Consider the following 144,179-nt stretch of genomic DNA (forward strand, 5'->3'; position numbering starts at 1 on the left):
GTTTTCTAACTTTTATTCTTCAGATTCTCTCCCAGTCTCGCTGGAGGAGGATTGAGTGGCTGCATGGTGCTTGGTTGCTAAGAGGGGTTAAACCAAGACCGAGAGAAGCGTACTTTTGTATCTGATTCTTTTAACAAATCAAAAAGCTAGAAGTATTTCCATTATAATCCTGAAATTTTCCATTAGTAATGAAGAAATTGGAGTTTATATTCTCCGATCTCAATTGTATTCTGGTTCATTAATTTACTGTAAATTACTTCCTTCCATGGCTTATACCTATAAGAAAGAAATTTGATATTTCTCTTTGAATTCTTGTAGAGTGAAACCCCCTACATGTAAGATAAATACCTTGTATTATTTATTACAGTTCATCTCAGACTTTGGAGACAAGCCTTTAGCAAAAATAAGGAAGAAATACCTCAGCTGGTGATCCAGCACTATGAATTTCTGACTGAAATCTTATCCTAAATCTTTTCAGACATGCTGAAACACCTTCACTACAAATTTGCCCTTGTGATGTGAAGTATCCTAATTTCATGTGCAGTACATGCTACATCTTCATCTACAAACAGCAACAATTTGCAGTTAATAAATAATGCAAGGAGAGCTATTCAAATCCCATAGAGCAAACACTAAAGATCGTACTCCATGTTGGCCTTAAAAATCCTGGTAGTTCAGCTACCCCTTACAATGAGATACTTTCAAGTGAGCAATATGACAAAAACATGACACTGAATATTGAAGACTATATAAAAGTGGGAACTAGGAAGGACAGTTGGGGTATTAAAGGATGCCATAAATAACCTTGCATGTGTACTGTGCCAGACAGAGATGAGGAACAGATTCTATGAAGCCTATCCAGTCAATGAATATAAACATGTAACCTCTTCCTTCCCACTTCTTTTTCCTCTTTCAGTGCCATTGCAGAGATTGTCATATAGAATAGATCCTTTTCTTTCTTAAAAAAGAAAAAAAAAAAGGATTTTAATCTCACACCTTGTAAGCTGAGGTGATTAGCAAATAGCTAACCATTAATGACAAGAATGGATGCCAAAAGTTATGAAACCTTGCCTGGCAGATAAATGGTACCTTTCTCAGCCATCTGTCTTACAAATGATCCTATATATACAGCTATTATTTCAGTCAGACACTGGCAGCTCTGCAATTGTTCATGGCCTCAGTGAAGAATAATACCTGTCATGCAGTTTCATTGCTCTGACTTTTAACAGAACTGTTTTCAGCTTGTCTCAAATGCTGCACAACTACATGGGGAAGCACCAGAAAAGAACAGGTAAGATAAAGACCAAGGGCACTCTCATTACTCACTATGTAGGTTTAAAACCCCTCAAAACTGTCCTGAAGAAATTTTGCTGGAACGTGCCGCTAAAATTGCAAATGGTTCTCTACCCATTTGTGAGAAAACACTGCTGGTTTTGGCTGGGATCATTTTCTTTGTAGTAGCAAGTAAGGGTCTGTATTTTGAATCTGTGCTGGAAACAGTGCTGATGATTGAGGGATATTTTAGTTATTGCTGGGCAGGCCTTACACACTGTCAAGGCCTTTTCTGCTTCTTGTACCACCCTCAAAGGGGTTGAGGTTAAACAAAAACTGGGAGGGGACACAAGCAAGACACCTGATCCCAGCTGACCAGAGGGATAATCCTACACTGTACAGAACTGTGCTCAGCATATAAAGCTGGGGGAAGAAGGAATTGGGGAAGACACACCCTGGGAGTGATGGCAGTGTCTTCCCAAGTAATGGGTGTGTGTCCCCTCTTCCCTGGGACTCTCTCAGAAGTTACCTTATCACCTCCTCTGACTTGCTTACCTGGTGATGCAGAAGTCTCCAATCTGTCCCTCATCTTGCACACCCTCTCCTCAGGTTTAGGCACTGTTGATTGGCAACATGAACAGTGCTTACACTTCCTTATTCCTAAAAAGCAATAGCAGGGTGCCTTTGACTAGTTTCTTACAAACGTCAAATGAATGCAGCAATCTATTGTTAAATCTAACAGCCTGCTCTTTTATGTTTCCTCACAGAAACAAATAAATGTTTCCAAATGCTATTTTTCATAAAACCAGCAAAAGCTTTGGAAAGGATTCTCATTAAAATCTTAATACTTCTGACAAGTAAAGGCATTTTCTGCAGAAGTCCTAGTTCCAGGAGCATGCCAAAGCAAAGAAAGCTTTCCTGTGTCTATTGTCTATTCTTTCTGAAATAGGAAAAACTCCAACTGGTTTGGCTGCAAACCAGCATGATGATTACTGTCAGTTGCACATGTTGAAGATTTTCTTTTCAGTATAGTATGAAACACTATCAATGTTTTCTCATTTATTTTTACATTTGCTTTCTGTTTTGTCCAGAAAATAACACTTCAACACAGATAAAAACTGTTTCCCCCTCTTTAGCAGCAGCAGAATTTCAACACAATAAAGGCTGCAAGTCCTCTGCATAAGTTATCACCCTTTTAGCTACCAGAAACCTCTGAAACTGCTTAAAATATCAATTAGTATTTTGTTAGATAACTATTCTCTACACTTCTAAAGCCACCTGACTTGCCTCGTTAACAAGGTTACTTTTATACCCTGGATACTTGGCCAGAACACTGAAGAACTAACATAATACTATGCCTCCACGTAACAGATCTTTATACTCAGTTTATTTTTCTTCAGTCACTGTAAAAGTAAATAGTGAAGTACTTTTTGAGCCTATAATCCCATGTCAACCCATCAAAGCTAGCCACCATCACTAAAAAATGTTGCCACAATTCAGACTGCATGAGGTGACAGCAGACAAAAAGACAGTAACAGCTCAAATAGAAAAAGTATTTATGAAACAGACATCAAATACCATGCAGTGCTTCCAGATGATGCATAAAACAGGCTGTAACGATGTGCTTATGAAGTGGAAGTTGGTGCTTTGGAGTTATTAGGGAAGTTACTGTTTATGTAAATTCATGTCATTACCCCAGTGGTAGCTGACCACTTCCATGGGGAACTAATTTTGAAATAAGTGAAAGCCATTTTTAATCTGAGACATTGCAATCCTGTGTGAGTACTGGATAGCACTCCTGCTCACTACCTGTGATGCCATGAAGATTTTTTGCCTCTTCTTTTATACCCATTACACCTTTTTTACAACTTCTGTATTCTTAGTGCTTTTTGTCTGCATTCTTGGACTTGTTCGTTCAGCTAGGAGATGAAACATTTTAGAAGCTTCGTAGCCAGAGATCAGTGTGCCCCAGACCCCAAGGTCCTCTCCAGAACACATTCTGTAAACCAAGATAGAACCATCCAGGGGAAGGTTCCTTGGGGAGGGGGGCCCATTCAAGCCTCTCATTGGGGAATCTTTGATAGATATGCTAATTAGCAAAACCTATAATGTTAGACCAGATCTTTTGGGGGTGTGCATTTTTGCGGGGTGCATTTCGATGCATATGACCTGGATGTGTGCACCTAAGGATCCTTAAAATAAATACCAAGGTAAAATCTTTTTCCCTTCTAACCATGTATGACTCTTGTTAAGACCAGGAAAAGGCATCACCTGAAGTAGTGTGTATCTGTATCTTCATAGATGCCACGACTTGCAGCTGCAGTTTGATTTTCTCATTCAAATATTATCCCTTCAGGAACATACTAACATATCTTTTACTTTAAAAACCTATCATATGGAATCAGCAAACATTCATGCTTGAGCTTCTTCCATGACTGAGAGATGACAAACAAAACCCTTATCATCTTTTCCTTAATTTATACACAGCAACAAATTGATGTTTTATGAAAATCATAGTATCAATCAAAAAAATGACATGGTGAAATTGATCTAAAAGAATGTTCAAAAATTAACTAAACATTCTGTCTTTCTACCTTATAGGACAAACGTACAACAACAATAGAAAAGAACTGACAAATAGTTATATTCAATCTACAACAAAATGCTGTCCAGATCAAAGTAGCTTCTGATCCAGCAGAGATCTATTTCTCTTAGGAGGTTCATCAAGGTTGGGCATTGGGGATGTATGGTATTCAACATCTATGGATAACATGCATTCTAGCAAACTTACCTAGTAACTACAGTAATCAAACAGGTGGCAGTATTTGCCAACAAGACATTTTTGAGATTACAATCATAGGGATCATATTTAAGCCTAAAAAGAGAAATGGCAGCAAAGTCAATTCGTATTGGGTACAGTTCTTGTGCAAGTAGACCTCCTTTGAAGCTAAGGGATTGCTTCTCTGTGTGTAGAAGAACTCTACCTTTATAGTGTTATTCTTACAGGGTCATTAAAATTGCTTGTGCTTTGATAAAAAATTATCGATAAAATTAGATATCCAAAAGAAAACATTAACAATTTGAGAATAAGCATTTCATAGCAACTGTAAGTGAATTATCAGAATTCTTTTTAACCTACACAGCCTTTAGGTAGGGTGCTAACTTTAAGATACGATAATTATTCTCTGGAATCTGCTTGGACAGGAAATGCTTTAACCTAGTTTCCACTACTTCTCTTTTAATTACTAGAAAAAATTCTTATCACTATAGCAGAAAATAATTTTTATTCAATTTTGCTAGAATTCTATATAATTTTGCTAGAGTGAAACATAAAAACCTAACTCAAAAATAATTGATGTTTTGAATAGAGAACTCAAATAATCCAAAGACAGTTTCCATCACAGTTAAAGTATTTAATGACAAAAATCAGGGTTTCCAGTAGTGAGTCAGAGAGCAGGTCCCACCTTTTTTTTTTTTTTTTCTCCCCAGAATGGCACAAAATAATTTCTACATCTTTGAGAACTTCCAAGGAATTGGTTACAATAGATATTAGCAAATATTACACTTCTGGCAAATCATAGCAAAACCTACCTACCTTTAAGATCAATTTTAAGAGCACACATTTTTGTTAATATTTCACATAATGCACAACTTTTGCTAGACACAAAAGTAGCCTTTTAAGACAGAGTTTGCAGTACAGCAGTCAAGTCTAACAATACATTATTTTTATTCTGTTCAGAACTTTAAAAAGATAAAGAAACTATTAATATTGTTACAATTTACAAATACATTCTTTCATATGAAACATTAACCTGAATCATAGTATATGTTATGTACATGACTATCTAATAATACTAGGTTTGTATACACACTACAAGCTAAGTTTCAGAAGGAAACTGCAATGCTCTAAGATTTACCTTTGGATAAACATTTATACACCTCGATTTTTTATCTAAAAACTACCAAATCTTGTAGTTTAATGAACAGCAAGAACAAAGTAAACAGACAGACCACTTTTCCTTCATTCAGAAGACTAGGTTAATTAAAGCTCCCATAGTAAATGGCTTTTGATGGCTGAATTAAGTCCAGAATTATGATAAAAAACAATACACTTAACTGGAAGATATAAACCAACCCAAAATGCTGAAAAACTCAGGTGAGACTAAAGCAGTGTTTTAGGTCAGTTCAACTCACAAGAGGTCTGGAACTTAGCAGTGCAATTGTGATCTTGCCCTACCCAGCTGATATTTATGTAAACACTTAAAAATCTATGCCTTTTAATCTGAATTTAGACAACTAATTCTCTTCAGGTTTATCTGACCTGGGTTTTAGACATTTCTTCCAATTATTTGCAAGCTTAGAGGCCTGGCTAGATGGCAGCAGTTCAGAATCTACTTCTTTCTCTCGAGAGAAAGACTTGTGAAGTTAGCAGCAGAAAATATGACAAGAAGATAGCTATGTGGTCAAAAATGTACTCCCTGACTGATTTATAATCCATCTTTAAAAAAAAAAAAAAAAAAAATATATATATATATATATATATATAGCCTAACATTTTGTATCTAGCAGAAGTTTAATTTCTAGTCAGGCACTGTTTTCCTGGTTAATTGCAGAAATACCCATAGTCACACTACAATAGCATTCAGACAGTTCCAGGGCAAGCATCACTTACACATAGCTCAACGGAGTGCTCAGAACTTGTGTTGTTAATGAACCTGTTCTGATTTATAACAGAAGTGGCCAAATTCCACTTCAGTAGGTGCTAGATTTGGTAACTGTTGGAGCTGGTGCTAAATAGATGTAAATGATCACATGGTACTACACAAATGACCCATTCTCTCAACTCCCAGTGTGAAATTAAATAAAAAGCTTCATACAAAACTATTTAAATTATAGGAAAAAAAACCCCAAAACAAAATAGATGTAAAGTTTGAATGCAATCAGCTAACTAGACACTGTCCTTAGTTCAAATGAGAATACTTTCCTAAAGGCAAGCATCTTTTTACAAAATGGCTATTTCCATGAGATTTTCCATTATTTCAGCTTGCGGTAAGTGAAATATTCTCAATTACTACAGTAGCTTTTATCACTCTTACAAGCACTGCTCTGAGAATTTTAGACTGTTGTGTCATTAATAATGCAAAAATCATATTCTACAATGAATACAGTACATTCACATAATGCCAGCTTTTCTCTGGTAAGATGAGGGCAAAAATGAAGAGCAGGCATTTTCAGAAGATGAAGGCTGTACCTTCTGCAAGGATTGCTTTTCAAGCTTCATGGTTTGAAAAAAGAAAAAAGCAACATCTTTTTCTCCTTTTTTTATTCCTTTTCATTCTCAAAGCATGTTAGACCATCTTAATAATGTTAAGAAAACAGCTGTGAAGGAAAAAGGTAACCTACTCATTTTGTAAGAGAAATAGTGTGTATATTGCATATAGTGAGTACACATGAAGTAGTCACCCTTCCAGTCATAACATATTGAAAGCTGAGACTCAAACTAGAAGTTGATTCTAGTGCACCAAGGCATGCTTTTTGAAAGCCTCTATATTAAAAGTTAGACATAACTTGCTAACACAAAAGTCATTAAAATCAGAAAAATTTCTGAAGTGTTCCAAAAATCTCTTACTGTAGAATTTATGAAAAACAGATGTCTTGAAAATAGTGCACTCTCATCTTCCCAGGCCTTTGCATTCTCATTTTCATGGGCCTTTAGCCACACAAAAAAAATCACAGGTAAAAATAAACATTATTTTAAAAGTTGTAGATTGTGTTTGAGGCACAGCTATGTGTGTATAGATGTAAAAATTACTTTTTTCCTCAATTTTGAAACCTCAAGCATACATTCTTTGTGTTTCAGTATACTATTCAAATAATCAGTCTCAAAGTGAAAATAGGAACATGTAAAATGCTGATATGAATGAAATTCAGATATGCACTTCTGAATGCTGGTGCACATGCAACACTTCCTACATTAGTTAGAAGAAACAATTTTTTCTGTTTCCAGAAATTTGGATTTTCTGTTTCCAGAAATTTGGACAAAGCAATTTGTCCTCCACTATAGCTACAACCTCAGATGTTTAATTCTAACATCCATTCACATTCTGCTGATGCTACATTAAATGACAAAAATTATACCCCTTCTTTGGATTTTATTTCCACACACGTGTCCACAATCAGTTCAATAATTTTTTTTTTTTGTACAACCATGGAGGAATATTACTATTTTAATCCTGATCAGCTTGTCATTTGGTCCTTTTTCAGTGTTTGCTTTCACTCCTGTAAGAACTGAAATACAGGTAGAAAGTACCGCAGGACTGTGTAGCAATATCAAAAAAGAGGAACAAAAGTAAGTCAGAAAGGTAGAAATGCAACACTTTTTCCTGCACAGAAACTGAAAGAATGCATCTCCACTGAACAGGAAGGAAAAAGCACACAGAAGACTGGATCTCCTGTAAAAGTTGCTGATTGTAGTCTTTTCAGCTTCTCTTGAGAAGATTGCAACTTTGGGCAGTATCTCAGCATTTGTGCTTCATGGCAAGCTGAAAAAGAGAGAAAAAAATTAATTAAAGAGATATCACCTGTAACAACAGCTGTATCAACCTAATGTGGCTAGTCCGGATAAGAAGAGTTTAAGATACATTCTCTGAAAGATGCCTGAAATCCATGAACTTCTTTGCATACAGATACACAGCCATTCCCTTTCCTGGGACATACAGACAAAGCCTCCCTTTGCCATGCCGAGGAGGCAGGATTTATCTGCTTTCACAGCTCTGTTTCCCAAGGTTCCATTATTTTGCTATCTTTGAGGAACACTATAGAGCAAGACACCAGAAACAAAAACATGCTTAAAAGAATAGTAATTTTGACCCAATGATTTTGATTGTTAACTACAATCAGAAATTCTAGATAAGTAATTTAAAACACCTATTCAGGAGCTCTGCCACTAAATGATGAAAAATAAAGGACTGATTGCATTTCCACCTCTGTGATTACCGATTATTTCCAATTCAAATAATTCAAAAATGGACTTAACTGGGAATGAGAGGGAGAAGAAAGAGCTTAAGTGAGTTAAAACCTGTATAAAATGTGTAGACAAACTGGCATTGCAAACCAAGCAGAGAGCTTAGGGTTAGGTTCCATATAATAAAAAATTGCTTTCTGAAGATAATAGCATGCTAACAAAGATGAGATGAGTGAACCCTCTGGGAAATTACCTTGAAAACAGAACTGATAGGGGCAGTTAAAATTCACTCATTTGCTACTGGTGAAATGATAACCAATAAATGACTCAAAAACTAAACTGACTTAAGCCTTTGATACTCAAGGACTTGGTTACAAATATGCTTCTCTAAAAAATTAATATTTGTATGGATATACTAAAAATGCATTTCAGCATGAAAGAACTTAAACCAACACCTTTCTTTCCTCAAACAGCAATTTTTTTTTTTTTTAAATCTATCTTTGGTAGGCAACTCTGAGAAGTTTTTACTATACAGAATTTATCACTTGAAGATCCTGTGCAGTCACCAACAAACGGAAGGGATTTTTTAGAGGCAAAGAAGGTGAAGAAGGTGTCACAAGCAGGATTTGATACATACCCTGAGCTAAGTTCAAGACTTTATACAGCTAAGTATAGATACATGCTTTCATTCAACAAACTCTGACAGCCAAATATGTGACCTTAACCTACTGAGTCTTACCCTGCTGAAATCTTACCTTATGTGCAGTTTCTGCAAACTGCTGAGCACTGTTTTTCAGCTCCTCTGTCTTTTCTTCTGCACGACCTAGCCTTTCACCACGCTCATTCAAGGCCTGACTTGCCTTCTGTACTGCACTTGTCACACTGTCTGCTGCTGAATGGAGTATGCTGTTTCCTGCAACACCAAAAGAAGCCATTAGAGCACTCAAGTATATATATGTTTTGTATTAAATATAATTAATTTAATTTATAATGCTCTAGAGGTGATGTGCTATCTGTACTGGCTTCACTTCACTACAGCCTCTCTTCAGGTGGCTGTAGAGAAAGATGAGATCCCCCTGAGCCTCCTCAAGACTAAACAAACCCAGCTCCCTCAGCTGTTCCTCATAAAATAAGTTCTCTAGACCTCTCATGAGCCTTGTTGCCCTTCACTGGACACTCTCCAGTACTTCAGCAGCCTTTTTAAAGTGAGGGGCCCAAAACTGAACACAGTACTCAAGGTGTGGCCTCACCAATGCTGAGTCCAGAGGGGTGATCACTTCCCTAGTCCTGCTGGCCGCACTATTTCTGATACAGGCCAAGATGCCACAGGCCTTCTTGGCCACCTGGGCCCACTGCTGGCTCACAACTAAGCCTGCTGTTGACCAGCACCCCCAAGCCCCTTTCTGCTGGACAGACGCTCTTGTTCCAGCTAGTAGCACTGCCTGGGATTGCTGTGACCCAAGTGCAGCACCTGGCACTTTGCCTTACTGAACCTCGTGCTGTTGTCCTGATGGAGTCTGTCCAGATCCCTCTGCAGAGCCTTCCCTCCCTCGAGACATCAACACCCCCACCCATCTCAGTATCATCTGCAAATCTACTGAGGGTGCCCCCAGTCCCTACATCCAGAGAATCAATAAAGATGTTTAACAGTATCAGCCCCAAAACTGAGCCCTGGGGAACACTGCTAGTGATGGGTCACCAACTGGATTTTAGTTCCATTCACAACTCTCTGGGCCTGGACATCCAGCCAGATTTTTATCCATCAAAGAGTCCATCCAAGCTGCAAGCAGGCAGCTGATCTAGGAGGATGCTGTGGGAGATGGTGTCAAGCACTTCACTGAAGTCTATATAAACAACATCCACAGCCTTCCACTCATATACTGAGCAAGTCACTTTGTCAGAAGGACATCAGGGGAGTCAAGCAGCACCTTCCTTTCATAAATCCATGTTGGTTGGGCTTGATCCCTGGGTTATCCTGGCTGTCCTTTTTTCCACAGCATTAAAACCAAATACATAATACTTTAAAATGAATTATTCTGGTAAAGGTATGAAACAAATTCAACACAGCTGAAGTGAGCACTACAGCAAATCTGCTGTTGAAGTCTGCTGTTCTTAGAGACATACAAAGACAAGTGAAAACAGACACAAAGACACTGCTTTTATCATTAATCTGAGAAGTGTACTTCAGAAATATCCTCAGGTTAAAAAATCAAACCCAAACAACTTGAAGGGCTATTTTGCTACTAGTTTGTTGTAGTTTAGCCCCTGCCAGCAACCAAGCATCACACAGCTGCTTGCTCATTCTCCCACCAGTAGGACTTGGGAGAGAATTGGAAAGGTCAAAATTAGAAAATTGATGGGGTAAGATACAGATAGTTTAGCAGGGAAAGCAAAAGCTATGCACTAAAGTAAAGTAAAACAAGGAATTAATTCACTGCTTCCCATGGGCAGGCAGGGGTTCAGCCATCCGCAGGAGAACAGGCACCCATCACACAGTAACAGCTCAGCATGAAGACGCATGTTATTATTCCAAACTTCCTCCCCTTCCTCCTTCTTCCTCCGACTTTATGTATTGAGCATGATGCCATTTGGCCTGGAATAACTCTGTGGTCAGTTGTCCAAGCTGTGTCTCCTCCTCCCAACCTCCCATGCACCCCCAGCTCCCTCGCCAGTGTGGTCATATGAAAAGTAGAAAAGGCTTGGTTCTGGTGCAAGCCCAGCTCAGCAATAAGAAAAACATCTCCATATTATCAACCCTGTGTTCAGCACAAATCTAAAACATTGCCCCGTACCAGCCACTGTGAAAAAAATTAACACAGCTGAAACTAGCACACAGTTTCATTAGAAAAAAGAACAAATGATCCTTTCAGACCCAGTTTTTAAATAATAATCCTTTCCTTAGAAACGCCAAACAAACAATGAATAGTGAAACTAAAGGTTACCCTGAGTAGCCTGTGGAGCACAATACAAGCTGCATATGCAGGAATTCCTGAGATAAAGAAAACTGCCCTACAATTTTATTAAACTAAAACACAACTAGTATTAAACTATGGAGGTGAGGAGAGACTTAAGAACCTACACACAGTGACTCACAGATGATGAGTCAAGATGAGAAATAACAATAAAAGAGCACCCTGACCTCCTGTACATCAATATTGTTACATTTTTCACATCAGGAGTTTAAAAAAAAAGGATGTACAGGATGTGGGACTGTTACAGGTTTGGGAATTTTTTCTATTGTTGCATTTAGAAAAGGAATACAACAGCTGGCATTACCGTTGAAGAGATTAATACCTAACAATACTGTGCGCTGGAATTTTGCAGAGACAGAAATTAATCTTTTCAAGTGGTCTCCCTTCAGACACTGAGGCGTTTGATTGTAAAGCCAAACAACTTTATATACTGCACACTTTCTTACTTTAAAATTTTTCAGTCAATTGCTATTTTGTTCATAATTTTTTTAAGGAGATTATTATTTTGGCTTCTGTTCGGGCAGCTTTTCCAATAAACACACGTACTGAGCAACACTACACTGGAAATAGTTTTCCTTTTTTGGTGGAGTGATCTAATGGCTTTAGCCTCTTGTATAGTGTTCGTTTTCTAGGATATGAGTTTTAAAAGCTCCCAAAACTGAATTAAATCTGTTGTTTACAAGATCACAAAGCCTCTGCTGAATTCAAGGGAAGCAGGCTACATGGACAACCTTATAAAACTAAGCACCTTCTGAATTCTTAAAATGTGCTGGGGAGCAGAATTTAACATTGCTGACCTTCTGTCACGTCAACCAACATGCCCTGAAGATGAACCACAGGATTTTTCTAAATAAAGGTATTTCTTGCAGATGACGTGTCAATACTATTGATTGAGCTTCTGCTTAAGTAGTGTTAATTATTATTGAGAAACATAATGCATTAACCTGCTACAATGGAGGCATGGAACACAGTGTATCTGTCAACAGATTCCTATTTCTTCATCAGGTAAGTGACTTTGAAAGTTCTGCGTTTGCTATTTAAGCAGCATATTCAAAATCATCAACTTCTGTTGCCACATAAACTAAAAATAAAGTTATGGCTCACAAGTAAGAAAAGAATGAAGACTGAGTAAGAATTGGTCAAGGTCAGGATGAAATCAGTCAAGAGCAATGGTTGGACAACATCAAATGGAAACTGCAGCAGCTGACCTGAGAGTGACTGGCTGTGCCAGCCCTGTCCTCAGGGTAATCCAGGAGCTATACGTTTTAGCACCATCTAAACCACCTAAGATTGGTAAGACTATGTTTATGCCTGAACAGTTTTCTCTATTAATTATGCACGTTACTCTCATCTGTTTCAATCAACTACTGTCAAAAAAAATCAACTTAGATGTTGCTCTTATAGACAGAATTTTACAAAAACCCCATCTCTTCTTCCACCTCCAGACTGTACTGCATCACTGAAATGATGCAGAATGAAGAAAGCGACCACAGGAAGCCCAAGAGGAAATTACAAGTTTTGCTAATCTGAAAGTTTCTCCTAGCCTGTCAAGGTTCGGGTGACTCCCACATATTAACTATACTGACCAATCAAAATCATACATTTTGTTGGAAAAAAGAATTTTGCCACAAAAAAAATAAGAGCTGTTCATTACTGCAACACAGCACTGAAGACATGAATGCAAATCTCTTCCACTGCTAAAATTGTCATGAAGCAGCTCACAATAAGGAACAATTTAGTCTGGAATGATCCCCAAGAAACATCACAATAATTATCAAAGATTAAGTGAACTCTAGGCATTTAACTCAGGAAGCTAAGGCATTTCAAAATCAATGTATTTAGACTGATGAAGTTTCAACCGATGGCAGCACTTCCCACATTGATAAGCTGCCTCTCCCTGCTGAGCACATTTGTTTTGTTAATATCATCATTACCAGAGAGTCACATTTCCTAGACTAACACTAACCCAAGGCTTTCCATCACATCTGTAACACAACAGCTGTATAAAGGTCCACAGGACAAACACATTCCTCCCCTCCATCTTCATCCCTGTCACCTCCCAGCCAACTGTTACACATCCTTTCATGTATACTGGTGCTGTGCTGACAACCTTGGTTAAGAGCTCTTTTGAATAAAAGAGGAAAGAGCTGCTAAAAAGACCCAAACAGAAAAAAAAAATTTCTAACCTCTCTTAAACAGCATGTGAAAAGCCTTATTAAACAGCTTGAGATAATAAGTAGAAGAATACAGAAGCAGTACTTCTGTGATTGTAATCCTATAAGATAATACACTCTTACAACTTAATGGATTCCTGAATCACATGAGTGGAATGGTCTCTAGATAATTTCAATATTTAAATTATCATCCAGAAAGGATGACTAAGTGATCTGAAAGACAGAACATTCATAAAAAGTAGAATCTTCACTGAATTTACAGTTCTGAAAACTTGGATCTGAACTTAAATCTGAACATCAACTTCTCAATTTATCTTTCAAGGATAACTTACTTCCCAACTTATATTTGAACCATAAAACCTAGAAGTCTCACAGCTCAGCCTGGACAGCAGGATTTCCATGGACTTTCATCTTCTTTGAAAGTAAACAAAACACTTCCATAGGTCTTTGTACCTGAATCTGGAAAATTTACGGCCTTCAAAAAAAGCCTTAGTTACCAAGTCTGGTAACTATTGTGATGTAAGTGGCACATCTGCACTTAATTTAGCCTTTACCAGTCATGCAACCTTAAGAGTCACTGTACTCACAAGGGACACAATCAATGGTTCCACCTTCGTAAAAATCTTATTCTGCCCTGAAAAGTAGTACAGGTTTCAAAGTAAGAAGTGATCTTGAATTAAGACTGGTTACAGTACTTTCCCCTGCTCTCATGTGGGGTAGGCAATTTCTTCTGACACATCTGGATCTTTTAATATCCATCAATACCAAAAGTGACCAGGAACAGATGTAAATATAAAAAGGGGCGCTAATATTGCAAATTATGTTCATGCAAAGAGACTTTTAGATTAAAAACTCATCTAATCCAATATTTTGTCCAAAGCATGTAAGACAGAAAAAGGAAAAAAAACCCAGTATACTATAATCGCTCTTTAAACCTCAATAAAACTATTCAGATTTGACCCCATACTTTTCACTCTTCCTGATCTGCAACACAAGAAATAAAGCCTATAATAGCAGTCATAGTAACATAAAATATTTTATATAGTAGTATGTTCTAATATAACCCTAGTTTGTCACTTCGTTGCTTCTGAACATTATTAACATCTGCATATGATTTATTTTCGTGCATCTGAAATCTTGTACTTTTAAAGCCAGAAGAGGGCAAATTTACCTCAACCCTTATATGAAGAAAAAGCATATTTTATTCCTGCTAGTAGTTACGTAATGCCTATAACCCAGGAGTTAAACAGGTGCCTGCAAGTTCTTTCTAACAATAACAAACAATACCACGTGCATCATAACATTATACTTTTACAAAGGTCCTACCAATTACAGAGGATGTAGGAGGCAAAATGATAATCCTGACTGTACAGCATCTTCATTAGTAAGCAACAAAACAAGGTAAGCCTTATTGACAACAGAGAAAAGTTCCTTCCTCTGCTCTCATTAGTCATGTCAGCTCCTTAGATTTGCAAGGTACATTTTAAGATGGGGAAGTAAGTTTAATGGGTAACATCTCAGTTCTTGTTTTAGCCTTGGGTTTAACCTATTTACCTCAAAAAAAGCTAAAAAAGAAAGCTACGTGCTATGCCTGGATTGACTGAATGAAGAATGTGTGTGTATTTCAGATTCCTGCAACAACTGCAGCCTGTGTAGCCATTCCAGATGTGGACTGCTAGCTATCCAGAGTCTTGCAAACAATACTGTCACAGCTGCACTCAGAAGAGGCTGCAAAGTCTGAGGACCTGAGTAAATGCTCTGATTTCAAGACTGTTATAACTAGATTAAGGCTACTACTCTACTTACTAGCTGAATTATGCTTGACATGTTTGCATGAGCTTTTTTAACCACAACTTTGTGAAAATGTTCTAAATGAGAAACTGATGGAATAAAATTTCTTTGCTTTTGCATCACTATCAAGCATGAACCTTGTAGAGCAATCACAGTATCCAGGTACTCAATAGCCAACTAACCTTGAGCTGAAGTTCACAGTGAATGAAGAAGACTCTGCTATGGTCCCAGAAGGGGGATAAGAGAGTCTGAAAGACCTTGACTTGTCTAAAGTGAAAGGATATGCCACTAAAAACCTCTCCAGGCTAGCAGTGATTCTCCAAACTGGCAGCCTTAAGTCAACACTTGAGAGAACTTTACACTCTATACCTTCCTGCCCAAATCTATAACCAGTTTTAAAACACCGTGTTAGCACTAGCCTTTAAAGGAGAAGGAAGGAGGGGAGAAGGAAGCAAAGAAAGAATTGTGTTTATATACATGTGTAAACTAAGAGTATGTACTGATAAGCAGAAACAGCACCCAGCCAAGATAGTAATTTTATATCTTTGCCAAACGTAAATAAAACCAAATAGGGAAAAATCCCATTTGATGTTAGTGGTCTGGCAGTGGAGAGAGAACAGAAGATGTTATACAGATCCATCAACCATGTATTATTTTAATTAAGAAAAATATGTAACACAATAAAGTCTACAGTGAGTGAAGGTGAACAGATCCAATCTGTTTTGCATTTTATGAGTGAGTTTAAATACTATGAAGAGAAAGACAGAAAATCAATAAATTACCTACTTAGAAAATTACTATTGTGCCACAGTGGGCATTCTGAAACAATCCTTTTGTTAGTAATTCTGTACAACAAAAAAATCCAACACTTTGGCCTAAGACATCATCAAGACTATGCACTGTATTCTATTTCTTAATATTTTATATTAAACAGCAATGCTAATCCATGAATATCAAGTCATTGCAACTAAATTCTGTGAGTTATTTTTCAAATGGCTTAAGTAGCCTGAAAGATATTTTTCTCTTTATCTGCTACCTAGACTGATGGTCTACAATTCTGTATTTTAAATTTACCTCTTCAGTGTTAAAAATTTAAAGATCTTAGAAACCTGGGTTAGGAGCAAGCTTTCATATACATTCATTTGGAGACCAAATGAAAGATGCTAGACACCCAAAAACTATTTTTTTGTTTGAAATCAAAGAAGAGTAGGGACTAACATTCTATTCAAATGTGGATGCTGAATATATATAATTAAGCTAGGATAGAATGACTGTTAAAATCAGGGGGTGGAAAACAGAATCAGACAGAATTAAAATGGGCTATTTTCTGCAGCAGCATTGCCAGCAGACTTTTTAAAAAAAAAGTATGTATACAGAATTGAAATGGAGGAAAGAGACAAAAATATGGAGTATTTTATTGTTCAGCAATAAAATACTTAATAGTATTCCTTTGTTGTAGATTTAGTTTTGCTGGACACAAAATTAACTACGTATTACCACACTGAAAAACTAAAATTACATCTTTATTTCTTTATTCCTTTAACCAGGCTCTTGAAACTGGAAGTTCTACTTCAGGTGACCTGGAAAGGATTATGTTTTATTACAATGTGGAACAAACGGATCACCTCCCAGCATCACAGCTGTGGAATAACTTTTTTCATCCTCATTCCCTACTATTCCCAGAAAGTCTGGAGATGAAAAATGTAGTTTAACTGATGCCATTTGCCTTGTCTTCACACAGATTTAGCATGGACTTTTTCAAACATTTAAACTTCCAGTTTATTTTTTGGAAGTTCTGAACCTGGAAAGCCACATTCAAAGGTAATTTGAATTGTAATAACATGTCAGGAGGAAAATAAGGCTGATTTTTTCCACCATACCAGCGTAGTTTGAGTTCCATGTTTTCAAATACCAGGTTTACAATAAAGCAACAAACCACCCAAAAATAAAAACAAATGAAAAACAGGAAAAAAACTGCAGCCTTTTTACTATACATACTACAAATTAAAACACAGCCATCAAATAAACATTGCATCTGAACAATCAGGGAAAAAAAAAAGTTAGTAAATAAGACTATCTAAACAAGGTCTTCTATTTTCTTATGTCAATATGGGAACCGTAAAAGATAAAGAAAATGCTAAAAATGCTTCAGAAGAGAAATGACCTATGCTATCAAAGTAGAAAGAGAGCCATTATATATACTGAACTGATCCTACCTGTGTCAACAGGAGAGGTTCAGAAGACTGAAAATATCCACACTAATGAATTCCTGCTAGTCATGATGGACTAAAATGTACTAAGTTTAGAATGATTTTTGGAATTGAGACAACGCTGGACAACAAATACAAGATAATTCACACTTCCTATTGACTTCATTCTGATATATAGTAATGTCATTGCCTTATGACTTTCATGCAGACTGATAATGAAAAATATGGTATACAGGATTTTCATCCAGAAGATCAAGAAGTGATTCCTTAAGGCAGATTAAGTCCTATCCTTTCTGACAGGCACTGGAATGAATAAAAATTCAAAAAGATAACAAAAGGATAACTCTGCAGCAAATATACAGCAATTCATTAAGCACCATATAGCTCTGCACATTTCAAATGAGCTGGCAGCTGTGTGATTTACAAACAAGACGAGGTCAAATATTCAGAGCACTGTCTTTAAGAACAAGCTGTTATTTAATGCTTCATTTGAGTTTTCTGGTCTCAAGTAACCTAAGAATTCAGGCAAAATTTATTTATTAAGAAGCTCAGAAATATTGAGAAATGGATCAGGGTTCATTCAACAAAGTATGTTCCATAGAGGTATTCTGAATAGTTATTACTATTGATGCACCACTTGCATTCACTTTCCAGACTGGGAAAAATGCTGCATTAAGTGACATAACAGTGAACTACAGAGAAAACATAAGAAATACTGGGTTGCAGGAATAGAGAAGGAAGATTTTAGTTTTTCAAGCAGCTGGGTATTCAGATGGTGAATTTCTCCCCTTTACAGATGTGTCTATCAACCAAGGCTGCTTTTTCTTCCTTCTTTAAAAGAAATAGAAAAGCAATTCTATTTTACATTTCTAATAGTTCTGAAGTCATTGTGAACAAGGACAATCACCTTTCCACATCAGAGGTCAGCTAGATCAAAGGAAGTTTTATATAGGATGAAGAAACTCTGTGTGGTCTTGCTTGGTTACATACAAGGGTGACTAGAAGATAGCTTTCACCAAACAAGCAATGAACAGCAGCACAAAACAGAGCTGGCATCTATCTCATTTTAAGCGAGAACTGATGAATTCCAAAATGCTGTAAAATATATATTCAAACCCAAGCCTATGTTTTACCCATACACGAACATGTCTGTATAAGTATAAATATACTGAGAATGTATAAATCAGACTTGTACCTTCAAAATCTATTATAAACACTAAACTAATGAAGCTAGGCAAGCTGAAGCAGTAAAAGATATCTCAGTAAAAGAAATCAGGGTAAAACTGGCAGTGAATAGCCACTATGATCATAAATTACATTCAGGATAAATTCCACCTCTGGGTAAGAAGTGCCTCAAGAAGTCCTTGAGGTGGGCTGACAGGACTGACAAACTGAGCATGTCATAACTCAGGTGTGCTATGACCAATTGATGGATACAGAAGAAAAACATCAACCTTCAGCTTACTTACCAGCAACTTTCCATAGGAAAGCACAGCAAGTACCAGCTACCAGCAGCAAGCATTTGAAACATGTTGCAAACTTTTTATCAATATCATCATTAGTTTATGAGTCCAGGCAGTTGCATTTCATCTTAACTGTAGAGCTGGAGGATGTGATCTCTAGTGTTCATTCCCTGTAAAGCAACTAGGAGCCAGGCTAGTTTTCCTTGTCGTAGGTAGGATTTTCATAGATAAGGGCTTTTTTATTTTCTTGATCTGGTCTTAGTGCTAATAAACGTTCAAATTTAAAAAAAAAAAAAAAGGGGTGTTACTTTTAGTTTTCCTAGCCAACCACATTCACACACTTTGGATTCTTCTAGGGTTCAACATCACCATAGAGTTTGATGTCTCCGCCTTCCTACAACAATACAGTATTAAAGTTTGAAGTTTAGTCAAAAGTACTGAAATTAGAAATTAACTTTCCCTTTTACAGATTTCATTTGTCTGTCAACCAAGACTGCTTTTTTTTCCTTCTTTAAAAGAAACAGAAAAGCAATTCTGTTTCACATCTCCAGTAGTTCTGAAGAATATACAGAACAAGGATTAAGAGCTGAATGGACAGGTCACAAATGTTCAGATAAACTTATATTCTCCCATTAATGTTCTTATATACTGGCATTGATGCCAGGACAGGATGTTACTGTATAATGTGTATTGGTTACAAATTAAGGAAATACCTAACTAGGATCAATTTCATATTAACACAACCTTTACCTGCTTTCCAAACTGAACAATGTATTTAAACTTGAAAACTTTAAATTCTAATACGCTTATAAACTTAATGCTAAGTATTAATATTTTCAATAATAATTCCTATTTATAATTAATGACAGCCAAACCAACCAGAAACTTTCAGAATCAGTAACTATAACAAAGCACAGAACTCCAATCTGGCTGGGTAAACATCAAAACCTAACAACTTGATACAGGGAAAAAAAAAAAACCAAACCCAAATCCCATATCTATGGCAAAGAGCAATACTCTGCATCTTGAAGATAACACCTCATTTAGACCTTCAATCTTCAGAAAGTCAGGAAAATATATTGGTTGATGCTTTCTACATTACCTTGCCTCAGAGTTATACAGAGCAAAAAAAGGAATCAACCTTTATAATGATAAATGTCCCTTCTCAATTTATGTATCCTTACAGATTTTGCAAGAACATAATGTACTTTTTTTTTTACAAGATTCCCCTTTTAGAAAGTTAATTTAGAGCTCTGATTATATGCCAAATTTCTATGGAAAAAGATCTCAACTATTCTTATCCATTCTAATCTCAACACATGGCTTTTATGCTTAAGATCACTAAAATACATTCAGTTAAATAAAACTGCAAAGCAGAATTAATCTTGACATGAATATGCAGGGCATAGAAGAAAGTACCTGAAATGGTCTTTGGCAGCAGAAAATTAGTTTCTAATATTTTAACCTCTAGAATGACCATAACGGAGTATTTGGTATACGTTGGCAAGAAATACCTAAATAAACTAAAAATTTGTTGTTTCTGTATGGGAAGATGGCTAAATCTGATTGGTCATTTCAAACCAGCAAAACACCACCAAAATAACATATATTGCAGATTAAAGAAATAAAATAGTAAGTTTTTGTGGATTTTTTTAAAGGGTTTTTTTTGGGTCAAATTCATTTTCATCAGAATTAATTTACAAGTGAACACCTGCAAGAATAGTATGTTCAAATACACACTTTTTTCAATGCCTATCAGATAAAAACTGAAACAAACAAACAAACAACTACCAGGTGTTTGACAGGAGGGAGGGCAACGATTGTCTTTTTTCCCATGCTAGCTCACAGAATCATAAAATGGCCTGGGTTGAAAGGGACGTTAAAGATGATCTGGTTTCAAACCCCCACCATGGGCAGGGATGCCACCCACTAGATCAGGATGCTCAGGGCACTTCCTAACACAAGTTTTATTTCATCTCCTTTAGTCAGTAATTAATCTTGCTCAGTATGGTAAACACCACTATGTGCTTAGCAGGTCTCCAGTGTGCTAAGCCAAGATGAGTAATATTGTATGGAAAAATTACTCATTACCATTCTCGCACTGGCATTTTATTCTTGGAGGAAAAAAGAATGACTCATTAATAACTCCTGCGAGGTGTCCTACAGAAAAGGTTACAAGGGTAAAGAAGTCATCATTTTGGGTTTCCAAGAATATTTTGATTAATTCAGCAGAACAACTGTTAAATACCAACACATATAGGTAGGACAAAGCTTAAAACCAAATGCATTTCTAACATGCATCTAAAGGTGGCAGCAAATGTTTGTTCTTTATTGTAAGCCCAGAATTAATCTTTGAAGAGCTTCATATGCTGTATCTCAAGGTTCTATCCAGAAATGAGAGTCAACTGCATCCTCAATGTCAGTTTAATGTTATGTCAAGAATCAACATGTTCTAATGAATACAACCTCTAAGGGACAAAATTTCTGCACACCAGCCATCTCCAACTTTGCTTTTCATATTACTGATGTAAGAGCAATACAACCTAACATGGCCACCAAATAACAACGTAACACAAAGATACTCCAAATCAAGACACAATCCCAATATCAGAACCTGTATGTTATAAAGGTACATAAGGGGAAAATATTTCCTACCTCAGTCAAAAAAAGCCCTCTAGCCCTTTCTTCTCCACCATAACACCCAGAATGCATGTAAACTATGGAGAGGGCTCACCTAAACTCTCAACAAAAGACAAACTTGAAATACTTAATATAAGACACTAGTAGGAGGAATCTTGTTACAGCGTGCCTAAACTTGAATTTGTTCTTTTGTTCTCAGAATTAGCACCCACACCTTCAGTCAGTTCTCATTATTGCTGCAAGTACTGATGCCATTAATCAAGTCAGAAAAAAACAGTCTAGCCTATTCAACTCTGCAGACTATACTTACATGACACTCAAATGAAAATAAGGTAAAAAATGATTCTGCAGAAGAAGAGTCAGTGGCAGGGCTCTGGTCTAAAGGGGTGTGTGTGTGTCTGTGTGTGTGTGTGTGTGTGTAAGAGAGAAAGGAGGTAAAAGGAGGAAGGCCACGAAGAGGGCCTGGAGTTCCACAGGAACACCCTTATTTACTTAAAGCTAAGCTCCTAAGCACTTCCTGCAGAAACAGGAGCAGCATGACTTTCACTCTCTTCACTCTTATCCTTTAGGAAGGAATAAGGTTCAATAAGGTAAGTAGGCTTGTAAACAAGCCCTTCAAGTTCCTTCATCTCCAGTTCCACTTGGGAAAAAGTGTTCTTTGGTGGCAATTTATTTTTGAAAATATGCATTAGCTATAAGAGATACATTACACATATGATGTAATTATCTATATCATGACTTTAAAAAGCATGGGTGTGTATGCATATACATATTCTAATAATTTATTTTTTAAAAAATTTTGTAGAGTATTAGAAGTTAAACTGGCTAACCATCCAAAAGAAAAAGTATTACTTTTCACATCCCCAGAAAGTTCACAAGAATATCACTCAAAATGTTATGCTACCTTGGTTGAGGGGATGAAGTGACAAGCCTCATCTGAAATCTGACCACACCAAGATTTAAGTATTATTTGAATATACTGCTTTGACTAGTGAGCAAAATACACCCACAAAACAGTTAACAACAGAAAAATCCAAGTTGTAAATTCTCAACTGGATACAATAAATTTCAAGCTATATTTTCAGGTGTATGTCCTTTGGTTTGCTTAGCTCCATTTGGACCTTAGTTCCTCTAGTCAGGATGAATTTGAGATTAACAACACATTTCACCATATGTTCCAGAAAATACCTCTTGGTAGTTCAGGTTTTGGACATAATGGGTTTTGATACACAGAGCTGGCTCAGTGAGGCTGACACACAGCAAGTCACTGAAATTCAAGCTATTACTTGGTTTACAGTTCTTACAGTTTCTGTCAAATTCAAACCTACCCACAGGGAGTGTATTACCCAGTGTGAGGAAAAAGTGTGAAGAACAGCAGAAGCACTGTATCCATGAGGAGGTTGATTAGTCCCTATATGGTGTCTATATGTGGCACCGTGTGTGTACACACACAGACCAGATTTGTGCCCAGTCAGAACGACATGCAAGAAATATGGAAATGGTCACCATCTGCTATCAGAGATTACTGAATACTCCCACTTTATCCAGGAAGTTGTCAAAGGGAGAATATGGGTATGCTTCATGGGACATGGTAGGGTCTAGTGTGTGTTGAAAAAGTAGAAGTTAAGCATATGTTTATGAACCTCAGCGCCAATTTTTTTTCCACTGTGATGACACTTGTTTAGGATAAAGTTAATAACTGGGTCAGTTGAATCAGGAACTCAATTTTGGACAGGTCAAGCACAGGAGAATCATTCAAGTTCAAAGGCGATATGTGTGGTGGTTTATTAATAACAACTTATTTGCAGGAAGGATGGAAATGAGAAACACTAGCAGGCTGATAACCAACATGAGACTTTGCATATGAAATAGAAAAATTGTAGAGTGTATCTTCACCCATTAGTGCAGCTCCCTCCCCACTACCACACCAAAAAGAAAACAAAGGAAATCCTATTAATGTGGAAAAGGAGGAATGAGAGAAGACACAAGAGATTTTGCACATTTTTTTCTTAGTTTGAGAAGACACTAAAAGAAAACTAGTAACTGACAAAGTAATCTGTGTATTAGTTTCAGTAGCTAAAATGAAAGCACCAAACTGGAGATGGCTTCTCCCTTCACGTTTATTTTTGGTGTTTTAGAGGAAAGGAACAAAATAACAGTGAGAAAAAAAAGAACATATAAAGGTCTCTGCACAAAATAGTACTTCTGATAATAACATACAGGAATATATTCTAGATGTATGAGAGATGAATTTCCACAAGAAAAAAAGAGTAAGGCTCCCTATACTTATAAGCTATTCCTACTGGGTAAAAAAGAAAACCCAACTAAATGGAATCTCAAGTCAGCTTGCACTTCTCTTTTATTGTTTGTGAGCTCATTGAGGAAAAACAAATTTTTATTCCCACTGAACACGAGAGATGTAAAAGTTTTAAGTGTTCTGGTTTAGAGCACACAAAGAAAGAGCCTATTTTGAGAAATTTCAAACTAAAGGAGTAACTAGGAATAACTAAACAATTTTACTTTCCTAAAGAACACTTCGTGAAATATGTGAAAATCCTCCCAAAATAAGTTTTGTTACTCAGGAAGTAGATGGTCAACACTGATTATTTCACATATTGACCACACTTTTTTTACCTAACCAGATATTTTTAAATCTAATCCTGGAAATTCACCTTAAGATACATGACTTATGAAAGCGTCATGGTTTAAGTCCAGCTGAAAATTAGGCACCATGCAGCCACTTGCTTCCACTTGTGAGGAAACAGGGATGCAGAAGAGGCTTTTAGCTGATGTTTCAGACCACCCAGAAACACTTTAGGATGACCAAAAGCAGAGGGGCAAATCAAAATCAAGGTTGCTTAAAAAGAGGGAGGAGAACAACTTCTCACAAGGTGGAAAGGGCATGTAACCTTTAGAACTGAAAACCAGCAACGAAAAGGTAACAGAAGAGAGTGAAGTGGTGCTTGATGGAGAAATGCTGAAGCATACTTTACAGCTAAGTTAGCATGTTCAGACCCATGATTTCAAGATGCCATTAGGCTGCAAGCTTATCTGAACACAGAATAAATCACATGCAAATCATTTCATATCCAACTGCAAAGTATTAAGCTTTGATTTGCTTACCTCCCATAATTTTAGATTGGCAGTTGATAAATTCTGGCTTCTTGTCTGTAAGGTATCGCTGACAAGTGTGATGTAGAACCTGAAAGAATGTGCATTTTTCTGAAGCTGTGTTTGCTACCCATTGGTCAAACGCATTTTCAAATAGTAAATCAAATTCTGGGGAATCCTAGAAGAAAAAAAAACCACACTTCTATTATTCCAGTTTTAGAAATTATTTGGAGAGATATTTTTTAAAATGCACTGTGCTGCAAAATACAGAAAGGTCATGCAACTCATAACCATCCTGGTATTGCTCCATATTTTTGGATGAAAAAGTCCAAACAGGCAGGAAGTTTTTTTCTTACTGTTATTTTTAATGAGGAATCGTCAGCTATGACAAAAACATCTGAAAACAAAATTTAGATCAAAACATTTAAGGTCAAATTCTCATAAGAAACCCTTGCTATCTACAGATATATAGTTACTTGTGTCTTCTATATTATGCAAGCATTTATGCCTCTCAACACAAAACCTATGGTCACACTATATTATAGAAGATGTGGCTCTGCTATCCATGCTCAACCAAATAAGTAAGCTAAGCAAATAACAAGTCCCAATTATTGTATTTAATGCATTTTCATAAAGTGTTGCAAAGGATTCAGGATAACATGAACAAATGACCACTCCCACAATGAACTGAAGTGCAGGTATACCAACATCAGCTGCCAAAATAAAAGGATTTTATGCAAGAAGTAGTGCTATATATTTAGCAATATTTGCTAAACATCGTTTTGCAATCTAATCTAGTAAATGTTCTTTTCCAACTGATGACACTAGGAATTCACAGGGAGATGAGTTTGAAAGAAACATTTCTAAGCTTAAGAGCTTGGTAGGACTTTCAATCTGTTATGTACATAGTTGCATGGCAGATGCTATAAAAGGGCCTAAAACTCATATCCCTTATCTGTTTGTCATTTCTCCTGTTTTTATAGTTCCTTCCAGAGAAAATATAATTCCACTCCTTGCATTTCATAGGGCAGTGGCCAAGGGCTTCTTTTTTGTACCATGACTTTAGGTAGTAACTGGCCTTGATGCTAGGTACTTAGGTACTAACCAAGACTTGAGTAGTAATACAATTTGGTGCACCATAGTTAAGATGCTTAGGTGGCTGATCAAAGCACAACTTTGAAAAAACCAAGGGAGTTAGTCACAAAAATATTTTGCTATAAAAAGAACACTAAATCACTTTGTGAGCACATAATATGAGCCACATTTTTAACTTCTAATTATGTTGTTTTACTACTGAAGAATTGTATTCATAAGCCTATTACATATTAGTACAACTTTGTCTTGAGATAGCTCAAGGTGGGCTGTATAGTCCAAATTAAAGGAATAATTCCACAACTATTTAATATAGGATTGATTTGTTTTATTTTGTTTTTGGTAGTTTTTAGTTTAAATCACTGTTCACTTGCCATTTGCAGCTAAAGGACACTACCACACTTTGTAGCATAAGGTAAGAAATGCCAAAATATCTGAGGAGAGGACTGTCCTAGAAAAAATGCAGGATTCTCAAGATTTCAAAAACTCGAACCTCAGTAACCTCTTCTATTCTTACTTCTGCCTATTGCTCTATCTCACACCACAGCTGCATGCCAAAGTAGACCACAAGAGGCCTACAGCTGAAGCAAACAAGGCTCTTACTTCGTTCTTCACAAAGAAAAGAGAAAGTAGTAAGAAAAGTATGGAAAGACAAGAAGAAAAAACCCCATATGACTGAGTTTTAGCCTCCTCCCCTGCTTCCCATTAAAATTTACTTCACATATTCCACTGAGTTATTTCTTTTTTGAGAATCTGCACTTAAACTTGTATCTTATATTTCCAGATGGCTTTTGAATAAAGAATGCCTGGTTCACCAATCAGTTAAGTAAGAGCTCAGTTTTCACTTTCTAGAACTGTTCAAACTCACCCGATTAGGGTCTATACCATTGACCTGGCGAAGCTGCTCGAGCATCCACTGCGTTCTCCTGACAAATGACGTAGAGCCTTCAAATTGCTTCACCTTCGTTATAGATGCTTGAGCTGGTTTCTTGTTTGTCACTGAACATATAAAAAAATGCAACTGAAATGGGCTTTGTGATTCAGAAACATGCTGTTTACTTCACTTATCAGTAGCTGTTTTGCTGGTGTATTTTCTACAATGTCCCACGAAGCAAATACATGTCACTAATTCTGACAGTAGAATGCATTCTCTTCCCAGTATAACATACTGAAAAGCATATTCCTTATTGTCAGAATGGTGGCATGATGCCAAACAAGCTGTCTACTATTTAAAATTGGATATATTTTAGCCATCATCAACTTAAGTTACCAACATCCTGTAAAAAAAAAACCCCAAAATAACAACAAAGGTCTTTCCATTTCATTCTTACAATCACAGAATCACAGAATGGCCTGTGTTGGAAGGGACCTTAAGGAACATGCAGTTCCAATCTCCCTGCCATGGTCAGGGACACTTGTCACTATACCAGGTTGCTCAGAGCTCCATCCAGTCTGTCCTAAACACCTCCAGTAACAGGGCATCCACCACCTCTCTGGGCAACTTGTTCCAGTGCCTCATCACCCTCCCAGTAAAGACTTTTTTTTTACTAATATCTAACCTAAACCCAGTCTCTTTCAGTGTGAAGCCATTTCCCCTTGTCCTGTCACTACATACTCTTGTAAAAAGTCCCTCTCCAGGTTTCTTGTAGGCTCTCAAGATATTGGAAGGCCGCAATTAGGTCATCCCAAAGTGTTCTCTTCTTCAGGCTGAACAAACCCAATTCTCTCAGACTTTCCTCATAGGAGAGGTGCACCATCAATTACCTTACTGCTCTCTTTCCCCCATGCTAATTTGCTTAAGTTCCTCATATTCAGCACTGAGTATTAGTAATTTCTTTCTCATCTTCTGAATTTAGGAAACAGAGAAGGAAAACAACCCCAACAACACAACCATGTAAGTACATGCACCTTATTTAAAAACCCTGTTACTTTAGACTGAATTTCACATTGCTGACTGAAAAAACAAAACATTTTTTCTGGTCTCTTCATAACATGGCACATGGAGGTCATGCTTGTATAACACTACCAACATTTGTGACATTTGATTCCCAGTCAAGAGACATAGGTATATGCACTTACTACACTGTCAATCCATCAAGTCAGACAACAGTCTGTGAAAAACATAGGTATAAGAATTAAGGAATTAAAGTTTGCTTAACACGTCCCTTTCCAAATATTAGGTACCACAAATAACAACCATTAATAAGAATGATATTACTTATTACAAACAAAATGTACATTAAAAAACACAAATAAAGAAGACTGCTCTTATTTTGGAAAAGAATAAAAAAGGAAATATAAATGCTCAAATTAGTGCATCATTAAGTCAGAGTCGGGTTTTCAAAGAGTACTTAATAAGGCTAACTTTTCAACAGCAGGAATATTGACTTGCTGCATTAGATGTTTTCCCTAAAAAAAATTTCTTCTAATCAGTATAACTCCATGAAAGTTCTATAAGCAGCTTTAGGCACTTTCTGTAGTCAAACATGCATTTTGTTTACACGTTACTTATCTGTTGCTGTATGTTAATTCACTCCCAAACACATTTCCACTTTCTGTGAAGAAATAATTTGTATAATCATTGTATTGCATAATCTAGTAAAGCTGGTGTGTCATCTATTTTTTTTCTACTTAAACTCTTTCCAAAAACAATGTCATCCATATGGTCCGCCAAATAAGAGTATTATTGGAAAAGTTGCTTTTCTCTGCTTTTAGATGCTGGCAGTTAAAGAAAGCTTCTAAAATAATCAAGACTTAAACAGCAAGACTGCTTATTTTTGTGCACCCCATTTGCCCAAACAACCAGGAAACGTAAGAGACTTCCCACTCTGAAAATGCATGCTGCATGCACTTCTATACCAAGGAACACAGTTAAACAGTAAGTAAATACTGATGTAATACCTTATCATTCCATGAAGTTAAAAAGTTAATATTGATTCTTAGGATGAAAATTTTAAAATGCACAGATCAGCATCTTGATGTTAAATGTACTTTGGAATAGATTAGCAAAGGCAGATTAACATGAAAAGCTCTTTTCAACATCTCAGATTTAAATGTTTTCAGTTCTGTGTGTTTGTGAAAGTCCAAACACCTTTATCAGAACTAAACTTGATGAACAGAAAATTCATTTCCAAGGAAATTTTAGTCGGTTAAAAAAAAAAACCAAACAAACCAACCAAACCAAACAAAAAAACCCCTAGCATTCCACAAGGCAGATAATTGATTTTAAGAAGTTACCTTGAAATAGAAAGCACAGCTGGACTCAGTATATTGATCAGACTATTGACAAGAATGTAGTAAACAGATTGCCAGAAATCTCCTCACTGACAGTGGAAGCACTGAGAGCCAAACTCATGCATGGTGCAGTACATGACTTAGAATCTTACATCAAATAGTACACAGCACGGAAGAACAATGCTGTATCAGAAAGGTAGCAGCAAAATTAGACCAGAATGACTACTGAAATGCAAAGACTGATATTACTAAGAAGGGAGATTAGTATTAAAGATTCATTGCTTGCTCAATGGCCCATGCATCCAAACATAACAATCCTAAAAAAGCAAGGGTGTAAGGAAACTTATCTATACCTGCAGCATATATACAGGTTCTGTTTCTACTGCAAGTCTACACAGCACTGTGTGGGAAACAAACTCAAAAGCTGTACAGACATATGTGCCTATCTTCTCTAAATTTACTCTTTGTATGCATTCATGTCTTTTTTTGTCAACTCCAGTGATCACTTTGAAATACTTTACAGCATTCTACTAGACCAACTTTCATATATCTTCTACAAGCAATACTAATTGAAGGCTATTTAACAGTGGCACAACTTTTATGGCCTGCAGATTATTCTCTTTCCACGCAAAATGGGCAATGATCTACTGCTAAATCAGCCATGTATTAAAAAGAAAAAACTCTGCATACTATGTGTAGGTCACATATATAATTAACACTAGCAGCACTACAAAACAAAGGGTTCAACTCTAGGAAGCACCAGACAATGATTGCGTGATCAAACACTTGTTTTCCCCCTCAGAATCTCATGGATAACCAGTTACGAAATGCATAGCCTTAAACTTTAATACAGCAAACTTCTCATTGTTCTGAAGGCTTCTACATGGCATGCATTCTAGTGCGCTTGAAAACAGGGGTCACTACATCTTTCAAGGTGAGAATACCAAATTTTACAGATGATAGTTAAACACTAAATGTCTAATCTCAGCATCTCCAGAAATTGGTTCATTTGACATATCCAAAATCTTCTTCTCCAAACTTCTCTACACAGCTCTTTTAATAATCAATGAACAGCAGCTTAATCTTCAGTTGAAGCCATTAGTGCTCTGCACTGCAGTGAAAGAGTCACATTACATTTCCAAACTTCATCACCTCCCAAAAATGCCTGTTAGTGATGAACTACAAAAGCACCTTGATTAGATGACTGTTTCTGTATCATCCACCACACTGTAACTCTGGGAGAGGCCAAGAGGACTACTCTTCTATGGAGGAACTTAAAAAGGATCTTGGGTATGTCAGTCACCTTAGGCAGAAATTCAGCCTTAAGCTAAATGATGCAATCCTCTTGGGAAAATGGCAGTTCCTCCTTTACATCTCACACTCATGATTATTGTGCAAACAGATCTAGTTGCATTTCACCTTTTGTGTCTTAGTATTTTAGGAAACAGCTTGCATTTCTATAGCATTCAAAAACCCAGCTACCCTTGAACCCACCAAACATGCTTTAAAACCATCACTTAGTCCATGACAGCTTGACAGTAATATGGCAGTCACTGTAACTCTGAGAAACCCTTTGGCAGTCAGGAAAACCATCTTCACTAGCTGCTCATTATGCTGCTTAAAAAACTAGAGCACTTCACCAGCCACTGAGTGGGAGTTACCTTGCCAACATGTAAAAAGTATTTTCTAAAAAATGAAAAAATGTGGAAGCAACCTAGACACATTCCCTCTCTGACAAATCATTTAGGTATTTTTGCTAAGATCTTACACAATCATTATCTACCTTAATAGATAGAAGGCAATATTTAAGTTATGCTTCAACTTTAAGTGTTTGGTTTGGTTTTTTTTTTGCTTTGCCTTTTTTTTAAATTGTAACACTATGCCTTCAAAACAAGAAGCTGTAGCAGAGTGGACAAAATACATTTATTTGGAACCCATCAATAAATGGTAGGTTCATATGGCATTTCTGTGTGTCACAGATGGAAATAAGATTTCTTCTTTTTAAGCAACATACAGTTATCAGTGAAGTAAGAAAATGTGTGAGAAATCAGCTACAGCAATTTATGATGGAAGACATTGTGAGGTTTGGTTTTGTCACTTTTTTGGACTTGTCCGTTTCTTTCTATGTGGTTTTTGTTTGTTTTTAACACTAGATTAACATACAACCAAAAGTTGATGAGTCAGAAACAGCACTAGTTCTTCTGGCATTGAAGACATTATTAACCATTTTGCATAATAAATAAAAATAGGTTGCAGTATTAAGTTTCACAGATGTATTTAACGCCGGAGAGGCATGCATTTAAGTGAAATACTCACTTCAAAATCAGATCAAAGAATACAAGGCAGAAATAGATCAGAACTAGCTTTAGAGAATATGTGATAGAGTCAGAAAAGTCATTGTTCTCATCATTTGGAACACATGGAAACAGAAGTGTTTGAATTCCAGACCTCATTTAGAATCCAGTCCCACATGCATGTCCAGCAGCTTAAGCAGCAATCAATACAGCTCCTCATACACAGAAAGCTGTATTTAAAGTTATAAACTGTCATGGAGTTACAGTTCATCTCATCTGCTGCCTAGAATGTATTTTCTTTATTTTTTTTTCTCCTCTAAAGTAACTTTACTTGAATGAAAACCATAAGCTGAAAACCAATCCCTTAAATACCTACCACACAATACTTGGCCTTGAGAAACAGTCTGAAAGCTCTAAACCAATCCACTATGAACTTTTATTTATTTTTCTTTAAGTTTGGATCTATAAATTTAATAACTCAAACTCTAGGTAAATAGGCATCTCATGACAAATGGCTTAAATACCTTACAAAATTTCTAGTCATTTTGTGATGTATTTCTAGTGTACTGAAGGGAGAAATGTAAAAGCACAAAGTTTTGAAGCAGGCAGTGGCTGCTGCAACTCTTCACAATGTAACAAGGATTTGCTTTATCTGGGCACTGAACACACTGATAAATTAAACAGCCTTAATTTATATTGCTGTTGTGGCACCAGCTCTTGAAAAACCAAATGAACAAAAAAAAATTGAGATGATCAAAAACTCACTCTCATGAAACTGTTTCATTTGTGAAAGTGAGGCTGAGACTTGTTCCTGAGTAGGCCTGCTAAGTCCTCTGAAGGCATTGGCTATCTGTGAAGTTCAATCCAAAAATATTTATCAATTAAATGTTATACCATGACCTAGCTGTATATCAAACGCTGTACAGTGGATACTCATCCACCAGTTCACAAGGAAACAATTATGCACAGCTCTTGAAACTGGCTCTTAATAACCAGGAGTGGAAAAATCCTTAGAATGCACTCAAGACAGCCTTGCAAAAAAACATCTCTGATGAAGAAAACGTTGAACTCAATACCATGCAGTGTGATGTGATTTCATGGTCACGGAATCTAGAATTTAATCTATTCCTATCTTTTAGAATCATTCCTATCTTTATGGTAGCAGAACTCCTAAAGTTCTCATAAAGCAGAACTTTTCTTTTCAGACTGAGGCTAAGTCTAAAAGTAGCCAGGAGTTCCCTAAATAGCTTTTGATTCAGATAGAATAAAGAGAGCAAAATTAAAAGCGATAAAATTATGTATTAGAATTTGTGTCAGAAATGTTTCTTCTTCCCAAGCCAGTTCTTAAGGAAAAAGAGTAGGTTATGAACAGATTGTGGCAGAGATACTCCTCTGTACATTCCAGTTCTTGAGAGCTACATATTGAAATGTTGTCTTTTCCCTCTAAAATTCTGTTTGTTCAATTACACCTAATTCTTGTTCTGCAAGTCCCTTCATTCCTAGCTGCCAAGGAAACAACTATTTCTTAAACTTACAAATAGCTCATTGACTAAATTTCTGACAGTCACATACACAATCCTGGTATGATATGGCTACCAGTTAGGCTGATCTTAGAGTACAACCATAGAATGGTTTGGGTTGGAAGGGACCTCAAAAATCATCTAGTTCCATGATGATTGGCATGGGCACGGACACCTAAGGATCTGCAGATTCTGATCATGGAAAAAAAAAGTGTTTTTTATCTTTGTCCAGTTGCTACTAAATTCTGCAATTGGACTTTTTGATTCAGAGGACAAAGCACAAGTAATTTGTGGAAATGCCCCAGAAGTTTGAGAAATAAATATTTCTTGGATTTTCTTTCAAATGTCAAAGTACAAAGGCCCAAAGAAAAGACAACATTAAGATAACTATGAGGACTGACCCCCATTTGCTATTCTCACCTATGTAACTCCAAAGCAAAAGGCAAGAAAAGATGATCTATCTCTATTCCTCCAACATGAGTAGCTCTTCTTTCTGTCAGTATAACAACCTTACAATTATTTTCCTCCATTTCAAAATCTTACCCTCCCTGTTTTCTTCCCAAAGCAAGGAAACGAGGACTAGGCAGGGGAAAGGACACTAAATCATATCCCCTTAATGCTTATGATAGTAGAAGTTTGTATTACTCTGTTCTGCAAGGCTCCAAGGTAGTTCAAACTACTACTGTTCAGGGGACATGGTCCCACAAGCTAAGTATGGTCCTGACAAGCAACTTCCAGAACTTTCCAACAACCAGAAAAATGAAGCTGAGAATTAAGATGCAGCAAACAGGTGCATTCTGACTTACTTAGGTATTGAGCAATAAGGACAAGATACATGGACTGTCATAGTATACCATGTGAAGTTTAGGAAAACTATTTGCAGTCGGCTTCACGTGACGGTTGTGAGCTTTGCTACCTGTCAATTCCAGCTTTGAGTTTGAGCACCAAAACTTGTAGTGTTTAATGTTTTCTCAGAACAGTTTCAACGAATACTGATTTATTGTGCAGTCTGAATTAATTCTAGAACTTTGAGCCTTCCCACTGCGATTGCCCAACTATTACCTTCTGCACATCTGCCACAGTTCTTAGAACCCAACTATCTATAATACAAAGAGATGCTCTGAGAAGACTGTGGTAAAAAGAACTCAGACTTATGTTCCCACTTCCAGGATTTATTTTTTTTAGGTACAGAGCAAAGAAAGGATATGTTTGCAGCAAAAGACAGCTAGCCTCACCGAAAATAAACAAAAGCAGCTAAAACTGGGGCAGGTTTAAATTCCCGCTTGCTGGTCAAGGCTTGCCAGGTGTCAAAATGTTCAGAAGTTGAGGCCTGACTTCTCAGAATGGCATCTCCTATTTTTGCCCATATTTCCTCTTTCCTTCATTTGACAGTGCTGCTTTCTCACCATCTGGGATCTAAGGAACTGAAAGCAGGGACAAGCAGCACAGTCCCACCTTCTCCACTTGCCAAATAGGACATGAGGATGTAAGTGGCCCTAAATACATAGCAGTATAACCAAACATTGATTCCTTCTGTTTCTTTATGCACAGCATAATGTTTTGACATAAAATTGGAAAAAAGAGAAGCTTTCAGATACAAGAGGCAAACTACTCCTAAGTTTAAACACATACCAGTTTTCCCACAGCCCTTCCCAATAGTTCAGAAAACAATATGCATCATCTGTCCGCTTAAATCAGCTCTATTGCATCACGGCCTGTAGCAAGTTGCCAGCCTCATGCTTCAAAATAAAAATGTATGAAATACATCTACCCTTAATTAACACATATTCATACATTCTTCAAAATGTAGCTTTATGTAAGTAACGAATTTTCTTTCTACATGCAAGTTACCTTTACCTGTTGAATAGTAAAAGAAAAATCAAGCATTAAAAAAGTCAGTTAACCTGGTAATTCAGGTTAAGATATGTGTTGTATCTTCCCACGAAAAGGGACTAGACAAAAGAGTTTACAGGTGCCTTTACATTTAAAAAACCAAAAAAAATTGCTTTGAGTTGCAACGAAAAAAACTTTTTTTTTGTTCATGTGTATGACATCATAAGTTGTGAGAATTGAAGACAGCCTGTATGAATTGTTGAGAATTGTTGAGAGCTTGTATGCTTTCTAAACATACCACTGACTGCATTAATAACAAACTGCTGCTTACAGGCAGAGTGCCTTGCCTTTTGTTTTTTCACCTAGTGATACTTACTTTTCATAGAACCAAGTAAATACTTGGCCTTAAAAGCAGATTTTATGACTATTCAAACACCTGAACCCCACCATCATCCATGCACATTACAGAAGACTCATCTTCCATTTCCATCAACATTTTAAAGCTAGAAATATAGAAAATTTTCAGTTTTAAATTAATAGCTTGCTTAAATTATTCTTCAAATACTACAGCAATATAGTTTAAGTTACTGATGTCAAGGCAACTGCTTTTCATAGTAGCAGTTATGAAGACAGATGTAGGTAACAGTGGCAAGAATGGCAGACTTCATTTTGTTGCCAGAGAAAAAGCTTCTGCTTAACTGCAAATATCTGGAATCTTATAAAACACATTTTCACTTCCAGAATGACGACTGAACTTCCAGGTTTTGTTTGAACTGCCTTTCACTACTTTATATTGCAAAGCAGCCAACTTTCAAACTTTTCCCACCTCCTTTTTCCTGCACACAGTCAGCTGCATTTGAGGACTCTAGATATTTCTAGTCAAAACCAGCAGATTTATTGTGTGTATGTTTTTAGTTAAAACCTAGTTGAGAGGACAGGATGGTGCTCAGGCAGATCTACCAAAGCAGGGTTACTGTAGGGAAAGATAATAGGTATTCCAGCCAGGTCCCAGGGAAGAAGGATGAATTTCCCACAATCCAGACACCAAAATCTTCATCAGGGACCTCTTAACTAATGTAGAGCTCCTGCTGATCCTGACCTAGAGCATTTTACATTAGCTGTTCACCCTGTCCTGGCATGATAGAGCCTCGTCTCTTAACTGGAGAGTATTTGGTGATTGAGAATTTCAGCTCACTCTATTTGTCTGGATCATCTATACCTTCAACCTTCTTTGCTCTATTTTCCTTAAAAGGAAGGCAGCATCCTACACAGACTTTGCTGAACGGGATACTTTAAAATCACCTTGTAAGCATTTATGCACACTGCAGAAAATCTCACTTCAATTTAGCTGAGAAATCAAGGCTCAAGATACAGACCACAGTGAATATCTGTGTGGGTTGTATTTTTATCACATTCTGGTCACTTCAGCACCTGCAACTGTGAGGAACCAATTAAAATCAATACTACAGAAGTACTTGTGAACTTAAGTGGAATTTGGCATAATTCCCGTACAAGTTAACAGATGTGCATCCGCAGCAGAGTACACTAGGAATTACCTCACCAGCCTGAAAACAATGTTTGAACTTCACAGCAAGTGTCCTGAGAGGCAGGAAGAGGCTCTGGAAAATTAAAGCCTGAATTCGTTACTCAGTAACTCATACAAAGAGCATGGTATATAACAAATAGTGCTCCATTTCTATGCTTGCTTAGATAACTTGACAGGCTTCAGGTTCTGAAACAAATTGGCCAATGACTTTTAAGATCCTACATTCTAGGAGAATTCTGTTGTAACAGGGTAGAGGGTTTACTGGAGCTTTTAAAGTTACTTAGAAAACTGTGTTTTCTTGATTCTGCACTGGCTCAATGACCTAAAACACAGCAGATGAGACTGCTACTAAAGAAAATACTTTCCATGCAGCAGATGCAAGAAAGGACTATTACAGCTATTCAAGACAAAATCCCCAGTTTTTGCTATACAGTGGCCTAAGTCAGAACAGCAGTGGACAAATTATTCCATACACTTACAACTCAAACTGTCAGAGAGAATTCTAGAGAACCCTGCATGTACATATGTGGTATGATAACATCTATATCTCAATATAAGCAACTAAAAAAAGTCTGGTAGACTTTTACCACCTAAGGCTATGAAGAAATTAAAACACACACATCCCCAAACCAATAACCTCCCCAGAAACGTATCAGTGGGGAGGTACAAGGGCTGACTACAGGACAGGTCAAGAAGGAAGGAAAATTTTAGCGAAAGCCAGTTATGTAAATCCCACCCAGTCAACAACAAAAACCAGTACCTCAACCTATGAAATACTCTACCCACAGTATACAACCCACAATACATTTACTCAGGATAAGCCACATGCCCATCTTTTCTTGCATCTTATTGCTGCAAGTGTAATAATTACCATGAAGGGACATTTTTACATGATGATGGTTTTTGCTGTCTGAATTATTTTTTATAAATAAACAACCACAATAAAATACAGCTACAACACATGCATTTCAGGTTGCACTTAGCCTAAGATATAAAAGTAGGAAAAAAAATAACCCTCTAAAGTATGTATATTCTCGTTTTTTGTTTTTTGTTGTTTTTTTTTTTTTTTAACTTGAATTAAGTACATTAAAATAAGACCAGCAGTACTATTGCTATTAGATCTGGGAGAAAGCTCATGTTATATGTCTCACACAAAAGCAGTGTTTTACAGATCAGCAGGTCTCATCTCTATCCCAGGTGTCCAGTAGTAGTCCAGACAGTAATTTTTTTTGTATTTCATACAAAGCAGTTAAGGAATGAAAAACCTCCTTGAACAGTAATTTTAAAAGCTATTCCACTAAAGAAAGGTCCGTCAAGCAACATTTTGTGGTGAAAGAGAATTGTGCACTGCTAAGTCTCACTTTGATATGCAATTAGGGGACAGCTGAAGGACTTTCCTAACAGCTTACATATCCCAGAACACAGACTGTATAACTAGCACAAGTTTAAGGTGAAGGTCACCTCTCTAAATTGGAACTTCATGCCCACACACACTTTTTCAAAACTTTACACAAAAGGCTGACTTTCCAAAGTCACATAGAAAAGTGATTTATGATGAGGTACTTTAAATAATAAAGTATTTTGACAATGTACATTCTCAGACTGTTCAACTGAACAAAAGATGAATATCTAAAATCATAGATACAAGACATCAGAATAAAATTAATTAAGTGGAAATATCCTGTAGGTTGTCAAAAAAGCCAAAAACTACTGTGGCAAATGCATTGCTGTCTGCAGCTTTCTTCCACGAAATCTCAGCAAGTCAATTACAACACATTTTTTTAATTGTCCGTATTAGTCCCAGAACTAATGGTAAGAAACAACATCAGAAAAACTGTTTGCAGTTCTTTCTCAACAATTTTACTGACTTCAAAGATTTTCAGCAGGTTCATTAAATTTACTAGATTTAAGACTAAACATTTCAAGTGCATGCCACCAGCTTTTTTTCAGTTTAAATGATTTTTCATTAGAAGGAGGCCTATTGATTTGTGAATAGAAATGTATAGTTCCTTATTTTACAGGATTACTTATTGCTGTTTTATAGGCATATTTCTTACAGGAATATACTCCACGTAGTCCTTTTAGACACCAGATTTTTTGCCCAGTCATGTGGAAGGGTATGCCATCCTCTGTATTCTCAAACTCAAATGAAATTTGGCTTTGGATTTAACCTTTAAGCTGTGAACCTATGAATCACAGAATTGTCAGGGTTGGAAGGAACCTCTGGAGATCATTCAGTCCAACTTCCCTACCAAGGCAGGATTACCTAGAGCAGGTGACACAAGAAGTTGTGCAGGTGGTTTTTGAATGTTTCCAGAGAAGAAGACTCCACGACCTCCCTGGGTAGCCTGTTCCAATGCTCTGCCACCCTCAGTGAAAAGAAGTTCTGCCTCATACTGAGGTGGAACTTCCTGTGTTTTAGTTTGTGACCATTGCTCCCTGTCCTGTCACTGGGCACCACTGAAAGGAGTCTGGCATCATCCTCTTGGCATTTCAAATATTTATGTATGTTAATGAGATCCCCTCTCAGTTCTCTCTTCTCTAGACTAAATAGGCCAAGCTCTTGCAGTCTCTTCTCACAGGAGATGCTCCAGACCCCAAATCATCCTTGTAGCCACCACTGGACCTTCTCCAGCAGCTTCTTGTCTTTCTTGTACTGAGAAGGCCAGAACTGGACACAGCGCTCCAGATGTGGCTTCACTAGGGCTGAGTATAGGAGCAGGATCACCGTCCTCAATCTGCTGGCCACACTTGTCCTGATGCACCGCAGGATATCACTGGCTCTCCTGGCAGCAAGGATACACTGCTGGCTCATGGTCAACTTGAAGACAAGTGTTTCCAAAGAAAAGCAGAACATGGAAAATAGCCCACTGGCTAAAGTAAAAGGACCACCTAAAAAGATTTTTAAGAAGCCTTTTGTATTTTTGTTATTTTACAAACTACTGTCCCCATGCTGCTCCCCTTTGTACAAAATAAAAAAAAAAAAAGAAATCCCCAAAACCTAAAAAAACCCACCAAAATAACCAACCAAAAAAAGCCTAAGCAAACAACAGCCCACAATCCTTTTCTCCTTTTTAGCTTGGCTTGTAATGAAAGTAGTTTTCAGATTAACAGACACTTGCTAAAGCCTTCCAAACACTGTCATCCTACCAAAATGGATACAGTGAAGAGAAGGAAAACTAACAGACCCAATGGCATGGGTTCTTTCAGTACAAGAAAGACTTTTTGACACATTAAGTCAAACATTAAGAAGCAAGATCTAAAGGTTCAGCTGAAATGTGATATGAAGCCACAGGAGAAAATAAATTTCAGTTTGGAAACATATTAAAGTTTTATTTTGGGTTCCAGGTCAAAACTGAAGGGTTATTTAACAAGTATGTGTAGACTGAATTAATTTTGTCCATCCTCTATAAATGCCAACAATAGAAGCTACTACTCCAATTTCACTCTACCAAGTACCAATTATCAAGTCACAAAGCATCCAATGAACATAAGATTAAAAAACAAAACCCAAAAACTGTTTAAAATATTTGTACCTCCAAACCCAAATATCTCATTGATACATAAGGTAAGTAGAAATCCAAAGTACCAATTTAAAAAAATGAAGTCAGAACTTAAGAAAGTTATTTTTATACTACACATTAGCGGTGACGATTCAATGCACAATAAATAGGAAGCACTCAGTAGTATAACATCCAAGTGCTATAGCATGTACCACCAAAGACAATTTTGGTATTGGCTACTAGATTGTACTTATATGTGACTTTTTCTGAAAGATTAAAACCAGTGACCCTCCTCCAGTAAGATGCGATTGCATAAGTCTTTCTCCTCCTTCACAGGGCAAGAAATAAGCCACTATTTTCAACATTTCAAATATATAGACTAAAATGCAAGACCTTGGTTTATTTAGAGATTGACAGATGGAACTGGGAGATAATTAGTGAAGTGTACATCTCAAAAGGTGTGTAAGAAGACATCTATGTTCTGTGAACTAAGTTGGCCTTTTGAAGGGTTATTAATCCTCCCTACAGGGCCAACTGATCTGACAAGTCAGGTCCTCTCAGTTAAGGTCTATGAACAGGAAATGCATACTAACACCTGGTTTGACACAGATCAGCAGATTAGAGTTTGGATACTATCTCATCTAAGCTTGGTCTGCTGTGGCACACTTTGTGAAAAACAAAAAAATTTTTTCTATGAAAAGTATAAAATGTACCAAAACTGTTACACATCTACCCCGTATATCTGCTTTTCAAAACCAAGCAAAAAACCCCAATCTGAAACAAAAAAACTGCCATGAAGCCAGAAATAAACTCATGTCTATTAAAAGCACTACTGTTTGTTTCTTTTGTTTCTTGTTTTGAAGTACCTGAACAATAGAATTTTATCTGTCCAAGTAGATAGGTATATATTATTTGGCTGAAAGTGTGTGTTTTGCCTGACTGTATTGGACCAATTTCCTACCAGAAAACAGCCAGTGAAAGTATAAATGAGTTGACAGTACACAAAGGATAAGGTAAAAACAACTCACACTGAGGGAAGAATACATTTTTTTAAAGCAATATCCACAGTGTTCCTGGACACAGTACACTAATAACAGCCTTTGAGAGGGGAAAAACCAATTATTATCTTTTGCAGATTTTGTGTATTAGTAATACATTTATATTTATAGCCAAATTAAAAACAGGTGGAAGGAAAAAAGAAGAGTTGTTCCCCAGATCCAGATTTCTCCTACATTCAAAAGGTTAAGACTAAAGATATTCTGAAGCAGATAAATGCAACAATTTGAAGGCTGCAAATGGAGAAAAAAACGCCCAAAGAACAGGCATGAAACATACAGAGAGTTTGGATCAGAGAGATCTAAAATCTCAAATATTTAAAGCAGTTTCACTATCTAGGACACTCAACAGCTTGAACTTGAGACACCAGATGTGCCCTCTTAGCTTCCAGCAATGCTGTGAATGTTGGTACAAGAGCTATAATGGATGGAGCTGCTGGCTGTCTTGGTGGGTGATTCTACAGAGAACATTAGTACCACTGCAGTCAAATTTTTTAAAAAACTCTTGCTTTTTAAAAATCAAGGAGAAGAAAAATACAATGTTACAGTGGTGCAAAAAAGCCCTAAACCATGTTGGGTATCTGGAGGACAGATAATTCTCCAAACTAGGATAAATACAGTAGGATCACTTTACAGAGGGGAGGGGTAAAAAAAAAGAAAAAGGCACTAAGAACAGATTGGGTATGAAGAAATGCTGAAAGATCCCCAACAATCTGAATATAGAGAGAACTGATACTAGAAGCAGCTCGATAACACCTTGAAGGTTTGCTCCTACTATTGTCACTATGTATTCATTGCAAAATGCAATGAGAGGGGTGTATTTTAAAGTGGATGAACTGCTTTTTACATCTCCCTGTACTTTAACTCTTCTAACTGATTTTCAGCTTTCCTGTAGTAGGAACTGAGGTGCAGACCAGCATACGATAAGGCAAATTTGGTACCTGGCAAGACTGTTACAATGTGAAAAAACCCACAAAAAATATCTGCCTGTTTTCTAAAACTATGTATTTGAATTTATGAACTTCAAACACAAGCAGATCTAAAGACATGCACAACCTGAAAAATGAAATCTGACAGTGCAGCTTTTCTGTCTCATGACACCTTATCTCATGACTGACTTTTTTTCAGTCCTTTGCAGTGCACTGAAGGTACCAGGGTGGATAACATATACCACACTGTATGTTTTACAAGAAACTCTGGAAACACACTTGATATGGAAAATGCATTTGATTTCTTCCCGCCAGACCTAGAAGGTTCAAACAAGACCAGATGAAAATAATTATTCTGATTTGTTTAAAACTTAAGACCGTAAACGAGGCTACTTCTTGTATTTACTGTAATCTGTCAAGAAGGCTCAGGACACTTGCCGCCTAAATCATGAGAAAACAGGTAATTTGTGTTCACTTTCATATATCTGTTGCCACACCTAAACTAAAGCAGAACACATCAAGTCCACCCACTCTACAGCAGAATACAGAAACATGCCAAATAAAGCCACATCCATCCAATAGTTCGAGAATGAACATGTAACAGCCACCACTGAAAAGCAAAATAAGATTCAAATACCAACTTTAATAAGTAAGACTTGACTGCGGGATTTCCTCATGAGGGAGATTCCTCTGGAAAGTTAAAATCAAATTCAATTTCTCTCACAGCATAATATTGTTCCAATCTTCCCATACTACACTGCTAAATTTTGGAAAAGATAACCAACTAATTTATGACTGAACAGAGATACTTTTGTCAATACTTAGCAGGAGCAAGTATAAAACCAAGCTAGTTTTTTCTTGATAGAACTTTTCATCTCTCACTAAATGTCTTGCGTTTGCCAGCATCCTAGTTCTTAAGTATTGTACTTGTCATTCAAAGCAAACTCAATTCAGGACTAACAGATACATCTGAACTCAATCTTCGGGGGAAAAAATGTCCAATGATATACATGACAGCCTCAGAAAGCACCCAGCACGTTGACAGAGATTTAATCTGAATCTAATATTCTGCTCTTTCTGCAGAAAAGTTTTTGCTGCTTGTACCAATTCCATCACAAAACTTTAAAGAAGCTCTTGTACACAGCACTCAGATTACCAAGATTTCCTATTTCACAACAGACTGAGATTACTTTGCCAAAACACGCCAGAGTTCCTTCACTGTTGCCTGCTCATTTATACAAGTCAGAATCACAGAAATTAATTTGACCTCTCAAGGTCACTAAGTCAAACCCCTGCTCAAAGTGGGGCAAACATCATCATTCAGTGAGGTTGCTTAATTGCAAAAGATAGTAAAATCAAATGCAGAACTTCACTTTCCCATGGTGATTTTTTCCTTTCCTCTCTCCTCCCCTTCTCTTCCTCTTCTCTTTAACTAATTGGGGTTTCCCCAACTGTAACACTTGTCACTTTTGCCTTCTAGTTTTCTATTACAGCTGGCGAGGGGCATACCCCACAGTTTTCTCCTGTACACATCTAAGAATAATGTAGTTCTACCTTCTACAGTCACGAAAAATTTAGGAAATGGAAGGCTGCAAATAGATCCCTCTCCTTGGCCTTGTCTTCTCTTTTGATTTTTCTAAACAAAACCTGCTTCCTCAGAGTCTCCTCCTGTCATTAAGCTACAGCTTCCTAAACAACTTAACTGACTGATGCTGCACTCTCAAGTTTAACATTATGCACCTTAAACTAGGAGACTGAAAGTGGGTTTCCAGATGCGGTCGTGCATGCCCAGCTGAGGGGAATAATCACTCCTGCTGATCTGCAGGTTATGCTCCAGCTAATGAAGCTCAACATACAGATCATCTTTGCTGCTGCAATAGTGGGCCACTGACCCCTGTCCAGCCTGTTTTTTCCCATGAGGCTGCTCCAGACTTGACCAGGCAGCCCTCCACCCCAAGCAGTGGATTATTCCAAGCCAGGTGCAGAATTTCACACTTGTCTTGGCCCAACATCAGGAAGTCCCTTCCTGTTGCCCCATTTCCACATCTAGAGTCAGCTTATTAAAAGTCCTACCTCCAATTCTGTATCATGTGCAAACCTCAGGGAAACATAGCACATTCTGTTATCCTAGTAATGGAAAAGGACATGAACTAGGACTGGCTCCAGGATCAGCTTCCACACCCACCATGCAACCAGCAGCTATCCAGTTAGACACTGAACCACTGAGGAGACACAGAATCACGTCTTTGAACCCCGTGGTCCTCTCAGCTCTTCCCCTCACCTCATAGTCCACCTTTCCTATCCAAATTACTCTATCTGCCTGCAAGGACAGCTAAAGCCATGCTGCTACACTGCTCCGTGACTCTATTCCCAAGTAAGTGAATGATATTAGATTTACTTGGGTATTCATAAATTCCTTTACAAGCATTAATTTACTGCTGTAATGTAGAACAGTGAGCTATAGATATTCTGTCTTTTGCTGTCAGTTTTACATAATACATAATTTTTACCCTCACCATTATTTTACTTATAGCATAATTATTGAAAGCTCAGGGTCTTAAACACTTAGACCAATTCTGTAATGCCAAGCATAGTGTCTATGGGCCTAGCACTAAGCAGATTTGCAAATTAAATTTGATTTGCAATTTAAGTCACTTTTACATAAGCTTATAGTGAGATCTTGAATGAACTCTAAAAATACACAGAAATTACATACTTACTACTCAGAAATAATTCTGTTATTCCACTTAACTGCCCTCTTGGTGTCAGCATTTACTTCCAATCAAATTCTATATTCTTAACATTTATGTCAGTCATTTTTACTGTGCAGACCACTCTGTAAAAACTGCAAGCACTTTAAAGTAGGGGAATAAAGTAAAAGAAAAAACCCATGGTATTTCTATCAGATTATACATTTTTCCTCTTGCCTCTATTCAAAATTAAACTCATACCAAGAAAAAGAAGAATCTCCAAACACCAGGACTAACAACTGGATTTTTAACATATACAAAACAATTGTATGAAATTTATTTTTCTTGCGTGGAATTTATTACTATGCAACTTACATGCATTTTTGTATTTCCAGTTACCTTTGTGAACAGGGCATTTTTTGTCAGTTGGTTATGATTTCTTGGGAGTTTTTTTCTTTTTCTTTGCTTTACATACCCCTAATACAGAAAATTCCCATCCTGAAAGAAAAGCTCCTCTGTCCCATCTGATGTTTCAGTAGAGCATTTGCTTGATTTTTCTGTCCTCTAATACACAGTACTAATATAATCTATTATTCTAAGCCTTATTGCTTGTAAATTTGCTGTTAATAGCTTCTTCCCATTTCACAGTGACAGCCAAGAATCACCATGAGTGTTGGCTTATCTGCTGCCTAGTCCATGAAGGCTGTCCTGCAATTAACCTGTTAGAGTCATCCACACATACTCCTTGGTAAAACCAGACAAATGGTGCAGCAAAGAATAAAATCAGTTACCTTTACTGTAAATTGCTTGGTTTAAATGTATCAATGTGTTTTTCAAGGGCTTGGAACTACATTAAAATTTGACATTTAAGACATAAACTGAATGGCTTGAACTTGAGCTACAGTAGTGGCAATAATACCTCCACAGGTTTTTCAGCTTCCTTAAGCCTTTACCCTTTGTGAAATAAAATTCTTTCAAAGCTTGCCAAAAGTCTTGAACATATTAAACCTTTACAGTAGTAGCTACTTAGGCCAGCAGCTAGTCATGTTCTCCCCCAAAAGACAATAACTGGCCTTTTCAAAATAAAAAAGTCCAATGTAAAATTATTTTATAAAATTTTAAATGAAAATACAGTTGCATTACTTAAATGATTAATAGCTGCCGACAAAAAAAGGGGACTGTGTCCTGAGTGATACCTTTGCAAAGCAAATCAGTATCACTGCAATACATGCACTCATATTCAGCTTTGGCAAATCAGAAAGTAAATTCTGAACACTGATCAGAAGTTACATCTAAGCACTTCCCCTAAGATATTCCATGAACTATTCTGCTTATCCTACATGAATTAAGAATATATTTTAGAAGATGCTTAGAGATTTTACCACAGCCTAAGTCTCTTTGTTGTCAATCTCTATACTAGAGAAAATTTGCACGTGTACAAATGTATGAAGTTAATTATTGTCCAAGATTTTTCTATTCTTCCAATAGTCTAAAAATAGCATTTCCAATGAAACCATCATAAAGTAAACTGACACTACTTTCTTCACCTCCTATTACTAATACTATGTATTTTCATTGCAGATTAGGAACAATTTCCTGGTATATCAATTAATTATACAGTTTTTAAGTCGATGTAAGAAAAATGTTTACTGCCCAACATCCTTTGAAATTATATTTGCCATGTGATCAAACAATGAACTAAGAACTAAAGTCATAAAATTCAGAATGTAACTTACATGCATTGACTTTTGAGCTTAAAAGCATTAAGAAAGAAAGCGTTACACTTACAGATCAATGGCAGACTTAGCTACTTTTTTAACTTAACATTCAAAACTCATATGATGAGAGCTGACCAACAAAAAAGGGGTCAAAACTTCCTGAAGAAAATAACCTTCCTTTAAAGTTGCAGGTTTTGTCAATTAGGTTAAGCTTCAACAGCTTTGTCCACTGATTTACATTTCAAAACTGACCCCTCAAAAATATTCATTTTAGTGAATAATGCTTTTACAGTTCCACAGAAAAAATACTATAGTGTTGACTCAGATTAAAAAAATTAAAATACTGTGAAATTGTAAGTTTCTGGGGTATCACTATCAATATATTAAAAGCCAAACTAACTTAACAAGAGATACCCTATTTTACTGAGAACTTTATCTACCAAAGACAGAGGACATGAAGTCTCTCTCCACAGACTATGATCTATTATGCAGTCTGTCCACCTGGTCAACAGGCCATCAAGAGGTGTAAGTCCCAGTCCAATTCTAATTTACACACATGGCCTTTATATCCACTCATCAACTGATGCAATCAATACCAATCCTTTTATGATTGTTTATACCGAGGACTTAAGACCGTATGCTTTACAGATTTAAGAAACAAAAGAGCAACAAAGTTCAGCCAAAGCAAGAAGAGAAATAACTTCAGTGTCATTAGCAGTTCCAGTTGGTGTTGTTTAAGATTTATTTAGAATCCTCAAATTTAAAAAAAAAAAGAAATGTCCTGGAGAACAGTAAGGATACAAATGCAAGCATTACAAGCAATCTATTTCCAGTTTTTAATGCCTAAATGCCACTTGAAGAGTTGAATCAGGACTTACTTCAGAGAATAGTGACTTCACGTGGAAGCCAAAGAATGGCTATTTCTAGTAAACAGGTTTTAGACTGTTCTCCTCTGCCCCTTACCTCAACCATCTCTATTTAGATGGGTTTGATTTTTTTTCATTTTTAGCCAGGATGCACATTTTTGAAGTTATGCCAAAAATTAGGCAAAATGCATATCTTATTTTCTTGAAACACATAATTTTCTATATTCTAAGTATAACATCCTTTTATGTTCTTTCTGAATATAGAGAATTTAACAGTTAATTATCTGTGCTTCCTTTGCCCCCTACTCCTCTTGGCTTGGTTAAACAACTTTATAGACACAATAAGAGCCTTCTTTTCTCAGTGCAACTGTATTAAGACCACTCTGGTCTACATAAGGAAAAAACCCTTTAATATTCTTGTATAATACCTTTTTCTCATGCAGAGACAATTTTACAGACTCAAGAGTGACTATTTTAGCTTGGAAGCTAGCTATACTACTGAATCTTTTATGAACATAGCATTATTGGTACCTCAGCAACAAATGCATATAACTCCCCTTAAAAAAGTCCAAGCTTAGAAGCAAAACCAGAAATACTAAACCAAATAAATGAATCAGAAGGTTTGTAAAGACTGTGCTATCATCAATTTTAAAAGGAATCACTGACTATTTCAACAAAATGTATTATCCAATACTAAAAAGGGAAGAAATATAAAATGGAGAGAAGAGTAAATAATCATTATCTGACAAAGATGGACTCAATGTGGCTAAAGGAAAATGCTGAGCAGTGAAAAGAACACTGTAAAAGTCTAAAGCATACTGGTATAAGCAAGTGAAAGTCTCATTTCAAATCAAAGGTTATTTACTTTACTGGGCTCAGCTCTATGCAGCTTCAGGAAGTGGGGCTGGGAGATCCAGGATTGCAGCCCATCTATCACTGTTTCTCAATGCTTAGAGCTGCACATTTTTATTACACACCAGTATTGTCTGCACAGTTCAGACCTGTAACACTTCCCTTTCCCATCAGAGCACTGGAACAACGGTATGACAATCTTCTTAAGTCAAGATAAAATGAGAGCAGACAAGGAGCTTTGTCACAATCTGTTTTCTCCTCATGGATCTCTTCTGTGCCATTTCCCAGCCAGCCAGGCCCAGACATCAAGAGATAACTGAATCAGAGCTTCATGTCTCTGCCCAATGTTTCAGGAGAAAACAGCTCCAGGCCACTGTCTTACACACATGGCCTAAGGATAATACTTTTGTTTGTATAAATTGAGGACAATTTCATCCACGCAGTGTCAAACTGCGTCCTGCTTCAGTAATAAATACCTGCTTTGATTTGTCCAGCCTGGAAAAACTCACTACATTGCATCAAAGACCTGTTTTATTATTAAGATTTACATTTTGTGGTTGGCTCTTTCAATGCTAGGAATCCATTTTTTGTACATATAAGCTCTAAACAATGAATTACTTTAATGTTTTGTTTCTTCCAGATAAGCACACATCTTAAGGAGACAGAGGTAATTCAAAGCAAGCCAAATGTGGTGCCTTTATAGCTGGCTTCCCTGTCCTCTACCCACCAAGAAAATACAGTGCACTTCCAGACCTTTTCCTCCTAGAAAACTCAGACATAGTATTTACTGAATTCCTTTGAAACTGAAAAAATAAAACAGAATTGTTGCTGAAGAATTTCTATTAGAAAGGGGGAAAAGCGTTCACTATTTTTCCAGAGGAGCAAAAAAATAAAAATAAAAATAATTAAAAATATCACTAATTAGTCCCTGCAAAGACAAAAGTATTCAACAAACCTTTATTTTGCTTTCTTTTGCATACTAGAACCTTACTGAATAAATAAATTTCAGATGGAGTTATAAGCTGGAAACAGAATAGAAATGTAAAAAATGCTTAAAAAAAATACAAAAATCCATGTAGTTAAAAAAAACCACACAGGATTTGCTTCATGCTATAAAGACTTGGTTTCACAGCTTTGAAAAATTTACAATAAGAGCATATTTTCAACAGCTATCCTAATTTGTGCAGGTCTGACCGTGTCTCCCAGTGAAGGTTGGAAAATCAGTTGGATATTTCCAAATCCCAAGACTGTAGCAATAAAGCTATCACATCATATAATTTGCACTGGAGTGAAATTTAAGAGAAATTTCCTAGAAACACAAGTTTTAAAAAATTACCAGCTTACTTACCTAAGTAGAGATTAACAGTAGCAGTTAGACAAAACACCTTAAAAAGGAGGGGGTGGGGGAAGGGAAAATAAACCCCCACAGCCCACCCTACAGGCTACTTTTCCTAATGAGAAACCTTACATTGTTTCGCAAATATTAATTTCCACTACCTTTTCCATCTGGTAGTTATTCCCAGTTAGTGACCCATTGCAAATACAGCTGTTTCAGCTTATGCTCACTCAAAACAGCATTCTGCTGCTAGGTAGATGCTCTACTAAAACCAAAGTTATTGTTCTTCACCCCAAAATACATAAATAAAAGATCAAGAATAGGACCCCTCACTTTAAGGGGTTTAATTCCCCATTCCATCTTTTCACATGATCGTTTGAGAACTCAAAAGAGTTAATTAAAATTATGTATTAAAACCGTTATGGTATTCCTATTTGAGCTCTCCCTTACCTGGCACTTTTTCTGTCACTGGCTTTTCAAGAAGCACCAACTTGTCTTTCAAAACTTAAAGTCTCTGTTCATGAAACGGTAAATGGGACATCAGAATACCTGAAAACCACTGGGACACAGTGATTAGTACCTATCATTTGATTTGCCTAACTACTGCAAGAGTTGTTCATAACACTTGCTGCAAAATCTCCCATAGCATCAGCAAGAGATGCTCACTGAACCCTTCTGTCCTCCCTTGAGAAAACTGAAATGGTTTGCTCTTGCATGAACTAAAATCTTAAATCCACAAGATTACCTATGAATCTAAAAAAGGTTTTGTCTGTTAGAGACAGCTATGTACAAGCAGCACATTGCTGCATCAGCTGGTTTAACAGTTCTTAAGCGAACACATCTGCAACCCAGTTCTTGGTTTCCACAGACTGACTCTATCACAGCTATAAAGAATATGCTATTTGATACTAAAAGAAATGAGCACTACCCTAGAAAATTTAGATGCTATAGGGACAGGTATTCAAGTACTTAATAATTTGGCACTGCTAGAAGTGCAGGGGTGTGTCCCTATTAGCATGTCAGGACAGAAAATGACGGCAATGAGGCCTTCAAAAAACTCTTTAGAAGTCAATTTAGCCTTGTCAGAGATTTGCTGAATGTGGTATAATTGCAAAGACTGCCAACACAAGAAGTTGAATGTGATCCAGAATATAGCTATAGAAACTACAACATCACAGAAAGAAAGCAAAGGCATTTGGACTAAAAGGATACAAGGACTAAAATTACAGGGGAAGGGAGCAGAGCAGCTTTATCCCATTTGAAGGTTTTTGTCTTAATGTCTTGCTCTCCCTAGTCAAACTCAGCAGCATGGTGCACAAGAAATACAGTAATGATGAACAGACATTTCAAAAGAAGCATCTCAATAACTGAAAAATGCTCAAGGATTACTGGACAATACCATGGGAATAGTAATAACTCTAGGTTTTAATTACAGTTTAAAGGGACGTCTGCTTCAGTTGTATTTTATGTGCCAAGTTAGGCTGGAACATTCCCTGATTAACAGGTATTGAGAATATGACTAGCAAAAGTATAAGAACATAATTAGGATCAGATTACTTTAGAGCAAATAGTTAAACCACATCAATTTATCTTAAGGAGAGCTGAAATGCATCATCATCCAAGTGATGTTTCACAGCTACAACACCCCCACATGCCAGGCATTTAAGAAGGGATCTAAAAAAGGGGCAGAAATATTTCCACCCTTCTGTGCTGGTCAAATTATCCAGACATAAGAGTTATTAATTTCATTTTAAAAAGACCTTGCAGAAAGGTCACTCCCACCCATGGGAACACATACGCATTAGCATCATACTTCCATGAAAAAGGGTGCTATCTGATGCAATACTTCTGCTTTAGAAAGAAGCAGTCTTTTACTTATCTCCCACCATAAGATACTCACAAGGATTAGAATGTAAGAAAGAAAAGAAAAAGAATTCCATATGTTCTCCCCTACTCACCTGATTCTGCCAATCAGAATCAACATTTCCCCTTAGAAAGATAAGGATATATTATATGTCTATTTTTTCAATACCTAAAATATTATGCTATTTAATTAATAGCAATGAATATAAAAATGAAGATTTGAGACTATCAACAATGTTGATATTTAGTAAGTCTTCAATCACTGGCAAATAAAGCACAATCGTTTGAGGAAATAAATCACATATTTCACATAAATTGAGTAAAAATAAATGCCTTATGTCAAATATCCTCTTTACAATGGTCTAGCCATCTCTGAGGCTAAGGTGACTGAGCCAGAACTTATTTGGGTTGTGAGCTGTTAATTCTGTTGCTGAGAATGCTGTGCTGCTTGTGAACATATCCTTCATGTAATGGGCTGTCATGTCACTCAGCTTCCTCTGAATGTATATCCTAGTATATGTAACTGATTCATCAAGGGGAGCCTATGGAAATTACTATTCTAGTATTGGGGGGGAAGCACATTTGAAGTAAGCAGTAAGGTAACACCACTAGTTGCTGCTTAGGAAAGAACTTGCATAGTACATTAGCCCTGTGAATTTCACTTTGTTCCTGTTTTTATTATTAACACAGAATATTTTTATTTTACTTCTAATAAATGCATAGCTTGTTTATGAAGACCATTTGGTTTCAATAAATTAAAATACAATAAATTCAAATTCAAATTTGGACAAATGCATGGAATCAGTTTGTTCAGGATTTGTACCAGCACCAAACAAGAAGTGACAGTGCAGAGGCAGCAGAGGTCATGGTCAGAAGTTTGGTACCTCTGTGGCATAAATCAGGTACTGCTGTCAGGTGCCTCCTCCCATTGCCTTGGCTTTCATTCTGTCCCCTGCCATGGCTTTCAGTCACAGGCAGAACCAGACTGCAGAGTGAGCAGGATGAAAAAGAACACAGGAAAAGAAAAATATTTTTCAGTTGAATCAGTTCCTGACCTGGGTCAGTGATATATGACTGCACAAACTGCAGTGCCATTGGAGAGGGAGAGAATGGCAACTCCCTAAAGAGCCACCAAAATAATAAAAGTAAAGACTTATGCCGAAGGACTTGCTTTGCAGACTCCGTTCAGACCTGTATTTCTTGTTTTTACTTTGTGTGGTTTTTGTTTCTGTTTATTTTTTGATTCTGACACATCTCCCAGTACATTATTGAGCTAATTTCTTGTCTTTCATGACTTGGACTGTGTCAGTCCCCCACTAGGCTGGATAAGAGTTGACTAAGTATCAGTTAAACATCAATTTGGTGGATAGGCTTTCTTTTAATCTAATGTTTTGTATGTTCTGGTTCAAGCTGTGGTATACCTGTGGATTTAACACTCGTTTAAACTATTTCAAGAGAGAAAAAGTAAAAACAATGAATACTAAGCAGCTTGAGTGAGAAGCAATGAAGTTGTGAAAAGTTAGACCACAGTAGTTCACTTTCCTGAAGAAAACAGACCATACTGACTAATTTCAAAGTTTCTTGACCTGTGTTTCTGATTATACTTTTCAATAGTATATATGACTTGAACTCTATATTCTGACATTTAATTAATTTAAATATTTTACCAAATGAGTTTATCTGAAATTATGGCATCTTCATATATAAGATTAAAAGAAGGAGGTCTACATCTTTCAGCAAATAGTTTAATATGAAGCTATCACCAAGCAACTAAATTAGTTCATTTTTATAAATGCAGTTGCAGAATATCTCTTCTTGCCTTAGGACCCTATCCACTTTCCAATTCACCAAACAGTGTAGCACAATGTGATGCCATTAAAATAAATAGCATGTGAATTTTGTTCATGTTTTATATCTAACCTATCTTTTACTGCTAGATTAGCCAAAAACTTCTCTCCTTAGCAAAACCACAGACAATAGAGCACTAAGTACACTTTACCATGGCAACACTGCCAATTAGAATTTGGTTGTAACTGTTACAAAAAATGACAGAATGAAATAGATAATTAAAACCTTACAACCATCAGTACAATAAGTGCCATTGGATATATTGCTAAACTCACCCAATGTACCTATATTAATGCTGAGGCAAGGCAAGTTCCCTGGATTATTGCTAGATATTGCTGTTCAGATAGGAATGGGAACACATGGCTTTATGAAGCTGCTTAAGATACTGTATTGCACTATGCCTAAAGGGGATCCACCAGATGCATTTAATTACAAATCAGGGTAAGAAGATAAAGCACTCTAATCTGGAAAATCAAATTCAAACACAAATACATTCACACTTAGTTCACAGAATTTTAGAATGGTTTGGATTGTAAGAGACCATAAAGATCATCTAGTTCTATCTCCTTCTGCTATGGGGAGGCTAGACCAGCTTGCCCAAAAGTCCATCCAACCTGGTCTTGAACACTTCCATGGATGGGGCATCCAAACCTTCTCTGGATACCCAAATCCTAACACACAATATAGGAGTATACTTTTAACAAATTCTGCTTAAGTATCAGTGATCTACTGCAGATCAATTATTTTAACATTATCAAACAAAGCTATTATTTCAGGATTTTCTTCATAAACAAAGTCAGTTTCCAGAAAGCCAAAAATAAAACAAATCTAAGAAACAGACCCGCCCTACGTTCAGGTTTCCTCAGATACATCCTTCTCTTTTTCCACCTGGAAGTCTTTCCTAAACATAAGATTAAGACTTTTAGCATTTGCACGTTCCTCCACACAATTTGCGGCCCTGGTGAGACAAGGAGTTTGAGCAACATACCAGGATCCTGAGAAACACCTATGTGTGCTCTTTCATACGTATTTGTCTAGAAATTCCATGTATAAACATAGGAATTCTGTTTAAGAATGCCTGGAGTCCTCCTCAATACTACAAAAATCTCACCCAAGTACTACTTCACTGAGAAAGATAAAGAGGTATCAGAGCTGCATGTACTTCTCTCAATGAAGCAAGTAAACATGGATTCAAGAGCCTATGGCCTGGAATAACACTAGTTGTTCAAGTACCTGCAGTAGAAACATACTGATACTTGGCTGAGTTATTCTCCATCCCTGCTTGTAGCTGTTCAAGAAAAATCAACCACCTCAACATCTACTTAAAATTCCTGCAATTCTTTAGCCTTCCACATCCAAAGTTCAGACCAATTTCTGTGTTGAACAAGTCTCAGAAGGGATTGTATCTTGAGAAATTATAAAATGTACAGTATTATAGGCAGTGTTTTACAAGAGGGTAGCTCTGCTATTTTTAAGATTTTCCATGAACTAGCAAGAAATCCTAATACCCTAAGTATAAAGATAATTATATTTTTATATTTTTAACAGATTATTTTCATCAGAATCTTATAGTGTATGTACTATTATCACTCTCAGACTAATATCTGTTTCAGGGCTTTCCTTTGCCAATATAGTATATTAATCAGTAGGCTTTAACAGGAATCACAGACTTCACTAATTCATTCTTTCATCCTATGAAAGTCAGCCTTAAATTTAATTTTAGAAACTACACAGCAAATTGATAGTGGATTCTTGGTGTATTAACGATTATGAACTTTAGAACTGAGCACAGAATAAAGCACAAGACTATACAAATTGCATTTGTATGTCCCAAACTGCAATAGATTTCTCTTGCCATTGTTATTAAACCTATTTTTATTTATCCTTCTGTAATGAATACATAATGAAAAGGATTCAATAACATAAGCAGCAGCTGCATCTTGAAAGGTTACACAAATGCTACCCACAGAGATCCTATAGAATATGAAATACAAACAAGACACAGCCAAGAGCGATTATCATATGAATGACCCTGTAGAATTAAAAAAAAAAATACAGCAATGCATAACCAGAACTATTAAATTTTATTCCTGCAGTATGACAGTGCTAATCCATAGACTGACGTTTTACAGACTACACAAGTGTAATCAACTGTACATCAAGCATTTACTGGTACATCCCAAAAGATGGGGAAGACAACAAAGTCATTTTGGAACATTCTCTGCACTTCAGAGCACCAAAAGAATCCCAAAGGTGTACATATGAAAAAGGCACGACATCACTCTACACTTCCTTTCAAAGTATGCCCAATTTTTTAGAGATGCTCATAAGAAACACCTTTTCCCGCTCAAATATTATGACCCCTTCCAGATTCTAAGCCTTACCAACACAGGGTTTGCACCTATTAATAAACATCGGCTTCGTACATCAACCTCCTTTTACATGCCTCAGTCTGCTCGTTCAATTCATTACTGCCAACACCACAGGGAATGCAAGCTCATTTATCACTGCTACTCCTTCTACTGTTCAGTCTTTTCATACTATATTATACTGCTAAAGAAAATCCCGCAGATCCTCATGGCATATGAAATATTCAGAAATAGTATCTTGACGCCTCGCCTAATCACATTTTGGATGTCCTGCAGCCATCATAATTTCCAGTGAATGATTTTCTTTGTGGCACAAATTAATTTATGCTGGTTAGTCCGTTAATCCAGATTCCATTTCAATACAGTAACTATGACTACCAATAGCTAAAATACCAAATCTGTGAACATGTGCCCCAGAGGTTCTGAGCCTCACTCACTTGAGACTGATGATACTACACTTCAAAAGATGTGGCCAGGGAGCAGGTAAGAGCAGAGGAGTTACACAGCTGCACCCTTATGATGGATGCTGCACATTGTACTGAGCACACCTCGCATAGTATGGCATCAGTTGTCCCTGAAACTTCCAGTCATCCGTACCTCATAAAGATCCTGCTTCTGTTTGCTTTAAAAAATGAAACTAAGCACTAGTCAACATTTAGGTGATAAGGTAGCACCATACCTTGTGGAAAGGCAATCCTTCAATCAGCTACATTATGATTTGAGGGTTCTTGTACCATATCTTTTGGTACTCACTATCCAGTAAGATAAAACTAAATTCTGTACAAATTGCAGCCACATCAGTGTCAAAGAATGAACCTGAAAAGTTAAGACAAGAATTCTTAGTTTTATACTAGAAACATCAGAAGTGGGCAGTCTACTCATTTTCTTTACAGTACTAATTACCCCTTATGCAAGCCTATAGTCATTTAGCAACTTGGTGATAACTGCCTTTGTTTCAAGAATACTGGTAACTACATTATGAAACTACTCATTCAGTAAAAATAACATCTTAAAAAAAAAGGACGTCAGTCAAGTTATTCCTATTCTAGGAAATTCTATGTGTACTCTGACTCAGACTGCTTTGACAGATAAAGCATATAGTCACAAAATAGCTTGACAAAGTTGCATGTGCATCCATTAAGTTTTCAGAATTTTTTGAATATCAAGTCTATCCAATTCTTGAGATGTTTGTAATATGCTCAAAATGAAACAAACCCCATGCTTTAAAAAAACATTTCTATAGTTAGGAAAACAATTTGAGTATCAGCCTTCAAATTGATGCATTCTGTTATAATTTAAACTAAATTCCCTGCTTAGGCAGCACTTTAGGGCTCAAAGAATTTTCGTTTCTTCTATTATATTTTCTATATACATGCAGATGTTTGGCAAACTGTGTTATTAACATGTCACACTATCAGAAACAAAGTTTTATGAGAAAAAATGAAGTCACCATATTACTAATTTTTTATCTGTACTCCTTTGCAAGAAGTGTGGTGAGAAAACTTATAACAAATAGAGGAACTAGGTCTAAAGCTAATTTTAAAACATATGAAAGTGTATGTGTTGAGATCAATTTGTATTCCTCTCTCCCGTGTTTACTTAAGGCTCAACACATGGACAATGTAATAGACTATTTGTTATATGTATATGTGACAGTATTTGTGGAGGACAAAAAAAAAGCTGAAGAGGCTGTAAATTCTCTTTTCATTGAGATTAATAGGCAAAAGAGAAGGAAGCATGAACAACAGGAAAGCCAAAAAGCTTTCCTAGAGGGAAGGAGTAATACACTTGAACAGGTGGAAAGGAAGCCAGAGCACAACGAGCTATCACAGGAATTAACAGCTGAATCCCAAACACTTAAAAGAATGCATCACAGTTGTTTCCAGGGCTCCATCCCTACAAATGTGTTCTAATGAACACTCATTAACAGAAAAATACAGCTCTACAAGGCTGCTCTAGTAATCATTATTTCTTTGTTATTCTGTGAGCTTCTTACTCTTTTCAAATAGTTTTAAAACCAAGCTCCGTGGCCAAAAAAAATCCACACCATTTTCTAGGAACTTTTCTCTGCCCTTCTGTTATGTGCAGAAGCTTCCTGCACAGAGCTGACTGCAACTGCTAGAACTGCTTTAATCAAATATTATACAAATCAACTGAATACCTTTTGATCTCCTAATAGACAACCACTAATAAAGCATGGAGTTCACAAAAGCCAACAGAAGAAACATGAAACATCCAACTGAAGTATAGACAAAGTGTTCAGGGAAAGTAAGAAATAGTAATTATGCACTCCAAGTGATTCCTCCTGAACCTGGAATGCAGCCAATTGATAGGATATCAAATTTTCACAGAAATGGCATAGCCAAAGCCTGGGTTTACAGCTGCAGCAGGATTCTACAAACAAAAGGAAAAACAAAGAAAAACAAAAATGTGGTCCAAAAGAGCAGATGAGGTATTGAAAATTAAGAGTTTGACTGCAAGTTGGAAAAGCCAGAAAGCAGATTCCTTAAACAGAGCAAGAAGATAAAAGAGTTGGAATAATCACATGAGGTTAACAGACAATCAGCAACATTACTAGTGTGTGTTAGGAATGGAAGAAGTTGGCATTAGCAAAGGAGGATTAGTGTTACCTTTTATTTGTTTCAAAAAAGGATCGATTCCTGCACAGAGCTGGACAGCTGGAAATTGAGTTAAGCATAACAGCGCCAAGTGGACAGTGGCTTGTTACTAGTGAATATTCGCATTCAGGAAGGAAGTGCGCAAAATTAAACAAGGATTAACTTGAAGTGAGGCAACTATGTTTAGTGACTGAAACTTCTCCAAGAGGCAGTAGCCATGGCTAAATAATACAATTAATTAACAATAAAGGAAAAGGGATATTTTAAAAGCAGAAGTAACAAACAGAAACCTTGCCAAAGTGAAACTTCCACAAGTCAGAAGACTAAAAGAAGTTGTCCACAACTGATTTGTTTTAGAATAGGAGCTACTCACACAAAGAGGGAATTTCAAACATTTTTTCCCATCTCCTAAAGGCAGTACAGATATGCAAAAAGGGGAAAGACATCATGAAACCAAGTTGATTGCCCTAAATTATGCTGGTGTTCTTAAAGAGATAAAAAAGTAAATGGAAAAAAATAAATAATGTTTGAACAGGTCCACATTAAGCAGATGTGAGAACCATATTAAATCCTTTAAAGAAGTGACTAAGATTGAGCTGAAACAGTGAGAAACCATGGGTTGTGGATAAACAGTTACAACAGAAAAAGCAGAGGCGTAGAAAGTCACAGATACATGAAATTCTTACAAGATTTTCTACACATCACTAAATTTTGAGTCCAAAGCAGTAGTTCACCTCTGGTCATTCATGTCTTTGAGACTGCGCTACCTACCGAAACGAATGATTAAAACTATTCTTGAAAACATTTCTACATGTTTAGTCTGCTGCTCTGGATAATTCCAGCAGATTGTCTGAACAACACCAGTGCCTCACTACACACAATTTTATTTTTAGTATATTATTTAACAAGTAAAGGGTGGACCAGATTATTATTTTAAGGCTCCTTTCAACCTGGGCTGTTCTGCCATTCTCTGATTAGTGTAACGCAAGTACTGAACAATGATTAAACAAGGAAACATTTGTATCATATTTAAAAGGTAACTAGAGCCTTTAATGAAAAGGTGTTTCTCATCACCTGGATCACAAACCCCCACAACTGTTACGGGCTTTAGTCCTCACAATATCTCAGTACAGACTGAAAGCCCTATCTTGCAAAATAGCAACATCATGCTCCAATCTATCATTAGGGGTAAGAGAAGTATGTGGTTCAACCAGCCGGTGTAGCTGCACGCGTTGATTCTTTCCGTTCTGCTCTTCCCCTCCTGACCCTTTCTCCCTGGCCAGAACAAAAGCTATTTGACCTAAGCACAAAAATATTTTATTAGGCTGCATCAGATTCTAGCTAGAACACAAACAAACTTCACCTTTGGTTAAAAATGATATGAACACAGATCACAGAACACATCCCTGGAGGTGTTAAAAAATGACTGGACATGGTACTTAGTGCTACAATTCACCTGACAAGGTGATGATTGGTTGAGGTTGGACTCAATGATCTCAGAGACCTTTTCCAACCTAAACGATTATGTGATTCAATACTTCCAAAGTACAACACGTCCAAAGGGAAACTTGCTTACTGTTATTTTAATCTCTGGGTGGTCAGGGGAAAACAGGAGGCAACAGGATTAAAAAAAAAAAAAAAAAAAAGAGTTCAAATGAGTAAAATATGAATGGCTTTATCAGTCAATATATACAGTGGTTTGTAAAAACCCTCCCTCTTTCCAGTTCCTAACAAATTTCAAAGCATCTCCTCAACCAATCTTATGTTCCCCATTGTTAAAGACAATTTTTGTTCTTTTGTTTTCCAACTACATTTCATTTCAGATTGAACACTGGGCAAAAAAGCAGCATTCCCTCAAATGGTACAGCTGAAGGATTGTTTGTATATTTGTATGGCAAGCTTATGTGTGCTAAACCTAAGAAAACTATTCTTAAAAGAAACCATGATAGGTGAGTACAAAAATAAAGCAGAACAGAAATTATTCCAGAACTTTTAAAAGAGTTCTCTGCCTAAATGTTGTTTCCATTTGAAGCAAATTCAACAAATTTCAGCTGCCTAAAATCTTGTCAGATAGTATTTTAGACAACTTTAGATATTCTCAGACATTTAAACAGCTGAGTTTTCTTTAGCAATCTGTCATTAATGCAAGTGAATAAATATACAGACTGGAGGTTGAAAGCTTTTGTTTATTTCAGCCCATAATTCTTTGCTCACTCAGAAAAAGCATTCTTTGTGTAAATGCTTTAAACATGCGTTGTAAACAGTTCTCTTGCTAGAAGTAAGAGAATGTTCTTCTAACAGTTCTGTTTTCTTCCAAGTCATTGATCAGTCACAGAAAGCTGCTCTTGCCATTACTACTGTGTTGCACAGAGTGACACAAAGCACAGATTTAAGAAAACTAACACAGTAGGGGCTGTGATATCATATTATCCACAAAAAGCATTTACTAGTTATTTCATCCAGCAAGACATTTATGTTGCAGCTTCCCTTCCAGCTGAGCCTGTCCTCTGAAGATAGGTCTAAGTAGACAATTTGAAAGGAGAACTAAATGCCTAAAGTAATTTTTCAGTAACTGTTTAGAATTAGGGACTAAAAATGCCTGACAAGTATGTTCCACAAAGTTATAAAGTTGTCGCAGACCCAGCCCCTAAAAATTTCACCCAAATGAAGTTTTCTTTAAAACAGTAATGTTAGAGAATTTGTATGGTTTTAACTTTGTCATTCCGTGAGGCTACTGAGAGTTACTGTGTGCTGCTGAGCTCTAATGAACAGAAAAGCAGCTGACAGGGTGTGCCAGACTTTCTCTATGAAGTTGTTCCAGCTAAACAGTTACTAAAGATTGTTTTAACTTGGACAAACGGGTAGGCTCCTCCCTGATAAAGGGACAACAAAACTTTGCATAGTTTATATTCTCTCAGCCTCCCCACCCTTCATATGTTGTTTTTTCCTTCTTGTTAGGATATGCATAATCAGAGTACAAAACCAAGTTACTAAAAGTCTAAATGTAAGTAGGCTGGAGGAAAAACAATGCCTGCTGTAAATGCAGGGGACTTGTTCACAATAGCACATACACATACATACATGAGAACATGAGCTTGTTTTTATTGCAACAGTCTGAAATATTCAGATATTATACCAGTGAGGGAAGATTGGACGGACTTAGTTCATTAATTAATTCCCACCCTACTGTGTTTTACAGGTGGGTCTTGCTACTTGACTGGTATCTGAGCACCTGTGGCAGCAGTTTACATAAACTGGGGGATAGAGGCAAAACACACCAGTATCAGTTCTGATCTGTTCTTTTTCTATTTAACTTGCTTTAAAAGGATTATTTACAGATTAAAGTCCCAAACAGAAAATATTTAGACATCAGAATTGCATTATTCATCTTTTTCTTTGTCAAGGAAACAATAAAACCTACCCCTAATGATAGAGAAGCTTGTTGTAGTATTCTAATCAGCTTAGCAGTTCCTTTGCTAAGTCCTTCTTATGGGCTGCTCTGCACTGAAAATTATTTGATAGTACAGTATTTAAAGGCCAGATGTATAGTGAAAACTTACAGGATTTGACTCATACAGCTTGGAATACTATAAAAGGATACGATTTTAATCTGATGTTTATCTACTAAAAGAGTCTGTAATACAGTAAGCACTGGTCAGGGAGAAATAGAACTTCTGGTTTTGTTCCCAAGATGATATTACTTCTAAGAGCAAAACTATATAGCAATCAACAGAAATGCTTTCTGAAATGCAATGTCAAGGGAACATTCCAGATGTTTTCTGCCCAGTATGATGCAAGTTCAACAATACATAATGCAGTGAGTCAGGGTATTATGCATACTACACTCCAGCACCATGAAAACTAAGAAAACTGTTCAGAATGAGTCCTGTTGCAAGCAAAACACAGCAGTTTTAACTGTTATGGTACCATAGGAATAATTTCTGCCAAAGCTAGCAGTTAGGGGATACTCACACAGGTCTCATGTGCATGGTTGCTGTACTCGAAGGGAGAGCTACCATGGAAATTTGTTAAGTAGAGCCTTACTTATAGCTCTGCATTTTTATCACATACAAGATAGCAACAAACCCTGCCAAAAGCCTCACTTGGAAAAAGAACGAACTAACTGTTTCCAAAGACATTGTGATATTCAAACATTTTAACCTGGCATTAAACTTGATGCAAGCATCTGCCGTGTTCTGGGCAAAACATGGCACTGAAATACATCATCACCACTGAAGTAAGGTGCTGCCAGCTCTTGAGGAATACAAACCTACCCAGCACAAGTAATTACAATAAATGGATGAAGCTCTACAGAGCCCCCATTCTCTTCTGAACACAGAGGGGAGTGAGGGGGTCTGCAACATAACTTGATATTGTCACTGGAAATAACTTTGCTAGCAACAAATGCGAGCACCACACTAAAACATACTCAGTGGTAAAGAAAATAGAGTAACCTGCCACATACACAGTCCCAAGAAGGCATTATCTCATTCAGAAGTAGAACAGATAAGCACTGCAATGATAAAATAATTTTTTTTTTTAAATTAGTGGAGCAAAGAAAGAAAGTGGAATGAAACACATTCTACCATCTAGACATTGAAAAGTTTCAAGGCAAAAAGCATTCCAGAGGAGGAAAGCTGTTTTTCCAAGATTGCACCATGGCCAGAAGAAACAAGGATTCAAATGTCTTCTATAACTCCAATTATCAACTAAGTTTTATACAAACAGTGCACTGTACACATCCAGAAAATTGTTTCCCAGCTTTTTGAATTGAAAAATTCAAAAAAATACAGTTGGAAAAAATGTTAAAGCAGACAGGAAATAGCATATGAAGGCTGACAACACCTCTGTATATTTACTTACTGGTAGTAAAAACAAATACTGTATAAAGACTAAATAAAAATTAAAGAATTTAGTATGGTTACACTTTGCACAGGTATATACCAATACACTTACACCTAAGCATATCAAAAGATACCTAGCAGTAAAATGAAGAAAAAAAAAAAGAGTTGTAGCTTATTCATCAGAAAATATATAATTGATTATTTTCCCTCTATGCTGAAGACACTCTGAAAAACATTAACCTATGTAATGTTGCATTAAAAAGAAACAAACTCTCTATACCTCTACAAGTAAAGTGAAGTGATTTCTCAGGGCATCTTGCTATCCTAAAGGCAAAACCAGTCACCTTAAGAGCCATTCCTGGCACGCTTCCACAGATTCTTCCCAAACAGCAAACTATATCACTTTTCAGAGCTAGCTGTAGCAATGACTCACTATTTTTACCAGTAAAAAAAAAAGGCTCTCCTCATAGCATCTTCATCACTGTACTTTATTTTTTACAACTATAATACTAGTTGTAATGGTTTCATATGAATAAAGGTCAACTGAAGTTGTTACTGTTTCTCATGGCCAGAGATTCTAGAGCACACATTTGCACCAGCCCAGCTGCATAAGCAATGGTAAAGCATTTCACTGAGCACTTACAAGGCAGTCAGAGGCATCACTCCATTGGACTCCAGGAATAAACACAGAGAAGTTGCCATGAGACTGGCATCTAATGACATGTATGTGGAAATCACAGAATGTTGCATCATTTTATCTCCACCCACACTAGCAAACTGTATGACTTTGACTTAGTCAACATGAAAGCAAATTTTGCACAATATCTGTGTAGGTTTTATCCCTGGGTAACTTGAAGCAAAAGCAGCCAATGACTCTGCACAAGAAAGTTTTAGAGGATCAGTAGCCAACTGAAGAAAGTATCCAACATGTCTATACTTTGACACTAAAAGAGCTAATAAAGGACAGTACATTTATCTACTGCGTTTTCTGCATTGTAGAGTCCTCTCCGTTGAATTCTGGAGTAGTTTCTCCAATAGCAATCAGGAAGTTTTATGAGGTATTTTCAGATATAATGCTAAAGTGTTAGGCAGAGAATTAATGATGGCAGCAGCCACACTTTTTATACCAATGGTTAACATTCAAGGAACTCATCCAGAACAGGAATGCTTGACATCTAACTCCTCTGAGGGACAGAACATGAGTCTTTAAGCCAACATCTGCAACAAGCAGCCATTGTTAAACATCCCAGTCTATGCCCAGATGTTCAGCCATGGTTCAGTCCACGTCCATGGGGCTGGGCAAAGCACCATAACTGGCCTGCAGCTGTCTGCAAACAGCAGTCCAGGTCAGAGCTTGCAGAAGACTGGACCACCATTTCACTGGTGTGTTCTTCTGGGCTGACCAAATCTCTTATGTCAGTCATGACCTATGTTGTATAAATAATCAAATATTCAATAGAGTCTGACATCTAAGTGGGTCAGATTGAAAGTGAGTATGATGAACACTGAAGTAACATTCTCACTCCTTAATACAACATTTAAACAGAGGGAAAATACCACCACCACCCTCTATTCCCAGACCACAAAATACTGAGTAATACGTCAATACAGCCTATGGGCAGACAAATAGAGCATTCTCCTGGAAAGTCGGTGGAAAATGACATTTACTTGGTTTCTCATGCCCTGAAAAGGAAACATGAGAATCCTCTGCACTATAAGCTCCTGAAAATGGGATGTTTTCTTCAGTAAGAAAACTCTGAAAAAAAACTGGGAGATTGTCACTTCAGTAAAACTCAAATGGAAAATAAGAACACATTAGGAGAAAACGGAGCTCTTTTGATAACAAGTTCCTTCTCACTACTTCCCAATTTTCAGTTCAGCCGCCATGCTGAAAACTCAATTGCACTTATCCTGTCCTTGAACTCCCCATGAAATTATGGCCGGTTTCTGGCAGCCACATCAAGTGACCTCAAAAGGAGCAAGAGATATAGGTCAATCCTGGGTTACATTCTATTCCATGAGCAGCCAGTATGGGAGGAACAACAGATTTGTAATTGGAAAAACAATTCCAGGACACCATGGCCTTACAGCCGAAATATCAAAGTACAAAAGCTCACGTTGCAAGTGTAACTGAGCGTGGCAGTTAGGTATCAGCTGTAAGCGTACAAATGAGGATATCCACAGAACTAATTAAGCTCATAAACGAAGTCTCAGTCTCTCTGTATACTTAGAAACAGAAGAGAAAAACCCCAAAAGCCAGCAGCCTATTGTGGTAAATGCAAAAATCTTTTAAAATTATTGACTGCCTATCTTTTGAACAAGTCTGTCGTACGGTCAATAAAGTTAACTTTTAAAGAAGGGAAAAAGCCCAATAGGCTCTCCCCCAGCATGTGCATCTTATTTTTGTGTATTATTTCTTATGATTTCTTTGCATTTCCTTTTGGCTTTTCTAGCACCATTCTTGATGGATTGTACTTCTGCATGAAAGTTGTTCAAATAAAGCCCTGAACTGACAGTGTTAATTTAATTTGGAGATGGCAAAGAAAGGACACTATTAAAAGTCATAACCACAGGGGTAAAATGTTTCCCTCTTGGTTTTAAAGAAATTTGGCTTTACACTCTAATTCCAAAGTTTTCAGCAGAAGGACTAGAAACATTGGTGCAACTAAGCTGAGTGCTACTACACAAAAGAATTCAGGTTCAAAAGGAACCATATGGTTCATTCAGTTCACCACCACTGCAATAGATATTTAATCCTGAAAGGTCAACACAACATCCATACACACGAACTGGAACATTTCCAATGCATAATGACATTAAAAGTCTTTTTAAATAATAGAAGTTATTTAAAAAATGTAATGATAGTGTCAAAGAAATAACACACATAGAACTCTGCACAAGCAAGAAGCCAATGACCTATATTTCTGAAGTGACCTTTTAAGTATTTTATACTTAATTCAGAATTCTAAATAAGGCTAAGAACTATTTTAAACAATTATGTTTCAATTATATAAGACAATGGTGACAAAATTAAAACTTAGATCTAATCCAGTAACTATCACTAGGCCTGCTAGTGTGGAGGAGGTGATAAATATCCACTTTCAGCTTTGAATTTCTTGTCTTTTCTCTGTGTTAAATCCTCTTATACATTACAAAATAATCCCAGTTTTCATTTTCTCTGTTCTGCCTACAGCCACCCCACCTCTGTGTTTCCCATCTGTCTACTCATTTCTTGTTGTTCTTCAACTGAGTAACTCCTTAAAGATCTGTCTTGGCTCTGTTTGCCAGTTTAACTTGGCTAGCTCCAACACTAGGCTAGAAAGCTGCAGGTAACCCAGCTGCTTGGTTTCCACCAGGCTACAGCTTTCTTAACTTAATCTGTCTCCAGTTTCAGGTTACAGGCTTTAGGTTTACCTCTTTGGAGCATTAATGTTCATTTCTAACCAACTCAGTATTCAATATCGTAAAGTTAAAAAACCCAGCACATACTCGAAATACCAATATTAAGGAAGAATCTCCCTTACTCTCCTATCTTGTGCTGCTCAGTATTTTATTCTTTTAATGGTTCACTATCCCATCTCTGAGACCTGAGGGCATTCTCCCTGCTCAGCATCCCTATCCATGCTTTCAGAAATTCAAATAAACAACAACTATGATAGAATGTATTTTCAACACCAAATTTCAATTCAACACTGAAAGGAAAACATTTAACTCTGGTTATAACAATTTGTGTATTTTCTCAGTTACAAACTGAGCAGTAAATAGAAGTAGCTGTCACAGTGGCTGATGCTTCGTTTTCTGTACCATATCTTGGTTGAAACTGGAACTAGACAAGATATTTTATATTCCCAAATATTTATATCCCTTAAGGATATAAAGAGTCAGTTTCTGTTCTTTCAACTGACAAATTCTGTTCTAAAGAGTACATGATCAAATTCCTTTCAGCAAAGGCCAAATTGAATTAGTCCAAGAAATCTATGGAGAGAGAGGTATTCCAGTCACTTTGTTTACCTAATACATAGCAAACCTGGCAAAAATGGGACAAGAGTCAAAGCCTGATAAAGGCATTTCCATGGAAGAGGTTGCAACACTCAGCATTAAAGCATGTGTTGGTTGAAATGTAAACACAAACCAGAGCTAGCCACCACTGTGTCTGCTTCACTGTACATAATTACGTCAAAAAAGGAAGGTAATCAAGTGTATTCTGTTATCCCAAGATACAGTCTGTGTTGGACAATTTGGAGCACAGCTAAATTGCCATGCCCACATTAACTTAGCCTTACTAAACAAAAACTTCTTCCGTAACAACTTCTTGCTGCAACTAAAACCATTACTGCTTCACAGCCATCAGGAATAGGCAAAAATTACAGTTTATCCTTGTCACAATGTCTTTTAAACACAGTGGCTGAAATAGTTGCTCCCCAATGCTTGGTTTTGTGTCTTTGATGATTCCTGAATAAATAACTAATTGCACTTGACCCTGCTGAATTGCATAATCTTTCTGATCAGACTGTTTGGAATGTTATATCAGAGCCAGGCAGTCCTCTCCCTACTCACTTTGTTGCCTACTGAAATTACCAAATATACTTTGCTTTCATAACATAAAATAAATGTATATGATAAAACCTGGTCTCAGATCTGTGCAAAACCCCACGAAGAGCGAGCCACCTGTGAGGGTTCTTGCAATACCAATATGCAGTGTCTGCCACAAAGTAATTTTATTTAGATCCTGAATGCCTTTCCTTATCATAAGTGACAAACTCTGCTCAAGTCAAGACACCTGATATTTCTTCCTTACTCATAATATGCTATCCTGTGGCAGAAAAACAATAAATGCATTCAAGACCACACACTGTCTTAAAATCCATGTTGACTGATACATATAAATATGGGGTGGGGGAGATGAAGGAGGGCTAAGTTTTTGAGAATAGCAATTAAAAAAAAAACAAACAAAACACCACCTACAGAAAATTGTAAGCATAGATCACATCTCTAACCTTTAATCATGAACATGGGTATCAAACACCTGTGTATTCCTAAACTTACTGCACAGATTTAGAACGTGATTGCTCTTTACAAGGAGACTTAGAAAAACAATTGGACTGACATTTGAAAAATATAACTGCCCGAGGAAGAAGAGCTTAGCTTTGTTTAAAAACATTAGTGATTTGAACATTTCTTCAAGAGATGGGAGGCCTAGGTTAGTTTCATCTACACCTTGAGAAGACTGAAACCTACAATTCTTACATCCAAACAGAGTATCCCAATCACAAGTCTAGGGAACAGCCTAGGTGAATCAATTTTTAAATCCTTCCTTGAAGCTCTGTATGTGGGCAGAATGACTGAGGTCACTTGGTTTACTCAGCCTGACAGAAGACTGAGGGGAGACCTCACTGTGGTCTGCAGCTTCCTCAAGAGGGGAAGCAGAGGGTCATGCACTGATCTCTTCGCTCTCATGACCACTGATAGGACCTGAAGGAGCAGCTTGAAACTGTGTTAGGAAAGGCTTAGGCTGAGTATCAGGAAAAGGTTCTTTATTCAGATGGTGTTCAAACCCCTGAACAGGCAGCCAAGGGAACTGGTCACAGCACCAAGCCTGGCAGAGTTCACAAAGTGTTTGGAAATGCTTTCAGACACAGGGTGCCATTTTTGGGGTTACCAAAATGCAGGGTCAGGAGTTGGCCTCGATGATCCTTGTGGGTCACTTCCAACTCAGGATATTCCATGATCCTATAATGACAAGCAGCTGTAAATGAAAGGTCTTCTGTTTTGTCTCACTCAGTATCCGTGTGCATATCCTCTGCAGCTTGTACTTTAACATAAGAATTTGTACATATGTATGCAAATAACATCCAGTAACATTCAGTAAATGTCCATTTTCAGGGTGGATGTGTGATACCTTAGAACAGTAGTAGAGTCACTGAGTTTTACCTCCTATGCTTTGAAAGTTTTAACATTATTTTTTAAAAAAAAACACAATTTGAAAGAGTCCATATAACACTCTCATTTAGTCCAAAAATAATTGCACTTTTCTGAGATTATATAACACTTCTTCTGGCCACTCTTTGTACTTCCAGCTTGATGTACACACTCAAAGGGAGCAACTGATACACCTAAAAACCTAAGGGACTAAATCACCCTAAAATACCAAAGGTATTCACACACACTCAGTTGGCAGACATTGAAACATGGCATAAAAACATGGCATTGTATATCCTTTTAACATCCTGAAAAGTTCATCCTTCTAAGAAATATCTTAATCTGACTAAGGAAAGACTGTTACCAGCTATTCTATTTGTTCATACTCTGCAGCTGTGATGTGAGAAAACACCTAGGGGTTTTTTAAACAATGAAACCACCTGTTCAATTTATTATACTATATAAATATAAATAGCCTAGAGCACGTGGTTCCTCAAGACAAAAGGTGTAAGTGCTATAATTCTCTGATTACATTATGAAAATTGGAATCACCCAGCTCCTTATGCTACAGACACCAGCTAATCAGTTAATCAAAGATAAGCCTAAACAAATAACTGGATGTCAAAAATCATTAATCTTACCTGACAGGCAGATGTATGTTAAATATTCACCCTGACCCCCCGTAGCTAGAAAAGGAATCTTTTTTTTTGTTCTTCTTTTCACTTGAACAGCTCCCAGCATCCTTTCATCATGTGGGGCAAAAATCTCTTTGCTGATTGCAGATTTGGCATTCATCGTAGATCAAAAGTATAGCAGACTGCTGCTCCCTAAAAATAAAATCATAAATACAAAACAATATTAGAAACTCTTAAGTTATATCAGTCATTAAAAACTCTGACCTTCAAAGAAAGGTTTTAATGCTTCAAAGAATTTAGAAAATAATTTCATATTCTTAGAGGCAGAATTTTCCAAGTATTTAAATGTCTTCACTGAAGTTGTTCTCCCCACTTCTTAAATTTGCTTATACTAGCTTAGCTTATTTTGGGCAGAAGCCATTCATGCTAGCACTTCAGTATGTCACAAAATCTTCTCAGAGAAACAACCTGTTTAACTTCATGCAGCATAAAAGCTTCATTAATTCCCCCTCTGATAAGTGAGGGAAAATCAGATCTGTGCCCCACATACACCGGGAAAGCAGTGCAAGGGCATTGGGAAGGAGCACTGTGGTTGTGCTGGCACACAAAAAGTCACGTTCACAGAAGATAGAGAAAGCTTCAGACTTGGTGAAACTGTGCCTTCAGGAGCCCTGCTCTTGGTGACAGTACTTGATTGCACAGCTCTTGCACCTCTTGCAGCTTTAGCACCTCATCCCCTCAACTCCTCTGGAATTACTAACTGGGCAACTGCAAAGGAAACAGTGTCAGAGACACCCTCCGGGTCAACGCAGACAAAACCACACCTCTACTTTTGTGCTAAGTAATTTTGACCCAGGTCAGTTCCTCAATGTGTTTCGTAACGAAACAGCACAGTTGACTTACGAGAGACATTTGTCTCAGGAGAGACATACGCATTTGTAGAGGAAAAAATTATTGTAGAGAACAGGGAGGGAGGAGGAAGCTGCTTAATCATGGGTGTCCCACAAAACAAAACTCACCACAGCTTACAGAAGAGGCTAACTAAAGGAGGGAGAACTCAGAGGAGACATTAACAAGTTCTTTGTGTAACCTATAACTCCAGTTAGTTCTGAAGTCTTATAACATGTACACAGGCCCCCATTCATGGAAACTGCTGAATGACACCTTTAATTGTTCATACATAATGACACTCCAATACACATAGATTAATTTACTCATTCTGTACTACTAAGACTTTCAAGCTGACAGAAGTTTTTGACATCCTTAGCTTTCTTAGTATGAAGAAGATTATACTCAGGCCTGAACTATCTGATAATTCTGCCTGCAGGATCATTTGATATTTACCACAGTTTAAAAGAAATGTAAATAAATTACAGATAAATTACATTATCATGGATCCAGGAGAGTCATGGATCCATTATTTTTTGTGTGCATACTACCAGCAAAGTAAGTGTCTTAACACTTTCAGTCTCAATGTTTTGTTGTCACTATTTATGATATTCCCTTATCTCAAAAGGAAAATTATAAAAAGAAGTGTGTGCGAGACAGCACAGCTTAGTCCAAACCATATTCACCACCTACTAATTTTGGGATGCAAACAGAATCCTGTGCCAAAATTATCTGTAACAGTATACCTCAGTTAACCAACACAGAGGGATTTGAATTCTGACACGTTTTAGCATCAGGTCTTTTTACATGAACCTTTATAAAAGTCAACTGCATTTAAAAATTGGCCCCATCAAAAAAAAATCCAGACCAATTTCAAAAGGAACAAAGAATGCATAGCTCCTGACAAGGTGTGATCTCGTAACTCCTGACATCTTAGTTACCTATCCTTTAACAATGAAGATATCAACATGGAAACAGAATCAAAAGAATAAACTTACATGGTAGTTAGTTAGAAAAAAGTTGTGAAAGAAAATGTGTTGTTTTCAGATTCATCACATAATTCTCTCTTCTTCTGTCTTATAGAAATATTTGCAGAGTACATCATAACACCATTTAAACTGTTGGGACATTGCAATTAGCTTTTGGGTTTAATTTTTTTTTTTAATTCAAGGCCACTGTTAATGACTATGGGTTTAAACACACAGACCTCCTCCTGACTGAGATAGAGACTGAATCCTCGCAAAACCCAGACCTTCATGTGCCTAAAGAATTCTCAATGAATAGCTTTTTGGGAAAACACACAGAAATGCTGCTAGGTAAAAATACGCTCAAGTGACATTCAACTGAGAAAGTTCTCTCCAGATTGAAATGATCTGATGCTGTTAATGCATCAGATGCAAGTGAGTTTTTGAATAGATGTTTTCAGCCATTTTCTTAGCGTTCATGGACTGCAAAATAAAATATGACTTCAAAGATTAGGGATGTAAAGGCTTCCTGGATTAATAGAAGATGCAAGTTTTTCTTACCTACAGTATCATAAAATAATAGTGGTTTATAACTTTGAAACTTAAATACAGTACTTCAAGCTTCACTTTAAGAGCATTAAAAGCAATAGGTCTCACTGCATTAAGTAAGGCTCTGCTGAACAGGCAAGCTAAACAAGAAACACTATCCAAATCCCGTTTCAGGATTTCCCACATAATTTTACTTTACTTGTGCACTGCAGCTTACAGCATGAAACTAGAATGACAGCCACACATGCAGAAACTAAAATAAATGCAAAACTTAAAAGATTTCATTGATAAACCTCTCTCTCCATATGCTCATTTCTATTTCTTAATGCAAGTGCTTTTATACACAATCAACATACAAGTAAGACTTTATAGAGTCCAGCTCGACATGGCATCTGAGACAAATTAAAACTCCTGTTTCAGTACAGACACAGAAGACATGACATAGAACCATCAAATATTGCAGTTTATTGCTGAATGATGCTATCGGCTTTGGCATTAAGCTGGTTTTATATACATCTACCAGAAGCTGTAGGCAGACAGGCAAAGTAGATACCAAATGCTGTGACTGGAACCTCCAGCTGAAGCATGCACTCCTGGCTGCAGAGATTGTGATCCTTCTGGTCCCAGTACTTGGCTGAAAACAGCTTCAGATGCCATATTCAAGCAATAATCTAACAGTGTGTACTTGACACAGCTGCCAAATGTGATGTGAAAACTGACACTAACACAAACCACAGAGGCCTATTTATTTAAAGAAAATAACTAATAGTGCCTGTGTACAAACAGACTTCTGAGATTGAGATGCCAATGTAGTTTAGATGAAGTTGTTTTTCATAAGTCAAAAAATCAGCAGCTGAATTCAAATAAGCAACCTTCTCCCTATGTACTAGTAGATGCATGCAAAAGACCTTTGCTTAAAGTAAAGCCTTCCAATGCTCCTCGTTTTCACAACTGGAGGTAATACAATCTTTGCCAGTTTTACTAAAAAAAAAAAACAAAACAACAACAAAAAAAGACTTCCTCAAAGAATATGAGTAAGTCTCATTTTTTCCCATTCTCCAACAAAACACTTCTCCTCATAAAAGAAAACAAAACCCAAAGCACTGCCTGTACATGCACAACTTCATGTTGTATATGCATATTTCTTTGCAAAATAATGTTTTTCTCTTGGTGCACGTTCCAGGACAAATTCAAATCATCAGCAGTTTCCACTCACGGCCCATACGAACTCATGCATTGGAATATGAACTTTTTCCTCCCATTTGTACTCAAATACAAAATAAAATGCCTTAAAGAAACTTTACTGGAGGATCTCTGAGCACTCTGAGACAGTGCATTACTGCTTGTAACGTTAATGCCTCAGAGGTAAGGGGGATTTAAAGGTTTCAGTGAATCTAGGAGTCCAGAAAGAGAGACCACATTTCCTACCTCACATGCTTTGTTCCATATATTTACTTCCACTCAAATTATTATAATGATGCTTTTGGCTGAACAAAGATCCCATTTTCCTTCTGCAATTTTTCACTATTTCTATCATAGCATCATGGAACAGGATGTCAGCAATTACACTGTGTCCCCAGCATACAACAGAAACACAGAGAGGGTAGATTCCTGTGTGGATTTGGAAAAGTGTCTGCAATGCGCTGCTCATTTGCATCTTCTCACATCTTTCTCTACTACAGTTCTTCTCCATTATATTTCTATCTCTAAAACCTTCCTCTATGAACAGCTGACTATTCCTCTAGGAGTACGTGAAGGGACAGCAATTAAAGGCAATTCCTTAAAAAGAAGATTAAATAAAACCAAGATAATTAAGCTGAATCCTTAATGGATCCCACATGTTCAGTACAGAAAAAACTGGACTGTTTTCTGGTCAGCCAGAATCTCAGACTGTTTTCAGGCACACAGCCAGCAAATGGCTAATTTATCTTCACACCCACATGTTTCATAGGACTCTATGCAAATAAGTGGAAAAGAGGAGATTTACAGTATCTTTGTTGAGGGTATAGGTGTGCAGAAAGAACTGGGAAAACTAATCCTCAGCATATAGTAGAATTCAAATAGGAGTAAAGTAGAAAGGAGAAATGAAATACAAAGCAAGAGATGGAAGAGGACGTAACAGTTTCCAAAAAAAGGAAAAAATGTTCAGTATGCCAAACCTTGCTGTTTTCAAGGATCTTTAGTTTAATCACAAACAGGGATGGGCTCACAGGACAGGCTAACCACTGAAATGCTGCCTGCAGTGTGAAATCATCTGAGCAACCCACTATTCTTGGAATAGTAACACTAGCAAGCACTCAAATCTGCTTTTAATAAAGCCACTATCCTGAAAGATGACATCTACTTCAGGAAATAATTTCAAGATGCTGTTGCCAAAAGAACAGCTTTTGCTATTGTGCTAGTTGCCTGGTATTTACTTGCTGGAAGTGTTTAAACTACTTGGAATATTACAGGTCATCAAAATCCTGTATTTGCTGTCATCTCAAACAAATAGCTAGTACAACTCTGGAAAAAGCAAAAAATTATTTTAAACCCAAGGCAACTAACTTATAAATCTTAAAAGAACAAATATTAGAACATACAAGTTCCAAAAGTTGGTTTGCAATACATTTATTAAGTGTTACTTTATCCTAAAGGAATAACACCAAGTTTAATTAGCTCTGCAAACAAGGATCAAATCAGTTGACCAACCTTATCCTAAAGCAGTCAAGGTAAAATCTTTAAAATGCTTGAACATAAAAAAAATAAATCAGATCATCTTCTGTCATCCTTCTATTTTCAAATCTAACTTTGCTTGACAGATACTTATTTAAATTAGGACAACAGCAGCAGCCAGAAAGATTCTATTACTTCCTACTAACAGGGGTTTATGACTTTTAGAAGTGTTTACTGGAAAGAAACTCAATCATTCTCCAGAGTTATTTGCAGGCTGTCACATTTCCAATTTATTTTTCCAAATAACCTCTCAGCTATGACTGGGTCATTTGAACAATGTATTAATTCCAAAATATGAAAATTATGAAACTGTAACTGTATTTGTAGCAGTTCAAGCTAGAAACAAGAAATGTGTTTTCACTTACATATGTAATTACAAAATAAACTGCCCAATCAAGCTCAACTGGACATAAGCAGGCTTCAGAGAGCAGCAGCTCCTAAATGCAAAACTTGAATATTTCATGCTATGAAGTGACTTTTTCCTGTCTTTTAAGCGAAGTTTTATATTGTAGCCCACCTAATCCAAAAACAACAGGTGGCAAAATTTACTGTAAATTAGAAATACAAGCCTTATTAGCTTTCTTTTTAATCAAGCCATTGTTTGGTTATGGGAATTTAGCAGCATTGTTTACTGAAACCTTGAAGTAGCCTTGTTTGAATCACTGAATCTCTCAAAAACTCCTAGAATAAGCAAAAGAAACAGGAAAGACTATACTGGCTACCATACTGTGCAGCCTGAGAACAAGTGATGTTTCTTGTCAAGGAAAAACAAATAGGAGAGGAGAAGTGCACAGTACTAGGATCTTACAGTCAGACAGAACCAGTAAATACCTCAATGCTTGACACATTTCTTCACCTGAGGCAGGCAGCCTGAGGCCCTAAGCAATTCCTATAACCTTTCATTACAAGGGAAGGTGATCTGAATTCTGTGCAAGTTGTATGGACCTACAGATCTAAAAAGACAAAGAGCTCTGAATGGAAAATATGTTTATAAAGAGGCAATAAAAAAAAGAGATGCAAAAAAAGGAGGGTACCTTTGAGTGTATTTCATCTCTAACATAATCCTTAAAAAAAAAAAAAAATTAAAGTTCACCTACAAGTTTTGTATACCTTCCTCCAACATCCTGCAAAAAACCCCAACATCTACTTACAAAGACAGATTATCAGGGACATCACAGAAATCCTTCCAATGGGTAAATGATAACCAGTCCTACTTTCACGTGGAAGACAGAGCAGCTGCTTTCATTTTCGCACTCTGCTCTGCTAAGTGAAATACATACATAGAGCATCATGGTAAGTAATACCTGTACTTCCTCAAGCCAGATGTAGCAAAAGGAGAAGATGCAGTATTATTTGGTTGAATCTGTGCCCCTAAACTGTCACCAAACAGTACAGAAAATTAAGTAGGAGGTGGCACAAGAAGGCACCAGAGACATATTGAGGGATGGGTTACTATGTATTCCAGGTCATAAAGCTTTTTCTTGTTCTGAAAGGAAAACAGCAATTCCAGATCTAGAAGCTAATGTCCTAGTAAACAGTATCATGGATCCCAGCCCACAAAAAGGATGTAATACTGAAGTGAACCTAGAATACTGCAATCTGGGAAAATCCAACTCAAATATGAGATATAACATTTCTGTACTGTGATTCTGTGTGTGAATAGCTGCAGACTGTTAGTAGATTACTTTAAACAGGTGTGCGAGAAAACAATTATGTATTCAAGAACTGCAGCAAATTAAAACTAATTTCTGCTTGTTTTCATATCATTCTGGATCAAGACTATATTCATAAGAAATTAATAAAGTAATAATGCAAGAATCAGTGGACACTAATTCTTTCAGCAGTTTCTTAACTGCCAAAAGCAGCAGTGTTCCCTAAATATGCCTTCCCCTGCAACCAGTATGGAAAGTGGGAGGTGTTTTTGGGAGTTGCCCCAGGGAGGAAAAGGCATCTCTCTAGGGGTGGTACAGCCCTCTCTCCAGGTCTTTCTGAGTGAAGAGCAACAGCTGGAGACCCACTCAGGTTCTCCTTGTGAGAGTTCCACAATGCAAAAGTTATTATTATTTTGAGAATGTAAGAATTTGAAAATAAAGATGGACAACACCACATTAAGCAGCATCACCCAGTCAACAAAACTGTTTACCAAAAGCCAGTCAAGAACTTCTCAGGAAGACTCCTTTTGAAGCAGAAACATTTTGAATCTCACAGAAATTCACCAAGAAATTTAGGAACTGCCAGATGTTAACTAAGCCACAGAGAGACCAGATATGCATTTGTAGAAATTTGCCCTCAGGACACTGGGACATTCATAGCAATAAGAACTACTACTTTTGCATCACATTGCAAATCAGTCTAAAGAGGATAGCTTAATTCTTATTACCTTTCAGAAGTGTTTAGATCTTAAAACCAGTTATTATACCCAACCTTAGGCTTTCATTTGCAGGAGGGACTGTTAAGTTTCTTCTGCCATTCCTCAGAGTTTTCTTCCTCCAAACAACACCTCAATTCTCTATACTTTTTCTCATTAGCCTACATCTTTTCTGAAATGCAATCCTCAAGTCTGGACTCACAGCTTTATTTATGGCACCAGATTCAACTGAAAGAACTACTTGGCTGGTCTTGGAACAGGCTCCCCAAGTAAGTGGTCACCACACCAAGCCTGTCAGAGTTCAAGGAGCATCTGCACAATGCTCTTAATCATATGGTTTAGTTTTAGGTAGTCCTGTGAGGAGCAAGGAGTTGAATTTAGTGACCCCTATGGGCCCCTTCCAATTCAAGATATTCTATGGACTCCTATAAGGAGTGAATACTCCTTATACAGCTACTGCCACACGTAGTCAGCAAAAGGTTAAGAGCTTCAATTCAACATCTACCATGTTCTTCAATCTTTTGGTGGGGAAGAAAAAAAAAGCAACCACATTTGACATCTGAATAACTAATTATTCCAACTCCACAGGGGATTTTTGTACGAACTGCTTTAAGGCTATTTCTCCTACTGTACAATTGTTTTATTCCAATTCTGTCTTTTAACACTAGCAGTTCTCTAGATTGACACCCACCAAAAGCCAGGAGGTACGTTCTGTGTGTCATCACTTTGGACAGTTAAAATTGTTTGAGACCTAACACAGCCTCCTTTCACTCCTGCAGTTAGAACTGGAAAGATACCAACTCCTTAGAATATACTTCTGAATCATTTCTGTGTTCCTACATCTTATGCTACTTTCTTATGTGAACTTAATTTCCTTAGTTAACCCATGACGAATATCACATGAGACAGCATCAGAGGCACCATTATAGCAGTTCCAACTTATTATATGGCCTAATACTTTATCACAAACCAAAATCAACTGGTTTGAAGTTGCATTTGAGCTATTGCTGCTTGTTCCATCGTTTGTCCATATTTTGGCATAGAAAAATCATGAAAAAAATGTGATTAAAGGATACTGGTGATAAGGAGCAGTCATGTTCCTCAAGGAAAGGGCAACTAGTTTGAAGGGCTGTAGTTTAGAACGCACACAGTTTCTTTCAGCAGTTTGTGGTGTTTAACTCATGACCACCTTGAGCATTAGTACTGGCAGAAATTAGTGATTTCTTTTTGTGCTTCTCTTCCTTATGACACCATAAATGCTTCTGCAGTAGTGCAGTGAACTAGACAAGAATTAATCCAGTTTTAAGCTATCTCAAAAAAAATAGTGATTAGTTTTGGTTTTACTCAGATCAGGCTCCCTGATATAGTGCACTCTACTGTGTGTCAGCTGTATGAAGTGCAGGTGGTAAGATTAGGGCTCCCATGGGCCCCCACCAGCGATAGTTTACAAGGATGAAATTGTACTTTAAAGACAGAACCCAAAATGTCATGTACTTTCATCAGATATTGAAATCACTGACTGAGGACATGGCATGGAGCCAATCTAGACAAAATTTTTCAAAATCAAAACTTGCTACAAAGAGCCAAACTTACTAAAAAGTGCTAAAACAGGAGTTCATATGGGACTTCTTGATAAGAACAAATGGGACTCAAGATAGTATAAAATTTCTTGGTATACTGACTCCATTAGTTGTTGGGTTAAACAGGGATAGCAATATGGAAGGTTAAAAGTCAGGGTCTGTTACATTCCTATCAGAACTTGTCTATAGGAACATACAAAACATGATGCAATGCTATTACTGCAGTATAGCTCACATACCTACAACACACTAACATCACCAGCTCTGTCAAGACATCTCACAGGAACAAGATTCTGACTTACTAAGTACTGATACTTGAAAAAACACATATAATGGGTTCGTAATTTAGTGTACAGGTTGCCAGAGAGACAGGTTATTCCTAGAGTACCAGCTGAAGGTGTTTTAAAGAAAGGAAAAATAAAAACCCACAAAACTGTTTGAGCTAACAGCTGGTACATAGTGCCCTTGCCACTTGCTTTCTCCAACTAGTATACTTCAGTATGCTCTGAAATAAGGTTTTACAAATCCTCCCAGTTCCATTTCCATTTTTCCTCACACAACTGATATTTGTACAAATTGCAAATTTCTGCACATTACAGTCATCCATTAAATTAAAAATCCCAAAAGAGAAGGAGGGAACAAAGTCTGGTCTCTCAGGCTAAATATTTTCAATTTCCTGAACTGCAACCTTTAACACCCACACCAGGAAAAAAAAAAGTTCCTTTATATTACTTTAATGCTGGGGAAAAGTACAAATGCACAGTAATAACTTGGGAGAAGACAATAAAACATAACATCAAGGTATTAAAGCATTTTATTTCATCCATTTAAAGTGAATTCCCTGGTAAGTATAAATGGCTTTTTTTTTCAATCACTCCAAATGCCTAAGAAGAATAACTTACTAGCAAAATGCATCATGCCTTTAAGAATGAAATATATGCCTTTCTGGGGATATTAAAATCTCTGTAAGAGCAGACACACCTCTATGAACTACTATATGAATGTTTTTCTTGAGGGAAAACAAGCACTATGTAAAAGTAGTAAACCATCTGTTGGTGGTGTCCTGATGCTTTGCAGCAGTTAAACAAGTAGTTTGTTTTTTTTTTTTTTTGGCAAATAACACAAGCTGAACACATTTCTGACATGCTGCATACTTCTTTCCAGGAATCCTCCAGCAATTACAAGCACCACTCACTTCAAAATGGGTGAGTTCAAAAAAGCTTGCAAAACTACAGAGTGTTCTGCAAGCTTAAGAAATTACAAAAATAGAATGGTCTGATCCCATGTTTTGTTCAAGGGATGTTATCATCTCAGAAATTATTAAAAATGTCATCCACGGCTTCTAGACCCCACTATGTTTGATTACTTAGCTCTGCCCTCCCAAGAATCCAGTTAAAAAAAACCCAACTGCAAACAGACCTGGAATGTTTGAAATTTATGGGATTTTGGTGGGGGGGTTTTGGGTGTGTTTTGTTTTTTGGGGGTTTTTGGTTTTGGTTGGTTGGGTTTTTTTTAATGACTGACTTGTTCAGTCTCACAGAAAGCTGAGAAAACCTAGAAAGGAAACTACTGGCTTTTCTCCTCTCAAGTCCTCCTTACTTATTTTCATAGCAATTTGCAATCACTGATCAGTGGCAGAATTATCCTACTTTAATATCTAGAAAGTTTCCATCAAATATAGAGATGGTAAGGAGAAATTTTTTCAAGTGATAGCCTGTTGGGAACAAGACAGTCTTCTTCCAAAATAAAAATAAAAAAATAAATAAAATACCACTTTCCCTTCTGCACTCCTTTCAGGGAGCAAGTAGTAACTTCTTGAGGATGGGAAAGATTTCATCAGGTTTATGGATCCAGACAAACCATTAAGTTTTAGATTAATATCTCTTACAGATCAGTGTGATAATAATCGGTGTATGGGATACCTGTAAAACACAGAGTGACATTTTGCAGTTCTACATTAATTCTGAGAACAACAGTGTAACAGCACAGTGAAGGATGAAAGAGTTATGGTAACCTAAATAGCCCAAGCAAACAAAAAACATCCTTCTCTAGTTCTATTTTGTTTTTACATTTTGCCAGAAAAGAGAGAGTGGAATACCTTTAATTGAAGTGAAAACATTAGCAGAATTATGTATATTTTGCATGCCTTAAACTAAGACAATACAATACAAGGGCATGAGAAGGTGGACCAAGGAGTAACACCTACATTTGTGTAAGAAACATCCTGTCCAGGGAGATGGGACACGACAGGACAATACAACACAAAACCCCTGTATCATTCGCTTCATATGTTTAGGAGTGATTCCATGCTTATTGCACACAGAAATTAGATTTATAGTCATTAGGCATCTACCCATTTCACAAGTCAAACTAAGAGGGCTGTTTAAAAAAACCCAAACCAAACAACAAACAAAAAACACAACAAAACATACAATGTACATCTTCCTTTAAACAAATCCCAGAAGAAACCAGCTCAATCAATGTGTCAGATACCCTTCCAACTTAAACGTCAACTGCAACTTTACGATGAATAATTTACACTGTAAACAGTAGGCATAGCTATGGACCCTGAAACAACATCGTTTCTCAATACATCTTCACAGGCTTATGAAAAGATAATTTTAACACCAAATGCACACTTGATTGATAAATATACATTTTTAAATTGAGTGGCATTTTCAATTTTCCCCTATCAAATTCGTAAGTATAGTAACTGACAATGTCCACAGCAACAAATCCTCTGCAACAATTCTGTGCCAAAATCAACTTCATACATCCCACATCATATTTTACATGGCCACACCCCTAGATAAAATGGCATCCAACCAAAAGAACGAGAACATATCCCATACAGAATTACGATTTTTATTCCACAAATACTTTCTGTACCAACAACAGGAAGAAATATTGCATCTTTAACTAAGACTTCTGAATACAAGGTAAGGAAAAACAACTGACAGCCACACAGCTCTGGTTGTGGTGTGCAGCCTAGAAAACAAATTCATGTAGATACAGATGTGTTTATCTCAAACGTATCATTCTTTTTCTAGCATAAACAGCTTTATGAAAATCCTGCACTTGTGCAAAACCTAACCACTACTATGTAATAGTGGCAACTTGTGCAATTGCTCAAGGACAATTCCTACCTCCACTTGCAGGTAGGAATACTATTTCACAGAGGAATAAATCTAGTCCTGTCCTCAACCAAAAAGAAGCTTTTCAGTAGCAGCTTATGTCAGTTAAACTGTGGGATGTTACCAAATGAAGGGGTCAACATCCTTCATCTCCCAGTATATCCTGATTCATTAGAACACTCATCCTATACTAAAATTTGCAGCTGCACAGTAGTATCAACACAGTGAGACTGTGGGAGGAATACGTACTACTTTTGGCAGTAATCTACAATTCACTATGTTAGTTCATTCTTGAAACTTTACCCTCATCCCTGCACATTCCTTTAGAAACAAGCCCTAAAGAAATTGTTCATGCTTCAAAAGTCTTAGGATAAGCATTCTTCCTCAATTTCTGTGCATCTGTCTCTAAGACATATCAATGTATATAAAAGGAACTTTGAAAATTAAAACTCCCATAGAAAAATCACACCCTAAAGAGGCAATAGGGCTATGTGAGGCCCTATTACTAATAAATGGAGTACAGGACTCCACCGCCTAATGAGATTGTCAGATAGAGAATATCGAAGTGGGAATATATGCAAGAGATGTGGAGACAGGGGCACTGACTGCCATTGTAACAAAGTATTTCAGAAACATGGGATCCAGCAGCTGAGGTACAAATATTAGATTCTTTTAAGGGACTGAGACTGGATCAGTTTCCATAAAAAACAAATTTATAGAATTTAATGAAGTGTCAGGAAGGAAAGCTCAAGTGCAAAGTGATTGTGCTAACATGACTGCGTACATTTCTGCCAACAAAATCACTGATTGTTCTCACCTGAAGAACTACAGCACCAAATCTAGAGAATACAGATAAAATAGCCTTGCTGGACAGTATTTAAAAACCTACTACAGCTCCTACAAAAGTTAGAAGGAATTAACTGAAGCACTGAGTCACTTCAATTTCTTCTTGTAAATAAATTGTAACTCAGCTAGAGAAATGAACTAACATTTCATAAATAAAATCTCAGAAAAGGCAAGTGCAGAAGAGAACGCCTTCATTTTCAATGACTATTTTCCATCTCCTAGTGCCATAACACTGCTTTTCAAGTAATTTACATTTAAAATCTGATTTTCTTTGAAACATTTTTGAACTACTTTTAGTCAGTCAACTCAAAGTTTTTCCCTCAATGATGGTATTTATCCATACACAAGTTTAGGCCAAAACTTAATTGGCAACAACATACCATTCCTCACCACTCCTGACATTCCTCATTCCTTCTCATCACATTCAGATTGTTAACTTTTACTAATATAGAAAGTTTTGTCCAAGTCCCTTCAATCCTTCTAGTGGGCAATAAAAGGAAACTGCTCTCCTTGAAGAGAGGTCCTAGCATCATAAAGGCATACAAGTAGGTGGCCATATGCAAGTGTAAAAGAAGGGTAAGTTTTACAAACTTTGCAATATTTTTCTTTCTGGAAAGCACAGTGAAAACCCTTAAGTCTTCTGGTGATCTCATTGCGCTGAGACCAGCACAGTTCCCAAACCCATGACTCATTTCAATCCCAGAAAAAAAACTGCTGGAGAGACAGATGTTTTGTTTATGAATTAATTCCTTCAGTACGTCCTGCTCATAATAAAAAATAATCACGCTTTACTTTGTATGCAAAAGATAAAGCATGACAGTCATATTCCTGCATTACTCTTTTCTAAATACTATTTTGTAAAAACTGAAATGGCAGTAGGTGTTGGTGACACCTGAATAACTTATTTAGGAAAAAGATCTCTGCCTTGCCAGTAAAGATTGAATTTCCTGGTTATGAACAGTAAAAATGTGTAACTTCTAAATATTTAGGTTTCTGGCTTTAAAGTTTGCAAACAGCTCATTGTTTTCTAACATTCGTCCTATCCAGCTGCTTCTGTAACACTACTCTAAGGTGTATCTAATTTGCATCCGGTGAAGAAAAGCTGGCACTTCAAACATTAATGGAAACTAAGTACCCATACCTTAGTGAAATCCATGGAACTGGAAGCCAACTCCAAATTCACTGTCAAACTCCTCACTTCAAATTATTTTATTTATGCTCAAATATGTTACATTTCTTGCATTTAAGGGGATCTCTGGTCTTTATTCAATAACCTACATTCTATTCAATACTGCAGAAGAGTGACCTTTCTCACAGCTTTCATACTAAATGCAAGAAGAGACATGCATCCATGAAGCTGAAATTTTAATAGTCTGGAAAAATTGTACTGACCAACAACTGTATGCCTTTACTCATCTGAATAAAAATGTAGCCCAAACTGAGGCTAACAACTCTGAGAAACAGATGTAACTTGAGCTTGAGTTCCCTAGTTAACTGTGTGCTTATTTTGATACAAAAAAATACTTTTTTTTTATATGAAGAATAATAAATAAAAAGCTATAATCACCACCTCCCAACAATCCTTGATTTTCTAGGTTTGCATCAAAGCAATCAACATACTGCTGTCTAATTCAGGCCTATTAAGGGCATTGTCAGCTATCTGACAAAGATACAAAAGTATAGAATGTAGCAGCTAGAGTGCACTTACATCAAACCAAGTTCAATACATCACACAGCCATCAGCTGGTAACTGCTGGGTTCAGAGAAGTGATTCTGTCCCAGCCCCACTGCATTCTGCCCAACCACTTTGAGATCAATCTTGTTTCAGAGCTATGAGAAATAATATTAGAATGACCTGACCTTCTACCTTAAATAACATAAATCAGCAAGCAAACCTCTCCCAAATGGAACAAGTGGTTGATTACAGCATACCACAGCAAGTATTTTCACAAAACCATTTGCTTTACATAGTGCTCATAGTAGGATTAATATATGGCATTACTAACTTTCTTCCTTTATGTACAGCCAACCCCAAAAGCCAGGTCTCATTATGCCACAAAGCAAAAACAATAGAGAAAAAGTCTGACTTTTTGTTGTTGCTGTAAGCCATATGATCTTTGGCACATGAATTAGATGAATGAAGTTCTTCATATACTAATTCCTATTTAGCACAAAGGAGAAAGAAAAGACAAAGATGGAGAACGGAATAGTGGAAGTAATCTGCTTTTCTCAGACAAGTTTCCAATGTAGGCTACAATTCAGCAAGAAGACATCTGCAAACAAGTGATGACAAGCTGTTATTTCCATAATGCTCAATCTGATCAAAAAGGAAAATTGTATGTTACAAGTATCAGCAGCAACATACAACTAGAAATATTAAAATTGTACACCATATCATTGTTATGGAAGAGAAGTTTACAATAAGCATGTTCAAGAAATAGCTAGTCAAAGTTACATTTTATGGTGTTAAAAAAGGTTGCCAACACGTACATGATCTTTCTGTGCTAGAAAATATCCTCAGCCCTGTCTTCTGCATACCTGACAACCACCTCATATAGGCATTTTAAACTCTTCTATTAGGCATTTTAATTTTACAGCTAAAATCTTGTGTAGGTTTTGTCAGGACCCTGACAGCCTCACTGGCCCTGTGTAGTCCCCCTGGAGCTCTCCCACCCTGCCCAGGATCCCATGTCACCCCTGGAGCTGTCAGCCCGCAATGCCCCAGCAGGGCCCATCTCCAGCTCCCCCCAGGCGGCCATGGGCCCCATCAAGCCAGTCCTGCCTATGGGCCCACATCCCAGCCTGGCCTCAGGCCACCCCTACAGCCCTGCCTGACCACACAGTTCCCCTCAGCAGGCCTGATCCAGCCCCCCCACCTGCTGGTGGGCTGATACTCCAGCCTGGGCTTGACCTCATCCCCATGGAGGTGTCCATGCCCCAGGCTGAGGCCACCCAATGGCCCAGACCCCAGGGAGCCCTCGCCACTCCTGGTGCCACAAACACAGGGAGGCTCCAGCTCACAGGGCACCTGGGCAGGTTTAACCAACGTGAGAAACAAAAGATAACTTAAAACCACCAGCAGCTGTTTGCACAAGGAACACCAGCAACAGCTTGAGTAAATGCACTAAGCAGCAAACAGGACCCAAAGCCTGTGCTTACTAAAGCTTTTTGCTATCTCACAGTTATCCCTGTCTCATTAGGACAGGGTAAGGGAAAACAAAGGAATCAAGCAAACAAAACTGATTTTTACTCGCTTTCAGAAGGTTTTAAGTAATGGACAGCAGATCATGAAAGAGACTACTGCAGAAGGTACTGGCAAAGGACAGGCAAAGTGCTGAGAGCAGAGAACCACAAGGAAGAAAACTCAGAACAACACCTAATCATTGCTTGCACACAGTAATTCAGCAGCAGTAGCCAGCTGGAGCTATTTATTCTTCAAATAAAAGGTAATTATGCAAGGGACTGCCCAGCTCAGCAGTGGGAAAGAAGACAACATACATCTGAAAAGCTATACCACTGAATCAAAACCTTTGTGCTTATTTGTGGTTAGCAAGGGCAGCAAGGACTTCAGAACCGCAGATGGAGATCTTCAGAGGGAGGGCTGCAAAACTTCTGCAGAATGACAGCAGCAGCCTGACTTGACGATGACCTAGAAAGGCTGCAGCATCTCGCTTAGTCACCACACCTCCTGTAGGCAAGCATCAATGCACAGAGCCACAGTGACTAATGACATTCTTCGAAGCACTCAGCAGCATCGCGAGAACATACTTAGTCCTGCTGACAAACTGAGCTGAGATTCGGCAGAAAAGAAAAACAACACAAGCAATTCTAGTCTAATAAGAGCACATAAAAAATTGCTCCCAAATTTGGTAGGAGGCAAAGGAGCTGCCAAGCTTTGCCAGTTCTTCCACTCTAAGTCAAGATAACAAGGTAACCACTTCAGCAATAGTATGATAATTAGAAAGCCAAACACATCATATAGGTGTCAATAAAAATTCCTGCTTATTCGAATACAACAGATCGTGCATGGAAGTAAGTGCTCAGACTACAACTCATCAATGTTTATCAACATCCTGGGGGTATAATCCCATTCTAGTAAGATGATAAATAGAGCAGGCCAAAAAGGAGAATTATCCACAAAATGGGTTTGCTCACAGTTAAGAATAGTTCCTGTTTCATATGGGCCACCAATACACAGTCATCTGAATTTCAGGAGACTACAGTCTGTAAACTTGAAATTAAAACAGAAAATAAATCCTTGAACCTCTAAGCATGTCTGAAAAGAAAGAAAAAAAACGTTCAAATAGTTAGCATTGCTACTGAGTATATGTAACAGTGGAATTAACATTTAAAATCAGATTTTTGAGCAATTTGTGCAGTGGGTCAGAAAAAGTTAAAGCAGTTTCACAGATACTAGAATATGTAATTATCAATAAGACACTAGCTACAAGCCTCAATAGTTTAACTCTACCTTTCAAAATGCTGGCTATATAAAAAAATAAGACTGCAACTTCTCCTTGAACAGTTTCGAGAAATTTTGAGGTAGTATTTCAAAATAAACCTTGCTGAATTTCGAAGGTTTCATTATTTCCCACAGGTTTTCTCCCCTTTTGGTCAGTGAATATATAAAATGACAAGCATAAATGCCCATTGTAAACAAGGACTCTTATACCCACTTATAGATAAAACAGATTCTTTTCAGCCTTCTTTGTTGCACAAGGAGGCAACATTTTGAGATTTAAAGCAGAAAATATCAATAAAACCTAAATAAACTGGTACCAATGACAGACAAAATTTCAGTTAAGACTTACTCATAGTAGAACACCAAAGACAATGGATCAATTTATTTTTGGTGACAGGAGAATGAGGAAGTTTCTGTTCAGAAAGAAGTTCAATTCATACTGAAACTCAGAAAATAGATTTTGAAAGCATTTTAAAAGATCCAGTCCCTACTAGGGGTAGCTCAAACATACATTATTTACAACTGATATTTCTCTGAGCAGTTAACACCAACTCAAGGTAACCTTCTTCTAAAGGTATTTTTTTACCCCAGGACATGAAATCAGGAAATGTCATTGCTACATCTGTCTAAACCAAAAGAAGCCCACTTTATGCCTACAAGATATAAATAAACAAATAAATAAATAGAGGGAACAAGCAATTGCTTGGCTTGATTTTTAATATCCTTTAGTCTAACTTACTACTAATGTCATTTATATGATTTATACCTCACTGGCATCTGTATAATACTTCAAACTTTCAAACACTGTCCAAGTGCATAAATGCATTAAAAAGTAGTAATGAAACTAGTAATCTGACATTTCAAAATCAGAAACTATTGTCCCTGTCTTGATATATAAAATTAGTTTGAACAGCATTAGAAAAAAATGCAGATCTAAATCTTCTAAATTCAAATTTAAAACTGGAAAAAGTAAGAGCTTTCTATTTAGCACTTGATAATCCTGTCAGTTAGCATTTAACAGATCAAAACGCTAAATATCTGTCCATCCAAAGGATGAGCACTTATTTGTACATTTTGGTTGCAGAATATACAGCTCATATTTGACTGATGGACATGTCCTGTTTGCGCCATGCTTAATTACATTGCTCCACCAAGCATTCCTCTCTTACTTGAGCATTCCATTTTATACACCAGGCTTATGCCTGTGCTGGTGACACATCAGCATGAGGCAACTACAGGGCTAATGCATAGGATAAAGTATGCAACAGACTCATGAGTCACACGGATCCATGCTGGGATAGCTCAGCACTTTTGCAGCAAACCAAAGAGAGTACAATGGGCATAGGATAAATGGTGATCCTGATGAGTGTTTTCAGATGGACTCCTTGCCAGCTGCTGAAGAGACCCCACAGACCCATTAAAAGCGCTGCAAGAGGATTGATACAATCTATAAGGAATTGGGAAAATTCACATCTCTTTAAAAGTGGATTTGAAAACTGCCACTTATACAGTTGTCATTTTCACTCAACTAAAAATCCACAATGACAGCCATCAAGCATTCCCAAAGGAGAAGGAAACCAGAAACATAGAGCATATTCGTAAAAAGAGGTTACATGAAGCAATAAATGAACCAGTCACGTCTTCAGTGACAGCTGAAATCAAATGAAAAACCTAAGATTCAAACTCCTATTGAATTTCCCTTATGGTTATTAATTTTTTCAAACACAAATTACAAGTCTTTAGGCAAAAAGTTAAATTGCTTGCTTTGTATTGAGCAAGTTCCAGACAGAAACAGACAGTTTTCCTTCTTTTCCAAAATTAGGCTTAGACTGAACAGATTTTCTGGGATGATGAAACGTGCTTACTAAGCACTGCTGAAAGAGAGATACCATGTAACTTCCTTTCAGTTTCTTGTGAATTATTGCATGTGTGAATTAGTTACCTTGAAGAACAGCAAATGACATTAATTACAAGGCATCCTTAAATAGTATGAAAAAGCAACATGCCAGTTACCACCTTCTAGCACAATCACACAAAACAAAGAGGTCATCAATAAGCTGAGAGCACAGCTCTTCCTTCAAGCCAAAGCAGCAAAAAATACTTTCAACTTCACTGACAAACAGCTACATTTTAGGTGATCTAATAATACAGAATACTCCAAAACACAAAATAAAAAAAACCAATTGAATGGTCAATCCAAATGTAATGAGTGGTAATTCTGTGCCAAGTACATAAACAGATGCACACTGAAAGTATACTGAATAAAACACTGGATTTGAAAACTCACATTCATAAATTGCATCCTGCTGTCCCACATAAGCTTCCCTCTTCCCATTTTAGTTCTGAGACAGCACTCCACATATTATTACAGAGGGGCTAATGTGGGTTGATCTCCAGTATACCCACTCTATTAAACCAACAAGAAAAAAAAAAGGAAAAAAGAAAGAAGCAAACCGACATGCAAAAGTCAGATTTCCAAACCATTCTCACCTGAGCACAGTGACAGTATCCACAGAGGAAGTCTCCCTTTCTCGTCCTGCTCTATTTCAAAATGGCCTTTCTTTGATTGCCTTCATAAACTTGTTTTGCTAAATTGGAAATATCTACAAACATTGCTGTGCCCACTGGCAGGCAAAAGGAGCTTCCTCAGTCACTCGATCTTGAACATGGAAAATAATGCAGAAACGAGGATCCAGAAGAGCATCAATTTCTGTTCCGGAAAATGATGTGCAGTATCTGCACTACCAGTGAAGTCTAGGATTTAAAACAGCTCATAGAAATAACAAGCATTAAGCAGCCATCACTGGCATTATGCAAGCTTCAGTTCACATCAATGTTCTTTTAAAACTCAAACCACTAAACAGGATTGATGCCTACTGACTTGCAGATTAAAAGAAACTGCTTGCAATGAAGCATTTGGTTACCTTAAGGGATTGCATTTTTAGAGAACCATTTTCTGGCAGTCTCACTGTTGCACACATTAACAGAAGATCTCAGAAGTCATCTTCTAAGACAGGAACTGCCACCTCCATCAGAAAGGAAAAAAAAATCATCCCAACTAAATTTATCAATAAAGTCGTAATTCTAGTGTCTGGCAGGAACTGTCTGTCTCTTACTGCAATGTTTCCTTTCATTATGCAGTTTGCCCCTATGCTAAATCAGTCCCAATATCCTTTAAAATTATTATGATAATCCAGGCACACAATTAAAATACTTTTTCACCAGAGTACTACATTCTGTTCAACACCTCTACTTCAGCTCCATCAAGCTGTAACTTCTGGGCTTACTGTTTTGATATACTTTTGAGGAGTGCCTTGAGCAATTCAAATCTGCAAATTTCATACCACAACCTGAATACACAGAAGTGATAATGAACTTAGCTGGTTACAGGAGATGAAATCATTAACCAAATTCCCAATTTATAGATCTTCAGTATGTATTTTTTGGGGGGGGACAGGAATAGGCAGCACTGTGCAGGTGATACAGAAGAAAAGGAGTTAGGAGCAAAGTGTTGGATCTGAATGCCATAACTATGGAATATTACCAATTCTGATCCACACAAGTCTGCTTTTATTGGCCTTTTTTTTTTCTTTTTACCAAAGAAGAAGTAAAAAGAAATTACCTACGACCATTTTATACATAAACTTAGTTTCAGTAAGTGCTTACACTACTTTGTGCCTGATCTTTGAGCCTGTGTCCTCTAGTTCACATATACTGGTAGACTACATTTTGGAGTATTTCAGTTTTGTTTGAAGAACAATGTTTTGATGAGAGAGAGATCTAGAACAGTTTTACAGCTTTAACAAAATGCCCTCATTGTTATTACTCAACAACACACTTTCAGCGAGAATAGTAATTACCCCACTTTTCTTACCTTTATTTAAGGAGAGGGGGAAACCTACAACACTGCAATCACACATGATTGAAGCCGGTGGTACAGTCCCAATGTAATTTCAAAATGTGAATGGAGAGGTGTAGGGGAAAGGGAGAAAAACATTTACAACTTGCTTCAAGTTACCCAAGTTTTGTGAACAAATATGTAGTTTTATATATTTCAGGGCTTTTAAATCAACACTGAACAGTTTACTTGAAATTAACATGTTATTCTGGCTACTTCTGCTGTAATTGACAATTAAAGAAGATGAATTTCATCTTCCCTTCAAGCCCATGTAATCTTTTTTCATTTGCCATTTATCCACACCCCAAAGATATTAAGGGTAGTCTTCAGGCCTATACCCAGGCTATACTATTGCTGGGACAGAAAACTACAGGACTTTTTCATACAATGTTTTTCAAACCAAGTCAGCATGCCCTCTGAAGCTCTCACAAGAAAGTTGCCTCATTCTCTCCTCCCTTGTGCTGCAAAGACGATGGTTCACACACAGAAAGAAAGAACTAGGTCCTTCAAACATCAAGTTTTCTCTGCCTTCTGTTAGGAGAACTCACACTTCTCAGGACCTTATCTCACAGTAGTCAGGAGGCTAGTACAACTGTATTCACACTGACGAGATGTGTTTTCAGTGTACCAGCACATTTGGTGACTTTTAAGTTTACTCTAAGACCTGTGAGGTTTCCTAAAATAATGTACAAATGTTTGCTGAGCATTCAGATGTACACAGTATTCCTTCTAGCTTTTGCAAATATGTTAACTGCTTCGAGGTATCTAACACCCAGTAAGCCCGAGGTGCAAATACCTGAGGAGGGCATAAATGGAAACCCAAATTGCTACTCCCCTTATCGCCTGCTCTTCTACAATCAAAGCAGATAGCCTTGTTAAATATACTATGTAAATTAGATTCAAGATCAAATGCAAATGTTTGCTGTCCTTTATTTGTCTTTCCTGCTGTACAACAGAACTGTTTACTGCTCTGATGCCTTTTCACAACTGTAATAAGAACAATTCAGATCTAGTATTTCCTTGTACACAGCTCTGTCTTCACCAGAAACACAATTCCCTTCTCTATTCATTTCTGAAAGGAAACAAAAATGGCTTTACTCAGGGGGTGTAAGCCCTGTTACAATACAGAGGGAAGGCTAGAGAAGTGTGAGAATGTACACTGAAGTCAGAAGGAAAATATTTTTAAGCAAATTTGCATCAACTAGGATCTTGTTCTAGAATTGTTAAAATCTTATCCAGATTATTGTTATTAATACACTTCTGTGATCAGTACTCTTTACTGCAATGTGCACGGCATTCTACACCTTGTTAAATATCAAGGTTTTGTACATTTTTGCTAGTAGCTTAACACTTTTCTTTGAAATCTCTTTTCAATACTAAGCTTTCACACTAATCATGCTGTAACCTGAGTAGGCAACCTGCTGCAACTACAGTCTTTTTAACCACTCATACCTGTGTGAAATTTGGTGAAGGGATATAACAGAAGATAAAAGAAAGGCAATCCAAGTACATAACACAGGTCAATGAGAAAGAAACTGAAGAAAGAAGAAAGAAGATAACACAAGAAGGATGGGAAGCCCTATTAATTTTTATATGAAGACAAGTGCGCAACAGTGACAGGACAGACCTAAAAGGAAGAAGAAATGCCTTCCTCCAAGAGGAAGAAAATCAGTGTCACACACTCAATAGAGACCTAGAATCCTGTGAGGTACACAAGTCTCTTTAAAGTTAGTGATGGTCTGTGCTCATTATGTTCAATGACTGGAGAAATCCCGGAGAGAGATCTTCAGGTCAGGTAGGTAAAGCCTCACAGATAATTACTTATATTTAACAGCTCTTTCAGTACCTCTCCCATTATGCAAGGATCCAGCCATGCATTTTATCATAGATGTTATCACTAATGAAATACATTAAACACAGTATAAACAAAAGACAAAAGCAAAGAAATCCAAACAAAAAATTTCCCATACCCCACAGAGATAAGGCAGACCCATTCAATTTTGCACACATTCACTTTGCAAACAACATTTTTCATCCTTACCCAGTAAGTATCAGCTATCCTGTTACCATCACAACCCCTTCTGAAGGCTTAATATGGGAAGTTTTATTCTTTAAACAAAACAAAACAACCCACCCAGAAACTCAAAGGTCTGAATTCAAGCCCTGGTAGATACGAGAAATACTAAGAAGTTGTTTGGGGTTTTTTAATAGCAAGTTTACATACAATGCAGACATACAGTGTGCATTTGAGGGGCGATGCTAAGTCAAAACATAAACTAACAGCCTATATTCAGCCTGACAAGTCCAGTGAGACCATCAATGAAACACAGTACATACAGATTGGCAGGAAGGTTTCAAAAAAAGAGACCCACTAAACACTATCCTAATTAGGGTCTTAGTGCACCCTAAATGGAATCTACATATGCTTTCTTCTGGTCATTTATTGCTAAGGTGGCTGAACCTAGTCTTCCACAAGTTCATATGCTTTCAAGATTTCATTAGAACACTTTTTAAAAAGTGGGATATTATCAGGGTTGCAGTAATCAAAAATTTTTATTACTCCTGTCTACATATTAGAGAGTTTTCAAAGATGAAAAGAGGAGTCAACTACATTTCTAAAGTTAATATCGCAAAATACTTGTGGGCAGGGTGAAAAGGAGGGAAGGGGAAGTTTAGGGTTTTGGTTTTTTTCTACAAAAAAGGATACTCCATTTGCTGAAAAAAGAAAGAAGCATTTCATTTGCAAAGTATACATATGTTATGGACTACAGGATCTATTAGTATTTGAGAACCTTCTGTCTCTCCAAGAAAAATTCATACAGAAGGGTTTGCAAGCACAGGCAACTCTGTAAAAATCCCCATCTATAATAAAGGAGTCATGAATGTAGGCACACAGCACATGGTACAAATACTGTTCTTACAACTCCTTAAAAGGCTTTCATCTAGTTTTTACAAGGATACTAATTTGTCAAAAGCTATATCATTATAAGAGCTGCTTCTAAATCCTCATGACAGAAAGATTCTGAAATTAAGAAAGAGTTAAGTGCATTCTGTTCTTTTAGCTACTGTGCCTACTGATGTTCCATTCTTTCTTCAAAGAGCAATCTTTTGTATGGCCATCTGCACAGCAAGTAAAGAAAGCAAGAGATCTTTTCTCAAATAAAGATATCACAAAACTGTGGGTATAGCCCTAATATCCAGATGCATACTTGGGATTCTTTGCAACTCATTAGTTTTAGCTGCTTGCTCAGCTTGACAATTCTAGCATCATTTATACTTGAGAGACTATTTTATTACTGTAGGAAAGAACAATTTCATAGAAACCCCAAGAGAACTGCAAGATTTCCATCTGGAATCAAGCAAGGATCTACTGCTAATAAATCTTCCAAAAATCTTCCAATAAAAGCGTTTTGACTCAGATGTCCATTCAGTCCAAAGACCAAAACAAAAAAACCACAAAAATACTGTGGTTATGCAGAGATGCAAACTCACCTCTTAAAAAGCAAAGATCGCAGGTATACATAAACATGTGATTAATTTACAAATTATGTATACTTAAGATAATCTTTAACCAACAATTTTAAAAAAACACAATGGAAAATTCAAAGTACAATAGAGATTTTACCAGTACTTAAAGTGCTCAGACATTTTAGAACAATGAAAAATACCAACCAGAAGCAGAAGCAGCCCTTCACTGTTCTGTACCTTGTTACACAGATAACGCTACAGTGACATCAATTGCTCCATTCAATGAAAGATTAAAAGATAACAGATACATTTCTCTTGACTTTGAATGTACATTGCTCAAATTTTAAGATTAATTAAATACAGAATACACTGCACATAATAAAGTATATATATTAGACTTGCCAGCACCATGCTGAGGCAAACAACCATTCAAACCCACCACTTCAAACTTGACTTTTTCTTTTCAGTGACCCTTTGGCACTGGCAGAGCATTGGCTTATTTTGTTCCACTACAGAATAAGAAGCAACCATTTAGTTACCTATCTAACAAAACTACAGGTCCTTCCTTATTCTATCTACACTTCTTCCAGCTTTTCATTTTAAGATGTTCAGAAACAAGTTATCCAGCTCTGCTAATTTAAAAGCATTTATTGCTAACAACTATTATTTACTCAATGTGTGTGGAATATTTCATATCCTGTCACAGAGTGTAATAACGTATCTGGAAGGATCCAGAACACACCACAGTGGCATTTATAGAACCATTGCCTTTCATCCCTTATCATCAATAAATGTGTTGTTTCATTTAAAGTATGCAACTCACAAGAAAAATAAAGGAACATTGTGAAAGGGAAGTAGAATTGAAACTAGAAGGAAATGGAAGCTACAAAGTAAGTCACAGAAGCACAGAACTATTGAATGGCTTGGGTTGGAAGGGACATCAAAGACTGTCCGGTTCCAGCACACATTGGTGGGTCATGTCCAGCCTCTCACCCAGCAGCACCCCCAAATCCTTCTGGGCAGGGCTGCTCTCCATCTGTTCATCCCCAGCCAGTGTTGATACCAGGGGTTGTCCCAACCCAGGTGCAGCACCAGCACTTGGTTTTACTAAAACTCCTCAGATTCCCGTGGTCCTGCTCCTCAAGCTTGTCCAGGTCCCTCTGGATGGCATCCTGTCCTTCAGGTGTGTCAACCACACCACTCAGCTGGGTGTCATCTGCAAACGTGCTGAGGGGTGCACTCAATCCCTCTGTATGTGTCATTGATGAAGATATTAAATAACACTTGTCCCAAAACAGATCCCTGAGGGACACCACTTGTCACTGATGTCCCTCAGGACTCTGAGCCATTGACTACTACCCTCTGGATGTGACCATCCAACCAATTTTTTATCCATTTAACAGTCCACTCATGAAATCCTTCTCTCTCCAATTTAAAGAGAAGGAGGTTGGGGAGGACCACGTCAAAGGTCCAGATAAATGACATCTGTAGCCTCCCTTGTCCACTGATAGAGTCACTCCAACATAGAAGGCCACTTGATCAGGTGGGACCTCCCCTGGGTGAAGCTGTGCTGGCTGTCTCTAGTCACCTTCCTGTCCTCCGTGTGCCTTAGCATGGCTACTAGGACAAGGTCTGTTCCATGACCTTCCCAGGCATAGAGCTGAGGCTACAAGTTGGTAGCTTTCAGGATCCTCCTTCCTTATCCTTTTCCAAGATGGGCAGGTTTCCCCTTTTCCAGTCATCTGGGTCACATCTTACTTTCCCCAAAGTTACCTTGTTTCTAAGATAAGCTAGAAAAGTACAATTATTTAAATGAGTAAATAAGAACATGAAGAAAGAAAAGTGAGAACTTGCCTATCAGTAGAGGAAATCAATCTCTAGTCAAAATTTTTTGATCAAGGATGCCAAAGTTAATATTTAAGCTGATGCATGACAGCGAAACATACACCTATTTAGTCCCTTAAGAAGTCCCAGAGGACTGCTAAATGAGATTTGAAAGAGAATGGCCTCATGATTAAGATCACATACAAGGGCTGCTAAAATAAGAAATAGTGAGAAATGAGGAAGAAACAGACAAAATTATAAAGGCAGAAAACAAAGACTGAGATTAGACACAGCTGAGACCATGTAATGGGAATCCTTGTCCAAAGAAGACAGCTGAACCAGTGCTACTGGTTCATTAATCAGATGAATACCTCCCACAGCTCCCACACCTCAGAAGGCAGCTCATTGCACCCCTCTGTGTTTCAATGGTACTGAACTCTCACTTCCTCCCATGTCAGACATGTTTCTAGGGGCACTGCTGCACTTTCTGGGAGTCCTATAATATCTCTTTTCTAATTTTCAGAAAATTTTACTCAGAATACAGTAGTATTTCAATAGTAATTATATTACAGTAGTAATACAAATCATATCAGTTTGGATTCCACTTTTCTGATCCCTACTATTCCCTCCTCAGGATAGCTGAAATAAATAGGGGGTTTCCTCTTACTGCAAGCTAAATTAGGTATTTGCCCCTCTATCAGAAAAGCAAGGTTCCCTTTTAAAGTCATAACAGATATCAACTGTCAATCCCACCTCATACCCCCTTTTGAAAAGGGAGGAACAGGAAATGTTTAAATGAAAAGGCAAAAATAAATATGAGCCTTCATGTCAAAGCTGGGAACATCCTGAAGTTCAGATAAGCCTGTGCTGAAAGAACATGAAATAAATCCACATAGTGGGGGGAACATACAGAAAAATAACCTGGGATTTAGTGCTTTGTCATCAGCAGGAAGTGAGAAAATGCTCATGTAACTCTGGTCACCAAACCAGCTCCCTGCGAAACACCCAGACACTACACTTCACAAAGGGTGGCTTTTATTGCTCCACCTGTGAAAATTCATTTCCTTCTGTGCAGAGACATGCACAGACTATGTGCAGGGTACATGCACAAACTATGTCAGACACAGAGGAAGGCACAACAGATGCACAATGAAAGAGACAGAAAAACAGTCCATACATATCATTTCCTATTTCTAGAGTAAAACCTAAATAACAGGTTTGTTATAAACTGGAAAGGGAAGATGCTTGTGTTACACATTGGGCAACATTCTCCATGGGATAAATTCACAAATTTTAATACTGAGGGGACTTCCAATGCACACTGAGTCGATTACAAGTTTCTTACTGAATTGCTTAAAAGATAAAGTATGATACACTGGTAATCTATAAAAACAGAACTAGAAAGATGTATTGTTATCACCACAATTTTACCACAGATATCACCTTTAACAGCTCATTTAAGATCATTTCCTTCTGCAGCAAATGAGGGCCCACCACACGAAGCTCATGAATGTATGGCAGAGTTCAGCATCTGCTAAGCACTTGTAGGACCACCAGGCCAATGTTACAGGGTTGCACAACTGCATTCTTCAGCTTGATCACAGCTCAGGGAGAGCTGTAAGGAAGCCTCACTTAGCACCCAAAGCAGTGCCTGGGTTACTGGCAAAGACAATCCATTCCTGCACTTTTCACTGTAACCAAGTCGAATACAAAAAAAACAAAAATAAAACTGCACATTTAGCTTTGGAATGAATAACAAGACTAGTTTCACACAAAAAAGTGAGCCAGTATTTTAAGGTTAAGATTTGAAGATACCAACTATTATTGTTTGAAACAAGTAACTAATCATGAGCTATGTCAGCATCTTGACTATACCCTGCTTCACAAGCTTCCATAGGGGACAAATATGAAATGAACAAGTGTCTGATACTACAGTTTTGTTTACCCAAACATCCAGAAAACCAAGTCGGCTCCCTAATAAGCTAGTGGAGAGGAACAGAAAGCAGAATTGCAAAGATGCTCTTCTCACCCCCCTAGCAGGAATGCAGAAGCACTGTTACTGCACTCCAAGGACAACAGGATCAAGACTTGCCTCAGCCCAGACCTGCCCACTTTCACAAGTAAGCAGTCATTTCTACAAGAATAAATGAGAAGATTTATACAGAAGTAACTAGAAGTGGACCCACAGACATCTGGAACCATAAGCCCTTACACTCCCACTCCAAAACATTACTGTCTCTTTCACAGGAATAACCATCACCAAAAAAAAAAAAAGGAAAAAGAAAGGCAGTTTAATGCAGTGTCGTTTTACATGACATGACTAAATCCAGTATATTTCTTAGCTCACAGAGATTATCTTTGAAGTTTTCTTTTTAGGAGGTTAAAATGCATAATGATTACCCAAAAACAAAAAAAAAAAAATTAGAAGTTACTAAAGTCTAATATATTTTAATTGCATACTTCTTGTCCCCTAAAATGAAATATTGTCTAGCAACAAAACAGAATCGGAAACTAGTCTTTTATGCAATTTTTATGAGGATGTGAAGGTACCCTATACATGGCTCCTATCTACTAAATTCCTTAATCAAGGTATAGGCACACTGGTTTCTTAATCCTTTAAAGGCTGTCACATTATCCTTCGGTCAGATAAGGGCTCTGAGTTAAAATATCATATTGGGCACAAAGAATGTACTTTTAAGACATTAAATGTCATATTTCAGATTTCATCAAATCATTTAAGTAAGTTAGAGGTCCTAACTTCCTCCTGAAAGATTTCACAGATAATCAACTATCTTACCTTCACAAACCTTTCTCAAGAGACACCCCCATGCAACTGATTTCCTGGGCTGGGGACAAGAACCATCCACAACTCAGTATGACCTTGGCAAACTGGGGCATGCAGGGACAGTGGTGTGTCAAGATGTGTAAATGGGGCGTAACCCAACAGACACAGCTACCTTCAGCTAACACAGTAGTCACAAAATTGTATTGCCTTACTCCTAACTCACATAAAAGCTATTTCTGTTTGTCCTTTTTAATACTGCTTACTGAAGTAATGTCATTACTATTTTGTGAAACACTACAATGCTGTGATTCATGCCCCCAGGGCTTTCAACTCCCTCCACTGACTAGATGGGAAGTGTGGACACCTCAGGTCAGGAGATAATCAGGTGCCTAAGTAGACAGCATTAACTCACAAGTCAGTGCAGAACTGACATGAAGGACTCTAGCTTTAAGCTCAGACTGAATCACAAACACAATCTGTGTCTAAGTGCAGGTTAATTAACAAATTTGCAAGGTACAACCGATCACTATGGCAAATCCTTAATCTTATATTTGGGTATAAAAAAGATAGATTATGTACTGTAGCTATGTTTTGGCATCTAAGAAACACATTACCTAGTCCTATAGTTACATATTAAAGGAGCATCTGAAGCCTTACTAAATACACAGGAGACAAAAAAGTAAGGCAACTCCACGGGACAAAGCATGCCTACATGGTCTATTCAAGTCCCAGTGAAGTCAGCTACAGCCTTCAGTTTCCATAGGAGTTAAATTAAATCAGAATCTTCAAAACACAGACTTCCATCATGAATTCCTGTATGTGTATTTCAGGCCCTGGTAAATTGAAAGTGATCCAAGTATCCTAACTTAAAGCAACTTCAGTCTGATATTACACTCAAACTGGTCTGCCACCCAGAAAAAAAATTTAAAACATGTAAATATTCAGTCTTGGTTACATTTTTCAAATACAGATCATACATTACCAATGATGTGGGAAGCATTCAGCATTTCATATGCTGTTGAATCATTCTTTGCTCCTCTGACAGTCACTTCTGAACAGCTGCAAATGCACGGTGGCTACAGTAAAACTGATGTTTTAAATAAACAACTGACATATTAATTTTCTTAAGTTGGGAGTTTTATTAAAATCAGCCAAGAATAATATTTCCTCAAAGAACATACTGAAAGTGTGTTTATACTGAAATTGTAATTTTGTATTGATGAAGACAAAAATTAATAGCTTGGGCACAATATAAGATGATGCTAAAAAGGTCCCCATTTAAGACTCAAAAAAACATAAGTGAGGAAAATTTCAGTTCCAGTAACCAAGAATTCCATTCCATCTGTGAATGTGCCTCTGGCTTCACTCAGCTGTCTGCTCACAAAACAAAGTCTTCTTTGTTTGATATCCCCTCATACTAGTGAACCTCTTTATTTACAAGCTGCAATTTCCTTTCTGCATCTCCCAAAACAAATCATAGAACATCATGAGTTGTAATGGACCCTCAAAGATCATGAAGTCAAACTCCTGGCCTTGCACAGACAACCCCAAGAATCACACCATGTGCCTGAGAGCACTGTCCAAAAAAAAGCTAAGCTTAACACAGCTTTCCTCCTAAAGAGAACGATATAATAAAACCGTAAAAAGGAACTTCCAGAGGTCCCATCTAAACTCAGCTGTTCTACAATTCTGTGATCTTCTGGGGGTTTTTGTATTTTAAAGTCAGACTGGTTCCTTCAGGCAATCCCTTCAGCATAGATCTAGATTTTAAAATGACAAAACTAAGTTGTGAATTCGGAGTTTCAACACCTACCTTTAAATCTGTCCTTAAGAGACTAAGGGCAGCTGAATACAAGTTTTTTTGTTGGCCCTTTCCTATGGAAAGACACCAGACACTTTTTTGTCTCTCTGAATCTTGTAACTTCCATTCAATGAAAAAAGTGGCACAGGCCCAGGTACAGAGCCCACCTGCAGTGGATGCCTACCAGCAAGGAACTGATGGCCACCAGAAAGCCAGAAAGAAGCCCCTTAGCATTGTCAGACATGAGTAGAGGACATCTCTGAGCATCCATCCTTTCTCCACTTCATGCTACCTGACAGCCTAAGGCCCCAAGACAGAGTCCTACAGAATAACAAGTGCTTGATGTTAAGAGGGTAGAGTTGATTGTTAACCCACACTGAACAAATTGCCACTTCAAAACACTATTTGCCATGTTTAAGTCACAGAGGTGCTAACAGACTAGTCACTAACCTCTGGGCATATCAGAACACTTGGACACTTTATTACATCGTCAGGAACCTGCCATAAAAGCTCAAGGAAATAAATGAACTAACAGGAACTCATTCTAACTGCATAATTCCAATCTGTCAATAATTGATCATATTTTCCTTCTTTCTTTCCATATGTGATTAGCAATGTTGAACTGAGCATTGTGTCCCTTTAAATGACTACAGAAAGTTGATATGCTCAGATAATGGCCCATAAAGGCAAACAATTCAAAAGTAAGCTCGTGAACATCCTAGAATTTCTATTCATTACCAAGAGGGAGTTTCCAAGTGAATACTGCATATGGCCAGTTGTTTGTTCTTCCCCTCCTCCTAAATACACTAGCAAGTGGAAAGGTAGAAAAAGAACTAGATTAGTTTTCAATTTTGTACCACAACAATCCTGAAAAAAACCTTTAAGTAAAGTTAAGGAATTACTGGTTCTCTAAGCAAGTATTTCCAAGATGCAGAAGAGTGTTTTCTAAAACAGCCTGTATGCATAGCACAAAATGGCTTGTGAAAAGGAGACGCAAAACCAAAATGTATAAATAACCAACTTGTTGGCCAGCACAATTAGCAAGAAGAAATTGCACGTATTTTTTGCAGATGAATTGCAGGTAAGCACCAAATTTTACAAAAGTTACATTTCCAGTTTTATCTTACGGTGATGCTTCAAGAAAAAGGAATTGTTTCCACAGCAGCAGAATCTTAATAATTTAACCATGGCTCAGTTTAACTCAAGTAGGAGTATGTTAACTTCCTATATTGAAATCTAATGCGAACCAAGTTTATTATTTATTACTGTTATAAGTTTAATTGTACTGTTTTATGCACATACAAGAAAAACTCAACCTATCCCTAAACCTGTTTTGCAAACTGTCTCCATCCTAAGTGTTTCATACAGATATAAGTAATCTTGGGGCTTCCCCTATTATTAACAGATCTGGCTGTAATTACACAATGTGTTTTACACTACTTGAAAACTTCACGCATTTAAAAAACATATGGAATCTCTAGGAAGAGATAATGAAGTGAAAATGCCTGAAGTTTAAAACCACACAAGATAGTAAAGGCAGAAGAAAAGACAAAAATAAGATTCCTGGAGCTGGCACTGTTCTCATGTCTACAGCAAGATTAGAACCAAGTTTAAAGGGCAAGAAAAAACAAGTTCAGCTTTTAGTGCTGGACTTTAATCCGCATCAGTACATGACAGTAAAACTTTTAATAACTTGTGTTTATAGCCACTGCTAAGAATTCTGCACCACTGAGCAACCCTAAACTCTCACATTGCTCCTGTTTTATTAAGGAAATTGAAATGCTATAGAACAGAAATGTCTGGATTATTTTCCCTTGGGGCTGCTGACAGTAGATTACCACTGTTATTTACGCACGAAAGCCTGAAGCTGACAACATTAAACACACACATATATAAACCTAGGTCTTCCAAGCATCAGAAATCCAAAACAAGTGCTATCTTGTAAAGAACACAGCCCACCCTTCCAGGAACATTACAGTCCAAACTGTTCCCAGACCTGCAGCACTTCAGCACAGCAGGAATCCTTTCCCAAAACTATCGGCCAAGAAAAATTATTAAAGGGAAAGTAGGAATATGTAATATATCAAGCAAACTCACAGTCATGCAATCCCATTTACAAAGGGATTTATTACAAAGAAGCCCCACAGCACTGTCTGTGTCAAAAACCTCAGGTGCAGAGGATGTCTGCCTAAGCTTAAGATAGAGAAAAAGGCAGCTTAACTTTCAGCTGTGAGCTCTAGAGCACCACAATGAACAACACATGCCAAAAGTCAACTGGGGCCTCCAACAAACGTACACTTGCAAAAGAAAAGGGGCTACTGGAAAAAGGTTTTTCAGGATGGAAGACGATACTGGCAGTTTTGAAAGAGTTTGAATACAATGATTTTCTTAAACGGTCTGATCTCTTTTTGGCCCTCAGTTACCGAGTGAATACATTTCACGACTTTATTTCTGCTATATATAGCCTCAGAAATGCATTTGCTTTTGAGAAATCATCATTCATTTCTCTGATAGCAGATTACTCAGAGAAGAAAAAAAAAGGTACTAAGAGGCAATGTCCTTCCTCCCACTCCCCTAAAACCAGAGTTCCTCCCTGCACACCACAGCCTAAATGTTCTGTGACAACATAATTTATGCAGGAAAAACAATAGTTCCTTCTCTTGTTAACATATTTCTTGTTTTGAATTATTATTACTATTTTCTTCTCCTTTTCTCCAAGCTTAAGAAATGTGTTGGGGATAAATTAAAGATCTGTATAACCAAGGAATGCTACAGAACAAGAACAATGCTACAATGCTTATTAGCACTGATAAAATACTACATACATCCCAGTTTGCATGTCCTGACTCAAAACAACAAGAAATAGGCAAACCAAAAGCCTAAATTTAAACATGCTTCTATACAGTTAAACCAGCACAAACTGCTGCAGTCATATGCAAAAGTGTATTAATGAATTCACCGGCATGTCTGGCTACAACAGAGATTAATGCCAAGGCTTTTTAGTTTATTCATTTTTCAAATCTCCAACATCACTAGAGAGCACCAATAAAGGACTAGGCAAATTAAGGGTTCACTTGAAGGACTTGATTTGTCTCTGCACACGTTAGCTATAGCATTCCTGCTTGGTTAAAAACAGAAGACAAGTTTGTCTTACCATCATGTTTTCCAGACACTTCCAAACCTGTGATTAAAACACTTCTCTACAACCTTGGCAATGTTAGCTTACTAGCTGGACACTGGAAATAGACACTAAGCTACAAGGAAAGAAGAAAGAAAGAATAAATGCACTGTTATTTAGACAGCATGCCTCTCCCCAAAGGAAGCTAACAGCTACTATTTTACAGAGTTAGCATTTTATAGAATTTTATTCATAATAAAACAGAAGACATCTTACCACATATAGTCTTATAAGCTGCATTTTTTTTTAAAGGTATTTTTAAGTTTCCTAAAATGTACGCTTTAATCTAGTAACAACACTACAAACACAAGAAGTATCTATTGATAAATTCACCTTACTTAAGAAGCGGACTTCTAGTATAAGCAACTGTAAGTAGTGCAAAGAAAGAATATTCAACTAGGAGGGAAAAAAACCCTTCATACTGAGGACTTTATAAATAGCTCATTTTTATATTATCTTCACTGTCTAAAAATCCCACATGCACACGAGTGAGGTGATCTGAACATAAATCTGGAAGAAGAAAACCCCGGTAAAATACTTCTCTTTTACCCTTCTATAGCTCACAATACCATCATCACACATCCCTGACTTTGTATGTTCCTATCTAGACCAAGTCTAGAGAGACACTCAGAAACTTGAAGATAAATGAAACAAAGATGAGAAATCAACATGTGAAAGTTAACAGAAATCTGTCACCACAGCAAACACTCTTACTCAGGGGTAGGATACCCCTTACTTTCCACTGCACAATTCTTCACAGCCTTTTTTTTCCACCTGGAAATTCCTTCACCTGAGGAAGCTATCACAAAATGGTGATTGGGCTAACTTCCAAAATGGTTCTTTTACTCTACACTCAAAATGTTACAGTACTTTTTATTTTCATTGTTTTACTTTAGTGCATTTTTAAAGGTGCCATCCCACTTTTAAGGCACATTCCTAAAGAAAATCAAGAGTATTAGAAGGGAAATTAGTGTGGCACGGCTACACTGTAACTGCATTCCCTCAAGCAGAAAGGCCTTAAACATTTCACTGAAAGTGACTTTTTCCAAGTTATTTATCAAGCAGACTAACATCAACCTCATGGGGGAACATCCGTCCTAGGGGCAAGAAGCTGTAAATTCATATTCACAGAGCGTGAGGGAAAAAAAAATAATGCCCAACTCCCCATTATGATTACGTGCCCACAAACTAGCACAAGTATTTCTCCTGTGTTTATTACGTTTGGAGTTCTTAGGGTCTCATTAAAATACTTTACTACAATTACAGAAAAAATCAGGAGTGAAGTGTGCTAGGAAATTATAGATGTGAAAAAGAAACCTCTCAGTTGCCAACTCAATGCATCACCAGCAAGATACAATTTCCCTGCCCTCTGCTTACTCCTCTCTTATAAGGGACGGCAGGTCATAGACCTCTCCTACAGTTAGTCAGTGCAGCATTGATTAGATGTCATAATCGAAAGAGAATCAAGATACCTTATTGTCATCTTCCAGTATTTCAGGATGGAAAAGGTCCTGTCTGCCTCAGTAACGTTAAGCAGAGTTGCCAGATGATCCCCATCACATGAGCAACAACTCTTAAAACTCTTAAGAGAGGTGTCAGGCGTCTGTGGAGCCTGTTCAAGCAATGAAAAGCAGTAACACTAGCTCTGACTCACAAAAGGAAAACAGCCAAGTTAAAGACATCCTAAAAGACAGTTTATTTTTAGAGAAAGATAGAGGGATTTGCAAAGTGATGTAATTCCTTAAACATAAGCTCCTCTGTTTGACAGAGGGCAAAATATGATGAAAAAAGAATAACACATTTCTCTAAATAATGTTAAATATTTTCTTGAACTTCAGATTTCATCAACATCAGCACAAGACAAGTGGATAATGACGATTGTAGATTTTACTTTTCCCTTAGCAAAGCTGGCTCAAACAGAAGGCGAGGAAGGTGCTGGTGGCCGTTTCACTGGACTGTCAAGGTTACTCCCGAAACATCCTGTTGGAAGGGGACCAGTAGATCTGCTTAACGTTTACTGGCAGTTCTGTGCTGCTCTTCACCACCCGCAGAACCTCCCGAGGATGATCCACAGGGACCGAGCACCGCCGGGCTGCACCAGCGACTCCTGGCAGCGCAGACTTCGGGGCCGGTGTCAGAGCAAAGCCTCCTGTGCCGGGGGGTGGCCGCACGGCCAGGGCCGGGACCCCCCCGCTCGCACAGCCTCCGACGGCGAGGGCTGAAGGGCTGCGCTGCCGGACACACCGCCCGCCTCGCCCCAGCCGCGCCGCAGACGGCGCTCGGCGGAGCTCCGCGGCTCCGGCCGCCCCCGCCCGCGGGAACAGCCGCCTCCCCCCGGGGCGCAGACCCGGCTGCCTCGGCCCGGCACCCCCGGAGCGCCCAGGCGCTCCCAGCGCCGTGCCGGGGCGGAGGACGCCACGGCAGAGTTAATCGCTAACTCGCTGCCCCGCTCCCTCGGAGAGCTCCGCCTGCGGACTGCCGTGGCAGCCGGCAGCCCCAACGGGGCGGGCGCGGCGCACCACCGAGGGAGCCGATGGGCACATCGCCCCCGCCCGTCCCACGGCCACCGCGACCCGCAGCGCGGCGTCTGCCGCCCCCACACCCACCTTTCCGCAGGCTCGGTTTGAGTCCTCTCGCTCCCCTCCTCGCCGCAGCGCCGCGTGCGGTGCGCGGAGACCCGCGCGGAGCGGAGCACGGTGCGCTCTCCCGCCCTGCCGTGCCGTGCCCCGCGGCGGCGGCCGCGCTGCCAGCGCCGAGGCGGGAGGGCGGCCCCACGTGCGCCGGCTGCGCCAATCGGGGCCTCCCGCGGGCCGCCCACCGCCCCCGCCGCCGCCGCCACCGTCCCGGGCCGCCCGTGAACCGGCGGCGCGGAGCGGCGGGGCGGGCGGGATGCTGGGGACAAGCGGTGGTAGCGCGGGCAGGAAGCTGGCTTGGGACGCAGGAGGAAATAAACGCGTTAGAACGGAGTTTGGGATCGCTGAAGGGAGGGAACAAGGGAACCCCAAACGCTGCTGCCCTGGGGGGCTGTGTGCCGCTTCCGCGCCCGCGGGGCCGCCGTGGAGCCGGGCTGGCGGCAGCGCCGCTCCGCGAGAGCGCTCCGCAGGAGAGGCGTGCGCCCGCCGCGGCCGGGAGCCTCCCGCGGGCCGGGTTCCGCCGCGGCCGGAGTCCCGCCGGAGCCGCTGGGGAGGGCGGAGGCGCCCGGCGCCTGGATTAAGAGTTTAGACAGGCAAAGATCCAAAATTAACGTATAAAGCGCCCTTTTAGCTCTCTGGCGAGTTTTGCAGCGCTAAACGTGCTGGGAACAGAAACACGTTCACACCTGGTCACAGAGAGCCCGCGGGGCGGGAGTCGGGTTTGGCTATTCCCAGCGGCCCGCGGGTAACGCAGAGCCAAAGCACGGAGCGCCCGGGATCGGTCAGGTGTGCGATGGCTGCTCAGGCCCCAGCGAGGTTCCTGAAAGGCATTGTCTCCTGCTAAAGCTTCAGGCTTCACACAAATAACAGAGGGCTGTTACTCGACACTCGGAGGATAAGGCTGGAAACAAATTATGCTATTGTACTTTCTACACTGGGTGTCAGTAAGATGTCCAGATCCTGCGCCACATTGCTGTGTGTTCACTGTAGCAATGCTGGGAATATAATGCTTGGAAACAATAAGCCGGTTAGTTAGAAAATAAACATAACATAGCAAAATAATTTTGTACTTTATTTTACAATGTTTACTTTATAACACTGAGTTTTTGTATGATTGTCAACGTGAATTGTAGTTGGTACAATTTCCATTAGTTAATAGAAATGTAAGTTGATTGTTTGCTCAGGGGATGTGTATTTTGATCCTGTCATTTAATTTAATGGTAGCTGATGTTACATTGTGGCATTGTTCACTACAGCCTCAGTTTTTCAAACCATTATGCTCAGTTATATTGCTGTTCCTTTAGATCTCTTCTAGAAATGGTGTGAAATCCATTCAATGACTCACATTAATTTCAATAAATTTTGCATGGATATCATGGAAATAAGCCAATCTACTTTTGTTGTAGGCAACAGCCTCCTACAAATGCCTTCCCATCTTATATATAAAAAGTTCAACCCCCAGTGGCCTTCAGCTGTCCCTATATATTAAAACTAATTTTTCAAAATATAGATTGCTTTTTTTCTGTATGATTGCCATTAGAGTTCAGTGTCTCCAGCCTCTGTGGACTTGAGGCCAGATACACAGCCATGAACAGAAAACAGGGAGAACAGGCCACAGTTAGGAAAGGCAAAGTTGGAAACAAGGTTATTTTCTTCTTTTTCTGATGAATCTGAGCATTGAGATCTTCAAAGTGTTCATCATGACCTTTTTTAGAAAGATAAACTTGGGAACATCCAGATATGTGATCCATTTTTATCTACTATCTAAATACTAAGTCATTTAAAATGTTATTTTCTAATTTTTCTGCAGCCATACAGACTAGTAACACTGGTTATTTAATTGCCTGGTTACAGAAAACAAGAAGAGAAAAGCTGAATATGCATTCACAAACACTAATAATGACACTTTTCAGCCCTTCTGTCACCCCTTTTTCCTTCTCTTTTTAGTGTATTTTGGTGAGCTTTGGGTTTTGGGAATTTTTTTGTTTGGTTGGGGTTTTTTTGGTTTTGGTTTTGGTTTTTTCCTGTTTTGTTTTTTGGGGTTTCTTTTCCTCTTGTAGGTTCTTGCAGGCAATGTGTTTTTGATAAGAGTAGAAATTGAGGTCCAGCTTTATTTTTGCAGCTACTCAAACGTTTCAAATTTGTCTCCTTTTTGCTTCCATTGTCTTTTGAACGGATAGTATTTAATTTGGGTTACTGGATTGTTGCTGCTAGAAATGCTAAATTGTATTGATGGTCTTGAGTTTATATTTAAGCGTATAGCCTGTCATTTCCAGTGACATGTACTGTTCTTGTAAAACGTCTTCTTCAGTGTCCTTGGGCTTGTCAGGCTGAGTGGCATGCTTGTGCTCAGCCATTGTTCTCCTCCTACGGCTGGATAAATTTATTAGTTAGACAGATTTAGCACACAAAAACTGTCCAGCAGATTTCAGCCTTCATGCCAAACAGGTCTAGGAAAGCAAGTGGGTTTACACATGGAAGTAGCTGTAAACAACACCAAAAAAAGTGTCAGTCAACCATGTAAAATTATCTGAGTGCCTAAGGGGTCCAGTTAGATGAATAAATTTGAAAGGTTAATGCCCACTGCTGTATGCTAGACTTCTTCACAGAACTTACCATCTTCATAATAGAACAGGACGTGCTTCTATCTCTCCTACCCCAATTCATTATCACCTCAGTACAAACAAACCTTACCTCTAACCTAAACATTCCTTGCAGCAATCTCTGGCCAGGAGGCAGATCTTAAACTGAGGAAGTGATAGTGTTTTGAATAATTTTAAGTAATTGTACCAAAGCACATCTTTGAGAGCCATAGTGTTTGCAGGAGTGAGATCTGAGAAACAAACTTTGAGCTTTCCTGTATGTCCTGTAGTCCTGTGGGATCAGGAGAGAGGTCCAGATTCAGAAAGGTTCACTTTTCATCAATTCCACCAGAATAGAGATAAAATGCATATATCGGTAGTTATCTGGGTGTAAGATTCATCTGAGTATTCAAAAGCAAAACTTAGCCTTTGCTCCAAGAACACATGAGGCTGTTGAAATGGTTTGTGTGCAAGATACTTAAAATTACATTTAGATAATAAACTGCTTCTGAAAAATATGACCTCAGAATTAAGACTAAAGAAATATTTTGTAGGCCTGGAGAGCAGAAGACTGACTCTTACAGTTATGCAGTTGAAGCACCAGAATGTCACTGATTAGCAGCTTGATAAGGGACTAAAAAGCAGGATATCTACACTTTCTCACAGCACTAACAATGCAGGACACCTGAAGTCTTATATAGAAAATAATTTTTAAACATATTATTTAAAGATATGTAGCATAAACTGAATGTGCAAGGCTGCTAATGACAAGTGCTGGCATTCATGTTTAGTGCATAGCTGAAGTCATTAAGCAATTTAAGTGCTCTACAGTTGCAAGACAGAGAAAATGAATTGTAAGAAAGCGTGTGATACAATTTACTCATGAACTATATACAGAGCGGAGCTGTGTCCTGGACTTTGGGATTTCTCAAGCTCCAGTGCTATGAGAGCCAGAACTTCTGAGTTACCTGCATTTGCTGCCCCCCGAGCTAATTGTTCTAGCTCTCAGATCATAAAGCCCCTCATGGCAAATCCACCAAGTCTGTGGCTAAAATAAAGAGAGTCAGAGACTGGGTGAGTGGCAGGAGCAGTCTCTAGAGCAGCCCGTGTTCCTGGTGCCTGGCAGGACAGCCGCCAGTCTTGAATCAAGAGGTGGGCTCTGTGGAGAGCTGATGGCAGGGGGAGCAAAACCTTCTGCAGCATAGGTAAAAGCAGAAACTACTCATCTGGGACAAATGTATGTATACTGCAGAACTACAGCACATCCCTAATGTATAATCTGAAGAACCACAACTGTTTTTGTTTCAGAATGAAATAAGTTGTATTGTTTTTTCTAATGATGAAAGAATGCATTCATATGTAAGTGGACAGATTTGCTTCTGTATTTTTGTAAAAGGTACAAATAAAATTTTAACATAAAAGGATACTTCCCATGATCCTTGCTGAGTCATATTTTCTTGTAGAAGTCCTCATTATTAGCAAGTGTTGCTTAACAAAAAGAAATTTAGGACAACCTGATCCATAGAATTAATACAATTTACTGCTGTTTGCAGAAAAAGCATTATGTATCGATGCACTGCAAAATTGATGTTTATACTAGTAGATACAGACCTTTTGGTGATAGTAAGGTCATTTGACAAATTGCTTTTAGCCCTTTCTTACCCGTGGAGGGAGCATTCAGGAATTTTGCATTTCTTTCAGCAGCAGAATGTATTGGCAGGTAGCAAAGGAGGCATTCCCTCTCTCTTATCTTCGAGACTGTTCCTTTCCCACATAATAAAAACATCTCCACCTTCAAATACCTTCCTGAAAGTATTCTTTCTATGCAGTTGAAAGAACAGCCAAAAGGATTGAGCATAGGAAGCAAGACAGGCTGAGCAAAAAACCACGTCAGGATATGGGATGTTCCACAGCAGGATCTATGGAACATGTAAAGGAAAGCAGTTTCATTGTGGGCCTCTCATGGCACCATAAAACAAGAGCAGGAAGTTTCAGTACTCCAATATGTCAATAAAAGAGCAGTATGTGGAGGATGCTGTTCTACATTCAAAAGATGGTTTTATCCTTCTTTAAGACAGAGAAAATGAGACAAGAAAAAAAATAATATTTCACCATTTTTGTGTTCACTCTTTCTTCACTGATGTCTTCTGATGTTTATTCAGATCCTGTTTACACTAAAAGCAGTATCTCTAACTGCAAACTCAGATCTCCTCTAAGCCTACCAATTGAAAATTAAAATGTTTAGTTAAGTATGAGTGCTGTCCAAAATAAATAGCCCTTAATTCAAATCTAATTAAGATAACATCAAGATATACAGAGACTTAGATAGATATATGTGTATCTATATGTGGAAAATCCAAATCCCTAATTACTGGGATACATTAAAACTGTCCTAGTTCCTGCAATGAAGGTACTGGATCTTGTTTGTCAGAACATGCACAGACCAGTTTAAAAATACCTATGTGAAAATGAGAGAGATGAATAATTACCTTCATTGACCAGTGATATGTCAGAAAACTTCTAGGCACAGCAAGGCAGAAGAGGGTAAAGCGGCACAAGTGAACCTCAGACATCCTGGAAATGTTTGTGATATCTTCCTAAATTTCTTTTAGAAGATGCACTTTTCTGAAAAGACACACAGTGTGTTAGGCAGCAGTGGGAGGTTTTAAGGGGTTTGATTAGTCCATGCTTATAGGACTGGAAAGACCCTGTCATTTTATTAGATCTGGTTGGCTTAGTCACTAATTACAGGTTTCTTTTGACCAGTAGATAAAATCTGTGCATAATGTTTATGATTATCAGGGGAGTGAAATCACATGTTGCCTGGCCTAGCACAGTCTATGACCTGACCACAGAAATTCTAGTGTGATTTGTAATATGGTATGGGGAATGCAACATAAAATTATATATCATTTGCACAGCATGCCTTACTATTTATCATTGCTTAATGGTTAGTATCATAGCCATGTGAACAGTGCTGTTAAATATGGGTCTGAGTATGACATCCAAGGAGTTTAGGAAGGTTAGAAATACACTTTCATGACAGTTAATTTAAATTTTTTTTCATTTTACTATTTGCTTTGGAGTCAAGAGTACTTAGAAAGTTTACAGCAATTATTTGAAAAAACACCCTTCGTGGTAAAGGGAAGAAAAAGGAAACAGCACTGCATAATTTACAGTGATGCCTGTACAAAGCACTTGTGTAATGTTTTTTTGGCTCCCTAGTATTCTTTCCTAAATCACGTCCCAGACTTGATAATACAAATGAAAGAAACAAGTTTATTTTTCTATTCAACTTGCAGCTGTGAATAGTAAAAAAGAGAAAAATCTGTTTTCTTTGGGAAAGTTTTGTTCTTCCTGAAAACCATTAAGCTTAATTTTTATTATTTCAGTGATTATGGACCCTAATTTTGTTAAATGTGTAAACCATTATGTATTAATCAAGGGAGAGGTTGCTCGGGGGAGCAGTGGAGTAGCCATCACTAGAATGGGCAAATCTCTCTTTTAAGTGAGCCCTGCTTTGAGTTTGGGCAAAATTACCTCTAAAGGTCTCAAGCTAATAAAATTTTCCTGTCATCACATGACTGAGTTAGATTCAAATGTCCACCTGAAGAACTGGGAGTAGGATCTGTCTGAGGCCAGCACAGACATTCAAAAAATTGAAGTTTTGTCCTGAGGGAGCACTGGGGGGGACATGAGGAGATGAACCTGGACTGTGGTAAATTCTGCAAAGCTATCCTCTATCATCATGGTGGTCAGATGTCTGGTGAGACTGAGAAAGTTTCTTATATTTCTTGTAACCTCCCACATAAAATTCTTCAAGGAACTTTTCAAACTGTGTATTGCTGAATCTTCAAAGTAGGAATAAGGAGTAAGGAGTAAGAAAAATTGCAAGGACTCACTTAATTGTAAAAAAAAAAAATGAAACCTCTGCTTATAAAAACTTATCATAAGCAGAACACAATGATAAGGCATGGTTTTGAATTACACACTGAACTATAAAAATTTTCACACACCAACATTGCTGCTTATCTTTTTTTTAATAAGAATCATCAAATTAAAGCATAAAAAATCAGCAAATCCATATCTGCAGAGAAGCTTATTCAGCATTGGTCACTGGAAGAACATAAATCTTTGAGAAGCTTTAAGATCTTGCCAGGCCTTATTCTCTGGAACTCAGATTTGTTGTTCTAATGAGTTTATTTACTGCAACCAGTCTGAAAAAGACACAAGAAGGCAGATACATAAACTTGTTCCAGAAATAACTGTGCACCACTGCTCCTTGAATTGTGTTGACAATTTTTTTCTGATACAGATTTATAACATTAAAATAGATTTCCTGTGGGGTTTTATCTTTGTTTTTCTACAACTGACCATCTGCCTGCCTTTGGTGAGGACATATCAATTTGAAAATAGTTTCAAAGCTCTCTGTATCATAGACTTAATATGTGAAGTACTGTTAAATTCAGGGCTAGATTCTGCTCGTGGTAAAATCAGCCACAGGCTCTGTTAAGGCATTTAACAATAAAAGATGATCACTGTTTGCCAATGCCAGAGGTTATACTGAAATTACATTAGACATAATTTGTATGGACAGTGTTATATATGAAATTCACCAAATTGGCCTTTGCATGTTAAGTGCCCTGATTTTGCGTGATAAGATGTTAAATGTCCTAGTTTTGTATTTTGCATATTAAGTGCTTTAATTGCCAAATTAGCCTTTACATACTTAAAATGCCTATCAAACTAGTTAAAGATATAAAGTTAATTCTCAGAACAGTTTAATCACACAGTTCTTAGTTAAAAATTCCTGTTGATAAAATATTCCCAAGTTGGATCCCTTCCTTGAGCCTCAAACTTCCAAATGTCTTGTTTCCTGCACATACCCAAGTTATCCAGGCTAATTAGTATGTTTTTTAAAAAGATTCTTAAAGTGTTTATGGTTCAGTTTGAAAAGTTCCTTAAAATGACTGCTGATTGTTCTGTTTTAAAAGTTCCTTGAAGTGTTTGTGGTGTAGTTTAATGCTTTTGTTAGTTGTCCTTAAGTTGTACAAGTCCCTAAGCCCAGCTCCAAGAGCAGACTGCCTGACTGTCGAGGGCTATTTTTACCCGCTGTCCATTAACCTGCAGCTCAGCTCCACGGCAACATGACTGGCAATGAGGACATTTTCCCGCCTTCCAAGCTCCCTGGACAAGGAGCTATCCCATTGGCTGGATCCAATGACTTCACTTCAAGGCTCCACCAATCGCACCAGACCATGGGGGCTGGATTGTGGGCGGACTGGGGCGGAGCATGGACACGATAAAAGGCTGGAGCAGAGCTCTGGGGGGGCATTTGCCTCGGGTTAGCTGTGGGTGGTGCCCAGTGCTGGTGAGTCAGGCCTCTATCTCCCAGAGAGACCATTTTAATTCTCTAACTTCGGACTAGCCAAAGTTAACCCAGCATTGCAGGCTTCCTGTGCTGGGGCCTTGGGCCAGTTAGGCCTAAAGGTCTCTAATCGCTGCAGACCCGGGTTTTAGGATTTTTATTTGTGGATTTTCCCAGACTGGATTATTTTAACTTTAATTAATTTTTTTTAAAATTATTCTTTTAATAAAACAGATATTAATTTTTAATTAACATCAAGAGTGGTCTCATTCTTGACAACGCTTTGGGGGACTCATCTGGGAGGCCATATTTTTGCCCTAAAATCCAGGAATTTTGGTAAATTTTTGAATTTTTAAATTTTTTTTCCCTATTTTCCTTTCTTGGATTTACTGGACAACCTTGGACCCCTGCAGCTGAGAGGAGACACCCCACTACAGGAACCTGGTGAGGCCTAAACCCTTCCTAAGGGGTGTTTAGTTAGGGAATTGCTCTTTTTTAAAGAGCTTAAAGTTCTAGAGGGACTCCCAGGGTTGGGCCCTTTTGTGGGTGAGTGTGGGGTTGGCTATTCCCTGTGTGAGTGAGGAAGCGAGTGAAAGGGTTATCTCTTTGGTGCACACCACGAGGAATCACTCCTTAAGGGATACAGGAGGACGATTGAGGGTGGTGGGTGGCACTTTTAGGGGAAGTTACCTCTTTAGGAGTGCACACGACTCCAATACGTTTTACAGTTTCATATCCCTAGTCCTTCTCGGGTCTAGAACTGAGAAGGACACCCCACTCTAACCTCTTTTTCTCTCATGTCCTTTTGGTGGGCAGGGCCACCATTTTAAATTTCTTTTTTTGGTGGGCAGGGCCACCATTTCAAATTTCCTTCTTTTTGGTGGGCAGGGCCACCATTTTAAGTTCCCTTGAGCAGAGAGGCTGCCACTACTGACATTACTGCCAGGTTTAAATTATTTAAATGTTATTTTACAAATCTTTAGTACTTCTTAAACAGATTTAAAGATTTAATTAGTCACATGTGTGATTGTATTTTAGTTGGACTGTTGTATAGCATATTAGCCAGTTCTTTTATTTGTGGCTTTTGACCAAATTATTTTGCGGTTTTTCACAGTAATTCTTGTTATCTGTCTTAATCCAAAGGTACCGCTGTGGTATTCATTGTCTTTATCCTAATCGCAATAATATTTTTATTGTAAATTATAGATATTTATAATTAATTTTGAATTTTCCCACGGGTCTGCCATATTATCTTATCTTTGTATTAGAATTAGTTATTCTATTGACGAGTTCATTTTCTTTACCATTAGAGTCTATATTATAAAATATTTAATTTTTACTTTTCCCACGGACCTACCACTTTTCTTAATTTTGCAGTGGATTGTTATTTCTAATTACTAAAAAGTTTTGATTTGTTGTTTATTACATTACACAGATTGTCTTTTATCATATTAGTTTTGGTTGATTTAATTAAGGGGGGGGTGGAAAGAAGGCATTTTTTTGCATCAGCTATTTGTTTGTCCTAAACTAACAGAATGGGGCAGTCAAATAGCAAGAGGAACAGCCCTTTTAAGAAATACAAAATTTTTCCTGACAGCCCACTAGGGCAGATGTTAATTGAATGGGAGACAAATAATTTAACTAAAGAAAAAGATCAATATCAAATGATTCAGTACTGTGTATTTAAATGGCCAAAACGTAAGATCAGTCATGATGGCCTTAAATGGCCAAAACATGGGTCCTCAGAAGCATGGCTCTGCAGGGCACTTTATTCCTGTGTGCACTACAGAGCCTCAAAAGATCCTAATGAATTAGAGTATGCAAAAATTTGGTTAAGATATTGGGAAAAGCCAGAAACAGAACAAACTAAACCAAACCAAATTCAAGAAGAATCAAACAAGGTGCTACCAATTTTGGAAAAACCAAATGAGAAACCTAAAAAGAAATTAAGTCAAGCAAAATGGGATCCCTTAGACCACCTTCCTCCAGCAACTCCTCCAAGGGAGAGAGTCCAAATTGAATGTAAAAGAGTTTTTCCTCCACTGAACCAATCAACCGAAGGGGATTCTGAAAGTGAAAATGAAATGGAGATAAACCGGGAAGTGTCTGTTACCTCTAACTCTCAAAAGAAAATAATTGAACGTGAAGTTCTTTCTAGCCAGAAGGGCCCAGCCTTCTGCACTAGAAGGAAGTCCATTAAAGCACCTGAATGTCCCACCTGCCCTAGCGCACCCCAAGATTCCCAAATTTTGCTCCTCAGAGAAGTAGCTATGGGAGGCGCTCAGGGAGGAATTGGTTATGTCATTGTACCTCTGGCATCGTCAGAAGTACGAGAGTTTAAAAAGGAAATGAAAAGTTTGTTAACTGATCCGGTGGGTCTTGCAGAACAGTTTGACCAATTCCTCGGCCCTAACATTTATACTTGGAGGGAAATGCAATCTATCCTCCAAGCTCTGTTCACCGTTGAGGAACGGAAGATGATTAGAGCCGCAGGAGTAAATGTATGGGACAGAGAAAACAATACAAACCAAGGCCCAATTGGCGAACACAAATTGCCCGTAACTGATCCTAACTGGAACCGAAATTCAGAAGAGGGAAGGAGGTACATGACTGATTATCGGAATTTAATTGTTAAAGGAATCAAAGAGGCTGTTCCCCGTGTTAACAACGTGAAAAAGGCTTTTTGCGGGGAACAGGAAAAAGATGAGTCCCCTACCGCTTGGATGACTCGGTTGAGGAATAACATTGAATTATATTCTGAAATTGATTTAGAAAGTGAAGGTGGAAAAGCTATGTTGAAAGTTCACTTCGTTTTGCACTCCTGGCCCGACATCAGAAGAAAATTAGAAAGATTGGAAAAGTGGCCAGAGATAGGACTGGATGAGTTGTTGGAGGAAGCACAAAAAGTATATGTTAGGAGAGATGAGGAAAGAATAAAAACCAAAGCCAAAGTTATGTTAACCATGGGAAACAACCCTTTCTTTAAGCCTTCTCTCCAAAAGAAAACCTCTAAAGGATCCCCACAACAATCTACTTCTGAGACCTCAGGACCCAGAAAAATCATATGCAGATACTGCAATAAAGAGGGCCATGGCCATTGGCGTTGTTTTAAAAGACTAAGAGATCAAGAGGCTTTCCAAATGGAGGGCAGGTATTGAATAACTGAAGGTGTCAGGGGCTCTACCACCTGGGGAAACAGAAACATCTACAAGAGCCCTTGATAAAATTAAAAGTTGGTCCCCAGGAACAGACAATGGAGTTTTTAGTAGACACAGGTGCCAAAAGGACCTGTGTCACTGAATAACCCAAAGGATGTACAATATCAACAAGCGCTTTAAACATTTATGGAGCCAAAGGAGAAACCTTTGAGGTTCCCCTAATAAAGGATGTGACAATTACTAGTCATGGATGCACCCATACAGGTGATATTCTGTATTTACCTCAAGCAAGTACCAACCTATTACGCCAGGACTTCCAAGTACCACTTAAAATCAGAGTGGTACCTCAAGGACGTCAAATGAAAACAAAACTGTTTTATCTTTGACAGATGAAAAAGAAATCAATCCAATAGTTTGGGCAAGGCCTAAAAACAGAGGTAAAATGGGTATCACACTGCTCACTATGCAACTACTTCCTGACACCAAGCCAATCCGAGTACCACAGTACCCACTGTCTAAATACAAAAGACAGGGACTAAAACCTGTCATTGTGGACCTCATAGAGGATGGGATCCTCGAGACCTGCAAGTTGCCCTACAACACCCCAGTTTTGGCTGTCCAGAAACCAGATAAGACCTTTCAGCTGGTACAAGACCTGCGTGAGATCATTAAGAGTTCAAACCAGGTATCCTTTGGTACAAAATCCTTATACTCTTCCAGGCCAAGTACCGCCAGAGCATACCTGGTTCTCTGTTCTTGATCTCAAGGATGCATTCTGGTCATGTTTTCTAGATTGTCATTACAGAGATATCTTCGCTTTTACATGGGAGGATCCAGACACTGGAAGGAGGTAGCAGCTGCACTGGACTCGACTTCCTCAAGGTTACACCGAGGCACCAACACTCTTCGGTCAAGTGCTAGAGGACCTGGTAAGCTCCTTCTCTCCACCTACAGGGACACAGGTAACACAATATGTGGACGACCTGCTACTCTCCAGAGAACAGGAGTCCACAGTCAGATTGGGCACTACTCAATTATTAAATTTTCTGGGAAAGAATGGCTTGAGAGTTTCAAAACAGAAATTACAATTCATTCAACAGGAGGTGAGATATTTAGGACATGTACTTGGCTGAGGCACTGGAAAGCTGAGTGCCGAAAGAATTGAAGGGATTCTAAATGTATCACCTCCAACTACAAAAAAGGAAGTCAGACAAATATTAGGCTTATTTGGGTATTGCAGACTGTGGATCGACCAGTATACCTGGTCTGCTAAATTCTTATATGAAAAATTAACCAAGGGCAAACCTATCTATCAATTGGACAGAATCAGACGATCAAAAACTTCAAAATCTAAAAGATCAATTGACAAAAGCACCAGTCTTAAGCCTACGTTCCCTAGAAAAGCCATTTGACCTGTTTGTTAATGTGGAGAAAGGAATCTCCTATGGTGTCTTGACCCAAGACTGGGGTGGAGTCAGAAAGCCAGTTGCTTTCCTCTCAAAGTTGTTAGACCCAGTGTCAAGAGGATGGCCAGTCTTCATCCAGTCTATCGCTGCAGCAGCCACCCTGGTTTTGGAGAGCCAAAAACTCATCTTCAGGGGTAAGTTGACTGTTTATATGCCACACTCGATAAGGACTATCTTGAATCAGAGAGCTTCCGAGTGGCTAACAGATCCAAGGATGGCGAAATATATAACTATATTAATGCACACTGATTACCTGAGCTTAGTTACTTGCTCAATCCAAAATCCAGCTCAATTTCTTTACAGAATCCCCTCTAAAAATGTCCTTGAATACAATTGCATTGATATAGTTGACCTACAAACAAAAATTTGGGAAGATCTAGTGGACTGCCCCTTGATCAAGGAGAAGTCCTTTTTATTGATGGGTCATCCTGAGTTGTAGATGGGAAACAATGCTCCGGCTATTCTGTTGTAGATGGCTTCAAATGAAAGTTTTAGAAAAAGGGAAGTTACCATCTACTTGGTCAGCTCAGGTGTGTGAATTATACGCCCTCGAAAAGGCCCTCTGCAGACTAGCCAGAAGCATTGGAACCATCTACACGGACTTGAGGTATGCCTATGGGGTAATCCACACGTTTGGCAAAATTTGGACAGAGCAAGGGCTCCTCAACACCAAAGGAAAAGACATCCTCCATAAAGAGCTAATTTTAAGGATTTTGGAAGCACTTAAACAACCTCAGGTGATTTCAGTAGTACGCATCCCAGGACATCAAGCAGGGAACACTAGAGAAGCAAGGGGAAATACTTTTGCAGACCTCGCAGCTAAAGAAGTGGCTGTAGAAACAACAGAAAAGGTAATGGAGGTGAAAGCACTTCCCAATGACATCGACAGCACTTTAATAAACAACACTTTTCCCATGCCCGTTTTTAATGATCAAGAAAAACACAATTTTAGTTGGAGGGAAAGAAGATTCACAGGGCCGGTGGCATCTGCCAGATGGCCAACAAATATTAAATAAAAATCTGGCTAGAGAAATCCTATGGAATATTTATCAAAGTCACCACTGAGTTCAAAAGCTCTAGCAGACCACTTTCTTAGAACTTTCGGATATATTGGAATTTACGAATTGGCTAATCAAATTACAAGGAGTTGCATAATTTGTCAAAAGGTAAATAGAAAAGTTATGAAAAAGAATACAAGTGGGGGAATTGAATTGGCCGCTAGACCTTTTCAAAGCATACAAATTGATTTTACTGAAATGCCCCCCCGTGTCCAAAGGTGGAAATATTTATTAGTGATTGTTGATCACCTTACTCACTGGGTTGAAGCCATACCAACTGTAAACGCTACTGCTCAAACAGTGAGCAAGGTGATCCTTGAACAAATTATCCCTCGTTATGGGATAGTCCACCGAATTGATTTGGACCGAGGTACACACTTTACCTCCCAAATTCTACAACAATTGATGCAGCAATTAGGCATTAATTGGAGACTGCATACTCCGTGGCACCCACAAAGTTCTGGGAGAGTGGAACGAATGAATTAAACCCTCAAAAACACTTTAATGAAATTAATAATCGAGACAAAGTGGTCGTGGATAAAGTGTCTCCCACTTGCTCTCCTACGGATCCGAACTCAACCAGGGTCTGACTTAAACTGTTCCTCTTATGAAATATACAGGTTACCATACTTAGCCACCCAATATGAAGCTGATGCGAAGGAGTGTGGAAATGTAAATGTTCAACAATATATGCAGTTGATTGCAGGAAATGTAAAGCAGCTGAGAGAGAAGGGACTTTTACCACAGACACCACCACTGGACTTGAATTTACATCACATCGACCCAAGAGACTGGGTATTAATAAAATCGTGGAAAGAAAAGTCACTGACACCAGCTTGGGAAGGTCCTTTCCAAGTCCAGCTAACTACTGAGACAGCTGTGCATACTTTGGAAAAAGGGTGGATGCACATCCAGTGTGTCAAAGGACCGGTAACACCACCAACTGAAGAAGAGTCACTAGAGTAAAGCTCCCATAGAACTGTTTATCTCACTTTTTGTATTAACTCCCAGTTTCCCTTTTAAGACATCCGAGTAAATTACTACCTTTTCCCCAGTTATAAAGTGTTAAGACTGTTGTTCCAAATATTATTGTTGTTCTAAAGTTGTTGTATCATAAAAATTGTTTCCTCACTTTCCACATTAGAATGCTCCAGTTGGAGGTAGTATTCATCCCTAATAACAGCTTAATCTGACTCTTAAATTTCAGGGCAAAACCATTCAAATTCGTAACAAGGCCAACTCCAAAAATGAAGAGGTTCTTGATGTCTGATTATCTGAAGAGTCCATCCAAAGGGATAAAACCCAGAAGAAGGACCAGAGGAGCAGGGATGGTACCACCCAGAGACAGAAAGACCTGGGGTGATGACTACTCTCCTCAAGGTAATCTTGTCAAACAAGAACAAATGCACCCTGTTCTACATTGTAACCCTCTGGATCCTGTGGTTTCCCTTCACCCAGGCTAACATCAGATGTAACAAATGTTACAAAACAGTATATCAGACAGAAAGAAACTCATACCAAATTAAACACTTTTTCTGTGCACATACTTGTGTGAACCCAGCTTGTTACAACTTCACTAAGTACCTGCACGGAAAAAGGACACAAATACTGGATTGGCAGAAATCTTGGCAATTTGGTTCATAAACAAAAGGGAGAATGCCCCTCCCAAGAAGATTGGCTCTGTTTTAACTTTAACTATATAACAAAAACAGAAGATTTGATCAAAAGAAAACCTTATGATGTGGACCTGATCCAAGAATTAGTAATCAATGAGAAAGAGAAACAAAAAGCAGAAAATTCTTTAGTGTCAGGTAAAAATCTGTTCATTGATCTGGCCGAGAGAATGAGTCAACAATTGAATCTTACAAATTGCTGGATGTGTGGAGGAACTTTGTCGGAAAGTTGGCCTTGGCAGGGAGTCAGTATTGGACCCCCTGATTTAATCTGACTAAATGACATCTCTCCTACCACCCAACATGATAATGAAACCTGGCAACTAAACAACACTGTTATTGGAGAGGAATGCATAAAAGGGAACAGGTTTACAAAAGAAGTTGGAGAAACAATTTATAAAAGGTATTTAGTAACTGATGGGCAAAGACACTGGTGGATACCTCAAGAACCAGAAGTCTTCTGGTCAAAAGAGAAAATTAAAAACAAAAATTGTATTTTAAATCCCACGGAACAATTCTATCAATGCTAGGACCATGGAAATCCTTACTCAGTCTCGCCACAGATCTCCAAATATTGGACTTCTGCTTCTAGCATCCAACCTCACTTTTGGGAAGCACCTCAAGATCTGTACTGGATCTGCAGTAACAAAGCCTATTCCAAACTACCACCTCTCTGGTGAGGAAGCTGTACCCTCGGAGATATCCAACATAATTTTTTCCTTTTACCAGAGGATGTTGGAAACGATCTAGGAATTGCACTTTATGATGAACTGACTAGAGCTAAAAGACAAAAAGGTTTTAATTGTCATTGGGTTTTCCCTTACTGGTGTAATTTTTCTTCCCTGTTTAATTCCTGGTTTTATTAGTTTAATAACTACTGTTGTTCAAAGTATGCCCCTTACTCAGGATCTCCCAAGGACAATGACTTCCTTCAGCCTCCAGCGACAAGATCATGCATGTCAACCAGCCGAAGAAAACTCTATAGAAAGAAGCAAAAGCTAGCCCAGCAGATGTGGGACCATTTTAAGGAATTCAGTGCCATTCCTGAAGAGTTACCCAACTTCACTTAAATGCAAAGGCCAAACAGCCTGCGCAAAAGAGAAAAAGGGGGGACTTCTTATATATGAAATCCACCAAATTGGCCTTTGCATGTTAAGTGCCCTGATTTTGTGTGATAAGATGTTAAATGTCCTAGTTTTGTATTTTGCATATTAAGTGCTTTAATTGCCAAATTAGCCTTTACATACTTAAAATGCCCATCAAACTCTAGTTAAAGATATAAAGTTAATTCTCAGAATCGTTTAATCATACAGTTCTTAGTTAAAAATTCCTGTTGATAAAATATTCCCAAGTTGGATCCCTTCCTTGAGCCTCAAACTTCCAAATGTCTTGTTTCCTGCACATACCCAAGTTATCCAGGTTAATTAGTATGTTTTTTAAAAAGATTCTTAAAGTGTTTATGGTTCAGTTTGAAAAGTTCCTTAAAATGACTGTTGATTGTTCTGTTTTAAAAGTTCCTTGAAGTGTTTGTGGTGTAGTTTAATGCTTTTGTTAGTTGTCCTTAAGTTGTACAAGTTCCTAAGCCCAGCTCCAACAGCAGACTTTCCAAGAGCTCTGGGGGGGGCATTTGCCTCGGGTTAGCTGTGGGTGAAGCCCAGTGCTGGTGAGTCAGGCCTCTATCTTCCAGAGAGACCATTTTAATTCTCTGACTTTGGACTAGCCAAAGTTAACCCAGCATTGCAGGCTTCCTGTGTGGGGCCTTGTGCCGGTTAGGCCCTTTCAAAGGTCTCTAATCGCTGCGGACCCAGGTTTTAGGATTTTATTTGTGGATTTTCCCAGACTGGATTATTTTAACTTTAATTAATTTTTTTTTAAAATTATTCTTTTAATAAAACAGATGTTAATTTTTAATTAACATAAAGAGTGGTCTCATTCTTGACAGACAGGTTGCTTGGATAGGGATTTATGACAGTAGGAGAATGTCAGGGTTTTTTAGAATAGTAAGGATTATTATGTAGAAATCCACATACAATCTAAAAATGGTAAGATAACATTGCCCAATTATTGACAGTAAATTAAATCTTGTCTTCAGAGGCAGAAAGAGTCAAATCAGAGGTCTTAAGAAAGAAATAAGTTATGAAATAAACTTTTTTTTGATGTTTAAATGTATATCTATTTCCTACATATGCAAATGTTTCTGTGGAGATACTGTTTGTCACGTTTCTGAAATAAGCACAGGTCTCAAAGATTTAATACAAGTGCCCTGAGACTTTCTTCAACAGAGGTGAAACAGCCATTTGCAGTAAGGTCTAAGCAGTGCAAAGCATGCACATATTCTTTGTGTCCCACCAACACTGGGAGGAGCAACAGGGTTCACAATCCTTGCTTCAGAGTGAAGAGCCTTGGAGCTCAGTCAGCTTTAGCACTGTAAACATCTCCAACTTTAAAAAGATTTCACTGCATAGAAAAAAGGAAAGTAGCAAGCATGCATTCTTAAAAACTTTTGAGTTTCATTTTGTATTTAAGATAAACAATTTTCAGCCTGTACACAGCGTAGTACTCAACCTCTTTAACAATTTAAAAAATCAGTTACGTGAAATGGCTTTGGGTACTCTGACAATGAATTAACTGCCCAATGGATAGTTTTGCACTCATAATTAGCTGATTAATGGCACCATTTCCTCAGGGGACCAATAAAACCATGTTTGTCAAAATAGGCAGCTGTGTGCATGTGTGCAGACACACACATATACATACACATAAAGGTAAAGCAATAGATGTTCAGTTTCTTTATTTCTTTTAAAGATGGAGTCTAATCAATACTGTGGTTTTGACCCTAAATCACTTACCAAACAGTACAATTGATAGCACCATCAGGTTTCTTTAGATACTAAAAATGCTGATTCAATAGCTGTAGCCAATATAAAGAGACATAATCAATTTGGGGAGGGAGAAGTTACTGTATTGACAATACTGCATTTGAAGGATTTGAGCACATGTAATGGGTAGGTACTTTAAAAATTTGTAGTCTTGAGGATTTAAAAAAAAAATACTTTTCCTTAGTATTAGAAAATCAGTTTCACTGCACACCTATATATGGCCAGTAATGTTAATTTCCCAAGAAGGATTATAAATTCTCCAAGAACTTGAAATTTGCTCTTCTGCAGACTCAGATAATTTTAAAGTGTGGTTTATTCTGAAAAGCCTTCATTCTCTTTATAATAGTAACAATAATCAGACTAACTTCCTTTCATGTCATTATTGATGTTCATTGTAAACATTTCTTAGCGTAAGTTAGGAAGGACCTCTTTGCACTTAAAGCCTAATCAAGTTTAATGTTTAACATTTCTAATAATGACTTAATTTTTCTAAAATGGATTTTAAATTGTTTTCTTCCCTAACTTTTACTTTCTGCAAACTAAGAGAAGAGGAGAAATAGTGAAACATTCTCTATCTATAAAAGAAAGAGATAACTTAATATGGAAACCAACCAACCTCTTAAATAAATTCAGTTCTCAAAGCACATTGACTAATGTTACCAGAAATGTTTCCTCTGAAGTATTTACACTAATGCTATACAAAATATTAGAATTGTCTTTTGTTTGATAATCTCTTAACAAATTCTGTTGTTAATTAACAGAAATAATGATGAATACAGTTAATGGATAAAATCTAGAATTTGTTTCCTGCAAAACAATCCTTCCTACCTCCCCAAACACCAAGATCTAGTAGCATATCTCTAACTTGTAGCTAACACTTCATGTTATGTATTCTGCTTTTGAATCATGCTATAGTACAGGATAATTGAGAAAAGAAAATCTGTGTAGAAAATAAGAGCAATTGAGAAAAACTTACTGTACATAGAATTCATTTCTTTTCCATTGCTAGGCCATTTTATTGTCATCTGGCATAGTGTCACCATGTGTTTTGTTTCACTACCATGCTATTTTTAACCAGCGTATCTCTGGCAAAATAGGATAAATTCTCTCTTTTATGGGCACTTTAGTGTCTAAATAAGCAGCTCTAAAATCAGCTTTCTTTGCCACCATCCTGTCTAAGTGAAAAAAGCGTTGGATATTTGTTGTATTTTTTTGCTTTTGTACCCAAAGGTAAACTTTTTTTTTTTAAGGTGAAAGAAAAAGAAATATCCATGTTGTGCAACTTCTGCCTCCTGAGGCTTGATTGCTTTTAAAGGGAAGTGAAGAAAGTAGTCAGGCCAAAAATTCCTAAAATAAAAAGGACAGTTGAGGAAGAGAAAATCATGAAATGATACACTCTTGTTAACATCCAGGTGCTGTTTTTTAAAGTTAGTGTTCTGTGAATGAGAATGTTACTGCAATGTTACAAGCTGACTTGTATTTTTCCATTGAATATCAGTGTTGATAATCAGGATGTGCTGGCCCTACTTTGAAATGTGCACTTTGACTTTGCTCTGTTCTTATAGCTGCCTAATTTCAATGGAGTTACGTCTTGTTTCATCTTGCAATCTCAAACTTTTTTTTTATCCATTTTCCTTTCATAAAAGCAAATACTTTGTGTACCAGTAAAGAACTCTTCCTACAACTGGTTTCAGTTGTGGTTTTTCATATCTATATATGGGATTTTAAAACCCCAACACTCTTCTTCTGCTTACAGTCAGTAAGCCAAATACAAAACACTTTTTTTTTTCAGCTGCAATCTTTTATTTGGATGTGTTTAATATTCTTCTGTGCAACAGTGCAGTACAAGTACTTAAAATGGTAAAGCCTTCTCCCCAAGATAACAGAGTACACTGCAGTAATACATGGAATGATATACAGATAACTACACTGTGTCCTATAAGAGGTTAAGGCAGTTTAAATGAAATAAATTGAAAACATCATGGATTTTTCTATAGTTTTCAGAACACATTTGGCTTCAAAATACTGATCTGTAATTTTGTTCTCAGGTGTTAATACTGAGAACGCTGAGTTAGGGAGGTTTAGAAGTGTTTAACATAACAAAAAAACCCTAAATTAAACTAGGGAGAAACTTTTAGGAGAGAAAGGATTCTGTTAGTACCTAGGGCCATTTAAAAGGAATCCCTGTGTTCATTTAAAAGGAATCCCTATGCCCTCAGATCACTAAGTAGTGCAGATTTGAATAGGAGTGGGTATGAGTGCAGAAAAACTCATACTATGACATTTACATCTGCACGCTCTGTGGGCATGTGGAAGCCATCCCAGCTTGCCTGGTGTTTTTCCTCTGCTTATCTGCATGGCACATTGAGGAGGCTTTTGGCAGCTGGCTCCTAGGCTCTCCTGTTTCTTAGCTCAGCCCTGCAAAAATAGCCCCTGATAAAGAAACACATCACTTATCAGGACACCATTACCTTTCCGCCAAGTAATTTTCAGTGTACTCTTTAGAAGCCTTTCTGGTCTGCAACCTGAGAGCAGCTGGGCTTTGGGAAAGGAGCTGTGCAGCCACAGAACAGCTCCTAGCTCTCCAAAAACTGCAGAGTGGTAGGCAGGGAACAGAGCTGGCAGTGCAGCTGATGAATCTGACTGCCAGATGTCTCTCTCATAAACATCCAGACACCAACACCAAGTAGTGTCTGGAGCCTGGGGACAGTATTGACTGAGCGCTGTAATGTGGCCATCAGTGAAGGGACAGCTTCCAGATGAAAGAGGCGATGCCCGTGCACATGAGTCTCTGCTGAGTTCTCCCTTTAGCTGATGAGGTAGACAGCTGACATTTCTGGCAATCAAAAAGCCTACTGTTGACTATCATCTGACAAAGTAATTCAGGAGGTGGCATTCACCGGTTCAAAAGCTCTTGCCCATCATCTTTGTGAGTGACAGATATAGGAGGGATCATCTCTGTGCTTTCTCACCCCAGTTGTATCTGGGTTGTGTACATGATGCTGCCTGTCATGTCTGTTCTTTTTAATTCTCAGTTCTTCACCAGTCAGCACCCAGAAGAAGAGGAATCACTCAAAACCTAACAATTTACTCAGACTGTAACTGGTCTAACCCAGATGTTCTGTGTTTTTCATAGATCTCCCAAGCTCTCATGAAGGAATTCTTCTGAAGAGCTAGTCATCCTGACAGTCCAAAGCAAAGCAACATTAAAATCAGTCAATATTTATTTGGCTTTTTATTTTCAAGATGTTAGTTAAGATGAGTCAGTAAACTTTTCTATGACTCTATAATAAAATAAAAGTTTTATTTAATATTTATTGAGATTTCATTATGAGTAAAGAGATTTTCAATACATAAGGATTGGTTAAAAAAATCCAAGATGTCCTACAGCTCTGAGACTGTAATTAGATTTTTCAAAAAATGCAACTGATCAACTAACTGTTGAAAATTCAAAGCAAACTGAACAAAGAGTCTGTATTGAATTGACCTATTAGCTATTAAGTATTTGAACAAGTATATTCCCTTAAGTTAAAATTATTGAAACCTTTTTCATAAATGGTACAGATAATGATGTCAGTGCTTTTGGATAATCACTAGAAGAAATAAGAAAAAAACCAAAACCAACTTACTGAGTTTTATGTAATTTTTATTTACAGAACTTTACAAACAGGATATAGCAACAAAACACCATATATGTATTTCCTTAAAAATACAGTGTCACCTTGTAGTGTGCACAAAATATTTAAAATAGAGTGAAGAGTGGGATGATTTCAAGGTAGGTAGTTATTTTTAGGTGAAAACCCCACAAAAGAAACACATAGTATTGAAAAACACTGAAAACTACTCCCAAAAATGTATTTTTAGCAATATAATTTCAAGGGGAAACAATTTAAAATGCAAACAAAGAAGTCATGTTTTTAACAGTCGGGAATCGAGATTTTGTGTTACAACAAGTTGTCTGGGAATAAAAATTGTATATATACAATATTATTATATAGTGGGATTTTTAATTAAAAAATATCAAAATCATATTTTAAATTATGCTTCTGCTTCTTAAGATGCCACATTGCCAGCATTTGCTTCTCATATGAGGGATAATTAATTCCATTAGAACTCAATTTTGCTGACTGGGCTGAAAAAAAACACTTCCTGACATTTCATCATATATGAAAACTCTTTCTCAAATATTTAAAATACGGTTTTTTAATGTGCATACAAGAGTATTAAACCTGTGTTTTGCTTTTTTTCAGAAATACAGAAATCTGCAAATGAGATGCAATTGCATTAAGCACAGGGTCTGTAATAAAGAATGTACACTCTCCTGATCAAATGGAGGATGGGACAGGAACTCAGACTAAGTTTTTGGTGGGAAACAAATCTAACAGTAGAATCTTTTACATGATACTGAAATCACAAAACAGATAATGAAGAGCACTTTGAATCAGAAGTGTATTTTTAAAACATCTTGAGATGTTTTAATAATATTGTGTCTGACAGAAAAGTAATTTCAGTACGTGGTCAACCTTTGAAAATGTTTCTTCTGTTGCCTTAGATGATGATAGGGAACTATGGGGGTTTATTTTTATTTCCAAAAGGAAGTTTAGATGCTGGTCTTTCAAGTAGCTGAACTCCACACCAGAGATTCAGGTTGCTGAAGGAGAGAGCATAGCTATGCTAGAAATTCCATTAGGTCAGTAGGAAAGGCTGAGAAATGTGAGCATAGGGAAAGAGGAAAAGAAGTGCCTTCATTTTCTATTCTTGGTCTACAAAAATCTGCTAATGCATTGTATTTGTCCTAGTGAGAATGGGTAGTGAGCTCTTCACCAGCTCCTTGCTCTCTTGCCATTGTGGAAACTAGCATGGACGTCTGACATCAGTGTCCAAGTGTCTGTACTTGAAACAGAGGTGCTTTGAGTGCTTCAGTTTCTTAGGCCAACTGAGTCATCACATGTATGACTTACTACTTGGGAATGTTTCAGTTGTTACGCATTTCTTCATACTTCTGTCCATGTGAAATCTCTCTCCATATTCTTTCAGAATATCCCCACACACTGTGCTGCTTTTGGAGAAAAATATGGGTGAATTCTTTCCTTGAGGAATTGCTGCCAAATTCGGAGTTGTGTCTTGGCCGGTCTGAAAGTGGGAAAGAGAGAAGAGAGATTTTGAGAAAAACATGAAAAGGCTTGTGGGATTGACAAGAGGACAGAGAAACAACAGCAAGTTCTCTAGAACATGTTCTGGCACCAGCCTAGGCAACATCTTCCTCAAACATTAGAGTCCTTGGATGCATTTTTTATCTGCAGTCTGCATACAGCAGATTGCTACTGTGTACAGTTCCAGTTTTGGTGAAAGCTGGAGAGAAAGTATGGTGGTGATCAAGGCATCTGTGGGGGCTGCCTAAAAACTTTTTACTTCCCAAGTATTTCCGTATAGGAATATGATGGAGGCATTCATATCCCGATGAAAAAAGCCTGTGCATGCCAGTCAGTTACTAGATACCAGAAACATGGGGTTTGCTTCAGAAAGGAGAGGACTGTTTTGCATTCAGCTCCTGTATGGCTTTTTTGGTGCTTGTAAGGACCCCTGGGACTGAAATGGAAAGAGAGGGGAGGGTCATGAGAAGGCTGTGAGCCTTTGGGGATACTTCTGCAGAAAGCAGGTATTGTTGTCAGATGGATGCTACTAACACTAGGGAGATGGACTAATAAGCACATTTGAGCCTCTGATAGTTTGGTAGAGTAAGACATAACTATGGAAGAAAAAATTACCTCGGATTTCACTGAAACAAATTTCCTCCTAATGCTCCAGACTATGAACTCATGGACATGTTTTTGCAGAAATAATCTAAGCAATCTCTTCACCACGCTCCCAACTGAGTGTTTGTAGAATGGCACGGGTGGAGAGTCTGTTCACAGCAATTATCTCTGCTTCAGCAATGAGAACCACAATTCCTCACACTCAATCTAAGTGCTATAATTATCTCTCAATACTTGGTGACTAATTTGAAGCCAAGCACTGTTAGAGGCTGCCCAAGTAATATTTTAAATATATTTTTAGAATGCATGTTTTTTTGGTTGGAAACAAAATTAATGAAACTCTGGTAGTTCTTACTACCTAACTCTAATACACACTCTGGATACAAATGCAGAAGAATTTGATTCCATCTTAAGTCAATAAAGAAAGCTTTATTCTGGCAATATAAGCTGCAATTTCTATTATCAGTAGGGGCACTTTGCATTTCAGTCATACATTAATCTGAAGAATTCAGAAGCATGTTGCTAATAAATCTCTGCGTAGAGCCTCTGTGAGAATAGATAATATGGCTGTTTCCTAAAGAGCTTAGATTAAGGCATAAAGATAGAGAATGGGAAGAGAAATTAGAATTCTTTGACTCAATCAGTAAATAATACTTTTTTTTTGCGTATTTTGCAGTCAGCAAAGGTGTGAAACACTAGCCTGAAAGGTAGTTTTTCTTTCTAAATAAAACTAAATCAAAAAGTAACATCTTGTAACAAAAAACCTGAAGAATTTATGGTGTACAAGACAGCATAGCAGGTCACAAATATCCTTCCACAGTTTCTAAAAGCATCAGTGTAATACTTTCCTGCGGCAGAGGCAAGACCTTTATTTTCCCAGCATATATATATATATATATTTTCCCCAGAGGATGTCTAAGAATCTGATATCCCTCAGTGAATACAAAGGAGCCAGAGTTCTTTCTGAATGCAGGCTGCAGGCATGCAGCCTTTAGCAGTTTACACTCCACTGAGAGCAAAATCATGAATCTCATATTCCTTGAGAGCACTTGCTCTTCTCTGACCCAGAAGCAGGCTTTCTGTGGTCAGAAGAAATTTATATCCAGATTTTGAAGCTTTGACAAGAATCCATTTCAGACTATAGAAATAGCTTTTTACATATCAGCTTTTTCTGGGTGCTTTGACATCATTTGATGGATTCACAGCTTCTGGGGCTGTTCTTTACGTCATCTTGATTCAGTCTCTACTCTTAAGAGTAAAGCACTTTAAGTAAAAAAATAAACACAATTTTTTTTTCATGTATTAAAAGACGATAGGGGAACATAACTTTTGGAAGATGGTTCCACATATAGCTGTTAAACATAAAATTTTTCTTTTAAGCCTCTAGTTTTACTGATCTTCCAGAATCTAAAAGAGAAAGGATCATATAAATACCCTGGTTCTTGCACTCTTCTGCATGCACTCTCAGCCACTGCAAGGATTAGATAAACATTTGCACTGACCCTATGGAATATTCCTTTTATTTCCATTTTTAGCACTTGTGTGAAAAGTCAAGTGAAACACAAAATAAGGACACTCCCAATAAGAAAATGCAAAACTAATAAATTATTTCAAGAATAATGGTATACAAAACCTGGAAAAAGCATGAAAAATATGAAAAGGATTTATTTTTTAATTTTTTAGATTTAATTGTGTAATTCAAAAGTGTGAGGCTAACAGAAAGTTTTCTTTCTTAATATCTTGAAGTAATTCTATAGCAGCACATTCTTGTGCAGAATTAAGTTGCTTAATTCTTATCGTATTCTGGGTCATATTTAATTTTCTTTCAATGAAATTATTATCCATGTCTGGATCATAATTGATATGAAAGACTTTCTGTGAGTTACTTGTAGCTAAACTGCTAAAGTACTCTAAAGTACTGGAGTGCTCAACACAGTGACATATAGCTGTTTATTTTACCTAGCATTTATTTTACCTCCCTGTGCTCTGGAAGGGCTTACAAGCCAGCTAAAGGCTCTATCATGACACACTGTAATCTGGAAGTATGTATATTTGGGCATATATTTGTGTGTATTATTTATTTATTTATATATGCATTTATATGTCATCTGCTGCCAGTAGTTTTGCATAGCTGCTTAGCTTGGATTTGCAGAGACAAATCAGATATATCTGGATACTTATTCATACTGATAAAGAAAATTTGGGTTTCAGTCTTATATGTTTCATTACCGCATGTTAGTTGGTTTCTTCTATGCTCTTTCCTTACCTTTTACTTTTCAAATTTATTGGGGAAATACAGAAATTTGGTGGCTTGTAGTATAAACCTTAGCCTTTAAGCTTTCAAGCTGACTTATTTTCCATTGCCTGCAATATCTGCAAATGTGCAATATGGCAAGTATGATTCCATATAAATTAACTACTGATTTATTTAAGCCTGGTTTATTTCAAATAAGCAGCACAGTCAGACGTGACTCAAGCGAGCAAATTAGTATTGACCTGAAGCTAGAGAGCTACCTGGTTAAACACCTGTGAGGCGTAGTTTAATACCCATATCTGGAAAATTGCAGCCTCATGCTTGCAAGGTCACAAAGGAACCCATCATATTAAGTTGAGTAAAATCTTAAGAATTTATGTGAACCAAAGCAAAAAGTATGTTGTTCCATGTGGCCCTTGTAAAGTTATTTGATGCCCTGAAACACATTAGATGACTGAATTTAAAAACAAGCAAGTAAGCTGTATCTGTGAGATTCGTATTTCTATAGCAGAGAAATATTTTATACGTGGAAGTTACAGGAAAAATAAGTTCAGATGAAACACCTAATAGCACAAGTCTTTATGTAAAGTAATCTGTTCATGGACAAGGATCTCAGCTGGTATTCATGTGAGATATTTCCAATTGCAGATTATGTGTGTCAGTTACAAGCATTTTTGAATGATTAACCCCTCAGAAGCTGTTATACTCAGGAAGGGTATAATTTAAAACTCCATTTTGTCCAATATTCATTTTCTCTAGAATTTCTAGACAGATTTTTGTAATTCCACAAGTATGAAAATTTTTCTTTCCAACTCATTCCTCTTCTTCACCTGTCAGATTTACAAACTCCATCTGGAATCTGAAAAAAGCAATCTGTTCATTCCTTCCACTCCCCTTTCTAATGAGGACTCTGCAGATAGAGCTAAGCTGACAATGTGGATGATGTAGAAGGAAAGCTGCAGACCAGCTCATCTCATTCTTCCTTAAGTGTATTGATACTATAGCACAGAAGTGAGAAAAAAAAAAAATCTTTGTCATTAATGTAAGTATACATGACTGCACAGCATCCAAGGGTGTAGATTCAGAGTAATAGGACAATAACATTACAATGTTGGTTTTCCTGACCATAAGCTCTGCAGATTGGTATATTAGTGTATCTCATTTTATCACATTCTCAAGATGCCTACAAGTAATGAACCATGAATGAATGTGTTTCTTTATCTGCATCAAGAAGTAAATGTTTATGTACAGCTTCAACAACAATACAAGAACATCGCTGTAGGAGCCTAGAATGCCTTTCTTCCTGGAAAAGGATACCCTTTTTCATTGTCCACAGAGCGTTGTCAGGCCTGATTGCCCATATAGCTTTGTTAGACTCAATCTGATTATTGAGTTCTACTGTGAGTAGAAATAAGCATTCAGTATCTAACTGTGAAAAAAAAAAAGATTTGGTTTATGAAATCACAAAATAAACAGGAAAGAAAAGACAGCTGTCATCCTAAATGACAAGCTCATACAGCTAGCCTCTTTTGGGAAAGTGCCAGTTACCTCCCACATACGTGACTGCAGTTCTAACATTGAAAAAACAGACATTAAAATCATGTAAATATAACCAACTTTCTGAGCTACAACAAGTATTAACAGTTTCACATTCATTCATTTGAAAGCATATTGGAAAAATAAATTCAATCTGCACTGACATCTGTTATTTTACAGTTTTTCAGTTAATTCATTACAGCTAGAAAGTGGATTATTTTTCCTTTCTGAAAAGTGTAAATATTCTTCTCTTTATTAGAGAAAACAAAATAATTTACATGGGTGAGTTAAGAGGTAATCAGGGTCTACTCTCTTTACTGTGTTTGGCATATACTTGTGGGCAGAATGAACATAATAGACCATATAACAGATGTCTGATGGTGAGAAAAACAATTAAAAAGAGATATTCATAATGAAATTCTGTAGTCTGTAATTTCATCGTGTGAACAGGTGTTATTTACATACTATAAGAACAGAGAGGCAGGTAAGAGACATAATTGGAATTGTAATAGGATATTACTTGACTCATATCAGTGAGTAATAAGAAAAGTGTTAACATGCATTTTATTTTTCCATTTGCTTGACATATGCGCTAATGGATGGGGAAGGAATTCATGTAACTTCATTAAATGACGGCTGTTCCCTGTTCCAATATGCCACACAAGCATTTAAACTCAACAGGGAGAACAGTGCCATCTTCTGAACCACCATGGGGTGAACCACACATATTGGGTGGTTTTGTAAAAAAAAAAAAGGAATGTAATTTTTTTCATGGTCTGCCAATATTTGTCTAAAAAATGGAAACTTTTGCCACTTCAAGTCGGTGAAGATAAATATTCATATTAAAATTACTTCATATAGGAAACACTTTTTTCCCTAGGAAAATGGATACATTAAAAATACAAACAAACAAACAAAACCTCTAGGTAAAACGGAGGGGAGGAAATCCTAAAGTGTTTTGTTTTCCCAGCACTAGAAGATTTTTTTATTATGCATTTTTGTTTATTTTCCTCTTTCTTCTGGGGAAAATGTACATATGTGTATTTAGCTATTTACTTTTTTTTAACATCCTCCATGCCGTTAAAATGTTGTCTGTAAATTTTCATTTTTAATCCTATTTTCTCAGTCTGCTCTGTATGCAGAAGAGGCCTCAAACGGAAATTTTGGAAAATTTGGCTACTGTCTAAAACTGCTGCTTTGTGTTTTTAACTTTGTCAATAATATATGAAGTATTCATCACAGGTATGTGAACAAGAAAGACTCTGAAATCAATTGCATTTTATCCTCTAGTATCAACTCCCTGTATCAGTAGGTATAAACAGCTTTCAGTTGTATGTAATTCAGCATCTTCTATGAACGAGGATTAATGCAGTATTAGCTGACTTCTAATAGCCATTAAGTTCTAATTTAGTAATGAATCAATTGAAAATTTCTGGTGCTTGGTAATAGTTCTCTGCAGATTTCATCCATAGCATTTAGCATATTACACAGACAAAAATAGTTCATAAAAAGGATATTTCAAGAAATTATTTGCCATTAGTTTCAGTACAATAGATTAAAAGAATGATTCAAGTTCTAAAGACATTTCCTTTGGTTTTATTTAATGTCTAGAAAGTCAGCCCCCTTGGGGGGATTAAACTTGATTTGTTCAGACAAAAAATTATTCTAATATTCCATATAATTTAAGGGCTTAGTTCACCAGTTGAACAGCTTTGTCATACTACAAATGGCCTTTTTCAGCTCCCATCGTATTATAATAGGTATTAAGAGAGTATATAAACCAAAGGAAACAACTATTTGAAAACTCTCATGTTAGATATTTATTATAAATGTTTTTATTTAATCATTTGGATTCCATTATCCAAATAGCTTTTTTTTTTTTTTATTTTTAGGAAATAGCTTTACTTCAGAAATATTCAAATAAAAATCTGACTTGTTACAGAAATTAATAACGTTAATTCATAAATATTTATACTTTAATTCCAAGAGACATTATAAATTTAAATGTACTCAGCACAATTTTAAAAATACTTTTATTACTAATCTACCTTCCTTATATACACAAAAATGCCCTTCTTCAAGTGTAATATAAAGCTCATTCAAAAATCCTTATTTTGAAATTCTTTCTTATAACTCATATTTTTACTAGTTTAAAAAGTCAAGCCTTATTTTCTCAAGTTAAAGCTCATCTATCACTGCCAGGGGACCAAGTTTTCATTATTCTCACCAAAAATAAATGCAAGACTTGATACAAAATTTCAAAGCCATTAGATTTTTTGTGAGAACAGGCTGACCTAGCAGAGGGCCATACATCCAGTTTGCTCTCCTCCCCATGCATTCAACCACCTTTTTATCTGATCATCACAGGCAGGATGGACACAGCTGTCAAGGCTGCTGCGCACAGGGCTGGCTCCTGCAGGGTGGCTGTGTGGCTGAAGAATGGGGTCTACTGGGAGCAACAGAAAGACCTGGGTTTATCCAGCCTGGAGAAGAGAATGCTTCTGGGAAGACCCTACTGCTGCCTACAAATCCCTGATGGAATGATAGAGAGAAGAAGCAATCAGACTCTACATGGATGTACACAGCTGTGGGATGAGGGGCAGCAGGCACAGATTGGAACATGAAAAGCTCCATTTAGATGTAAAGAAACCCTTTTACCAGGAGGGTCAGGTTGGTTCCAGATGTTGTGGACTCCCCGGCCTTCAAGGTGTTCAGGACTGCACTTAGCCTGGAGAAATCTGATAAAATTAGACCTGCCCTGAGAAGAGGGTTGGCATAGATGCTAATGGAGGTGCCTTTCAACCAAAGGCTGACTTGGCGTGAGGAATGGACAAATGACAGTAGTCAGAAGAATGAGGTGGACGGTTCCTTCCCTCACTGGAAAGCAAACATCTGGATGAACAGGTTAGTTGTTCTGATATCAGAGTGTCAGTACCCATTCTAGCAGCTCCAGTTGCTCATAAAAAATATAAGCATTTATCAGCCCTGGGAGAACTAAAATATACATGAACCAGACACAGTTTCATGAAGCTATCATTATTTCTTTCTATTAAAATGTGATTAATGGACAATTATTAGGGCTGTAATTTTCCACAGTATGAAATGAAATTCTTGTGATAGATTGGAAATTTAACTTGCAAACCTTACATACTCTTTGTGTTGCCTGCTTTTTTTTTTTAATTGCAAGCACCAAATTTTCCGTTTAATACCTTGGAAACTACTCCTGCTCTGCTTTAGCACATCTATGCCCCAGCCCTTTTATTCTCTATATATTTAAGCTTCAAACCAGAAAATCTATGTTGCAGCTGATATAACTGTCTCTAAGACCAGTGGATAGTTAATCTCCAGAACTCCTGGGGGGGCCAAGCTGCAGCTGTCCTTGTGTCCATGTTACAGCAAAGGACTCAAAACCACTCCTCATGAACTCACTTGTAGACCTACATACTACGCATACTCAGTTGTATGCAGTATAGACTTGAAATATGACAGTATTAAAACATGGTGCTTTACTGCCAAAAGGAGCAGATACAATTCTCTCTCCCAGCTTCATACATCATCAGAGAACAAGCTGTACAGGGAGAAGTTCACCACTTCTTAAAGGGCTACACTGCATCTTTACCTCTAAATACATGCATGGACCTTATTTTGTGTGAGGAGGCCTTGTGCTTCAGGTAGAAGGTAATTGTATTTTTAGCCTAAGCCTGAATGATATTGAAAGGAGGCTCCAACAGTATGGAAGCATTGTATATTTTGAAGTATTTGGAAATGGCTTTATGTCTCTTAAAACACAGCCTCTATAAAAAGCAGAATAGTATGTCCTGTGTGACTTCTTAAGAAAGGGAAACTGAAACCAACCTTTTATTTTAAATCCTCTTTTAAATTCTCCTAAAAATTCTCAGCCATTCTACCAGTAGTAAAAAATAGACTTAAAGATGTACTTCAGCTCCAGGAAGCCCCACAGCAGACAGCATCCCTCATATAACAGAACAAACTATAATGAGTCTAGACTAACCCACATCTCAGCATAAGTGGCCTAAGGTAACACCTCGCTTACTCCTCTCTCTGCATGACCAGGTTTAGATCCTAAGATGGGAGTATCACTGAATAGATGAAAGTCATGGAATCCAGGCTAAAGTATAAGAAGGAAACCTGCAACATAGCAGAAAAGAAATCTAACTGTAAGAGAAAAATAAGATTATTTTAGATTATCCATTCTGATATTTATTGCATATTTGTCTGATTTACTTGCTAATATAATCCTGAAACAAATAAATGCTGCTAATAAAATATCAACCTGTCATTTTAGAAAATATTTGAACCAGCACAGGAAGCTTATACCCCAATCTGATTCTGGCACTTCTCACATGGGAATTTCTCAGCAGCCATTTCAGTAATTACAGGTCACCACTTCCATCAGAGAAGTCCTTCTCACTCCTTACCTGTATGCTCCCTGCTCTCAAGGCTCAGTTGTGTCCAAAAATTGTTAATATGTCAAACTAGTGAATTGGATGCAGGATCTGATCTGACAGAAAATGTTTCCTTTTCCTCTCCTCCTTCCTTCCATTTTTATCTGTGCAGCTCTCTCGCTGTACACTGTGTAAGCACACCCAATCATTTGTGCTGGTATGAGGATGGGAGGAATGAGAATAGGAGCATGTTTTTAGTGGTGGTAAGGAATGCTTTTTTCAATATCTGTACCAGTTTATGTTTGCTGAAAGTGTTTATTGAACAACCTAGCTGACTCTAGTAAATCTCATCTAAAATTTAACTAGTGCTTTGACCCTATTCTTATATGCATTTTCAGCTATATTTTAGTCAAAAGATTTATGAATTATAAAAGCCACCAAACTGTTTAAACCTAATTGATATATTGCAACTACATATGTAGCATATGTTTTAATATACAATAAAATTCAGAGAAAGTATGTGATGCATAATTTGCCATATTTTGCAATAATGACCAATTTCTTTGGAATTCTGGGGGTTTTATTGTCTTCTTTGGAAAAAAAATCTTTATTTTCTGTCTAACATTACATGCTGAACCTCCTCAAAGAATAACTGTTCCAGAGATAAATCTCTTACTCTTCTTTTCAAGCCTTCACCCTTCTCAATTTCTGCCCTGTTAGCATCATTATTTCACTCAGAATCTTGGATAGTTATTCAAGTTTCAGAAGTGCTTTTTTCTATGTAACACATCTTAAATCAGATGAAATCGTAATTTCTCCCCCCAACAAAAACAACAAAAAAAACCAAAAAGACAAAAAACAAACAATCAAACAAGACATTTTAAAAAGACAAAACAGCTGTACTGTGGAAGCTTGCATCTAGCATTGCCAGTCCCCAAAGCTTTCTAAAGCTGCTAAATTGTCTTACAAATCAGTTTGGGTACCAGATGGGGTTCTATCTTTGTTTACTTTTTAAAATTTACCTTTTATGGGATTGTACTCTGAAGTTTTTCCCTGAATTAATGAGGACAAGATCCTTACTTTTTATACCATGAAACCTGAGGCTCCAAGGTAACACAGATGCTCAGGGCTAGAGAGTTAAAAAATCCACAACCTGCTGGGTAATGTAGATGTCTAGGCAAATCACAAAAGTGCAATTTTACTATCATATAGCTGTTATTATATCCAAGAAAAGAACCTATAAAATTGCTGGTAACCAGCACAATGGATACAGAATTTCAGACACCATCTGTCTGTAATGCAATAGTTCTGCTTTCATGGTAGCTCTGTTTACAGTGCTGCAAATGGTGTCCATTTACTGCAGTTACAGTTATGCACTTGAATTTTGGAGGTCACTTTAATTTAATAAGCTCTTTAAAGTTTGATCAAATGTGGGAAAACATCACCCTGGAATGGGGAAAAAAATAGATGTGTTCCTTAGATGAGAGTACTGATTGCCTTATATTATAACATATCCCAGAGAAAAATGAGGTTCAAGAAGTGTTAGACTATAGTTTCAGGTACATGGTGGGATCCTTGAGGTTCTTCTGTGCAGGGCCAGGAGGTGGGCTAGCTGTTCCTTGTAGGTCCCTTCCAAATAAGCTTATTCTGTGAATTTGTGATTCTATCAAGGTCATGTGATAGTGACTAAATTACTAGAAGTTATGTAATAAACAAAAGATGAGTTATTAGCATTACAGAAGAGGGATTCTTTCTTTGAACTGAGTTGCTTGAAATTTTCCAGAGCTCATATGCAGAGTGAAGGTGTGAAGTTAAACATAGGCAAGTGGGGAGAAACAGTGATGTTTTAATATTTGTCTTTGTTTCATACTATTTGAATCTATTTTAATGGGCAATAAATTAAATTAATTTCCCCAAGTCAGGAATTGGTAAGTGATGTCCCTGTCTTTATCTTGTTACAGTCTTTCTTATTCCATTTTCTCCTCATCCTGCTGAATAGGAGGAGGGAGCAAGCAGCCAAGCGGGAGTTTGGCCTTTAGCCGAAGTTAACTCACCCTGTTAAAACCAGTTGAACAGAGTTTTCAACTTTTCTAACAGTTCTGCTTGTGGAGACCATCTGACTCATCACAGCTCCTTACAAAACCTTTGAACAAATGTATCAGAGCATTAGAAATAAATCTCCAGGTTGTTGGACAACTACATTAAAATTTTCTCTAGAGTATTTATTGACATACTAAATACGTTGATTAATAAATTCCAGTTAGAACTAAATAAAGAATTGTTATTCTAATAAAGTTAGAACTAAATAAAAATAAAGATTCAAAGGTTGACATCCTGAAATTTGCATCACTGTACAATTCCACAAAAATTTCTTCTGTAGACATGTACAATGGAAAGCTAGGTTTACGCATATACATATTATGGTGATAATTCACTCATGGTGTTATTGTGCATACTTTTGATGCATTTCTCCTCCATGCACAAATAAACATTTTTGTTTAGAGAACTATGTTCAGAGCTGTGCAAAAACTGCTTGAAGAGGAAGCTGAGTCAAAGAAAATTATATTCTCTTGATTTCTGAGCATAGACCATTCTTGAGAAGGAATTTTTCTGTAGGCATGGAATACTAAAGCTGATCTGAGAGGAAAATGAGTGTTGGTTTGCTGCTGCTCACATAGTTCGGAACTGTGGTTGCTGCATGCAAACAAATTCGCATGAGATTGTATTTGAAATTAATTATTAAAAATCTGTGTACTTAGTTTTTAAAAAGCATTTATTAGCTGCAGATATCTATGACCAATAAGGGAAGAGTTGACTTCCTTTTCAGAATGAGAAGTGAAGAAGAAAAATGGTATTTACATTTCTAGAAAAAATTCATTTGTCTAGAAATTAAAGTAGCCAGATTTCTCTTTCTTTAGTACTTGGCATAGGAAAGCATGTTGCAAAAGATAGGACTGGACATACCTGTTGTATGACACTGGCCAAGTAACTTCACATCACTTCTGCACTCCCCTACACAGTGGGATAAAAAATGTTTTGACATTTATTTCTGAAAATACATGTATGAATTAATTGCTGTTATTATAAATTTCTTTTGTGTGAAAATTGAACTAAAGCTAGACTACAAATCTGCAAGCAGATAATAATGAAATTAAAGATCTACCTTGCTCATTGACAGAATTCCTGTTTATTTGCATAATTTAAACAAGGCAAGGAACATACCTACAAAAAGCAATCAAGAAACCTTTCCTTCAGCATGTTGGATGAATGCTGCATAATCAATTCTCCTTCTCCAAGCCTCATAGTTGGCAATGAGACATTGAGTTGTCCGAAGTAATTGTTTAGCAATGAACCAATGAACACCTTGTAAGTAAAAGATGAAAACCACAGTGCTTCGAAACTTGCAACAGCAACTCCAGGCACTGGGATATGTTACGCATGTGTTACAGTGGGGTCCTGCAGTGAGACTGTGGGCTCAAGGGAGAGTTACATTCTGTCCATCCCCTTTACAGCTACTGCTGCACACTGAACATGGATGTGGGACGAATTAGTAGATCTGGACAGAATAGGAGGCCTAGAAGCTGTTGATCACATTTTACACACATGACTACACCTGAAGTCTAATCACAAGCTCTCACGCACGTGAAGAAATTGCTGCATGAGAATCTGGTAAGTGTCACAGCTGGCCAGTGGCTGCTTCAAGTAATAGAATTAGGATGATAAAGGTTTCATCAAAGTTCAACAGATTTTTTTTGTTTTCTCCTAAAATATTTATTCCTCTGCTTATATTACCCTGATTCAACTGATGCTTTTGGTTCCTAGACCTTATGAAAATGAGAAAATGAATACAGCCTTCTATATGAACTGTGTTAGTATACAAGCATATTTCTTTGTAGCCCAACTACAGCACTTTAATATCTAAAATATTGCTGCATTCTTGTCTGTAAAAGCAGATGTAGTGGCGACTGCCAAATTGGGTGTTCCCTGAAGTGAGCTATAACTGGGGGTCTGATAACTCACTAGGAAACAGCTTGAGGAAGTAGGAGTAATTTAAAAAGTAATTTAAATTTTTTTTCCACAAGGTAGGTCTCTAAAAGAAACTATTTAATCTGCACCAGTTAGTCCTTCTTATTTACTCATAAGAAAATTATGCTTTATTTCCTGCAAGTTTGGTTCAGTTATGTACTGGAAGTAGTCTAGTGTGAGAAACACCACTCCTTTGGTGATGAGTTTTGAAGAAAGTATTATTGTGGAAAATCTATTATGTTAAATAGAAACATTTCCAGTCTGGGTCACTTTTCTTGATAGCAGAGACATCTTATTATCCAATAAAATTCTTTTTAATATTTAGCAATGTACTAAAAGCAATGCACAGGAAAGTCATTATGTTCCGTGCTTTTAAGTGCTTATTGAAGTAAGAGATTAATGTTCTCAACCTCTGAAATTAACTTCTGCAATCAAGTCAAGCAAATCCATTTGTGGTCATTAGTTTCACTTATCATCACTGAAATTTGGGGAATGCTTGAATGTGTTTAATATATGAGATGTGTATTGGTACTGTTTTTCAGAGACAAATTAGGAAGCCTGTGCTCTGGGACAATGTCCAAAAATGGCTTTTAGATAAATCTCTACTTAAGGAAATGTACAAGGAATGGAAAGAAAATCTCTTGTCCAAATTGCTACTTACAAATACTGCTGCTTTACATGGGACTTTTGCTAGCAATGCACTTCTCAGTGTTCAGAAAGAGATCAAGTCTGTATTTTTCTGACAAAGAATAGTGCAAAGTTATGTTTTGTGTCTCCAACTGATTTCCTCTCTCATTTTTCCAAAATGTAATATTCAAAGATGCCTTGCAAATCTCTAAGAAACTCCACTGCAAGGAAATCTCCATCTGTAACCACATTTGCAATTCCTCAAATGATATACTTTTATCACATTATTCTCTAGTTTTCCTTACCCACAGAAATCCTTCCTTCTGATATAAATCAAAATAACGTGTTTACTGTGGAAGCATTAAGTTTATTTGATCAGATAAGGATCTGGTCCTTGAACATGTGCGACTGCAGGCTTGAGAAGCCACCTTGAGGACAGTAGATTTCTGTTGTGGGGCCTGTCACTTTGGCAGGTTTTCATGCACTGCCATCAAAACATGACTGGGACTTCTCTGTGGTGTTTCTAGGGAGGAAAAATAAAAAGCTAGTGCTCAGAACATGTCTAAAGTGACATTTAAAGGTTTAGCTGTTTAAACACTCAAGCTGCCACCATGCTTGTTCTTGTCTACAGATCCTGAGGATAAATTTTCCAGTTTTTTAGTGTTTCACTACAAAACATTTCAGAGTGAAAGAGAATATCACCTCACCTCAGAGCTGAAAAAGACTCACAGAAAGGTAAAAACTTTAGCCTATTATATCCATCTGTCTCCCAGAATATTTTCTCCACTTCTTACACCAAAATATAACTCCAGACACCTGCAAAATCACTAGTCCCTCACATTTTCCTCACTGTCTCTCCCACCCCCTAGGTTTACTTGTCCTTTTTACTTGACGGGAGGTTTGGGGAGAGTGGCATTGAATTTTTGTGTAAAACTTAAAATAACAAAGTGATTTTGTTAATTATTTGAAATTACATCTAGCAATTATGAAAAAGTCTAAGGAGGTCAAAGTTTTAACTATGGAATTTTACTGGGGAAAAATGGCACATCAAGGAAGATAAATTTGATATTAAAGCACTTGCAGTACTCAAGGTTGATTTTAAGTAGAAATGTTTCACAGATCTTTTAAATAACAA

The 144,179-nt window shown here is 37.5% G+C and overlaps 2 protein-coding genes across 10 annotated transcripts; one reads left to right on the forward strand and one right to left on the reverse strand.

The window, feature by feature from the left end:
- Positions 1–4,664: 4,664 nt before the first annotated feature.
- Positions 4,665–106,376, reverse strand: STXBP6 (syntaxin binding protein 6). Of its 5 annotated transcripts, XM_069017717.1 has the most exons (8): positions 106,229–106,376; positions 105,514–105,602; positions 105,095–105,234; positions 69,168–69,353; positions 26,558–26,688; positions 24,610–24,775; positions 8,992–9,149; positions 4,665–7,814 (listed from the first exon to the last, which is right to left on the reverse strand). In XM_069017717.1, the coding sequence occupies exons 4-8, from the start codon at positions 69,319–69,321 to the stop codon at positions 7,791–7,793; spliced, it is 633 nt and encodes a 210-aa protein (XP_068873818.1). In that variant the 5' UTR covers positions 69,322–69,353; positions 105,095–105,234; positions 105,514–105,602; positions 106,229–106,376; the 3' UTR covers positions 4,665–7,790. The 5 variants fall into 5 exon arrangements, with proteins under 5 accessions (XP_068873818.1, XP_068873821.1, XP_068873820.1 ...); XM_069017720.1 differs by lacking the exon at positions 105,514–105,602; XM_069017719.1 differs by lacking the exons at positions 105,095–105,234; positions 105,514–105,602.
- Positions 106,377–114,175: 7,799 nt separating this feature from the next.
- LOC138110808 (uncharacterized) lies at positions 114,176–123,459 on the forward strand. Of its 5 annotated transcripts, XM_069015994.1 has the most exons (7): positions 114,176–114,208; positions 114,619–114,649; positions 117,927–118,048; positions 118,156–118,292; positions 118,867–118,963; positions 120,508–120,682; positions 121,095–123,459. In XM_069015994.1, the coding sequence occupies exons 3-7, from the start codon at positions 117,930–117,932 to the stop codon at positions 121,155–121,157; spliced, it is 591 nt and encodes a 196-aa protein (XP_068872095.1). In that variant the 5' UTR covers positions 114,176–114,208; positions 114,619–114,649; positions 117,927–117,929; the 3' UTR covers positions 121,158–123,459. The 5 variants fall into 5 exon arrangements, 3 of the variants coding, with proteins under 3 accessions (XP_068872095.1, XP_068872094.1, XP_068872096.1); XM_069015993.1 differs by having other exon boundaries at positions 120,508–123,459; XM_069015995.1 differs by lacking the exon at positions 117,927–118,048 and having other exon boundaries at positions 114,193–114,208; positions 120,508–123,459.
- The last annotated feature ends 20,720 nt before the right edge of the window (positions 123,460–144,179 follow it).

The sequence above is a fragment of the Aphelocoma coerulescens genome, chromosome 5, assembly GCF_041296385.1.
Source record: "Aphelocoma coerulescens isolate FSJ_1873_10779 chromosome 5, UR_Acoe_1.0, whole genome shotgun sequence".
Classification (NCBI taxonomy): Eukaryota; Metazoa; Chordata; class Aves; order Passeriformes; family Corvidae; genus Aphelocoma; species Aphelocoma coerulescens.

Coding starts and splice junctions, on each gene's coding strand:
- STXBP6 (XM_069017719.1), bottom strand. CDS start 69,321: ATGAATGCCAAATCTGCAATCAGCAAAGAGATTTTTGCCCCACATGAT. Junction 9,150..24,609: donor CCAATCTAAAATTATGGGAG/GTAAGCAAATCA, acceptor TTGGTGTTGCAG/GAAACAGCATACTCCATTCA. Junction 7,815..8,991: donor TTGCAGAAACTGCACATAAG/GTAAGATTTCAG, acceptor TCTCTTTTTCAG/CTTGCCATGAAGCACAAATG.
- LOC138110808 (XM_069015993.1), top strand. CDS start 117,930: ATGGGATCCTCGAGACCTGCAAGTTGCCCTACAACACCCCAGTTTTGG. Junction 118,049..118,155: donor TCATTAAGAGTTCAAACCAG/GTATCCTTTGGT, acceptor CATGTTTTCTAG/ATTGTCATTACAGAGATATC. Junction 118,293..118,866: donor GTCAAGTGCTAGAGGACCTG/GTAAGCTCCTTC, acceptor TTCCTCTCAAAG/TTGTTAGACCCAGTGTCAAG.